Source organism: Pelmatolapia mariae, linkage group LG10_11, assembly GCF_036321145.2.
Source record: "Pelmatolapia mariae isolate MD_Pm_ZW linkage group LG10_11, Pm_UMD_F_2, whole genome shotgun sequence".
In the NCBI taxonomy this organism is placed as follows: domain Eukaryota; kingdom Metazoa; phylum Chordata; class Actinopteri; order Cichliformes; family Cichlidae; genus Pelmatolapia; species Pelmatolapia mariae.
Window position 1 is genome coordinate 2,164,490 of NC_086236.1, and position 142,801 is coordinate 2,307,290.

General features: G+C 42.6%; 6 protein-coding genes and 1 long non-coding RNA gene across 9 annotated transcripts; 3 read left to right on the forward strand and 4 right to left on the reverse strand.

Annotated features, from left to right (window-relative positions):
* Positions 1–952: 952 nt before the first annotated feature.
* Positions 953–12,138, reverse strand: LOC134637702 (neuronal acetylcholine receptor subunit alpha-10-like). The gene is made up of 6 exons (XM_063488194.1): positions 12,057–12,138; positions 7,232–7,377; positions 6,983–7,137; positions 6,657–6,903; positions 6,297–6,582; positions 953–1,653 (listed from the first exon to the last, which is right to left on the reverse strand). The coding sequence occupies exons 1-6, from the start codon at positions 12,136–12,138 to the stop codon at positions 953–955; spliced, it is 1,617 nt and encodes a 538-aa protein (XP_063344264.1).
* A 17,184-nt stretch (positions 12,139–29,322) lies between these two features.
* Positions 29,323–62,837, forward strand: siah2l (seven in absentia homolog 2 (Drosophila)-like). Its single transcript, XM_063486211.1, has 3 exons — positions 29,323–30,980; positions 58,584–58,763; positions 59,421–62,837. Exons 1-3 carry the CDS (start codon positions 30,504–30,506, stop codon positions 59,790–59,792), a joined length of 1,029 nt encoding a protein of 342 aa, XP_063342281.1. The 5' UTR covers positions 29,323–30,503; the 3' UTR covers positions 59,793–62,837.
* Positions 62,838–66,589: 3,752 nt separating this feature from the next.
* Positions 66,590–71,499, reverse strand: rbmx2 (RNA binding motif protein X-linked 2). The gene is made up of 6 exons (XM_063486649.1): positions 71,432–71,499; positions 70,457–70,572; positions 69,430–69,481; positions 69,216–69,345; positions 67,460–67,643; positions 66,590–67,372 (listed from the first exon to the last, which is right to left on the reverse strand). Exons 1-6 carry the CDS (start codon positions 71,434–71,436, stop codon positions 66,945–66,947), a joined length of 915 nt encoding a protein of 304 aa, XP_063342719.1. The 5' UTR covers positions 71,437–71,499; the 3' UTR covers positions 66,590–66,944.
* Positions 71,500–71,758: 259 nt separating this feature from the next.
* Positions 71,759–93,883, forward strand: ap4m1 (adaptor related protein complex 4 subunit mu 1). Of its 2 annotated transcripts, none has more exons than XM_063485095.1 (16): positions 71,759–72,086; positions 72,588–72,649; positions 72,862–72,947; positions 73,380–73,486; positions 73,601–73,697; positions 74,211–74,321; positions 75,537–75,614; positions 76,183–76,245; positions 76,486–76,552; positions 77,580–77,633; positions 79,590–79,696; positions 80,072–80,163; positions 85,855–85,899; positions 86,528–86,578; positions 88,445–88,562; positions 89,697–93,883. In XM_063485095.1, exons 2-16 carry the CDS (start codon positions 72,592–72,594, stop codon positions 89,886–89,888), a joined length of 1,326 nt encoding a protein of 441 aa, XP_063341165.1. In that variant the 5' UTR covers positions 71,759–72,086; positions 72,588–72,591; the 3' UTR covers positions 89,889–93,883. The 2 variants fall into 2 exon arrangements, with proteins under 2 accessions (XP_063341165.1, XP_063341166.1); XM_063485096.1 differs by having other exon boundaries at positions 72,591–72,649.
* A 331-nt stretch (positions 93,884–94,214) lies between these two features.
* On the forward strand, positions 94,215–117,142 carry LOC134638019 (arrestin red cell). 2 transcript variants are annotated; one of them, XM_063488636.1, is made up of 16 exons: positions 94,215–94,526; positions 103,904–103,934; positions 104,993–105,053; positions 105,198–105,242; positions 106,192–106,289; positions 106,377–106,475; positions 107,599–107,658; positions 109,910–109,977; positions 110,370–110,505; positions 110,577–110,661; positions 110,747–110,819; positions 111,034–111,171; positions 111,257–111,340; positions 112,389–112,465; positions 112,563–112,617; positions 113,129–117,142. In XM_063488636.1, the coding sequence occupies exons 1-16, from the start codon at positions 94,504–94,506 to the stop codon at positions 113,217–113,219; spliced, it is 1,224 nt and encodes a 407-aa protein (XP_063344706.1). In that variant the 5' UTR covers positions 94,215–94,503; the 3' UTR covers positions 113,220–117,142. The 2 variants fall into 2 exon arrangements, with proteins under 2 accessions (XP_063344706.1, XP_063344707.1); XM_063488637.1 differs by having other exon boundaries at positions 94,219–94,526; positions 113,132–117,142.
* Positions 117,143–122,915: 5,773 nt separating this feature from the next.
* Positions 122,916–126,292, reverse strand: taf9 (TAF9 RNA polymerase II, TATA box binding protein (TBP)-associated factor). The gene is made up of 7 exons (XM_063486261.1): positions 126,194–126,292; positions 125,470–125,551; positions 125,184–125,320; positions 124,842–124,976; positions 124,683–124,764; positions 124,477–124,590; positions 122,916–124,240 (listed from the first exon to the last, which is right to left on the reverse strand). The coding sequence occupies exons 1-7, from the start codon at positions 126,227–126,229 to the stop codon at positions 124,083–124,085; spliced, it is 744 nt and encodes a 247-aa protein (XP_063342331.1). The 5' UTR covers positions 126,230–126,292; the 3' UTR covers positions 122,916–124,082.
* Positions 126,293–138,430: 12,138 nt separating this feature from the next.
* LOC135933675 (uncharacterized) lies at positions 138,431–139,401 on the reverse strand. The gene is made up of 4 exons (XR_010573886.1): positions 139,313–139,401; positions 139,048–139,199; positions 138,902–138,934; positions 138,431–138,597 (listed from the first exon to the last, which is right to left on the reverse strand). It is a non-coding gene; the product is annotated as an uncharacterized LOC135933675 (long non-coding RNA).
* Positions 139,402–142,801: the final 3,400 nt, after the last annotated feature.

Sequence of the window (142,801 nt, forward strand, 5' to 3'; positions counted from 1 at the left end):
CCTCAGGAACAAAGGTAGTGGAGATGCTGTTCTGAGAGTCAGATAGCTCAATAAAAGTATTAAGGCATGATAAAAGGATTCATAAATGCCTGAATGCTGAAATCTAGAGTGACCAATTCAGTGCTGGAATGCAAATGCAAACAGTCACAAGCTTAAAACATCTGTGATCTGAAGATATGAGCATGATACAACTTAAATTTAAAAAAACAGCAGATCACTTATTTCTAGTCTTGTCAGCGTTAATCTCATTAAAATGACGTTAACGCCATAACTGCATTAACGCAGCAAATCTCCGTTAGCAAATTATCACGGATCGCCCCGTGCGTGGGGCTGGACCGCGTCAACACGTTAGCGTGGTTAGCTCGTTAATGCGTTAGCGCCATCCAGCCCCACGTACGCGATCCGTGATAATTTGCTAACCGAGACTTGCCGCGTTAATGCGGTTATGGCGTTAACGTCATTTTAACGCTGAGATTAACGCTTACATCTCTACTTATTTCATTTCATTCATCCTTCTCAACTAATGGCTCTGCAGACACCCATCTAACTGGTAAATTTCATTTAGGCTGTCCACAGTTGCTGCATCATGCAAACCACTTTGCAACCCACCCTTGATTCTCCCTTCATGCTGTGTCCAACAGAGACGTGCCTAGCTTCTCCAGCATTTGTTAGGATCTTTGTAAATAATTAGAAACTATTTTTTCCCAATCATTTTACTTTCATCAGCCTTCAGAGTCTCTTTCAAATCCAAAGATAAGCATTTTAAATTCTGGTGGAAATGTTTTTGAGGAAAGCTACCAGGTACCAGCTCACAAAAGAGTAAACTGACCCTTAAAACCATCATTCAGTTATTTTTAAGCTGTTTACATGTGTCAGTAAAAAAGGAAGAAAAAAAGATTTAACTGTTAAACAAATAATTTTATCATCTCGTGAAATCTTAGGCTGAGCTTCATCAGACAGCCTTTCCCAGGATGAGGATGCTCATGAAGAAGACCATGATGAAGAAGAGCCACATGAAGAAGCGATCCATGACCTTGGCGACCTTCCTCCACTCGCCGATGCGCAGCTGTGCTGCTCGCTGGTCCTGGTAGGAGTTGGCAATGTACTCAACATTCTTGCCCAGTTCCTGGTGTTGGCATAAACACCTCACCAAGATCTCCTTCCTGTTCCCCCCAGCTCCACCTCCTCCCTCAACACCTACACCTTTCTTTTCCTCTTCGTTCTCACCACAGTTTGATTTCTCCCCTCGCACTCCAGCAGCTCCTTTCTCCTGTGAGTGGTCAATGGTCACAAACAGATCCTCTTTCCAGTCTGTCTGGTTGGTTACTTCCTGCTCCACCTTCAGAGGCTCCACCTCCACCTTTCCTCCCCACGCCTTCCCATTGACATCCCAATTTGCTCCTTTGGTGCTGCCGCCATTGGCTGATGGGCTGTCAGACCCCTCCTGTGATAAAGGTTCTTTCCTGGTGCCACCGAGGCAGTTCTCACCCACCTCGTACACGAAGCAGATGCGGGCGAGGTACTTGAGGATGAAGCGCTCGGCCCATTCAGGCACGGGACGAGCCTCCCCGCCACAGTGGTGGATGTTCATGATGAAGATGGTGAGAGCTGTTGATGCAGTGACCATGGTCATGGTGGCAATGTAGTACTTTCCTATAGAAAAGAGACACCGAAAAATCAGGTAGAGGTTGGTGACCCTTATTCGGCCTCTCTATATTCCAAATCAAGTTTTAGTCTTAGTTGCAGTAAAAGCATACAGCTGGTGAATATAGCACACTCTGTTTAACCCTGTGAAGTCTAAAGTGGGTGTGACCACAGACAGCGGCAGACGAGCAAACATTCCTCTTATACTTCTTTATTTCCTGCAGCGGCACATGGGTAGGTGCTGCATTGCTGCATTGAAGTCTCTGAAAATTGAAAGCTGAAAATCACAGTTAGTGTAAGATCCAAGCTGCTTTGCAACCCACCTCCATCCAAGCTCCACCTATCATTTTGATTGGGTCTGTATCTGAATCATCTTTGTCAGTGGTCCTCTTGTCATTGATGCCAAGGCTCAGTCACTCAGTGAGAGCTGCAAGCTGGAGGTTTTAAAAGGTCCTCAAATCCATCGACAACAGCTGTGCCCCAGCAATCACTGAGATGTGCTACTTTTATCCAAATTGCATAACTTTAAAGGCATCTACAAAAGATTCCTGAAGTCAGTGAAGATAATATCTGACTGTAAACAATCAATGAACACAATAGTGTAAATTAGACTTTATAAGCTGGTCAGTATCAGGTGTTGTTTGGCAATCGCCAGTATTTTCTGCTAATAGATTTAATACAAAAGAGGCCTGAGAGTTCAATAGTGTTGTGTAGTGTAGTATAGTGCACTGCTTTACAGCTGCACTCTTGGTACTTCTTTATCCAAAGGTAAAGAAATCTATGTTTCTTAATCGAGAGCACTCAGCTGAAATGTGAGGATTTAATGACCCTCTGTTGATGGCCTCACTGATGTTCAAGAGCTAATCTGCTGCTCTGAAGGCTGCAAGATTATTGATTCCTGAGCTGTGGTTGTTGGATTTTGGCCTACAGCCCATTACAGTCCTGGGTTTAAAGCTGTGGACCACAGTCTTCACTACGTGTCTGCTTTTGTTACAAACAAGAAGACGGCTTTAAAACCATCTCGGCACATTCACCCCATCCAATTATATTTATTTTTCATTCAGTGGTGATCTCATTTGATCTGAGATTTGTATGCTGTAAGGGAAGGAGGAGCCAGGCGCACAGAAACATTACATCTTGTTTCCATAGTAAGGCTGTAGGTGGCTGGATCCTATCCCAGCTGACAGTGTGTGAAATGTGGGATAAACCCTGACACATATCCAGTCCATCACAGAGCTAACACTAAAACTAAGCAGCTGAAGACAACCTCACAGAAACGTGTCAGGGATTTTTTTATTATTATTTCTTAATCTGTTTACTTTTGGGGTTTGTATTGTAGCATTCTAATAATGCAAACTTAATCACGAATTGCTATAAATGAAGTTTTTTCAATACAGCAAATATATATTAAAGTATTAGTAACAATTTAACGGCATCTGTAACTGAATCATTTTCCTTTTCTGGCATAAGTAAGTTTTGGAGCGTTGCAGCTATTTTGAAACATGCCACTTACCTGAGCAGTTATATTAAAACATGATCTAAAACACTTTTAGTTTCAGGGGACATCAAAACATGGATCATAACTATCTGAGTGCAGTGCCTCTCTCTTATGTCTCTGATGTAAAGTTATTTAAAATGGTGCAGAAATAAAGATGTTTCCAGCCTCGTGAAGAAAAAAAGCACTTTGTCAGTGTTTGTCTAAGAAGCTTGTGCTTTACTGTCAGTTTTAGTGTTTTTTAATTTGGTTTCTAATAGCTGTAATAGTCACTAATAACTTCCTAACCATGCTGGATCAAATTACCTAATAACTCTACTCCAGCACTAAATTTAAATATGGTTCTTCTACCCCTGAAAACTTAATATGACTGAAGCAAAGACACTAATGCTGAGATGATGTCATTGTGGAAACATTTGTCTTTTATGCGTTGTCTTTGGTTCCTGCATGTCATCGCCTGCAGTGCACAGATAATCCACCAGAGGGCAGATGCAGAAGGTTTCTCAGGAATAATTAACCATGATGATGATGATGTATAGGTGCACTGAATATCATGTTTCAGATATAATGCAGTCATGAAAGGTACACAGATGAAAAGAGAAAAGCTGGAAATTTAAGAGGCATAAATTCAATCTTAAATGAAATATCCAGGATTATCAGAACTGTTGGTTATTAATTTGTTAGGTGATGTTGTAGATTATGTAGATATTGTCTTCTTGTAGAGGCACATGCTGACTCTAACTCGCCCTTGTTGAAAGAGCAGATGATAAGGGGGTCAAAGTTTTTACTACAATCATTGCTACAAGGGTTGAAAAAGCCGTCTGTAAAGGAAGAACTGCAGCATCAGGATCAAAGAAGGTAACTACACCTTTCACGTAATCTAAAAACAGCTCCACCTTCTCCAGCTTCGATTTTAGACAGAGATCAGCACGACGGTCAGCTAGAGCTTTGTTCTTAATCTCATCCCTCAGAGAGATGTCCAGTAACCATTCGTAGGCCTCAGAGTGATTTTCCGTTTCCTTTTGATTGACTCTTTGGTGACTCCTAAATCCCATTTAGTCTTCCCTTTAACCTGAACCTCATTGTAGGAGCCATTTTCATGTTTTGTGTATTATCTTATCTGTGGGACTAGTTTTCACTTTTTGAGTTTGTAAATGATTGTATTTAAGGTAGGAACATTTAATTAGGGTCAGGTTTAATTGGTTGAAGGGACCAAACAGTTTTGACTGCTGGGATTTATTTTGGATATTAAGGAACGGCAAGTTCATTCAATGATGAGCAATAAATGCTTAATCTAAACAACGGAAAAGGTTGTTCACACTCAGCTGATGGATTATCTAAACAACTTTCAAATGCTTGAAGTTTTTCAGTCCGGCTTTAGGCCGTTTTATAGCACAGAGACAGCTCTCATAAAGGTTATGAATGATATTCTGGTAGCGACAGACTGTGGTAAACACGTAGTGCTTATACTACTAGATATGACTGCTGCATTTGACACAGTGGATCACGACCTGCTGATCTCTCGATTACAGCATTGTGTGGGCATTTCTGGCTTGGCACTCCTGTGGATAAAATCATATCTCTCAAACAGGAGCTTCTGTGTTAAGTTGGGCTCGTCATCGTCCTCTGTGGCCCCTCTGTCATGGGGTGTACCACAGGGATCTATTCTTGGGCCATTACTGTTTTCATTGTATCTCCTGCCACTGGGTGCGATCTTTCGTAAACACAATGTTTCATTTCATCTATATGCTGATGATTGCCAGCTCTATTTTCCTTTCAGTCATTCTGATAGCTCCCCAATTAGACCCCTGCTTGATTGCCTTAGTGATGTTAAGTCATGGATGGCTCAAAATTTTTTAAATTTTAATGAACGTAAAACAGAAGCAGTTGTGTTTGGCCCGAATCGTTCCTCTGATATCCCTGATGTTGACCTTGCTGCTCTGACCCCTCACCTGAAGAGCTCGATTACCAATCTTGGGTTAAAAATCGACTCTGCACTTACCTTTGATGGCCACGTGAATGGGGTGGTGAAATCGTCATTCTATCACCTCAGGCGTCTGTCGAAGGTTAAACCTTTTCTTTCAAGGCGTGACTTGGAGACTGTTATCCACGCTTTTATAACCTCACGCTTGGATTATTGTAACTCCCTTTTAATAGGGGTTGGACTGGGCACTCTGACACGCCTGCAACTAGTACAGAATGCTGCGGCACGGTTTTTATCTGGTAAAAGGAAATTTGAGCACATTACTCCGGTCCTGGCCTCCCTGCACTGGCTTCCAATTGAATTTAGGATTCATTTTAAAGTTCTTTTATTGGTTTTTAAATCTTTAAATGGTCTGGCACCTGCATATATGTCTGATTTGCTGAAGCCCTATGTCCCCACTCGTTCGCTCCAGTCAGCTGAGCAGCTGTTGCTCTCAGTCCCCAAATCACGGCTGAAACTGAGAGGAGACCGAGCGTTCTCTATTGTGGCTCCTAAGCTTTGGAATAATCTTCCTCTTCACATTAGGCGATCGACATCAGTGCTGGTTTTTAAATCTAGATTGAAAACGCATTTTTATTCACTAGCTTTTGACTCAGTGGTTGACTGACTTGTATTTACTTATATTTTATTGTTTTCGCTATGTTTATTATTTTATCGTATTTATTATTCTTATGGTATCTATTATGTTTCTATTGTTCAGCACTTTGGTCAGCCTTGTGTGTTTTTAAAGTGCTATATAAATAAACGATGATGATGATGATGATGAACGCTGGAGTTATTGGAGTTTCTCCATACCACAAGTTTTCAGTCATATTAGTGACATCATGTCAACCCCGCCCATCAAACACCTCAGTGGCTTCAAACATAGGCTTAGCCTCTGCACTCTTCCTGCAGTGAAGCTCTGCTTGCCTAACACATTGCAATAACAGGAAAATCTCTTTGGATTACTCCGAGGATACACTCTAGGGACATCCCTAAGGCTGAAATGTGTCTGTTTGAGGTATCCCAAGGCTATAGGTGCACCCTCAAATATTAGTAACTTGTCAGATACAGTGAAGCCATGTAACATTTGCAGGAGGGATGATAAATATAAACATTAAAATAATTCTGATTGATAATAAATGTTTTTTTAAAAATACATAGATTTAAATAAAAGTCAGAGGCAGTTCTCACCTATCAGCGGGACGCTCTCAGAGGGTGGCATGCTCTCAGCTACGAGCAGCTGAAACACGGTGAGGGCCAGCAGCACTGTGACACCCAGAGAAACCTTTTCACCTGAATCCGCTGGCAGGTAAAAGCCCAGCGGAGCCAGAAAGGAGATCATCATGCAAGGAATGAGGAGGTTGAAGATGTAGAAGGAGGCCCGCCTCTTCAGGTGGAGGGAAAAGGTAATGTCTGGGTATGGCTCTGAGCAGCAGCCATACAAGATGACATTTTTCTTGGCTGGCATTCCCAGAACCTGGTTAGAGAAATTATTTGGTTTCGTCAAAACATTCATTAAGGATGTGCTAAACACATCACACCATTACTGACCTCCCACTCCACATTGGGGACAAAGTCGGCCAAGTCGGCGCTGTCCAGGGCGTTGAACAAATCCATCTGGTTTCCGTTGTGAGTCCAGGAGCCAAAGGTTAGGTCACACTGCTGCACATCGAAGGGGAAGAAGGCCACATCAACAGAGCAGGAGCTTTTGGTGATGGCTGGCTGGTCCCACATGACTTGGCCATCGTTACGGAGAACAACATTGGTCTCCATGGAGCTGGAGAACTCATCATCTGCCCTATGATAGAAACAAAGAAGGAGTTTGAAAACATATGAATAAATATCCTGAAGATCAGCCAGCAGGATGATACACCTACCTGTTATACAGAACAATATCAGGTCTCCAAACGTATCTGCTGGGTATGCGGATGGTGTCAAGGCCATCATAGTCCTCCTTCTTCCATGTGAGAAAGGCATCCATCCATACCTGGCGGACCCACAGGTAGGTGGTCAGGATCTGGTTCCGCTCATCCTGGTGAAAATCCATGAAAACGGCAAGGTCACACCAGTACCTGCCTGACTAGATACAGCATAAAGAGCTGGATAGGCATTCAGGGTTTGATTACCATGTCAATGATCTGGGAGAGAGTGACCTGTAATGTGACATTGATGATGTAGTCGGTGTCCTCCACCGGCCGCAGAGCATTGGTGTAGTTGGTAAATAAGTCTTTCATCAGCTTCTGAGCGAAGCGCCCATGAGCAGCCCGGCAAACTGAGGATCAGAAAACAGATGACAAGCATAGTGCTGGGTCAGGCAGACCTCAAAGTCATTACCTGCAATCCCAACAGATCAACTGATGCACAGCTGTTGTGCATTTACAGGCTGCTTTGCAACGCACATCTACCTACTGTGGCAGTCGCTGAGTGAAACTGGTCACAAAGAGGGTGCTGCACCAAAACCTTCCTTGCAATAGCATTGGTTCTAGCAGGTCAATGCAATTATCCATGGTTTGCATGGAAGATGCTGAGATGTGCCTAATTATTAGCTAGGTGCTAGTAAAAGCTATAGTGTGACATCAGATATAAACACAGAACATTTGCCCTCAGAGTAAAAGTTGTGCCTCACCTTTGCAGCCAACATGTTTCAGAACATGAGACACACTTTTACTCTGAAGATTCACAGATTCTTTTCACAGCTGCTGAATGTTTGCAGGCCAGTTCCTCCATAAAAACTACTGGCACCTGTGGCATTCTGCTGGGTGCAGAAAGTTAATGTGATCACTTTCAAGGACCAAATACATCAGCCTAATGGAGTGTGAAGCATATATACGCTTTTTAAATGATGGTGATAAATGTATTTGATATTTTTGTTTAAAGGAGAAGAATCTGCTTTCCTGGATTTATTAAAAAGATGGCGCATCATGTCAGTTTGTTAGTTAAAGGTCTGCCTGTCCACACTTGGACAATGTGACCACATTCTAATCAGCTGAAGTGAATCCTGTGCTGATGTAAACAGAAAAGAAAAACGGAAGTGATTTTATTTGGCCCAAATCGATTTTCTGACCCTCCAGATGTTGATTTCGCTGTTTTGATCTCTCATTTGAAGAGTTCGATCACAAATCTTGGAGTAAAAATCGATTCTGCACTTACATTTGATGGCCACGTGAATGGGGCAGTAAAATCAGCATTCTACCACCTCAGACGTCCATCCAAGATCAAGCCCTTTCTCTCCAAACGTAACTTAGAAACTGTAATTCATGCTTTTATTACTTCACTCCTGGATTACTGTAATTCCCTTTTAATGGGGGCTGGGCACTTTGTCACGCTTACAATTAGTGCAAAATGCTGCGGCTCAATTTTTAACTGGTAGAAGGAAATTAGACCGCATCACTCCAGTTTTGGCCTCTCTACATTGGCTTCCAATCAAATTTAGGATCCATTTTAAAGTTCTTTTATTGGTTTTTAAATCTTTAAATGCTTTGGCACCTGTTTATTTGCAGTGTTGGGACTAACGCGTTATTAAGTAACGCGTTACAGTAACTACGTTATTATTGTGGTAATGAGCACGGTAACTAGTTATTATGCCAAAACCAGGAACGCGTTACTCGTTACTGGGATTTAGATAGGCTCGTTACTCGTTACTTCGTGTGGTGGATATCGCGGAGCTTCCACAGATTCAATAACATTAGCAAGTGGTGGAAGCCAGCAGGTGGATGAAGGAAAAGGGAGGCAAGAGGAGAGACCCGAAGCGGCCGCCGGTCCGCGTGTCAGGTGAACTGAACTTCAGGTAAGAAGTTATGACCTGCAGTCTATCGGAGTCAGATATAAACCAAGTTTAGGTGCAGTTTATTTTCGTTGTGCTGACATTTTCGTACTGCGTGCTAGCTAGCATGACGGAGTTTCTATACAGCTGGGTGGGTGCTATGTTACTGATGTTGAACTTTATTTTGTTCATACGGTTAATTATTAGAGTTGCCAACCATCCCCTAAAAAACAGAATCGTCTGGTATTCAGAGAAAATATTACGTGTTTCGTATTGAGGTGAAAAGGAACACAGTTTGTCCCGGACTTCAGCTACAATGAAAAAGACACAAAGCTGGAGCTGCACAGCTGCCTCTTCTTCTCTCATTCTCTCCCGTTTCTACTTCAATCACGAAACTGATCAATGATCAGCTGATCAGCTTTTCTCTCTTGTTTGTTTATCGCCCACTTTGTGCCAGAAAGAGGAAACCAGCGGATGTCGCGCTAAACAACAGCAGCACGTTTAAGCTTGATCAGCTGTTGTTAGAATTTATTTAATATTAATTTCTAGTATCAGCTGATGTTTGCTGGAGCCACAGCTGTAAAGCTGCTGGTCATGATGTCGGTTTGGATATGTGGTGAGAGGGAAACATGAAGATGAAACCAGGAGATGTCCTTACTGAATCATCAGAGCTGAACAGGTGATGGAGAAACAGGTTTACCTTTTAGGTGACATGAATGAGTTGAAGGGAAGTTATGAACTGTTTCTGAGAGACAAATAACACCAGCATCCTTTTCTGTGTAGCTGACAGCTGGTAACTGTGCAGGGGCGGGTCTAGCAAAGTGTTGCCAGGGGGGCAGGTAGGGCATTAACAGGGAAAGGGGGGCACAAAGAAATACTTTTCTTTCTTATTCTCATTTAAAATGTCTCGCTTTTAAAAAAAATAATTATCTGAGTCTTATAACAAACGATTGATAGATTGATACATATATACCATCAGAACAGTGTGCATCACTGTCACAACAGTGTTTGTTTTCATTCAAAGGCTTTATGATTTTTCCTATAATGGCGGGCTGGTCTCTAGTCAAAATGCCCGGGACGATTTTTTTGTCCCAGTCCAGCTCTGTATGCAGCTCATCTGCAGTCTGGTGTTACCTACATCTTCCTATTCGGAAGGCAGAATTTCCAAGTTCTGAGTACAATCAAAAGCACCACGACTGCAGTTTTTCTGTTGGATGTAAAAAGCAGGCTAGAATCATGGCGGCGGTCAACGATGGTCCAGGCGTGGGATTTCTCTCGTGGAAATGTGCACATTATTTTTTCCTTTCTATTGGTAGGTGGCACAGTGCACTTGTGGCAAGTAAGCAAGCTAGAAGACTGGCAATCTTGCTGGGTATCCAGTTACGGAAGCAACACATTAACAAGAGAATTCTGAGTAAAACCAAAGTTACTTTCCCTAGTAACTAGTTACTTTGAAAGTAACGAGTAACTTGAAGTAACTGAGTTACTTTTTTAGAGAAGTAACTAGTAATGTAACTAAGTTACTAATTTAAAGTAACTTACCCAACACTGTTTATTTGTGCGATTTGTTGAAGCCTTACGTTCCCACTCGTTCCCTCCGGTCAGCTGAGCAACTGCTGCTTTCAGTCCCTAAGTCACGGCTGAAACTCAGAGGGGACCGGGCGCTCTCTGCTGTGGCCCCGTTGCTTTGGAACAATCTTCCTCTTCATATCAGACAGGCTACATCAGTACCGGTTTTTAAGTCCAGATTAAAAACCTATTTTTATTCTCTGGCTTTTAACTCTGTGGGTGACTGACATTTTTATTCATTTTTATTAACCTAATTGTTTTGTTCAGTTCTTATATTATTACCATTTATAGATGTATTGTTCAACACTTTGATCTACCAGGTGTGTTTTTAAAGTGCTATATAAATAAACGATGATGATGATGAAAAAATGATCAAGAAATCAAGGTTTATAATCTTTCACTCCTCACGCTGTGGTGGACGTCTTTAGAATATTTTGCACATGAAACTTTAAGTGTTATCAAGTTTTATGTAATTTCTCTGTTGCTTTTCTCTGCATTGATCTGCTGCTGGATCCTTTCTACAGAAATGCTCAACGCTACATACCATAACACACACATGCAAACCACATTTCCCAGTTCAATTAACCCAGTAAGCGTTTAATGAGTGAGGGTCTCCAGAGCAGCAGCAGACTGATAACTGCTCTAATATCCTGTTTACAGTTAATGATGGTGACAGCAGTGCTGAAGGCAAACGATGACTCTGTTTATGAGTCTGTCCAATAGATTTTTCACATAATAGAAACTGGAACAAACAACAAAGGTAAGTACAAAGGATGAAATTATTGAGTCGTACTTACAAACAACAACAAACAAGCTTTATTTGTCACATACACAATTCTATAGAGTACAACATGTAGTGAAATGCTTGTGTCCGAGCTGCAGACGTAGCCGAGCCATTCAAGGGCTTGTTTTTTGGGGGTTTTTTTAGCATGGGAGGTCTGGCCAGGACCCTTACTGGATACCCTGAATCAAACTTGCGACTCCCACTCCAAAGGTGTGTGGTCTTACCATTAGTTTTTACAGTGTAAAAAGCAGGCAACTCAAGTTTCAAATGTATTTTTTCAGGAGCATAAAATACATTCACAAACTGTGCATATACACCTTTCACACACCTTTCCTGAATGTGGTTTTACTCTGCAAACAAATGTCTTCAAATCATATACACGCCCAAATGATGAAGATCACACTGTAAATATCTGATGGTAATGATAATCCACCAATCCACCTACTCTCCTATCCCAGCCTGGGTCACAGGGGCAGCAGTCTCAGCTTGTGCCTGACCCTCTGTCACCTCAGCCACCCTCTCATGCTCTTCTATGGTCCTGATGTGTTTCTCGGGATAAGGGAGGAATCCTGGTTGGATGCCTGAACTCGCTCAGCTGCTTCCTCTTGATGTCGAGGACAGCAGCTTTACTTGGAGCCCTTCACCCTCTCTAATAATAACAATAATAGTGGCCCATGAATCATTTCTGTAAGAATAATAAAATGGTGTATGAGGGGGAGAATAAATATTTTATGTTCTCCAAAGTTGTTATCAGATCAGACATCGTGGCTGGCAGTGCTGATGATTCATGTGAACTCTCAGCCAGACAGCAGCAGATAAACAGCACAGACCTCACTGTCGGCTGCAGAGTGATGCTCACTCGCCAAGAAGGCATCCTGTAAGGTCCCACTGAGAAAATCCCCTCGCAACCACAACATGCTGTCGCTTTCTGCCTGACACCTCACAGATTATTGGCTTTATGTAATAAAAAGATTACACTTTACTTTATTACAGACCTACAGTCTGCATAAGAGGGAAAAATAGAAATGACTTCTTTTGTTTCACAGACTGTAGAGAAACTATTCGATTCAAATTCAGTAAATTAAAATCTACATAACAACAAAATCCAGACCTTCATTTAAAGATGGTGTAATTCAGAAACCTTTACGGATAAAATAAAGTAAAATAAAAATGTCTGAAAACTCAGATGCTAAACCTTCACCCGCTCTGAACACTCGATAACAAGGACAACACACATGCTTTGCACAAAAAAGGAGACACACGAGACTCCGTTTTTGGTTTAACGACCTTCACTTAACAGGAAATAATACATGACTGCAATATGGCTGTAGAGACACAGCGAGGGGGGTCAGAGTGTTAACACCGTCTGTACTAAAATGGAAATGTGGACGTGAAGCTCTGGATCTGTGCAACAGAAGAAACTGGGATCAAGTGTCGTTTCGAGGAACACATGGAGATGGTCCAGTTCTGCTTCAGCTCTGTTTCTGTGTTTAAGGCTGATTCACAGCTGATGTTTTTGTCTGCAAACAAATCCACTGATGGAGAAAAGGTTCAGGTGCTGTTCTTGACCAAATGTGTTACAAAGACAAGGTTAGAAGGAAATACCTGCAGGTAAAGCCCCAAATTTCCAGTTTAAATGGAGCAAATTTATAGAAATAGCTTATCTTTACTTAAAAAAGAAAAACAAATTCCATAAATTAACTGAGTGGTTTGTAAAGTTTTTGATAGTTTGGCATAAAAAGCAAACAACATTTTATCTTTTGATTTAAATTAACTCATCTTTTCAGCAGTGCTTATAAGCAAATATATGTATTTTTTACTAAGTTACTGTGTTTTTAGTAAAAATCGGAATTTACACTAATAAAAATATTTAAGCTTAGTATTCCAGATTGTGCATTTTAATGGTATTTTTACCCAAACAGCAATAAATGCTTGGCCCAGATGTGACCCATAACTGGAGTTTCCTTTGAGCCACGTTAACATGACTTTCACTCAGGATGAGTTCCAGTGTCCTTAACTTACCACTGGTCTGCCGTACACGGACCAAACGTCAGCATGGGCCACATCTGAACCACACAACATTTACAGCACCTGAGCTGAACGCGCCAGAAGAGAGTGTGAAAAGTTTTGTCATGTGTTTCATTTCAAAGTATTTTCATTTTTCCCTGATTGCCAACATTTGAGAGCACAACTCAATAAAAAACAAACTTATTGCCACTACTTTTGCACGACTTCCAATCACTTTACAACCTGATTGTTGCCTTTTTCTCTGTATGTATTAATTTAGGGTCGTCCTGACAATATAAAGCAGCTCGAGGTGTCTGTTGTTGTGATTTGGAGCTGTATAAATAAAACTGAAAATTGAAATTGAATTGTTCTTGTGTTGTCTGCTTTCACTTTGTTTGTATCTTACTATATACATTTTATATCTGCACAGTTAATGTGGAGCACAATTTTATTGTACATGTACAATGGCAATAAAGGTCTATTCTATTCTATTCTACTGTGAGAGTTAGAGTTGGGGATTATGCAGGGACAAGGACAGGACACAAATTTAATGCTTCAGCAAGCTGAGGAAATGTATCTGCAATAAAAACACCCTTCATGTCTCTAGTTTCAACACCTTACGCCCAGGCGAAATATCCAAACAACTATGGGCCAGAAATCCATTAGATCTGACAGTGTATAAACCAACTGATGACAAATGAAAGTGAAACGCAGCATAAAGGTGCTGAGAGTCTGTAAGAATATACACGTGGATCACAACAGCATGAGAATATCCTTATTTGGTGCTTTGATGATAATGGAGGATAGTCCAGTTGAACATGTTGCTTAACATTTTTCCATAAGGTGTTAAACATACTTAAGAACTTCTGGAAGTCCTGCGTATCACAGACTGTACCTCTAAGAACTTGAACCTCCTCATTGATGACTAACAGAAAAACACTTGAAGACCCTGATGGGGCCCAAAATCTCCTGGATCTGGATGCAGATCCAGTCTTTACCGATAAACTTTGTGATCTGTTATGATCAGTATGGAATGGACAGTGTTGGGGAGTAACAGAATACATGTACCGGCGTTATGTATTTAAAATGCAAAATATGAGTAACTGTATTCTGTTACAGTTACTTTGCTGAAATAAATGGATTACACGGCGGTATTTTCCTGTTTCATATGTTAGGCTATGCCGTCTCTATTTTTGGTAATTCCACGCCGGTGGAAACCCAAACAAAACAGGCATTAAGAGGCTCTAATGCCCGTGTCTCAATCTCGCGGCCCATGTCACCTCTGCTTGCGGCTGCATAATAACGTGAAGAAATATTTTTTAAAAGTATTATTCAAAAAATGATTTAATATGAAGGCAATAGGCAGAGTGAAGTAGTAAAGCTAGTTTTCAGCTACGAGCCCGACACGAACCCGACGTATTAGCCAGAGGTCCCTTTACTACGGTTCGGAGCCGCGGACCTGTTTTATATACGCGAGGAATAGTTTTCTATACGAGATCGCTGCAAAAAGTGCAGCCTTACCTAATGTCCACCTACTGTTACTCATTTATATTAAGATTTAAACATCTAGTTGATATTGGTATGGAGAGTAACCTTGAGTAATAGTAATAAATCACACAGCAATAGTTCATTCAGTTGTAAAAAGCATGATAATATGTTAAGTATTCCATACTGATCATAACGTATTCAGAATACGTTACTCTCATTGAGTAACGTAACGGAATACGTTACAAAATACATTTTGGGGCATGTAATCTGTAATCTGTAGTGGAATACATTTGAAAAGTAACCTTCCCAACACTGGGAATGGACCAAATTTCATTCATTCTTTACACATCAGTCTTCATTGACCGATCCTAGCAATGCCTGTTTATTGTTTACTAACAACTAGCACTTACTATCTAACTTCATAAGAAACAAAAAGAAGCAGTAAATGTGGGAACAAGTTCACCATCTATCTGTTGTTATTGGAGACAGTTCACCGCATGGTCCAGTGACTCTTCATCAGTTTGTTTCCTACAAACCATGACTGAACGGACCCAGATGTTTGACCAACTGTGATTTCAGTGTGTACATCAACATTATGATTGTTTTTTCCTATCAGATAATTGTCTGAATGATCTTCAGCAGATCGAATCAAAACGGCCTAACATACAAACAGGACGTCAGCAGCTGTTGGCTTGATTTTTGTGGAATTTTGTGCAACTGTCTGCAGCAGAGCGTGGCTGATTTTGATGATGCCTTGACTTTTTTCATCTTCAGTTCAAAGAATGTCCCCTGCTGGTAAGCAAATATCTGCATATTAGCATGCTCAGATAAACATTGTTATACCACGATGTCATATGATGCACATGTGAGCATGTCCTGTCCAGCACTTTGGTCCATCATCAACTTTTAACCTCACTGTTCACTGAATTGAGGACCTGAAGGAAAACTTCTCAGTTCTGCTCTTGAAGTGCAACAATCCTGATTCATGATCCCAGTGATGTATGCGTCCATGCTAACCAAACAAACTGCCATGGAGCAAAGGGGGTTTTCAACAGTTTGTCATTTATCTCGATAAGGATGGCAGTGTGTCTTTAATAATCTCATTAGGTGGGTTTATTGATAGTTTGTTTCACACATTCATTAATTTTCTCCTGTATATGTTTTGCAGTTCCTGAGTGTTCCCAGACCAAATAGGATTATATCTTCAGTGTGGTCTGATGAAAATACTGATCTCCAAATGCTTCTCCAGTCACCAAAAGCAAACAAATTCTCAGACATAAGTACATATGTGCAACAACACTGTTAGCTGTGCACATGAACAAAAATGAGAAATACTGGCCAGTGCCACCCTCTGCCTCCTCATAGATGCACCTGTGCTATTGTCTTAAACATCCTAGATTACATTTCTCTTAATTTATTGTGTTCACAAGATTTTCAGAAAAGTTCAAACTCATCTGAAATTTTTTGTATCTGTGGTGTGAATTTCAAAAATCTGCGTCACCTCATTCTCAAATTACCACGCCGCCTGCCAGCGCAGCACGCTGACACAAATCCCCCATCAGTGATCTGATTCTGATCAACACTACCAAAGCTAAACTAAATCATCACACTAACATCTGTGTTAGCTAGGCAGTGCTTCATTTTTGGAAAATGTAAAATCAGTAGGTTGAAGTGATATTTGAAGTTTTTTAAAGACTAATTTAAGACAATTAAAAAAAACAAGGCACAAAACACTGCAACAAAGTCCCCTTAAAAACAGCCTGATTTAACAAACAAATCCTTCAGTCAGTGGAAGTTCTGCAGATGGATCAGGACGCCAAACTGCCCCACCTGAAATCAAAGACTGTTCTTAGTGAGTGACTGATAAAAACTAAAATATCTAAATCTATCTAATCGTCATTCATGGTCTCCAGAGGAAATTTACATGGAGCTTAGTTTTCATGTTACAACAGTTACTGGAGACCTACCACAAACTTCCACAAGCAATTATTGCTGTGGAGGAAGCATATTGCGATAATGAGACCTGTTACGGCATGCAAATTAACACCTCTCATGATGAAAATATCAGATCCAAAAATGTGGCTTTACAGCTCAGAAGGTTAGAAGAAGTTCAGATTTGTTATGTGACGGCTGTGTGCAGGTAGGAAAAGGACCCAAAGTACAGACTCCGGAGACAGACGTGAACTAAAAAAAAAAACAGCTTTAATGCTGAAGTCAAAGTAACAAACTTCCAAAATAGAAAGAATAAACGCAGGCAGGCAGCCAGAACACAGAGCATGAATGAGGGTGGATGAGGGAGACCGCAACACAGACCAAAGACAACACAGGGCTAATATACACAGAGGGAGCAATCAGGGAATGAGAGACAGGAGGGAAACAAAGCTGGGACAAATCAGGCCTAACGAGACAAAGGAAGCAAAACCAGATGCATTAACATGAGACACGGACTTTCAAAGTAAAACAGGAAACATAACACAGAGACGCAGACTTGACACAGGGATACAGCGGACAGGGGAGACAGAGCAACTAGAGAACACAGAGACATAAACCATAAGACAGAACTCTAACAAAGAAACCAAAGACTAGAAATGATAAATAATATCAAAATCAATTTCAATAATATAATAAACTCAAAACTGTGGGTCAACGACCCAGGCACCCTAACAAGATTCAGATGAGCAGATAGAGACACAGAGTGTTTACCAGTTCATGCTTTCAACATTGCAAAACAAGCACTTCCTTTCATTATTAAATCTTCTCTGCGATCTTAAAATTGCTTCCTTCTTGAAATAAATCCAACCCTTGTGGACAGGTATACAGTTTAAACACCTTATTATTTGTTAGGATTAAATCTAGACTTTTGCAATACTGATTATTTTGTTAAACCCCTTGAATTAAAAATAAGTCGAAAAACTGTCAAAAAACCGTGCTGTAACATAAGTTTTACAAGACTGTACAGGAACATTTTCCAGCTATTCAAAGTTAATGTTTTATCTTATTATTGGCAATTTAAGCAAATATATCCTGTACATTATGTCTTAATCCACTATTTATTTATTTTTAGATTTCTTTTAAATTCAATCACTTTACACAAATCATGGTCACAATACAAAATGAAAATGTTGCGATTATACATTTAAAAAAAAAAGAAAAAAGAAAGAAACCCCCCTCCCTCCCCACCCGAGGCTCATGTAAAGAGAAACAGAACAAAACAAAACAAAACAAACAAAAAATGTATGTCACACATCTGGAAAATACATTTTTATATAGTCAATAAATGGGTTCCAAGTCGCAGAGAATTTTTGTTGTGATGAGAGAACTCTGTATCTGAGTTTTTCCAGTGGTAAAAAGAAAAGCACCTCCTTTAACCACTGAAGCCTCATCAGACCTCCAGTGGAATAGAATGAGTCTACAGGAAAGCAATGTAGCAAATGCTATGGCATTTTCCTGAGATTTACTAATTTCGTATTGAGGTGGCATAACTCCAAAAATGCCAATGCGGAAATCAAGCACTAAATTTTGTGCACTGATGTGAGATAATATTTGAATATATTTCCCCAGTAATTATCCAGGTTAGGACAAGACCACATCATGTGACCCTCATTTGCTGGATTATGTCCACACCTGGGACAGGCAGCATCGGCTTCTGGGAAAAATTTTGAAAGCTTCTCTCTTGTATAATGAAGACGATGAAGAATTTTAAACTGAATTAAACCATGGCGAATGCAAAGGGAGGAAGTATGTATACGATTCAAACAAGATCTCCACTCATCATCAGATCAATCCACCCCAATGTCTTTTTCCCAATTATTTTTAGTTTTTTCCCAAGTAATAGGCCTTAAGCTCTGCATCAGTTTGTATATGATGGAGATTCGCCTTTTGCCAAAAGGATCTATTTCCAAAATAGTATCCACTTGATTTTTAGGAGGCAGGTAGGGGAATGAAGGAAACAATGTTTTTGCAAAACTTCGTATTTGCAGGTATCTAAACATATGTGAGGTTGGTATATTGTAATCTCTCATCAAAGCGTCAAAGGTGTTAAAAGTTTCTCCTGAAAATAAATTGTAAAAAAACTTCAAACCATTATTATGCCAAATTTGGAATGCTTTATCTGAAATGGCAAAAAAGGGTTAAAAGCAGCAATGAAAAAATTACTAACCTGCTGCAAACTGAAGTGCCTTCTGAACTGAAGCCATATTCTAATAGATGTTCTTACAACTGGATTTGTTATTTTCTGTTTTTGATTTAGAGCTAGGGACGAGGTTAGGAGGGGAAGTGGATTAGACATCAGTTCCATTTTTACCCAAGCCTCACCCTCGCTGTTCTCATAAACATATTTCCAGTGCAATAATTTGGTGATATTAGCCGCCCAGTAGTAAAAGATAAAATTTGGCAACCCTAGCCCACCAGCCTCTTTTGTACTTCCAAATATGTTTTTTCCATTCTGGGATTTGAATTTTTCCAAATAAATGTTGCTATTGATCTGTTTAAATCTTTGAAAATTGATTTGGTTATGAAAACAGGAATCATTTGGAAAACATAAAGACGTTTTGGTAAGACCGCCATTTTAACTATATTTATTCTGCCTGCTAATGAGATTGGAAGTGTTGCCCATTTTTTAAAATCTTGTGATGTTTGTTCTAACAAAGTGTCAAAATTATGAATCCGCAACTCCATCATTGTGCGGGTTATATTTATTCCCAAATATTTAAACATTTCTTTTTCTAATTTAAAGGGGAAGGCAGAGAAATCTTGCTCTATGTTATTAATAGGGAACAGTAGGCTTTTCGAATAGTTCAATTTGTATCCAGATATGCGTCCAAAGTGATCTAATACCTTGAGCAGTTTAGCGATTGATGCCGTTGGATGAGATATATACAGCAATAGGTCATCTGCACACAATGATACTTTGTGCATTGTCCCGCCCCTAGAGATTCTGGCAACCTGATCGTCCTCCCTAAGAGCAACAGCTAAAGGTTCGATTACTAAGTTGAAAAGATAGGGAGATAAACTACAGCCTTGCATGCAGCCTCTACTAAGCTGAAAATTAGCAATTTTTATACTTGTATTACAGAAATATAATTAGATTTTACACACGCTGGCCTTCACAGGAAGAATTAACGATCACAGAACAGATAAAAACCAACGTGTGAAGAACTGAGACCCCATGAGGATAAACCCACATTCAAAAAAATAACTCTTTGAATGAACATTAAAAAAAAACATGGAAAGAATTTCCATGAATTGCTAAATTTTAGCATTATGCAATTCTGTTGTTCCAACTTAATGCACTTGAGTTGGACTAACTTGATTAATTAATGATGAATCAACTGTTTTACTACAGTTGAGTCCAACTTAATTTAATTGAGTTGATCCAACCCATGCAAATTACATTAGTGCAACAAAAATGCTTAATCGTAATAGAAAGCCTTTTATTAATGTGGAAATCCTTCTCATGATTATTTTAAGTTCAATTAAAGAGTTATTTTTTTAGTGTTCAAAAACGTCTAGAGTCTGTTTAACATAAAATGTTAATGGATTTATAATAACTTGCACTCCATCCTATCTTTACCAGGGTTGCAGGGACCTATCCCAGATGTGATAGGGTCAGAGTCAGAGTACTGGACAGGTCACCAGAGAGACAGACAACCATTTGCACTCATGTTCACAGGTATTTTGGAAACACCAATTAACCTAACCCTAATTACTGCACAGTGTTGGGTAAGTTACTTTAAAAAAGTAATTAATTACTAATTGCTAATTACTTCATCAATATTGTATTTAAAATACTTATCTAATTACTTTGTCTGAAAAGTAACCTAATTACTCAATAAGTAATTAAACTAAATACTTCTTAAAATCCCTATAAACCTTGAGTGGACAAACAATAGAAATTAAACTCTTAAAATAATAAATAATTTTTTTAAAAGACGGAGACTCTACAGTACGCAGCGGTAGCATCTCTTCCACAATGTAGCCTGCAGTCATTTTTTAAGCTCACCTTCAGATGCTTTATGTGCTGCTGAAGTAAAATCACGTTTTGCCTGCTTAGCAGGAGTTGCCGCGGTGTTATCCATGGATGATGAACAAGGATCACTCAGAAGTGTTCGTCTATGCTCTGTGTCAGGCTCTTCAGTAGATTACTCGCGCTATTAACAGCGGCCGATAGTTTTTTCTCCCCAGGACATAGCTTACATATTACTGTAATATTCTTGTCTGCTTGTTTCAGAAAAGTGAAGAGACGGGAATATGTCCATTTCATAAAACAGCCACACGCTTCAGCCGAGTCCGACATCTTCCGCTGTAGAATACGACTATGCAGCAAACTGGCGCGAAATGACGTGCAGCTGCACTACAGCGATGTTAAAGCGGCAGAGTTTACTTTTACCTTTAGAAGATAAATTATTGAAATTAAATATTGATATTCAGCGAGTTTTATTATTTTACAATGTAACGCAAGTACATTGTAAGTAACTGTAATTAAAATACCTAAAAATGAACAGTAATTAGTTACTCTACTTTTTCAGTGGAAAAGTAATTTAATTACAGTAACGCATTACACCCAACACTGTTACTGCATGACTTTCAACTGTTTCAGGAAACCAGAGTACCCAGAGAGAACCCACTGCAAATTTGGCCAGATTGCAGATTTGAACCCACGACCTTCTTGCTGTGAAACAACAACGCTAACCACTGTGCCACCGAGCTGTCAATCTAGACTTCAAAAAAATAGGGAAGCAATGATTACAAGGCTTGATATAGAATTTTTCGGTACGTTTTTGTCCTTTACAGGTTAAACCACAATACACAGCGAAGGCATATACGTAGTGTGTGTATGGTTGTCTGTCTCTTCTAACCCCAGTGATTTTTCTGTGGTTTGAACTCTTGTGTGATCTTGTGAATTTGTGAGTCCAGGCAACTAACCACTCTTACTAGATTGTATCATGTCATCTGAACAAGAATAAATTAAGTTGCTGAATTTCATGCAGATCCTACACGATTTAATTACGTTCACCACAGAAACATGAAATTATTTTGTTCACATTACAAGTTTGAATTTTGTAAATGTAACAACCACCCAATTTCATTTTTTTAGTGCATGGAGCAGATGCAGTGGACAGGATTGGAGCTATGCCCGGTTAAAGCTGACCTCCTCTCCTGGAGGTCAGTTGCCTCATTCTGAAGGTTGCTGACAGCTTTAATCCTCCAACCATTGATGCTTATCACTGAACATGCTGCCTCCCAGTACTGCACAGCGTCGTGTTTTTCTTCAGAAGACATTCCAACGTCTCTATTTGAATGTATATATAGAGAAAGGGCCCAGAGTGATGGCTCTAAACACAAACCTGTACTTTTAAAATGGTTGATGATGCATTTTGTGACCTTAAAGTCATCATTTGGTTTCTTTAATGTGAGGTTTTACATGAGTTACTATATTAGTGTAGTATTACTGCAGAAATCACATGAGTACAGACGCAGGACATTTTACTGTCTGAGCAGAACTGTGAACACATAATTTCCTCAAAGATAATAAAGTATTCTGATTCTTTGCTCATGGTCTAATCTAATAAAAAGAAAATCCATCATATGACTTTTTAAAAGTCAGCAGACTTCACCGACAACATAGTTAACTTTGCTTTGCAGCATCAGTACTTCTACATCTTAATGCGCAATTTTTTTAATTAATTATCCCGTTAAATTGGAACTGTTATACTTTTTCCTCCATTTCTTTCATTTACATGATGATATAATATAAATTTCTTATAATAAACATTACCAAAGTCTTAAATAATGAGGTCATGTCCAATAATCCCTGTGAGCCAGAAGCTCTCGACACTCAGTTTCAGGCACGTTTTCGACTCTTGGCTCTGTGTGATGTCACTGTGAGTGAATATCCTTAATCTGAAAAATTCTAAATCTGTCATTTTTGCATATTTAATGCTGCAAAGGCCCACATTTTAATTCAAACTACTTCCTTTTCTCAACCTAACCAATTAGTTTTAGTTCCTAAATAAGTGATTAAGAATGCAAAGATACAAAAGTACCAGTGGTGTCCTGAAAAACCTGCAGTCTCCCACAGCTCCAGCTCCATAATTTATTCTCATGGTAGCTCTACATGATTCAAAGTTTAAAACAATCCATGATAATCTTATATGGGCCTGAGAGCAAGGCCCTCAGGTTTGTCTGAAATAAGCTGTTTTAGTTCCTCCCCATTTAAGGCAATCCTTGCTTTAAGCCAGCTTTCTTTTGATTGGCTGCCCCTCATAAAAGAATCTTAAATAACAGGTGGGCGGGGCTTCTATTATCACTGCCAGAGCTGTGTGCCTGATCTGATCATATAAGGATATTCTGCCCTTATGACATGACAGAACACAGTGAGGAGAAAGCAGTGTGAAGCTGAGTGTTCAGAGCAGCGTGAGGGTCACAGGGGTTACCGTCCATACGCTGATGTCGTTATTAGTAAGGCTGCGTTTATGTTTAATGTGGGCATCCATCTCTGGAACAGAATATACAGCATACAACACAAAGCAGAACATGCACAAGACGCATGGTGTGAACGAGTCTGTCTGGTCTGTTATTTCTAGAAAACTTCTTCATATTTTGTTTGTAAAACATTTTTTACATTTTAAGGTCCAATTTTTAATCCAAACAATGTTTTGGTCTCAGAGCTTCGTCTTTTGCTCTCACCCTGATGTCTCAGAGAATGAAACGAATCTTAGAAGCAAATGTTCAGTTCACTGTTTAATGAATAAAGACACAGATGGTTAGTAATAAAGCCTGGGAGGTCATGGTTACAGGGTGTAGGGCTTTAAATATCAGAGCTGAGTTGACAGGAAAACAGAAACCTGAAGTCATTTTAAAGGAATATTACAAAACTTAAAGCTTTTGTTTATCATATTATTTTTATATTTTAGGGCACTTTCAGTGTGCCTCTTTAAATCCAATATGATGGGCATATATAAAGTATTTTTGGACACTTTGGGAATGAAACAGTGAACTAATCATAGATAGAAATCTACAGATTCACTGCTAATAAAAGAAAATATCACTTGGATCGATTTGTAATGGAGGAGAATGGAGCGTGTTCAGAGGTTCAGCAGCAGCACAGAGATCAATATCATTAATCCTCAGTTATGCCACCGTACACATAAAACACTGAAAAATGTTTAAAAAAGCTCATACTTTCCCCACTTTAAGAAAACATACAGTAAAACCCTGAAATATCAACATCAGTAACAATAATGAGAAAAACACTCTCACTGTGTTCAAGGTTCTGCACTTTAAAAATACCTGAAGTGAAGCTGAAAATGGGTTTTACCTGGCAGGATGAGGAGAAGCACGAGAGGCGCAATTGATCCGCTGCAGAGGAACTTCATCTCGTTCTGATAACTGTTATTGACCCGGCAAAAACAATCTATTAGTAACAGTGCAAACACACATCAGAGTCCGACCACAGAGCAGGGAGGAGAAACCTCACTGAGAGAGAGAGAGAGATAGAGGGGGCTGATGATGCAGGTCAGTGTGTTTGCTGTAGTGCGGTGGTCCCTGTATGGGGGCTCAACAGTGCCACAACAACTTCTGATTCCTGCTAACCATGTTGGCTAAAAATCCTCCTTAAGGTGCTATGATGACATTTTTGTTAACATGTTACAAAACCTTCAAACATCAGATTAACAATTTGTAGCTCTTAAATATAATTTTGCACTTTTACTCATGTTACAGTTACACTTTGTATTGTTGGGTTAACCAACAACGTTCTCAAAATGTCTCGTGGCAGTTTACTGATTCATTTATTTATCTTTCTCTGCTGTTTTTTCCCTTTAATATCATTTTTTAAACTGTTTTCATTTTAAGGTGGCAGAGGTTTGGTTTTATTCAAACTATAAAACAGACATCCAGGTGAAAGAAAACTAAATGGTGTCAACCAAAATGACAAATTCCAGCCTTCCAAACAATAATCCACAAGCCAGCGATCAGTGTCACACGAAGCTACGTCCAGGATGAGCAGGATGGAGGAGCTCAGTGCATCGATCACATCTCCAGCTTGTCTGACAGTTTGTGCAGTTACATTTAAAAACTCATCACAACTTTAATATTTCAAGAACCTCAAAATCTGCTGTAGTGACGTGTGAAATCCACTTTGTTGGCCCACATGTGTATTTGGTGTGACTCGGTGGCTCTGACTGAAAAAATAAAGTCTGGGAAGTGATGTGATGACATCAGGAGGAGATTAGCGGATTAGCAGGAATTAAATTGGCAGACAGAGACGGTGGTGATGAAGTCAGAGGTTAAAGTCTGTTCTTTGTAACAGAAGTAAGGAAAAAAAAACAGCATATTGTCCAGTTTGGTTTGTGGTTTTCTCTTTATTTACCAGTGACTCAGTGGAAGTTTAAAAAAAAAACCCAATGATGTCAGTTTCTACAAAAACATCTACACTTTTCCAGTTTGTGCTCCACTAAAATGATCACAGACGATCGTTCATGTGAGCCCCAGAAAGGTTAGCGCTCTGATTTTTGGTAGTTTGTATTTCATTTCATGAAATCCACCCACAATAATAAAATTTAAGAGGGTTCATAATAAAACAGCTGAATACAGCAGCTGATCTAAAAACTGAAACATTTCACATTTAGTTTTACTAAAGAAGCTGCAGATCAGGAGTGTGTTTGAGATGCTCAGTTATCATACTCCAGCAGTAGGTTTTAAAAAGCACTGCAGAGATCTCCCAGCTGGCTTTGCTCAGCTTTTTTGTCTTCTCAAGCTGCTTTTGTTGAGTGAACTCAAAAGCATCTGAAGGTTAATTGAGCTGGGACGCTGCTGACAGCTAATTCTTATAACTCCTCCTGGAAAATAAAAGTAAAAGCCTTTCAGGTGGGCCGAGGGCCAAAGCCGGCCTGAACCGGCCAACAGAAACCAGTTATGGAGCCAAACTTTAACAATGCGCACTGATACTGGGAGCAGGTGTTACCAGACCAGTGTGAAGGAAGGCTCAGGTATCCCTCCACACAGTCTAATGTGCCAAAGTCCAACTCACACCTGAGCTCACAGAAATTATCTTTTTTCTTTTTACAGTTTTAATTTAAATTAGTGAAAACAGGGTCAACAAATCAATTTAAAACCTTAATACCACAAAGCTCATAAATGTGAATAAAGATGTGAATTTATACATTTTCCTCCTGTGCTTTACAGCTGGTATAAATCATCATAATATGTTAAGGATTAAATATCTGGAATTTTCCTAACATGCGTTTGTTTCACAGCAGTGGATCCAAAGCAGTGTGTGCTTCTTTTCTGCTTCTCTGTACTTCCTATCATGCCTCCTGTTCCAGTGATGGATGTTCATATTAAACACGAAAAACTTTAAATATTGAGGTCAGTGTAAAAGTTCATTATCCTTTATTTATCCAGGTGAAAATCAAGTAAGTGATCTGTGTGAGCCCAAAACTAAGACTTCAGATGTTTTAGCTAAAGAGTCTCCATAAATTTGAAACAAAAATGTAAATTTGAAAGTCACTAAAAAACAAACAAATAGAAATTAAAAGCTAGGAAGTGTTGCCCAATTTCTGGAAAAGACACTAAACAACATTGAAAATAATGCTTTGGACATAAAGGTGCATTTATTTATTTATGTACAGGGTGGGCCATTTATATGGATACACCGTAATAACATGGGAATGGTTGGTGATATTAAAGTCCTGTTTGGGGCACATTAGTATATGTGAGGGGGCAAACTCCTCAAGATGGGTGGTGACCATGGTGGCCATTTAGAAGTCGGCCATCTTGGATAAAACTCTTGTTTTTTCAATAGGAAGAGGGCCATGTGACACATCAAACTTATTGGTAATGTCACAAGAAAAACAATGGTGTGCTTGGTTTCAACGTAACTTTATTCTTTCATGAGTTATTTACATGTTTCTCTTTGTTCACAGCCATTGACATGTTGAAGAGGTTAACACGTGAGGAGCGGACTGAAATCGTGTTGATATCTGGTGAACGCAGTAACCGGGTCATTGCAGCAGATTTCAATGCAAGACACCCTACGAGACCACCCATCTCCCAGCTACAGTTAGCAAACTGCTTGCTAAGTTTCGTGAAACTGGTTCAGTGTTGGATTTGCCAAAATGTGGACGCAAGAAAACTGTCACTAATGAAGAAACATCAGTGGCTGTCCTAGCTTCATTCAGCAAGAGCCCACAGCGTAGCACTCGCCGCGTGTCACTGGAGAGTGGCATTAGTCGAACATCCCTTCGGCGGATATTAGCTACTCACAAATGGCACCCTTACAAACTTCAGCTACTGCAGCATCTCAACGAGGATGACCCAGATCGGCGCACAGAATTTGCAGAATGGGCAAAACAAAAGTTGGAACAGGACCCTCAGTTCACGCAGAAGATTTTGTTCAGTGATGAGGCAAACTTTTATGTGAATGGTGAAGTTAACAAACAAAACCACCGCTATTGGTCTGACACTAACCCACATTGGATGGATCCCTCCAAGACTGCTGGAACAACAAAAGTGATGGTTTGGTGTGGTATATGGGGCACAACGATAGTGGGTCCATTCTTCATCAATGGAAACCTCAAGGCCACTGGATATTTGAAATTGCTACATGATGATGTGTTTCCCTCTTTATGCACTGAAGCTGGCACGTTCCCTGAGTTTTTCCAGCAAGATGGTGCACCACCACATTATGGGTGCCAGGTCCAAGCATTCCTAGATGAACAGTTTCCTGGAAAGCGGATTGGTCGTCGTGGGCCAGTTGAACGGCCCCCAAGGTCTCCCGATCTGACCCCCTTAGACTTTTATCTTTGGGGTCATCTGAAGGCAATTGTCTATGGTGTGAAGATACGAGATGTGCAGCACCTGAAACTACGGATACTGGATGCATGTGCTGGCATTTCTCCTGCGGTGTTGCTATCAGTGTGTGAAGAGTGGGAGAAGAGGGTTGCATTGACAATCCAACACAATGGGCAGCACATTGAACACATTTTATAAGTGGTCAGAAACTTGTAAATAACTCATGAAAGAATAAAGTTACGTTGAAACCAAGCACACCATTGTTTTTCTTGTGACATTACCAATAAGTTTGATGTGTCACATGGCCCTCTTCCTATTGAAAAAACAAAAGTTGTATCCAAGATGGCCGACTTCTAAATGGCCACCATGGTCACCACCCATCTTGAGGAGTTTGCCCCCTCACATATACTAATGTGCCACAAACAGGACTTTAATATCACCAACCATTCCCATGTTATTACGGTGTATCCATATAAATGGCCCACCCTGTAGTTTATTTTTCCCATTTTCTCCGCAGCATATACCGACTGAAGTGCACCATCTTGTGGTGCAGCTTCGTATTACATGTAAGTAGAGTTCAAATGATTTTATTTCAACACAATGCAAAAATGTTCTGGATATAAAATGAAAACTGTAGTTTCCTCAGATTCTTTTGGCAGCTTTGCTTTGGAAAGTTTAAAACTATTTTTAAATGCAGAAATTTTAAACAGTAAATATTTATTTATAGGTTGGGGTGAGATGGAGACCGATGATCTGCTGTGTCAGTCCCCAAAGGGAGCAGTCAAAAAAAAAAAGAATAATATTGATTTATATTATCGATAGCTTCACATTTATATTCCCATCTTTCTCTATCAAAAAAATAAAAACTACTGCTGCACAGCAGCTGCTGTGTAAATATTCTCTGATTTTTATACTTTTCTCACCATCTTGTTTGCTAAGATTTCAACTGTTGTTCTAAAGTCGCTCATTTGGGGAAATAAATATGAAACGTTTTTCTTTCTTTCTTTCGTCCTTTATACAGTTTCAGGGGTTTTTTTTGGGGGGGGGGGGGGGGGGGGTTACCTTCGGTGGAGTCACTGCTTATTGAAGTGAGAATAAATTCAGATTTGGTTTCTATAAATTCAAACACATCCACACATCTGGTTTTCCTTTGTTGCTCCACTCCACAAACAACATGCTGACACTGAAACGTGTGCAGCAGCTTTAATGAAACAAGTCCACGAGCCAAATGTGACCTGAACGGACTGCTGTGACATGACAGAACACCGAGGAAGGGATGAACATCTGAAGCTCATCTGAGAGCTTTCATGTCTCTGTTTATTAACATCCGCTGGATTTGAAGATAATGAGTGCAAAGAAGGCGGTCGTGTCAGTCTAACATCCAGCAGAGGGCATCAGAGAGTTTCAGGTGATTTGAGCAGGGAGCGTAAACTTCTTCTTATAAATTATATTTGGGGACAATTATCTCAAACTTCACAGCGAGGCCTGCAGAGAAACACACTGACAGCAGCATGTGATCAGTCTGTTGCAGTTATGATCAGGTGGAGTAGTGTTACTCACCCATCAATAAAGTCTAATAAAACTGTCTTCTTCATATCAAACTAATCTGTTAATAATGGTAATGTAAATATGGCTTATTTCTCTGTAAATGCTACAATCTCTGAGGTCATGATTGACTCCAACTGTGGGGTCTTTTTATCCTGCCACACGTAACAAACAGACTAACTAAACATGCCCTCCAACAGGAAGTATTTCACCTGCAGTCATGATCTTTGAATGTCTTTAATGTGAAATGGACCTTGAAAAATGCATCCAGTCTTTAATTTCAACACATTTGGACGGCTGGAATTCCCTCTGTTCAGCTCAAACGTTGATTTGTCTTTATTCCCTCTCCACCATTTCTTTATTGTGTTTGTGTGTCCAAAATGCAATTTATAGGCAGTCTGGCAACTTGGGTATCATCAAGCAAACAATCACAAAGTATGGTTGTTGCCAGTATGCTGATTAGTCAGAATGAATAATGGGTGCTGGCAGATGGTCAAAAACAGAAAAAAAAAAGGAGTCAATTCATAATGGAAAATTTCTACACTCTTATTTTGAAAGGATGGTTGTTGTCAAACATCTAGGCCCAGGTTTCCTGTCTTGTTTCCTTCCAGTCTGGCTCTCTGGTGACGGCAGCTCCTCTTGTTCTTTGGACATCAGCTGTATCTCTGCTTTTTGATTCTCACAAATTTGTTTGGCAATAAAATATTTCGAGAGGAAAAACCCTTTTTGGTGTAATTTAGTCATTCATTTACAAAAAAGAAGCATAAATATTGGGTGGTGGGTTTTCAGGGATGAAGGAAACTGCTCGTGCTTGATTTCTGTTATTTCTTAATTTATTACAACTGTTTCTTTAGTTGTTTAACTTTGTAGAAGATTATTAAACTCACAAAAGTTTGCAGCAAACAGGAGACGTGTGGGGGAAAAAAAATTAAAGTAAGTCACAGAGTGGCTGCAGCAGTTTCCTCTGTTTTCAGCTCGTGAGCAGCCCAGCGCGGCTACAACAGGTCAGCTCTGCTAGGACCGACACAAAAGCAGTTTAGGACACCACGCTGAGGTGCTTAATTATCATGGTTCATCATTTTAGGGGGAAAAAAATCCCACAAAAAATTGTTTTGCTCAGTTACAAAAAGAATAAAACAACAACAAAAAGCAAAGAAAAGAAAAACATTAAATTCTCACTTTCTTGACCATTCATTTTTTTAAATTTATAATTAAATAAGTTACCAATATTCTATCCTGTTCTATTGTATATTTTTGCTCTTTTATGCGACGTCTGTTTGTTTTTCTTTTGCTTTCAAGCCGAACACGACTCCACTCTCTGATTGGCCGAGCGGCCTGTCAATCTTTGACGTAGCGGCCAATGACAGGAGCCGACAGGCGATACAAACTAGCAGCCGCCATGTTGTGTCTCCGGGGGCCTCGAGGGACGTCCGGTAGTAAACAGTAGATGACGGTATCGCCTGTTCGGCAGCTCTCAGGAACGGGACCGCAGCTGGAAGCTATGAGTCGTCCGTCTTCAGCCGGAGGTGGGGGACTCGGGGCCGGGAAAGCAGGCGGGGGGAAGCACGGGGGAGCGGGAGGTGCCTCTGCTGCCGCAGCAGCCTCCGCGGCCGCAGTAGCGGCGGCAGCGGCGGCCGGCGTGAGCTCCGTGGCCGGGTCGGGGTCTGCTCCCCCTTCCTCCACCGTGTCCATGCCGGCTACCGGCCTCGCCGGACAGTCCTCGGAGCTCACGGCGCTATTCGAGTGCCCGGTATGCTTCGACTACGTCCTGCCGCCTATCCTGCAGTGCCAGGCGGGTCACCTGGTCTGTAACCAGTGTCGTCAGAAGCTGAGCTGCTGCCCGACCTGCCGAGGCCCGCTCACCCCGAGCATCCGGAACCTGGCCATGGAGAAGGTGGCCTCCACACTGCCGTTCCCCTGCAAGGTAGACCCACAGACACACACCGGCCCAGCCGGTACTCACACACTACTTCACAACTCTCTTCACTTCAGTTTGTGCACAACTTCCTCCACGCACACCTGTCCTGCCATGTGACGTCATCAGAGCCAAACTCCGCTATAGAATTTCGATTTATTGTCCAAGAAAACGTCTGACACACAGTCGACGGAGTTAAAGGTCAAAGGTTACTCCAGAAAATTGTGATTTTTTTTTTTTTGATTTTTTTTTACGCGCTGAGTTCACTGCCTGTAGTAATAATCGGACGTTGAAGCATCACTGCTTAGTTCACTGCGTGCAATCAGTGAAGGAAAGTCATATCACAGAGTTCATTATGTAATATAGAGAGAGTATTAGGACGACATTAAGAAAACATATGATTGATCAACTTGAGAATAAAACCAAAATCTCAAGAAAAAAGTCAAATTAGTTGTTTTATAGAGGATTTGTTTGCTTTGAAACATCTTCCTATCATATCTTCCTCTTTGTTGCCGGTGTAATCATCGATATCCTGGCATTTGTTCATTGCCATTTCATTTTGTACAAATTCGGCCAACTCTTCCACGATTGTGTGTGTGTTCTTTTGTTTGATTGTTTTTTCCTTATGCAGCTGTCTGCACTATCTTTTCAGTGTCCTTATGCTCATCACTGCACTGTGTTCATGTCCTAAAGGAATTAAAACACATTTTAAAGTACACATTTGCAAAATCATTTGGTTTTATTCTCAAAAAGATCAATGATTTTTATTTTTTTGTACGTGGCCCTAATACTCTGTCAGAGTAATACAACCAGGAAAGTCCAGAGTCTGTGTTTAGTTCAGTGACTGTAATAAACACAGTTCAGTCACCAGTGATGAGTCCACTGATTAATCAGGACTCGTCACTCTGCTGATTGTTTCCTCTGTTTGTCTAAAACCTGCAGATAAAACTGGACGACTGGTGTTTTAATCTCCTGCATACCAAGGTGACTGTAGAGTGAGAATCATGACCAGGTTTTAAATAACATGTCCAACAAGTGTGCTGCGGTCCACATACCTTTGGCCTCGCAGCGTGTCGACTGATAGGAGCGGCGGCTCTGGTTCCATTACACGCACATTAAAGTTGAATTGTGTCTCGGCGTCTGAAAACTGAGTCCTGACTCTGACCCTGAGGAGGAAGAGGAGGTCTGATATGGACACAGTTTCCAACCTGCGTAGTACAGAAAGACTTGATACAAACTGAAAGTAGATGTTTCACAGCTCGCTCAGCTCAGCAGGCTGGTTACAGGACAGACTGCCCTCTGGTGGTGTTTTCATGCAGTGCACGTGACCTCAACAGAATATGTCCCCAAGAGTTTAGGGGAGAAAAAATTAAACTCAGCTTAATTTGAGTTTATTGAAGCTGTAAGTGAATATCATACATAAAATTTGGCTGGTCGACGAGCGTTTCGTCATCATTTAGATTTCAACCCACGAGAATCTCCTCACCACCCGTACACGCCCTCCTGCCCTGTAATCATGTTGTGTCGTTATACCTCCTGCAGACAGCAGGCTCATGCTCATTTGTTTCACTATTGCTGTTAAAATATGTGTTTTTTGTTTCTGTTGTGATGATCTTCCTCGTCTAATGCTTCTTGGTAACTGTCTGCAGTTCTGATAGACTGGATTTTCAGGCTGGTGTAGATGTCAGAAATACAAATCATTTGGTCACAGATGTTTTGGGTTTTTTCAGGGGAGGTTTGTGTTTTGAAAAGCCTGAAAATTCTGCGTAGGACCCAATATTTACTGAGCTCTACTCCACAGTAGGAGGAAAAACTGCAGCCTTTATGAGGTAGAGAGGACATGAAACTCTACATATAAAGGCTGATTTAAACCACTAAGTCCTGCTCTCACAGACTGACACATATTACACTGTCTGTGAAGCCAGATTTAAGAAATAAGTGCTTAAAGTTAAAGTTTTAAAAAGATGTTTGGTGCCATCTTCTGTCCGTACAGAACGTGACGTCATGTGGTTGGTTGGCTGGTTGTGGCTAACAGACTAACATTAGTTTATGTTAGCTAAGTCGTGACAGAATCGATAACTCAGAGGAAAATAAGGACGCTGAAACTAAACATCAGTTTAAGTCAAGTCGAGTTTTATTGTCAACCCAACAAAATACACTACAGTGGGATGAAATATCGTCCTCCTGGATCAAAGGTGCAAAGTGTAAAAATGAAAGAATAAAAATCAAAAAACTAAAATCTACAGAAATAAGATAAACTAAGAATAATTACAACAGTATTGTATTTGAATAGAAACAGAGTAAGAATAGAAAAGAATGAGAATAAATAAATAGCATGCACTATTCTGTACTGCACTGCTAGACTCTGTCTAAGTATTTGAGAGTGTTATGTGGTCCAAGAGGTGTGTGGAGAAGAGGGTGCAGTGTGGAGGGGGGCAGCATGGTGCTCCTGTTGCTGCAGAGTCGTCTTCTGGATTGAAGAGGAGTAAACAGCTGATGGGAGGGGTGATGCGGGTCAGCCACGATGCTATTGGCTTTCTGAATAGTAGCATGAGGTGTAAACATCCTGTAGTCTGGGTACAGAGCTGCCAATAATGTGCTCTGCGGTCAGACTGTGGCAGTTTCCATACCAGACTGTGATGCAGCTGGTTAGGATGCTCTCCATGGTGCCTCTGTGGAAGGTGTTAAGGATGGGTTTGGGGAGGCAAAACCTTCCTCAGTCGTCTCAGGAAGTGCAGTCGCTGCTGAGCTCTTTTTGTTACTGTTTTGGTGTTGCTGGTCCTCTGTGATGCAAACACTGAAGAATCTGGTGCTCTTCACTCACCAGCAATGCTGAGCTGGAGATGGACAGCCTTGGTCTTCCTAAAGTCAACAATCAGCTCTTTTGGGGGGGTTTAAAGCACTGTGGCACAACAGCTTGGCTCAGGGAGATGTTGCTGATGTCTGCTAGGACATCGGTCAGCTGGTCAGCACAGGCTCTGAGCACACGTCCGGGTATATTATCTGGTCCAGCAGCTTTGTGTGGGTTGACTTTAGCGAGAGTCCTTCTCACTCTGGCCGTGGACAGGGACAGCACTTGGTTGTCTGGTGAGGGGCTGGTTTTCCATGCTGGCTCATTGTTTTGAGTCCCAAAACTGGCATCGAATGTGTTAACTGCGTCTGCTGGAGAGGTGTCCGTAACACACGCGGTGGGGCTTTGTAATCTGTGATGGTTTGGATGTCCCACCACATTCGCTGAGAATCTCCTGACCAGGCAAAGAGATCACTGACTTTCTTTGAGCTTGATGCCCTTGATTTGCTTGGTTGAAGTCCCCAGCAATAATGAAAAATCCCTCGGTGTGGAGAGATTGCAGCTCCCGTAGCGCCTCCTTAGCATTAGCATCAGGAGGAATGTACACTGCCACAATAACGATGATTCTGAACTCCTGCAGCGAATGATAAGGCCTGCACCTCACTGCCATAAGTTCAACACACGAGCAGCCGCTGCCGCATGCTTTTTCAGATGTGAGAACACTTTAGTGCTGCAACAGCGAGTTTATGTTGAACTGAGGATATACTGCCCACTTTGCCGTCTGTGTCTTTAGCAGTAAGTTGTCTTAAGGCCTTTATAAATCGGACGTGGCATGCGCTGCGTCAACACTAACTAGAGCAAAGGACCCAAAATTTGCGCCGCGCTTGTGAGTACACAAGCAGATCAATCAGTCCCAGCGACCATCTTTGAACAGAGGCGGTGGTTTACGACACCAATTGTCTGCCATCTATAATCCAGTTTTGAGATCCCTTCCCAGACGCCTTAACGCCCACTCACATTCTGGGCCATCTGACCTCAGGAATTCACATGATAGGGTGGGGCCAGGTTTAACAATGAGCTCACCCGAAACCCTGGCTGATTAGGTCCCACACCCGCTTTCACACCTTGGCTCATGTGATTAGAGGATCACCAGGGGGTCCTTTGTCCCTCTTTGGGGGGATACTCCCACTGGGTTTAAATCTGGGACTCTCGGCCATTTGACCTTAGAACTGAAGAAGCTTCTCGGATGAGAGGTGAAACGTCTTCAAGCAACTTTAAGAAGTCCAGACGCTTTTCTTTCCAAGCTCCTTAGACTTTGTCCTGTTTACATTTCTCTTGTTGGTTTATTTACAGAAATGTTATTTTTTGTTGTGTTCAAATAACCTTGAGTTTGTGTTTAAGTACATGGAGTACTTTCCTTAAATGCTGCTGGCAGTGGCTGCTAAATGACTACATTTCAGGTACTGTGACGCTCCCAGTATTTTTATTCCTTTTTTCAGGTTCATGTAAATAAAAATGTGTCACTTTGGTTGACCTGGGTCCAGGGACACAAATAAAGACGATCTTTACTCTGCGGTGTCGCTCGACACCAAGTTTCCTATCACAGACTGCTGTCTGCTGGCGTGGCTGCAAAACAGCTTAATAAATACATTTAACTGTTTTTGTACATTAAAAAAACAAAAAACAAATAATCAATTTAACCAACTACTGAGAGCAGCAAGGATCAACTGTCAAGCTAGTCATGCACATTTCTGCTGATATGTGTGCCATGGTTTTCAAATATACTAACAGCTGTTTCTGTATTAGAATTAGGGCTGCCACGATTAGTCGACTAGTCACGATTACATTGACTATCAAATTCGTCGACGCGTCGTTTGAAGCTTTGTAAGATCCCAAAAGACGCAGGAATAAGTGGTGGTATTTAAGAGTGTAATAACTGACTGAAACAGAAGATGGCAGCACTGCATGTACAAGGATGCCAGCTGCCGTTAAACCCCGAAAAAGAAGAAGCTGTATCCCAGAATTCATAGCGCAGCCCAGCTCAGTTTCCAACAATGGCGGCAGCTAGTTAGTTTTAATATTACTCTTATTACTCTTTCTGGGTCACAAAATAAACATTTAACATATTTTCAGGCGAGAATGTAACTGTGTAAACCTCAAATATCTGCTCAGTTTATCAAGACATCACATATTTTCAAAAGCGCTCCGACGTTTTCGGAGACGTCTGTTAGCCACCAGCTCGATAGCGAGCCGGGGTTCAACGCTCACTAGAGCCGCTGAGAACACCGGACTGCCGGCAAATCGTTTTCAAACCCACCGCCGTCTTTTACTACTCAGGTTAAACATGATATATAAGTCACTTAGATAACTTAAAATGTTATTGTTTGGCTTTTTTCAGTGTTTTATTTTTTCCTGAGTAAATCGGTTTGCCTGAGATTAAAGTTATAGTTTTTACACAGCTGAATAAACGTCAAGCAGACAACTGATTATCAGAAGTGTGAGATGCTCGAGAATTTACTCCGGTGTCCTGTTATATTTTAGACAGCAAGGAGCAGACGGCTGAGTTTATTAAACTCCACCGAAACAATCTGCTAATTTCATTAAAGTTTAATAAACTATCATCTTGTCTTTATTTTTAGTTAGCACTTCAAACACTTAAAGCTGTAAGCTAATGATAATTATATAAGAGCAGATGCTGCTGGTGCAATAAGCTGTACGTTTTACATCCAATGGATGATGATCTGATTAGTCGACTAATCGCAAAAATAATTGGTGACTAGTCGACTATCAAAATAATCGTTTGTTGCAGCCCTAATTAGAATTAAAACTGTTTATGCAGCTGATCATATAATTTGTGTTAAAATATATATTTCCCTCATTTTTACTGGTGACTGGTAGGAGGTAAACTGCTGATTTCTCCAGGAGGTGGCTGTGTGTGAAGAACGTATTTACCAACATTCAGTAGTTGGACTGGAGTACAAACAGGAGGAAGTTCTGTGTAACTCCTTGAAAACGGTGAGCTGAGGTTCCCTGTAAGCGCTCACAGCTAACGCTAGCATCGCCAACATTCGATCAGCTGAGAGTGATCTTTGAACAATCTTCAAATTCTTCACAGTGAAAATCTCATTCACTGTTTCCTTGAAATGTCCGTCTCTACTCAGGTCCTCAGTCATGGAAAAAACAAACAATACCACTGATGATTGAACATGATTATTGATCAGCTTAACAAACCTGCATAAAAATGTGTTTTACCAGAAAGCTAAAAGCTGACGGGTGTGAAACCATCACAGATCTGGAGGTGAAGGTAACTCAAAATGTTACAATGTTTCAGAGTCGCCTTTGCAGAGCTTTGGCTGCTGTGACTGCCTGGCTCTCTGAGACACAGTGTGGTGGAAGGTAGAGCTGCAACTATCGATTATTTTACTAATCCATTACTCGATGGAAAACTCAATAGAGTAGTAGTAATCGATAAAATTGATAAAAATGCTTTTGTCTTATTAATGAGTAATAATATTCAAAAGAGGGGAAAAAAAATACAGGTCTTTTAAAATAAACTGCTCACTGACTTCGGTTTTAGGAATTAAAATGTTTTTGTTTCATTCGTCAGAAAACAAAACCTCTGTATTTACTTGTGATATTACATTTTATTTTTTAAAGAAAACATTTTCTTAAAAGTAAAAATACATGGCAGAGTCAAAGTCAAATACAATAAGATAAATACACAATCTAAACTGAGGCATGAACATCAATCTTTACTGTGTGTCTTTGAGGCTTTACGTTTGTGAGTGTGAGTCAGTATCTCAGCATTCTGACGTTTGCTCTGTACTTTGATGCAAAGCTTTTGTGCTGCTGAAAACAAGATGGCGTGATGGTGTAGACGTTAATTAATCTTGGCAATAATTTAACGTCCTACCTGAAACCTCTCAGGTCAGTTTTACTGGCACATGTACATTTTTTAGGCTTTTGGAAAAAAGCTTTAATTTTTATGTTTTTAAAGCTTCTACGGTTGAGCTTCATTTGATCTCACAGTGGTGCACGATGAACAAATCTGAGAAGGCTTTGTATTCAGAATGATTACAAATGTCAGGAGTGAATCAGCGCTTTGTAGTGGTTTTCTTTGTGGATGTGAATCCAGCAAACAGCATTTTGCATTGAATTTGTTTTAAAGAGCTGTCAGTAAGGAGGCAGACACCAGGATTAGGAATGGAACAGACTTCAAGCACATCAAATAATAAAATCAGGCAAAACCTGACTGATTTTATTATTTGATGTGCTTGAAGTGTCGTGGATTTTTGCTAGGACCAATTCTGTTTACATTATACATGCTTCCCTTAGGCAGCATCATTAGAAGACATAGCATACATTTTCACTGCTATGCTGATGACACCCAGCTCTATCTATCCATGAAGCCAGGTAACACACACCAGTGAGTTAAACTGCAGGAATGTCTTAAAGACATAAAGACCTGGATGGCCGCTAACTTTCTGCTTCTTAATTCAGATCAAACTGAGGTTATTGTACTCGGCCCTGAAAATCTTAGAAATATGGTATCTAACCAGATTCTTACTCTGGATGGCATTACCTTGGCCTCCAGTAATGCTGTGAGGAACCTTGGAGTCATTTTGACCACCCTCACTTCAATGCAGTGGGGGTGGCTGTGTAGAGCAGATCAGCTACTGATCGGAACGTTGGTGGTTCGATTCCTGGCTCCCCCAGTCTGCATGCCAAATAACCTTGGGCAGGATACTAACCCCAAATTGCCCTCTGATGCGTTAATCGGGAGTGTGAATGTTTATTAGTTGCACTGGAGTTTAGAAGTGCTTGTATGTGTGGGTGTGACTGGGTGAATGAGGCATGTTGTATAGAGCGCTTCGAGTACTCCAGGAGATAGAAAAGCGCTATATAAGAATCAGTCCAATTAGTCCATATTAAACAAATATGTAAGACTGCTTTCTTCCATTTGTGCAACATCTCTAAAATTAGAAATATTCTGTCTCAGAGTGACGCTGAAAAACTAGTTCATGCATTTATTACTTCCAGGCTGGACTACTGTCATTCATGGGGATTCAGTTTTCAGGCCCCTCTTCCAACCAGCTTCCAGTTTGGATTCAGGAGACAGACACTGTCTCTACTGTCTTTGTATTACTGTAAGGTCTTTACTAGAGCTGGGCGATATAAGATTTTTTCATATCACGATATGTTTTTTTCATTTCAGGCGATAACGATATATATCACGATATAAGCCAAATAACTATATTTGTAAGATTTAAATGTGCCGTTGCTCACAAGTAAAATGTGAAATAATCTGCAGCTTGTTTTGATTTTAAATATTTATTTCCCATAATAAGTTTAACAGGGTAGATGTACTTAAGGAACATGAGACTTTTTCAGATGAATAAAGGCAAATATTGCAAACTACACAAAAGGCAGCCGCTAAAGCGTTTAAGTTTCAAAATAGAACAAACAAAACAAACTACTAAATTGTCAATTCCACTTAGAAACAAAATATTAATTCTAACAATAAATCTTAGTTCGTTTTACAGACGAACAGACAAAATTGACTAACTTTTGTCAATATCAAATAAACTGAGAACTAAAAGGAAATTCTCAATCTCTCCTTGTTGTATAGCTTAGCTTTTCAAACAGTTTTAACAGTGACTTTAGTCTGACAAAAGCCGAATGACGAATTAGCGCTTTCAGTCAGAGATTGAGCATGCACCGGTTTATTGTATTTCCAGACTTGCTTTCGGCACAATTTACAGTGCGCGCTACTCTGTTTTTTGTCAGACTTGAAATAGCCGAAATACCTTCACACTACGGAACTTCTATGGCCCTTCCGTTCGACAAGCTCTCCGGCATTGGAACCATCATCTGTTTTTTTTTTTTTTCTTCAGTAACCTTCGCTCACGCTCTCGGTTGATTTTTCTCTAGTCGGCAAACTCATTTCCTCCATTACCTGGGCGGCACGGCGGCTAGCTGCTTCCCAAACAAATACACATGTGCGCCTTGGCACTTGTGCTGCACGTAACAAGTCACGTGACGTGACGCTGCGGCTGTGATTGGTTCGGCTCTGCGCTACTTAATTTGGATTGGCTGTTCTTCTTTTTTTTTTTTTTTTAAGAGGACAAGAGAGATGAGGTCTATCGCAATAGTTAAATTTTTCTATCGAGAAAAAGTTATTTCGCAATACATATCGTTATCGTTCTATCGCCCAGCTCTAGTCTTTACCTTACAGTATAAAGCACCTCGAGGAAACTGTTGTTGTAATATGTTGCAATATAAGTAAAATTGAATAGAAATGATTTTATTTCTATATTCAAAACAAAAGAGTGAAGACAGAGGTCCTGTGTTTGGTCTCTCTCTCACACACACACACACACACACACTGTTCGTGCAGAGCAGTGCTGACAGATGCTTGGAGGAGGAGGATGGCACTCGGTTAAGCGATACTCCCCTTTTATTCTCTCTCTCTCTATCATGTTTCCCCGCCCCCGCTGTGTGTGTGTGTGTGCGCGCGCGCGCTGCAGTGTCTCAGTGTCGGTTGGAGGACGCACGTTTTTCTGCTACTCAGACAGTCGGAGGGAGAGCTCGGTCGAGAGACATTCACTAAAAACCAGAAACAGTGAGCGAGTGTGTGTCGGTGTTATTCACCGCCGGTCAGTCAGACGAACGCCACACAGCTCACACTCAGTGTGTGTGTGTGTGTGTGTGTGTGTGTGTGTGTTTAGGCCCTGCTGTTTTGTTTTTTCGTCACCACAGAAGAAGAAAACAGCTGCCTGTTGTTTTTTTTCTGCTGCTGCAGTAGGAGAGGGAGAGCGGGCGAGCGAGGTTCAGCTGCATTACGGCTGCGTCTGTTTGATCCGACAGGTTCTGGTACGTTTACCGATCGATTATCGATTGATTTGATGAGTCATCAGGTTGGTTTGAACTGATGTTGATGTTTTACCGCCTGAACTGGAGACGAATGCTGTCAGCTGTTGATCAGAACAACGTATGAAAATGTTTTTGTTTGTCAAAGTAATCGATTACCTGATTCATGTTGGTGGTGCAGCAGCTGTGGGTCTGATCTGATTGATTAATCTGCCAGTTAATTTCGTCATTAATTAAAATGATAATAAATATGTGTACAGTGAAGCAGCAACAATAAGTATTTGATTGTCGATTGTATTACTGCTTGTTGCTCTTCAAGGCAAAAAAAGCCAATAAAAAATATTTCTATTTCTACTTTGTCCCACGTTAGAGACATTTCACTGTTTTATGTTGTGTTTTTTACGTTATTTGTAAAGCATTTGTGGTTCGACTTGGAGGCTCTGTGTTTTCACAGATGATTTAAAAACAAAAAACAAATTTACAGCAAAAAACAGTTGAATTAAGTGTTACACTGAGATGGCTGTCAGTGTGAATGAAACATAAATAAAACTAAACTGAATAAATTTCATCTACATTAGATGGAAAAACAGCGAGTACGTAAGGCTCTTTTGTCTGCTCCGGTGTTTCTTAAATGGTCCCCACATGTTTTGGTTTGGATCTTCCTCCACTTTTTCTGGACTTGGGACCAGCACTCGGACTCTCGTGACCTGGATCTTGTATTTGTGTCCCGGTCTCAAACTGGCACGCACAGTGAATGTGTTAATCACTGCAGCAAGGGAAACGGCTTTATTCAAAAATGCTGTAAAATCACTGAGTGTCTTTGAGCAGTTTAAACCCAGACGATGAAATGTGAAAATAATTGGCAGATTAATTAACAATTAGAATAAACATTCACACTGAACCACAGGGTGGCGCTGCTTAAACAAATTGGGGGGTAGCTGACGTGTGACGTTGGACATCAAATATTTTTATTTTAAAATGTTTACAAGTTTCAGAATCAACTTCTTTTATTTTATAATTATAAATAATATAAAGCATTTTATTCTTTCTGCCAACAAAGCTCATGTTCAGACCCTCTCAAACTTAGAGACTAAACCAGTGTTTTGAGTCACAGTGTGCTACGATTTCACCACAAAAACATGAAAAAAGTTATAAATTTAAAAATGTATGAAGAATTTTCAGTAAATGAAAACGGTGCCTAACTGACTCTAATATAAAAAGAAAAAATGTTGGTTTGTTGGTCTCGGTGTTGGTGTTTTGGCTGCTGCCATGTCGGTCTGTATTTGGACAACAATGCGGATTGTTAAGTTAGCAACTAACGTTAGCTAGCCTGGCTGTAACGGTGCCTCACAGACACACGGATACCTGCTGATTAATGCTCGGATACTGTAGAATTTAAGATAAGATAAGAAGAACTTTATTTATCCCGAAGGAAATTCTTTTGTCATACACATGCTCAATGCAGCAAGAGAGACAGAGGAATAAGATGTATGCTATTGTACATATTGTATAAGTATACAGTAATATACAGTAGGTAGGATAGTGCTAAATATAATATCAAATAACTGTAGCAACTAACAATATAACTATTGTTACTTGCTACCATATCTAGTAGAATTAGCCTCACATGGGCCTGTTATTGGATCATTGCATTAAAAATGCTCAAATAGACTCACACAGCACAGAGATCCAGTCCAAGGATTCTGCAGTTAGCTGAGGTGAAGCCTAGCAGACAGCTAGCAGACAGCTAGCAGCAGCTAGCGCCTGTCTCATCGTCCACCTGTCAGAAAACTTAATACAGTTAGCGATAAAGACCTAAAGTGTTTCTGCAGCAGTCTGTTTGTATGTGTTTATTTCTGCTGTAAAGTTGGAGTCTATCGAGATCAGCAGCATCGCTGTAGCCGGCCTGTCGCTGTGATTTTTTGCTAATTTACTGCTGGCAGTAGCTGATGTGTATCTGGCTAGATATTCACAGACCATGTCATTTCTTTTTGTTCTTTGATAAATCACAACAAAAACAGCCATCTATAGCCTCTATAAACTCACATGGTGCATGCGGTGAAGGCTAACCCTGCTCAGGTTTCCACACAGATTCCTCACAGAACAAAACCATGGAAGCAGCTTCCCAAACCAAAGGATACTGAAGCACACTTTACAGTCACAGGTGAGGGTTTGAGTCTGAACATGAGATTTGTGGACAATCAGAAAAATATTTGTATGAAAAAAATGTCCCCATCATTGAATCCAACTAACATGAGGTTGTTTCGTTTATCAACTTTGTTGATAATTAATGTGTGTTTTTTGTTTCATACTAAGAATAAGCAAGATGTTTGAACCCATCAGCTTTATTTTTATTTCATGGTCGTTTGAAGTTGATCATGAAAACAGAAGAGGTCATGTTTTTTCTAAACGCACCATTCTGTTAGAAAATGTACTGATTAATAGCTTTTCTTTGGTTTTGGATACTTAGTGTGAATATAAAGGTGCTCCTGTACTGTAAGCATGTATTCAAACACAAACTCGTTGTGTTTGGTTTGTTTTCAAGACTCTTGCAGTAAATCTGAGAGCTCACACTAGAGCAGACTGAGGCCAATCGTCTGACTTCATGAGTTAAACAGAAACCAAACATCGTCAGACGCTCGTCCGGTCTCTGTCCTCCTGTGGACTTCTGATCACTCTGCTATATGATCTCCACGTGGCTCTGCAGTCTGTCTGAACAGCTGCTGGCTGTTTTGTCCTCCCGTCTGGTTCAGTATGGTGAGCCCAAAGGGACAAAAGACTTGAGAAATCAAAGTTAAATTTAGAGTTGGAGCCTCTGAGTTCCCAGGACAAATTTCAAAGAAAGGAACTGCACACATGGAGCATGTGCAGAATAACTAAAGTTTTGGTTCTGACTTGTAGTGTTTAAAAGAACGAGAGACTTTTAAGCTGGTGAGCTGTCAGCTTCAGCAGGGGTCAGCCTTTCTCATTGTCCATAGTGATGAGTTCAAATGTCTTGTTTTGTCCACCCAACAGTCCAGAACCAGAAAATACTCAGTTTTCTTTCTCAGAAGACCAAAGAAACCTGAAAATCTGAGCTGAAATGATCAAAAACAGTTACTAGAGTCGACTAATCAGTAAAATTGTTGCAGCTCTAGCCTGCGCCGATGCTGTGCCCAGCCTCCTGCCTACCTCTGCTCAGAGAGTTGGCTCACTGGCGCTGCCTTCTGGGCTGGCATCACCGCCATGGGGTTGGTTCAGCTAGTGCTGCAGGGCTGACCGCTAACACCGTGCAGCAGCAGCAGCAGCATGGGTCAGAGGTCAGGGACAGAGCCCGTCGACCTGTCGGACACACCAAACCCCTGCCGGGCAGTCAGGTGAGTCCTGAGTGATGCCGGCGAGTTTTAACGTACGGCTGCATCAAAACAGATTTTCAGTTTATTTTTATTTTAAAACATATCATCACATTTTGTTTATCGATGCCCAGACATAATTCAATTCAGTTTTATTTATACAGCGCCAAATCACAACAGCAGTCGCCTCAAGGCGCTTTATATTGTACAGTAGATCGTACGATAATACATACAGAGAAAAACTCAACAATCATATGACCCCCTATGAGCAAGCACTTTGGCGACAGTGGGAAGGAAAAACTCCCTTTTAACAGGAAGAAACCTCCGACAGAACCAGGCTCAGGGAGGGGCGGGGCCATCTGCTGTGATTGGTTGGGGTGAGAGAAGGAAGACAGGATAAAGACATGCTGTGGAAGAGAGACAGAGATTAATAACAGATATGATTCAATGCAGAGAGGTCTGTTAACACATGTTGAGTGAAGAAGGTGACTGGAAAGGAAACACCCAGTGCATCATGGGAATCCCCGGCAGCCTACGTCTATCGCAGCATAACTAAGGGAGGATTCAGGGTCACCTGGTCCAGCTCTAACTATATGCTTTAGCAAAAAGGAAAGTTTGAAGCCTGATCTTAAAAGTAGAGATAGTGTCTGTCTCCTGAATCCAAACTGGAAGCTGGTTCCACAGAAGAGGGGCCTGAAAACTGAAGGCTCTGCCTCCCATTCTACTTTTAAATACTCTAGGAACAACAAGTAGGCCTGCAGTGTGAGAGCGAAGTGCTCTAATAGGGTGATATGGTACTACAAGGTCATTAAGATAAGATGGGGCCTGATTATTTAAGACCTTGTATGTGAGGAGCAGGATTTTGAATTCTGGATTTAACAGGAAGCCAATGAAGGGAAGCCAATACAGGAGAAATCTGCTCTCTCTTTCTAGTCCCTGTCAGGACTCTTGCTGCAGCATTTTGGATTAACTGAAGGCTTTTCAGGGAGTTTTTAGGACTTCCTGATAATAAAGAATTACAGTAGTCCAGCCTGGAAGTAATAAATGCATGAACTAGTTTTTCAGCGTCACTCTGAGACAGGATATTTCTAACTTTAGAGATGTTGCACACATGGAAGAAAGCAGTCTTACATATTTGTTTAATATGTGCATTGAAGGACATGTCCTGGTCAAAAATGACTCCAAGGTTCCTCACAGTGTTACTGGAGGCCAAGGTAATGCCATCCAGAGTAAGAATCTGGTTAGATACCATATTTCTAAGATTTTCAGGGCCGAGTACAATAACCTCAGTTTGATCTGAATTAAGAAGCAGAAAGTTAGCGGCCATCCAGGTCTTTATGTCTTTAAGACATTCCTGCAGTTTAACTAATTGGTGTGTGTTACCTGGCTTCATGGATAGATAGAGCTGGGTGTCATCTGCATAGCAGTGAAAATGTATGCTATGTCTTCTAATGATGCTGCCTAAGGGAAGCATGTATAATGTAAACAGAATTGGTCCTAGCACTGAACCCTGTGGAACACCATAATTGACCTTAGTGTGTGACCATAACATAACGTAACATAACATGTATCATGTTTTAAAGAGCACAAAAACTTTACACTTCCTTGAAACATTTGTCGAGTCTTGTTATGAATCAAACTGACCTCACTTAGTTCAGTTTGAGCCAAGATGGCTGAAAGAGAAGCTCGATCTACAAGTTGCAGTGATGTGTGTTAGCTTTCAGCTGCCTCCGTGTCCATGTGTCTCTCACGTCGTAAACACCCAACTATACTAGAGACAAAATCTGAACAGTGTCCTCTGAGCAAGCATTTGTTACACTAAACAAAGTAGGGAACGAACCAACGCTGAGCTTATGGACTGTCGTGTACACCAGAGCTTTTTAAAAGCTTACTGTAAAGTTGTGCTGCACGTGAAGCTGGATTGCGACAGTTCTTGCCGGTATCGCTGAGCTGCGTCTGCACTGATTTCCTCGCTCGGTGGTTGGATCCTGTAGCGTTGGTCATCCTTTTTGTTGCAGTCTTGCGTCTTTCCACCTTGAACTGTGAGGTCCAGTTCATGTGTTGCTTCACTGATCATGGTCGCAGAGTGAAGCGTTAAATACCAGCTGCAATGCAAAGGGTGAAGCTGGTGTTCATCCGAGGGACTGGGGCCTCGCTGCAACGTCAGTTGAATATGTCTTTGGCAATTAACGCATCTGCAGAGGTGCACCTTTTCATGTCAGAGCTAATACCATACCAGTCGCATCGGTTTTTCCTCACAAGGTCTTAAAAAGACCACGAGCATCACCTGATTCTGCAGCGTGATTCTCCACCTGAATCTGGAGGTTACATCGGCCTACAGACCGACTGCTTCATTCAACTAAATCTAAACTGCAAGTGAACTAAAGAGACACTTCTTTCAACCTGAGGCAGGAAGACTGTTTGAAAGTATCTGATAAGGCAGTGGAGGTTAGTTGATGTGCTTTAGCTTACTGCAAAGTTGCGGTTGTGAGAAGTGTCGGTAGAACAAAGAGGCTATGGCGTATGTCTTAGTCTAATAATAAGGTGAAAGGGTTTCTTCTTGACTGCAGGTGTGCTGAGGGTTTACAATGTTTGAGCATGACGGCTTTGGGAGGCTTTATCAACATCTTAGGCTGTGGCTGCATCTCTCATAGAGATAATCACTGAGGTATACACATTTTCATAACTTCTAAGATATGTGCAGAGTTTGATAAGCTTGTCAGGCTCCTTGAAGAGATGACTAAAAATAAAATAAAAAAAATAAAGGGTCTAAAAATAGGCTTTGTTGAAATGGAGAGACAAAAGCCACCTTTGTGAGGCGAATGACAAATCCAGAGTTGGTTAAGCAGACCAGAGTCACAGCTCGTATTCAGATGCCGTTCACTGTGCACATATAATGTGTCTGTAATCACAAGCAGCATCCTCAGGCAGATGGTGAACAGCTGGCAGGAATACCAAAACCATTAAACCAGTGTGAGATGCTATCCTGAACCACAGCACCCTTCATCGTCTCAGCAATCCCAACAGAACAGATTCATCAGACCTGCACAGGCTGAAGCAGCAGCACAGCCAGGAAAGCACTCAGCTGAGCCCCAACACGATCAATACCAATCAGGCTGAAAGGATCAGAGAGGGTGAGCAAGACGTGCTGCTAAACGAGTTAGAGGTAAAGAAGCCTCCCTCCTCTGCAGTCGGGTTTTTATTAGGAACAAATGAGTCCAGTAAGTTTGACTGAGATTGATGATGAAATGAGGTTAATGGATGTGAAGATTTAGCTACTCTTTAAAAAAATCAGCCTTGATGGTTCAGGGTGGAGTTTGATACCTCGGCTGCACAGCAGAGCTGGTTTTCTGTTTTATGGCTGACTGATAATCAAAAAATGACTCAGCAAATGAAAAAAAGCCTTTTTTAAGACCTCAAAGATGAAATTCATCGAACATAATGAGACACTTATTTAAACTGAACTGGGTGCAATGAAACACTTTTTTGATTATTTATTAGCGGGTTATGTACCACAGGCTTGGATTGTCTCTGTTTGAGCCACGTATTGATTCCTATCGTTCTGTTATTTCAGATGTTCTCCAAAGAGTTGTGATAAATCAGCTCTGTGATCATCTGCAGAGAAATGATTAGCACAGAAACCGTGTTGGTGACGGTTACCGATGATCTTCGTATGGCCTCTGTGCTTGTACTGTAAAGTGCAGGTTTTTACTGCAGCTACCTGAGCACATGTTGGCTTTAAAGGAAATGTGCTGGTTTGAATCACATCTGTTTATCTGCTTCACACACAAGTTGTTCGTGGTGTTCCACAGGGTTTTGTGCTTAGACCAACAGGTTTTTCATCATCCATGCTTCCTTTGTTAGAAAACCCTGCATACATTTATTTTGCCCGTAACACCCAGTACTGTCATACTTTTAAATTCAGAGGAACTGTTTCTTTAAACCCAACAATTTACTCTACAGTTTTGGTTTTCTTGTACATGACAGATGTTGATTCATCAGATTTACAGCAGACTAATACAGAGATCTGTGTTGGTCAGGACTGCGAGGTGTTTTCTGACAGCAGGTTGTGCCGCTCTGAGTCCTGATGAGACGCTGCACAGGTTTTGTTCTAAATCCTCTGCTGAAACAATCTGGATAAGAGGATTCCTGCCTGCTGTGTATTTGGGACAAAGTGACAAAATGTTCTGACCTGTTCTAAGTCGAATCCTGAAAATTAATTGTGGAAATCAGGTCATTGTTTTTAGTTCTGCTGATATCTGCGTTTTGGCTTCAGAAGGTGGTGGACATGTTTTCTGGGTTTTGAACAACAGATGAATATTGATATTACAATTTATTTATTTATTTATTTTTTATAGGTTGTAGTTAATAAATAACAATTTTAACTAATTATTCCAAATAAATAATCTAAACACAGAAAAAATGAAGATCAACTCATGTAAGTTTATAAATTAGCTTACAAGTTAATAATTCAGAGAGCTGCGTTTGTTAAATCTGAACCAGCAGTTTGGTTTAATGAATAGAAGTCGGTTAATGTGGGCGTTGTTTGTGTCTGCTGCCCTTTCCAGGAAGCCGCTGCTGCGATTTGACCCACAGCTCGTAAATATTTAATCACTGAGTAAAGCTCCTGCTGAGCAGTGATCGAGGACTTCGCCTGCAGTGGTTTCATGCCTGCTAATACATTATTCTGATCATTAATGCTGTCGAGGCTATTTTGTGTCCCTTGGTCATCGATTGTCTCTTTGGTGGGGTTGCATTGAGATGACTTCCATACAGCCAAACTCTCAAGTTACTAAAAGCTTTATGAACAAATGGGGTGCTGTAATAGTGTTACCCACAGGAAGTGGCTAGTCAACGTATTCTTCGCCAACTGGTCAACCCATCATAGCATATTTAAGTTTATCACTGGTTAATGTATCATCTGCTCTCAGTTTAGATCCAGGTAATCAGGATACCCCAGAAACATCCATAGGAGGCTTCAGTATAACCTTCAGTTGGGGGAAAGTTCAAACTACGATACGCAGATCGTCTCTCAGAAATGGGAGTCTGAAGTAAGCTAAAGAGCCAGACCTGGTTGAATTTGCCTGAAAAGTCTCATTTCATTGAGAACTTTTGTTTAAAACCTGACTGGACTTAGTTGAGAAACTGAATGAAACTGTCAGTTTGCTGGTTAGTCAACGGTTACTGGAAAGAGGAGCTCTAGTCCTCACAGGCTTGAACTGTTTGGACTCCTGGTCATGAGTCTGATGCTGTCTCCTGACCTCGCAGCAGGTTGCGTTGCCTGTTGTAGTAGACAATAAGTGTTTCACCAGATCTGTGTTAACACAAACAGAAAGTGGTTAGTTTTATACATTAGTGAATAAATGGGTGTTACATCATCCTGTTTTCTCCTCCTGCAGATGTGTAGGTGTGCTCCTTATTCATCCTGACAGCCAGATCCTCTCCAGTAGTCACCTTCCAGACGTTAATCTACTTATCGTGCTGCCGACTGAGATAACTCTCAGTCTTTGACAGCAGTTCTTCAGACTTAACCGGAGGAAAATCGGTTATATCCTATTTTATTAACAGAGTGTGTTTGAGGTTTATTTATTGTGTGTAGGCAGCAGAGTGATGCTTTACAGCTTAAATGATTACTACACTGGCCAGAATGCCTCAATAATGAGCTTCAACAAAGGCAGATCTGCTGTCAGACATTTTGTCCTCACTGTTTTATAAGCACACATTAGCAGAAATCACTTGGGCATCAGCGTCTTGTTTGGCGTGAGAATAATGTTTCATTGGGTGAAGACTGTAGCGGCTGAAGCTCAGGAGGCTAAATATGTTCCACTTTATCACCAAAGAGTTCTCTGAACGTCCTGAGGGTAACTACCTGCTACGACCTCCTTCAAGAACAGCATAGCTTCAGAAGCTTTTTTCTTTTGCATTTACACCAGTTGCATTGAATCAGTGGGAATGCTGGTGTTTGGCGTGTCACTGACACTGAGGAAAACATGATCAGAGCTGTGTGTTTGGTCAGTTTCAGCCGATGTTCTTAATCCCGTTTCAGTTGCTTCATTTTCTCAGCTCTCTCAACCACAGCAGACCTGCTCCACTCGAGGACAAGAGATCCAAAACAAGCTTGAAACTCCCCACCCCAAACTCAACCCACCTCATTCCCAATGTAGCAAAGTGTGAATGTGAAGCTGTCAATTTACCGGTCGCTCTGCATTCCTCCTTGACCTTCAGCTGTGAGCTGTGCGTGACTCATAACTTAACAAGAGTTTTAAGGACTGTTAGAAAAATTAGCTAATTTCTAAATCGACTGTCAGGCAGACCCAGGACTCGCTGGAGGAGGCTTCCCTGCTTAGACCGCTGCCCTGTGACCTGGCCCCAGATAAGCAGGAAAAAATGGATGGATGGATGGAACTCCAACACTAAATGTCAGTTACTCTTAAACTTGAATTATACTTCTGCGTCAGGTTTATGGCTTACACCATAACCAGAACCCCATTTTAACCCTAACCTAAAACCTTTTACATAACCTGATGTGCACATGTGACTACACATTAGGCCGACACATACCACGGCAACTTGGATGGCGTGGAACGTTGCTGTGTAGGAGTTAAAAGGATTTTGTGGTTACTGCGTGAGTTGGATGTAGATTTGCTGCAGGAGTCTAAATCAAGTCTAGAGACCTATCTGTGCTGAGGAAGGAACTAAAAACTAGAGATGGACCGATCCGATATCACGTATCGGTATCGGTCCGATACTGACCTAAATTACTGGATGGGATATCGGAGAGAAATAAAAAATGTAATCCGATCCATTAAATATCACCAAAGCACCTCACAAAACTTGCGACACGGCGTAACTCAGCTCATAACCTCAGCACGTCGGAGCAGTATGCGTCACGTGATAGAGCGGCTGTGGCGTGCGAGACCTCTCGGCGGTCTGGTTGAGCATTTGGAGCCTCGCTACCAAACCGGCATTTCATCTCCGAGAAAGCTATCCCAGAGAGAAGTAAAGCAAGTGTGTAAGTTCATCTCTGAATGTTCGTAAAGCATTCCCACGTTAAGCTTAACAACCGATATATGGAGCGAGTGCCTCTCTCTCTCCCTCCCTCTCCTGCTGCTACTTCAATCATGAAACTGATCGATGATCAGCTGATCGGCTTTTCTGTCGCGAGTCCGTCTCTCTTCTTTGTTTTTGGCCCACTTTGCACCAGAAAGAGGAAACCAGCGGCTGAACAACAGCAGCACGTTGAAGCTTGATAAGCTGTTGTTAGAATTTATTTAATATTACTTTCTACACCAGGATCCTTTTCTACGTAGCTGACGGCTGGTAACTGTGCAGGGGCGGATCTAGCAAAGTTTAGCCAGGGGGGCCGATAGGGCATGAACAGGGAAAAGGGGGCACAAAGACACTTTTCTTTCTTATTCTCATTTAAAATGTCTCGCTTTTAATAAATAATTATCTGAATCTTACAACCAAAGTTTTAATCTGATGTAAAATGTATAGAAGTGCATTACTGTATATAGTAACTATTAAGTCCAATACTAAGCTGTAGTACCTTTTGCTTTTGGAAGGTACCACCTGTGCAGTCTGCAATTCTGTTGAACAAAGATGTTGAATTGATGGAAAAATAATTCATTTCTGCACTTGTTTTTTTTTTTTTTTTAGACATGCATTAAATTAAAGTAGATTATGTCGATTAAGTATCACGAGGCAGAGGGTGGGGGGTGGTTCCCCCTTTCTTTTCTTTTTTTTCTTTTTTTTGCTGGGAGTGGGCAACCCTATTAGTTAGGTTGCTTAATATATCCACTAAGTACTCTTTAAAATACCGAAATAGGGAGGATGGTGCAGGTTTAAGTTTATTAAACTCATGAGTATTGCTGAATTATGGAATATTTTGGGTGCAGTATATTTTTTTGCATACATATAACAGAATAGCTTTAATGTTTTGTTTTTTAAAAGTTGAGTATGAACTTATACAAAATGCAGAAAGATATTAAAAAACTTTTTTTTTGATTAAAAAATACACTGTATCGGATTCATATCGGTATCGGACATAAAAAAGTGGTATCGTGCCATCTCTACTACAAACCAAAGTCCCTGAAAAACACACCAGAGGCATGTTGTGGAAGTTTTCCCACTTAAATAAAGCCTGCAGACGAGCGGTGAGCGGTAGCTAACATTCTTTAATCCGGACACACAAAGACAACGGACAACCAAGCTTGTGGAGAGCCTGCATGTCCGCGGGACAGACGGTCAGCAGAGTCTCCCTGAGCCTAGCATGGCTCTCAGTTTAAATACCTTCTCCAGAAACAAAAGGCAGTACACAGCTGTTTCACACCTTAAGGTTCACACTCCCTTGCTACCTCCCAGAGTCCTTGAAGAGACAAAAGACTCTTCCTGTGGAGTGGTCTGCTCCCCCCCAACTTCCCTCTTACAGTATGGGTGTCAGACATGGCATTATACAATAAAATAATGTGATTAGTACATAAGTGAAAGAAATTCCATTACAATCCCACCCTTTGATTCTTAAATCAAGAATCACATTAAAACCAGAATTTCTTTCCTGACATTCTGTATATCACATCAACATTATTTTACACTTAAAGGAGTTTCACACTGTGTATCCTCACTTCACCATTCTCCCACCACCCTTTGTTCATCTTTAATCCTCCCCACAATCTAAGCTCTCACATGCAAATGGCTACAACAATGATACAGAGGAAAGGTCTTCTCCAGAGTGTCAAAGTACTTTGCATGGCAAAGTGAAACAGTATTAGGTGGTCATTCGGTCATGGCTCCTGGTGTCTGTGCCATTTACAGAGTCATAATTCCAACGCTGGTCTCCCTCTGCGCTGTCACTTTTGGAGCTTGGCACGCTCTCTTCATCCCTCGATTTCTGTTCCAACGGGGCTGTAGATTTAAGGCAGAGCACGTCGTACACCTTAGTTGTCTTCCTCAACGTCAACGGCGAAACTCTTTCATTTTATTTTAAGTTTTTGCTGTTCAAAATCTCCTCGTGACAATCCTTTGGAAGCCCAGTGGTGCAGCCCACTGTCGTTTGTCTGCTGTCTTGCAGATGGTCTCTGCTTCTTACTGGTCCTGTTGAAGTCTTCTTTTCTGGTCATGGTCTGTATCTGCGTCAATCCTTCCATATCCCTCATGTCACGGTCTCTGCAATTTGAAAATGAAAGCTTCCACGGAAAACCCTCTTTTGCCCTATGTCAGCTTAGCACAATTAGACATGCACAATGAAGTTGTGCATTGTCTCTTAAAAATTCCCAGGGATTCTCCCCTGGAGTAGTTTCACTCCAGGCCCTGTCTTAAGAAAAGGTAAAACATTAGCCAGCAGTGTGTCCTGCTGTAAATCATGTGATTAGATCATATGATTAGCCCTCTGCTGTGGAAAAATAGAAGTTAGCGCAGCGCATCTGTATGCACACTTTCTCACAGTGACCTCTGCACTGTAAACAATACAAGGTCATGAATAACACACCGCTGGTAAATTCAAAGACACAGAAAGTGGCGATTAAAGGTTAAGTCTGCATGCCCCAAAGGTCATGCAACCTGTTGCTGTCATCTTTCTGCTCCTGTAAAAAGAAACATCCACCCTTTTGTCAGGTCAAGGTGGAGGTGCAATCTTGCATACTGGTGTCAAGTCAGTCAAAGCTTTTGTCAGTCCAGTCAGTCCCCATTTTTATTTGCTGACAGTAGAACCTTTCGTGACGCAATAAGTTTCTACTGCCTGCAATGACGTCATTTCAAAAAAAGAAAAATAATTTAGACTGGATTACATCGCGGAATCCTTTTTGGCAGGGACTTGTTTTCTGATTGTCCCAAATAAGTGGCTTTCTCCCGAGCCCATTTTAATTTTTGGAGAAACTCACTTGCGATTGTTCAACATGTTGTGTAGCGCTTTCGATCCCGATATTGCAGGCCTGCTTCAAAAGAGAAAATTGCCAAACAAAAATCTCAGTGCACTGTTAAAAATCAAAAAATATGAAGGCCTCTTTTTAGAAGTTGTCTAAGCATACTCTCTCAGAATGATAGATCAAAACAAAACTAACTGGTAGGTTAAAAGTGGTACCAAAAGAAAATGCAAAATCCCCAAAACTTTCATCCACCAGTCACACCTCACACAACAATATTCTATTAGATAATGAGTTTTGTTTTCCCCCATGTAACCAGATGTGTGTCATGATAAGACCTCCCCTACACATCAGAAACAAGAAACTCAATAATCTATTAGTCCCCACTCATCTGAGCCCCCTGCAGCATTCTGTTCACCCCTGCAATGATTCAATCATCCTTCCCCAAAATAATACTAGTTCACTAGTCTATGTATCACTTCTTAACCCACTAAGTGAACCGGACAAGATGATGGTAACAGAAACGCATGCTTAAAATGCTATTTGGTCTTCATGAGCTTCATTGTGTGTGTTTGTGTTAGTAGGATTAATGCATTTTTCTGTTTGTGTAATTTTTTGTGTACCTCTCCTCTTTGCGGTGCTCCAGACACTTTTCAATTCTCCACGCAAGGCAGTCGTTTTTCTTCCCAGTTTCCTAAACCCAAATTTCATTCCCCACACTAAAACAGCCATGTTCTCCTCTGCTCCTTCCACTGTGGTCTCATCTCATCTCTCCCCCCTTGCAGCAGTCCAGTGAGAGTCAGTTGTCTTTCAGCTTCGTCCTGTGTTTTCCACTGTCTCATTTTGCCATTTTGCTCCAACAGTGGCAAATGTCCAACTCAGGCAGTCTTTTCAATGGTCCATTCACACACAGTGAAGTTGCAGCTCGTTGGAAATGCACATCCATCCATCCAGTCATGATGATGCCATTTTTCTCCTTGCTGTCGCTGTCTTGCACAGCTGCTGCTGCTGCTGCTGCTGGACCTTTTCTTCACTGCTCAGGACACTGCTGTGAGCTCTTGAGATCCATCTCGTTGTTCTGGAACTGCATTTCTTGTCTTCAGGGAGAGATTCTTGGAGCTTGTGTTCTCAGGGTGACAAACACATGGAAGTTAAGCTGTAAAACAATTCAGCCAAAACTTGGCTTGAGTGTTTCTAATGGTGTTGACCTATAATTTTTCCCGACTGCTGAACGTGGAAAATTGATCCGGGTCTGCTCTTCACCTGCAAGTGACACACTGAGACATTTTGATCATTCTTCTCATTGCTTAAAACAACATGTCTCCCCTCTCTGGTTCTGAACTCCCCTTTCTTAAAAACCCAGAGAGACTGTAGTTGTTCTACACTGAAAATCACTAAACCCTCTTCCTATTTTTGCTTATTTTCATCAAGTCTGCTAAAAAAGAAATTTTTGTGTGTCCACCCTAGGGGAGCTGGTGGCCTGCAGTACCACCCTTTCCCGCTAGTTGGAAGCAACTTTTACACACATTTCTACACTCCTCTCTCTTTTTTTTTTTTTTTTTTCCATTTTTAACCCCATTTTCACTGTTTTTTACACACACAGTCTTTTCCCACACAACCATTCTCTGCAATCTTACACACCACACATTTACTCAGTTCTTACCATACAGTCAGATATTGAGTTTTGTCCCTGGCCGCCTGGTGGAAGGCCTACCGCTTTACTGGATCCAGTTTCCCTTTACATTCAGAGCGTCCTCTGCAATGGCCTTCTTCCCTTACCGGCAGAAAAGTGCTAAAATACCGTCATTTCACGCACTGTAGTACGCAGAAATGATTCCCAACAGTGTACTTGAACCGCCGTTCCTGTGGCGTACTTGGACTGACTACAGGCCCGGGCGGCTTCTCCCAAACAGCGTGCTCGAGCCACTGTCCTTGTGATGAGCCGTTCCCAACACAAGCCTGGGGTCTCAAACCACCAGGATTTTCCGTCCCGACAGTGTACCCGAACCGCTGTCCCTGTGACGTACTTGGACCGAACACAGGTCTGGGCCGGCTTCTCCCCAACAACGTGTTCGAGCCACTGTCCTTGTGATGGGCCGTTCCCAACACAAGCCTGGGGCCTCAAACCGCCAGGATTTTCCCTCCGGAGACTTGAACTCCGGAGTCGGCCAGCGTTCCCCCCCTCGGCCAGACAAAAAACTCTCCATGACTGTATACAAAGTTAGCTACAACTCACCCATCTGCAGGAGTCCCCTCAAAGTTGATGGTTTCGGTGGTGGCTGAAACACATGGCTCCGTGACTCCTCCATTTCCTTTGCTTCAACAGCCGGTAGGACAAAGGTACCTTTTCCCTCAGGGGTGATCAGCCCGTCCACGGAACCGTTGTTCAGCGACCACACGGACCATCCTGCTCGCAGCGCCATTCTGTTGTGGAAGTTTTCCCACTTAAATAAAGCCTGCAGACGAGCGGTGAGCGGTAGCTAACATTCTTTAATCCGGACACACAAAGACAACGGACAACCAAGCTTGTGGAGAGCCTGCATGTCCGCGGGACAGACGGTCAGCAGAGTCTCACTGAGCCGAGCATGGCTCTCAGTTTAAATACCTTCTTCAGGAACAAAAGGCAGTACACAGCTGTTTCACACCTTAAGGTTCACACTCCCTTGCTACCTCCCAGAGTCCTTGAAGAGACAAAAGACTCTTCCTGTGGAGTGGTCTGCTCCCCCCCAACTTCCCTCTTACAGTATGGGTGTCAGACATGGCATTATACAATAAAATAATGTGATTAGTACATAAGTGAAAGAAATTCCATTACAGGCAAAACAGAGGTTTACCCGGTTCTTGCTTGTGTGAACATAATCATTCGTGATGGACACAGAAAAATTGCCCAGCCGATGGGAAGAGGAGCAGAACAGAAAGTTCACAAGAAAAACTTTGTGTTTGGTGTTGATGGTCTGATGGTTCTTAAGTCCTAGAGAAACACTCAGTCATACTTTACTTTGTACTTTTGTGTTGAGTCTACGGAGTATCCTGAAACCCTTACACAGAGCTTACTCCATAACCTGACTCTCAGTAATACAGCTAATGTCACATTGGCACAGCCACAATTACTGTGATTATTTCCTCACATTTCCAGCTACTTCTGTCACCATTTTTCACCTTGATTGGCAGAGAATGGATCAGTTTGAACTGACTAATGTATAGTATGAATGTCATGTAAGTGCTACAGTTGAACCTTGTGTAGGCTACATCGACGTAGAAGTTGAGCTTAAGAAGAGTGGACTATCTCCATGACTTAGAAGAACTATGGAAAAAGGTCTCAAAGTTTTAAGAATCCTAAAATGAGATCATGCTTTAGCTGAACAAAGTGGCCAATGAGACCTGAGAGGTGCTTCCTGAAGTCTGACTTTGCCCATCAGTTTTAAAATCTTCGGGGCACATGTCTGCCCCATTCCAGCACCAAGTTAGTGAGACGGGGAAATATATGACATTGAACATCAGAGACATGGAATAGATGTCGGTTCTGCATCTGGGATCTTGTTTTCTGTTCAAAGCTACTCTCGTGCATATATTTGATGTATAAATAATGGATCCATATCTCGATGATGTGCTGTGACAGCTGGTTGCAGAGCGTGTACTGTCTGGTGTTCCGAGGTCAAACCACCCAATCAGCAGTCATCTTCTGAACACGCCGTTCCTGTCTGGATGTCTCTCCCCTCATGTTTATGGATGCTCTCCCAGCACGCCGAAACCAGGGGGCGATGTTCAAACAGCATCGCTAACGACATCGCCCGCTTCCCCCGAGAGCCTTCCCGTCTCCCTGAGCTCCTCACCGCCTCGCTGTTTTCATACCTCATTTACTGCCTTCCTCTTCACTCCTCCCCCCCACCTTCATGCCCCGCTATAAGCTCCGTCTGTCTGTAGTCAGTCTGTTGTTGAAGATGAAACGGGATGATGGAGGGAGGGAGAGTCTCATCGCTGTGACCTTCAGCGTTTCAGAAAATGAAGGAGAAAACTGCAGCCATTACAGTAATGCACTCCTGTCTGCGTAAAGGCAGCATCCATCGGCTGTATTTATATCCCAGCTTCTCAATTCATCCAGAAAATGTAAATTACCACTCATTTAATGTCCTCTGAGCCGAGGCAACAGTTCAGACAGAAAAATATCAGTACAGAAGCATCAATGAACCATTGAAGTGAAAACTAGTTTGTGTTGGACCTGGACTAACATAACAATATTTCAGTTTAGTTTTTAAAATGAACCAAACTAACAATGACTAAAAATATGACAACTTTTCTGTATTTATTCTGTTTTAAGCACACGGCATAGTTTTAACTGTAGAAAGTATAAATGTTGTTACTTCCTCAAGATGAGTGTTTATGCTGAACATGGATGGCGAGGGCTGGATCTCAACAAGAAACCGTACGATGGCAGAAAAACTGTACGTCAGCCAGTGAGCATAACTCTTTGTGACTCTTAATGGACTTTTATTAAGTATGATCTGAGTGAGTCCATGAACTCATCAAAGTGGTAACACGGGTCATTTTCCCCGTCATGTTACAGCCACGGCCATCGAAAAGAATGCAAGTTTAAGCCACTTCCACATTAGTTCAAATAGATTCTCGGTGAGGGAAAAAGGTAAATTTCGTTGATGTAATATTCATGTGAGATGCATGCCATATTTGATGCGACTTTCCTTCAGCAGCTGATGTTTCAGGTCGAGCGTGCCTCTAACTGTGTTGTGTGTCCTCCCTGCAGTATTCGTCAGCCGGCTGCCCGCTGTCTCTTCACCACAGCGAGAAGCCCGATCACGAGGAGGTGTGCGAGTTCAGGCCGTACACCTGCCCGTGCCCAGGAGCCACCTGCAAGTGGCATGGCTCACTGGAGGCCGTCATGCCTCACCTCATGCACGCTCACAAGTCCATCACCACGCTGCAGGTCAGAGTCGAAACTTTGACTCTACAGACACACAGTATGGGGTAGAGACACAGGGAAAGTGGGAACCCCAAAATCAAGTGTAGCCAATCTTTGTTTATAGCCTGTCCTTCTGACTGTTTCTGCACTTTGGGGATTTAACACAATGCATCCACAATGAATGTTGAGCTGTCATGTCAGCGTTCCAACCTTTAACCAGTGTAAAGCTTATAGAAAGGGGGAATTTACTATGAACACCACAGGCTGCCCTGCATTCAGTATCAGTGTAACCTCTGAACCAAACAAAATCGAAGTAACCAGCAGATTTAACTAGTTACCAACTGAACATGCAGAATGTAGTTCGAACGCAGCTAGGAGAGATTTCAGGACATCATACACATCAGTTCTACAGGCTGCTGAGACAAACAATGTAAATTATTAAGGAAACGAAACAGGTAAACAACACTGCACTGTGTAGAAACAGGATCACAAAGTGTTCTTAAATCTGTGACGTTTGTAAGTAAAAGCCAGGATTTCACCTTTTCTGCTCATGTCTCTGATACCACAGCAGTTCTTGGTTCTTCAGCTTTTTTTTCCTCATGATTTCAGGTGTGAAGTGTGAAAACGGTGCGAGAGATAAAGTTGATGTCTTCCTAATGGGTACTTGTTTCCGTGCTGCAGGGGGAGGACATCGTTTTCCTGGCGACGGACATCAATCTGCCGGGTGCTGTCGACTGGGTGATGATGCAGTCATGTTTCAGCCACCACTTCATGCTGGTGCTGGAGAAGCAGGAGAAGTATGAAGGTCACCAGCAGTTCTTTGCTGTCGTGCTGCTCATCGGCACCCGTAAGCAAGCCGAAAACTTCGCTTATCGCCTGGAGCTAAACGGCAACCGGCGCCGGCTCACCTGGGAGGCCACGCCGCGCTCCATCCACGATGGCGTGGCCGCCGCCATCATGAACAGTGACTGCCTGGTCTTCGACACCTCCATCGCCCATCTGTTCGCCGACAATGGTAACCTGGGGATCAACGTCACCATCTCCATGTGCTGACTGAGCCGAGTGGCGCCTCCTGTCGAGGGAGGAGTTAAGGAGGTGCAGAGTACACCTGCTGACAGCCTCAGTTGGAGTCGTTTGAGGAGTTGGCTCAAACAGTCAGCAGCAGCCCTTTGACCTCTTTGGTCAGCTAACGATGGACGTGGGGCAGAATGTGCTTTGGTTACCTGTCTGGAAAAGAGGGCGTCACCTCGAGCACGGGGCCTCCAACACTCTCCTCGATGGAGGAAAGGTCGGATCTGTTGGTTTGACCGCAGCCAGGACGTCCGGCCTGGTTAGAGATTGAACTCCCGAGGACTCGGTCCTCATTGGTGGAAACAAACATTTCTCTCTGCCAAAGCAGCTCCCTCTTCCTGCGTCAGGTTAATCGGCTTCCTGTCAGGCCGGCGTGTTCACAATATTCTGCTCTGCAGTTCTGGTGCTATCAGACTGAGTTTACGTTCTTCACCAGCAGAGGCCAAATACACCACGACTGTTATGATATTCACAGTTAATGGTTCAGGAAACGTTCTGATAACGTTTGCATTCACGTCTCATTATAGTTGTATTACAGAGAGATTCTGAACATGTAGTTTCATTAATAAACGTCGGCCTCCGTAGTTCAGCCGTGGCTTCTTTATTGGTTAATGTGCAGGTTATTAATTGTTTTGGGTTTTTTGTTAAAGTAAGTGGAGAATGTAAAGATTTTGCTTTAGTATCACATATAACAAAGAAATCATCCAGTGTTTATAGGACAGAGTGTTAATGTTAATGTTTTGGAAAACGGAAATTTCTGAGTCTAACCTTGTTGCCAACATACCAAAAATATTCAGGAAATATTATTTAAGATGAATTTGACTTATTACAATAATCTCTGTGCATTGAAGGAGTTATTGAAAACAATCCACATGTCCATAGAGGTGAAGCATGTGAAAATGTTTATTTCTGCTGTAAAGTTTTAGTATGAAAGAGGATAAATGTCATTTTAAGACTGGAGTTTAAAGCAAAATGAGAAATTAGACACTTTTAATCGGAGGAAAACGTTTGTCTGATTTTTTTGGTTTTCTTTGTCACGTGTCAGTAAATGAAAAAACTGTCATTCTCATTGGCTGTTTTCTCACACTTTTTTTTAAAACCTTTTTCAGCTTATTTGATAGACTGAGTGGAGAAAGGACAGGAAAGCAGGGGCAGAGAGAGAGAAGGGGGAAGACAAAGGGCCGTGGGTCGGGCTCTCAGCCGTGTTTTTAATATGTATGTATAGAAAATAATCTGCAGGTTAATCCGTCTGTCTTCATAAAAAAACAGCAGATGGTTTGAAAATGAAACAAATACTGTGAAAAAGCTCCATAGACCTCGAGTCAGCTGGTGGAAGAAGGCTGCCAGCAGTTCAGGTAAAGCAGAATAATGTGAACACCAACATTCTGACTGAGCTTGCCAGTTCAGATCCTGCAGCTGTGGATGGTGACTGATGGCGGGTCTCTGACTGGAGGTCGGCCTTTGACCTGAGCTGTGCTCAGTTAATCCTCAGACTGTCTTTAATCTCTGATAAAAGCAGTAAAATGGAGGAATAATCCTCCCGTCCCTCCTCCTGCAGTCCGTTTAGCCGTCAGCGCCTTACTTTTCTACTGCTAACCACCTCCTCCCATTCACCCGCTTTCTGAGGGAGTCTTGGTGCTGATGTGCTGCTTCTGGGAATCCTTGACACAGAAAAACGCAACGATGTGTTCAGAACGATGGAGAGCTGCTCGTCTGCTCAACGCCACAGAGACACGACGGACACAAACTCTTGTATTTATGTGGAAATGTGGGTTTTAAAACCTGAATTCCTTCTCGTGAAACCGTTGTAGCAACTGAGCAGAAAGATACCTCTGACCACAGACACATCTGTAACTGAACCGCAAAGCCCTCAGAGCTCAGCGGCGTTTCCTCTGTGTTCATGAAGATGAAGAAAAGTCCAAAATAAGCCGATTTCTTCCCATCATTCATCCGAGTGTCTCATCCAGCTCTGGATTTTTCTTTAGAGAGTAGCTTTGTATGATTCAGAGTTACGTCTTATTCTGATTGGCTGACTTCTGGAAGCCTGTTGAGGCTTTTGAGCTGTAGTTATTAGATTTTCTGTTCTTGTAGAAAACACACACCCAGCTCAACGTCTTTCATACCTGCTTGATGATTATCGTGTTTCTGTGGTGTGCTATGTTTGACTGGTGGGTCGTGAACAGAAAACTGCAAATTTAAGCTTATTTGTCAAACTTTAACATAAAATTGTCACATCCCACATTTACAGAGTGGGGAGGAAAAAGGCTTATTCTAATATGACTACTGTATGTGCACACAGTAGAAACACAGAGCAAACACTGCTTTCTCTTTGTCTCCAGGTGTGTTTACCTCGATGCGAGTGTCCCGGTTTCAGGGTCCCGTTTTTCCATTTGTGGATCATTTTGTGATTTTTCAAAGTCTGAAAGTGCTCGCTGCAGTTTGATGTGAATCCTTGATCACAAACAATGAGAGCAGGAAACATCCTCTCACTGTTGGAGTGACGAAGAAACACTTTTTACTCTTCAGCTGAAAGTACGTTTACTTCCACAAAGCAAAGAATTTTTATGGCAAAGAAAGAAAGACGGACAGACGAAGACAGACACACACACACACAGTGCAAAAGTCTTGAGCCTCCGTCATGTTTTCATATTTGAATGAAGGTTTTCCAGCCTCTGAATGCCAACAATGAATCAGACTCAGTTTTGAAAGCCTTGGAAACGAAGCATGAGGACGTACAGGGAGGTACACAACCCGGGACGCTCGTGTCCACAGACACACTCGCCAAAAATCACTTTCACGTTGCAGCCCGCCGACTTTCCATGAAATATTTTGAAATATTGTAAATGAAGCTAAAGTGACAGTCTATTTTCTAAAGATTTATTCCTCCCACTCTTTGTTTTGTTTTGTTTTTTTGACATGTATTTGTGCTGCTGTTTGAGATTTTCAGAGTACGTTTTCTACGCTCACAGTGATGTTTCTGTTGTAAAGCTCAGTTTGTGATGTTTCTGTAATAAACAGGTTTGTTTACGCTGACCTTCATGCTGGTATTCCTCCTTCCATTAATGAACTGAACTTTAGCTCCTCATCGTTTGGAGTACACCTCAATATTTTAACATTTCCTTTCTAAACCATCAGTAAAAAAAATGAGCATTAAATTTTTTACCATATTTGGAAAAGAGGGTGGCGTACTAACTCTTCTTCATTAAACTGGCTTCACTTTGAACTTAGGCTGATTCTGTGTACTTTGAGCTAGAGACACCATTTAGTCTTTAATATTTCAGTGTCCTGGTATTTTCTTAAAGTTGTTTTCATCTTTCATCTAAATAACTCATGAAAGAATAAAGTTACGTTGAAACCAAGCACACCATTGTTTTTCTTGTGACATTACCAATAAGTTTGATGTGTCACATGACCCTCTTCCTATTGAAAAAACAAAAGTTTTATCCAAGATGGCCGCCTTCTAAATGGCCACCATGGTCACCACCCATCTTGAGGAGTTTGCCCCCTCACATATACTAATGTGCCACAAACAGGACTTTAATATCACCAACCATTCCCATGTTATTACGGTGTATCCATATAAATGGCCCACCCTGTAGTTTGAGGATGTTCCCTCAGGAGCAGGTTCAAGTTTTCTCTGAATCCATCCCGTGACCGTATTTATGACACAGTAACAGAAAAAGAAACTTCTGTGGAACAACTCACGGTTCAAAAAGTATTTTGATAAAAGATACGATCTTGAATTTGGAAGGACTTGGTCACAATCCAAATTTCACAAATTTATTTGCTCCAGAGTGACAGGAAGTGGAGATGTTGTCATGGCAACAATTCTGAGGACTGAAGCTCAATTCACAGCTGAGCGAATTAGAATCTGACAGTTTTTTTGGTGTCTTCAACAGGCGCCTTAATTCAGTTTAGCTTACAGCAGCAGTTTCTTCAAGGTGCTTTATATTGTAAGGTGAAGACCCCAAAAATCAGACGACCCCGATATTAGCAAACACTTGGCAACAGTGGGAAAGAAAAACTCCCTTTTAACAGGAATCTCCAGCAGAACCAGGCTCAGGGAGGGGCGGGGCCATCTGCTGGGGGTGAGGGGAGGAATACAGGACAAGGAGCCAGAGATTAATAACAAGTATAAGTCATGTTATCCATCCATCCATCCATCCATCCTTCCAAGTATGGATGGATGATTCAATGCAGAGGTCTATTAATACATAGTGAGTGAGAAAGGTGACTGGAAAGGAAATAGTGCATCATGGGAATCCCCCAGCAGCCTACACCTATTGCAGCATAACTAAGGGAGGATTCAGGGTCACCTGGTCCAGCCCTAACTATATGCTTTAGCAAAAAGGAAAGTTTGAAGCCTAATCTTAAAAGTAGAGATAGTGTCTGTCTCCTGAATCCAAACTGGAAGCTGGTTCCACAGAAGAGGGGCCTGAAAACTGAAGGCTCTGCCTCCCATTCTACTTTTAAATACTCTAGGAACAACAAGTAAGCCTGCAGTGTGAGAGCGAAGTGCTCTAATAGGGTGATATGGTACTACAAGGTCATTAAGATAAGATGGGGCCTGATTATTTCAGACCTTGTATGTGAGGAGCAGGATTTTGAATTCTGGATTTAACAGGAAGCCAATGAAGGGAAGCCAATACAGGAGAAATCTGCTCTCTCTTTCTAGTCCCTGTCAGGACTCTTGCTGCAGCATTTTGGATTAACTGAAGGCTTTTCAGGGAGTTTTTAAGACTTCCTGATAATAATGAATTACAGTAGTCCAGCCTGGAAGTAATAAATGCATGAACTAGTTTTTCAGCGTCACTCTGAGACAGGATATTTCTAACTTTAGAGATGTTGCACAAATGGAAGAAAGCAGTCTTACATATTTGTTTAATATGTGCCTTGAAGGACATGTCCTGGTCAAAAATGACTCCAAGGTTCCTCACAGTGTTACTGGAGGCCAAGGTAATGCCATCCAGAGTAAGAATCTGGTTAGATACCATATTTCTAAGATTTTCAGGGCCGAGTACAATAACCTCAGTTTGATCTGAATTAAGAAGCAGAAAGTTAGCGGCCATCCAGGTCTTTATGTCTTTAAGACATTCCTGCAGTTTAACTAATTGGTGTGTGTTACCTGGCTTCATGGACAGATAGAGCTGGGTGTCATCAGCATAGCAGTGTAAATGTATGCTATGTCTTCTAATGATGCTGCCTAAGGGAAGCATGTATAATGTAAACAGAATTGGTCCTAGCACTGAACCCTGTGGAACTCCATAATTAACCTCAGTGTGTGAAGAGGACTCTCCATTTACATGTACAAATTGGAGTCTATTAGATAGATATGATACAAACCACTGCAGTGCAGTACCTGTAATACCTACAGCATGTTCTAATCGCTCTAATAGGATATTATGGTCGACAGTATGGAACGCTGCACTGAGGTCTAGCAGGACAAGCACAGAGATGAGTCCACTGTCAGAGGCCATAAGAAGATCATTTGTAACCTTCACTAAAGCTGTTTCTGTGCTGTGATGAGCTCTGAAACCTGACTGAAACTCTTCAAATAAGCCATTCCTCTGCAGATGATCTGTTAGCTGTTTGACAACTACTCTTTCAAGGATGTTTGTTATGAAAGGAAGGTTGGAGATTGGCCTATAATTAGCTAAGACAGCTGGGTCTAGAGATGCTTTTTAAGTAAAGGTTTAACAGCCAGCTTGAAGGCCTGTGGTACATAGCTGATTATTAGAGATAGGTTGATCATATTTAAGATTGAAGCATTAATTAATGGCAGGACTTCTTTGAGCATTTTTGTAGGAATGGGGTCTAAAAGACACGTTAATGGTTTGGAGGAAGTAATTATTGAAGTTAACTCAGAAAGATCAATTGTTATGAAAGTATTGTAATATCAGTGGTAATGGATTTGGTATTTTCTCTAATGGCTAAAATTTTATTTTTGAAGAAGTTCATGAAGTCATTACTAGTTAATGTTAAAGGAATGGTTGGCTCAACAGCACTTCAACTCTTTGTCAGCCTGGAGACAAAACTGATGTTCTTTTCATCAATCACTGATGAAATATAACTTGCTCTTTTTTTTGAAAAGCAAGTTATACCAGGGACGCACGTACTTGTGATCTGAGGCATTTGTTTTCAGAGGACCCAGTATCCAGAGTATCCAGAGTCCTTGCAGAGAAGATGTAAAATTATTAACATGATCAATCTCTTTGCGAGTTAAGGTAGCTGCTCTGAGCTGTGGTGGTACACAGCAACAAGAAATTAAATCCTTTAACTTAGTGACAGCACTTTCAGAAAGTCGTCTGCTGTGATGACGTATGTTACCCACTGCTGTGGAATCCATTATTGTAAATTTTAATGTTATTAAGAAATAAAAGAGGGCTTCAGGGATTATTATTAAATGTTCAGTTTCTATGGCACAAATGCCAGAACAAGATCCAGAGAGTAGACCTCATTACTGTAGTATCTCTACATTAAAATATAATGTGCCTTGAGGTGACTGTTGGTGCTTTGGTGCTATTTCAATAAGCTAATTGATCTACTAATAGATTAAATGTACTGTTGATGTTGTTTTCCGCATTTACACGAATGTTTAAATCTTCCATTATAATTATTTTTTCTGAAAGGAGCACAAAATCAGATAAAGTCATTTTCATTTATGTGACTCTTTTTCCAAATGTAAACAAACTGTTGAGGCATCATCATGATGTCACCAGGACGGGCTTAAAATGAGTTCATGACAAAAGCTAGAAATATTTATTTATTGTAAAACTCATTCCAGTAAAACAAACATCAACGTTTTGTCAGACAGACGTGTGGACTTCAATTTTTTTCACTTAAAGTTTAAACAAAAACCTGAACTTAAGAAAGACTCGGTGTGGTGTGATGAGCCCAGCAGTGACACCAGCGCTGGTCTGAATGTTTCCAGAGCTTACACAGGATACAGAAGGATTTTCATTTATGAATAATGCATAAAGGTAAAGGCTGAAATGAAAAGAAATATCAAATTAATATCTAAGAATGGAGCTGGACTAAAATATATTCATTTGTGTTGATTTCAGCTTGGATTTAAACATCATTTTCTTCCAGTATTTAGCCACGTTCTTCTTCTGTCCAGTCTGTCTGTCCTGTCTACCTCCTCCTGTCATAGTCTCTGTCTCTCTCCCTTCGCCTGTCATCTCTGTCCCGATCTGTGTCTCTTCTTCTATCATCGTCTCTTCTTCTTTCTCTTTCCGTCTCTCGTCTTCTATCATTATCTCTGCTTCTGTCATTCTCCCTCTCGTGACTCCTCCTCCTTTCTTCCTCTCTCTGCCGGTCTGTGTCTCTCCTCCTCCTCTCCTCCTCTTCCTCCCCTCTCAGTCTCTCGTTGTGTCTCGCTGTCTGTCCATTCGGTTGTCCTCCTGGCTTTGGTGGCGGCCCTCTCTGGTTGTATTTGTCGTACCCGGTGTCCTCTTTCTCCTCTTTGACTCTGATTGAAACAGGAGGTGGTGATGAAGAAGAGGCTCTGCTCTTTCTGTCCTTCTTCTTCTCCTTCTTCTTTTTCTTCTTCTCTTTCTTGTCTGAAACAGAGAGCACAGAATGAAGATAAATAAAAATCCACCTCATCTTGTGTCAGGCGGGTTTCCCATGACGGGATGTGACCTCACCTTTCTTGGGCTTCTTCACAGGTACGGCGTACTGCTCGTCATCCTCAGAGGAGGGGGAAGACTCGCCGACTTTGGGAGCGCAGCCCTCCTCCCTCAGATGCTTGGTCACGTCGTCGATGTCCTCGCCGTCTTTGGGGGGTCGGTAGTCTTTGACGTGGTCAACACGAATCGTCCGACCTTTGATCTGACAGCACAGACCAACAGTTAGAGATCAACACTCTCACTGGAACCTTTAAACTCCTGAAGTCAATCGAACAACCAGCGAGCTCTTAATCCCAGAAGCAGTGACCGCGTCACAAACAGCTGATAGTTTACGTACATTAACTTCAGCTTCACACGCTGAATATTTTCAGACTCACACTTGACAACGACATTAACAAACAGGAATTAAAATTCATCTTGAGCCAGGGCTGAGATTAGCCTTTACTACCACATCCACTGCTCTTATAGAATATGCCTTCGTATGAGTATTTAAATAAATCTATCATCTGCTGTGTAACATCTGCCTCACATGCATGTAGGAAAATGAGGTTCATGATTGTTTCTCTAGTCTGACATCATGAAGTGGAATGATCTGGCTTCTTTTAGTATAAAACTTAAAGTAAAAACACTCCCAGAAAAAAGGTTTTCTGTCAACACAGGAGATCGTACCCTCTGGATGTTTTAGTTTTCTGATAATTTGCTGGAAAAAACTGAAAAAAAAAGTGCATTCTGGGTCATGTGACCATGTGGGATAGATGTCTGCTCACAACAAGCTCGAGGACATGAACGGTCACCTTTTAATCTACATGTGAGTCAGGTGGCTTATCTTGTAGCCATGACTCCTTCAGGGCCATTAAAATATTAAAACAACATTAGTGTTCACATGTTCCTCATCATAGTTCGGACAGACCACGCTGATGAAACAACTTTACATCCTAAATTTTCCAATTTCTTAAGAAACCTGGATCATCATCTCTGCAGCTGTTCCCTGTAAAACTCTAGTAAAGTGACTAAAAGGGATGAAGCATCTTATCACAACCACAAAAAGGCCCCGTGTGCCCCATACCCTCGAAAAACCTTCTTCAGGATCTAAAGTTGTTCCGTCAGTGTGAGAGCGAAGTGCTCTAATAGGGTGATATGGTACTACAAGGTCATTAAGATAAGATGGGGCCTGATTATTTAAGACCTTGTATGTGAGGAGCAGGATTTTGAATTCTGGATTTAACAGGAAGCCAATGAAGGGAAGCCAAAACAGGAGAAATCTGCTCTCTCTTTCTAGTCCCTGTCAGGACTCTTGCTGCAGCATTTTGGATTAACTGAAGGCTTTTCAGGGAGTTTTTAGGACTTCCTGATAATAATGAATTACAGTCGTCCAGCCTGGAACTAATAAATGCATGAACTAGTTTTTCAGCGTCACTCTGAGACAGGATATTTCTAACTTTACAGATGTTGCACAAATGGAAGAAAGCAGTCTTACATATTTGTTTAATATGTGCGTTGAAGGACATGTCCTGGTCAAAAATGACTCCAGGATTTCTTAAATAATTAAACTGTAGTTTAACTTTGTGTCATCTGGTGGCTGGATAAATATAGCTGGGTATCATCTGCATATCAATGAAAACAGATGTAGTGTTCTCCCGTATAACACAAACAGTATTATTAGACACACAGGACCCTGTGGACCTCCATGACTGACTTCTGTGTTAACAGGAAAAAAATGCAATCTATGAGTCAGATGAGATTTAGACCAGTGCAGCAGAGTGTGTCATTTCACCTTAATGCTGTTGAAGTTGTCCACGGCCAAGATGGTGCTCCTCTGGTCCTCATAGCAGATAAAACAGAAACCTTTGGACTTTCCGGTCTTCTTGTCACGCACCAGGTTGATGTTGACGATCTCTCCATACCTGACAGGACAAGGAGAAAAGCAAAGTGAATCATGGTGCTCCCCATCTGTGAGTAGTGTAGTTAAGAAATGATGAGGTACTTACTGAGAGAAGACACAGATCAGGTCTCCTTCAGTCAGCTCATATGGAAACCCTCCTGCAGGAAACAAACCATCCAAAACGCTGTTTATTCATTCTCCAAAAACCTTTCATTACTTCATCACTAATGTCAGTAACATAAACACTGCAACAACACAAAACATCCAGCAGATGCACACAAAACAACACTGCTATTATTAGTATTTAATGTAAAATGAATATTTCCAAAAAGCTAAGTCTTCTATTCCACTTTTGGGTAGAGGTTCATCAAACCCCTTCTCCAGAGGTGTGTACTATGAAACAGGATTTGTGGTTTTTAAACTAGCTTCACTTTGGTGTTACAAAAGTGGTTCATTATTACCACCTCAGTAACTTATGCTTATGATGCACAGCTCCAGAGCACGTGATGTTCAAGATTATAGATCAGCAGGTAGGAACTCACCATCACCTGACCAATTAGATCTCTGAACAACAGCTTCACCATCGCTGGAATCACTCAGAGTACAGATTTTAAGGCGGTCTGAGGGTTTTTGTATTAGATTTTAAGTGGGAATTTTCAACACAGACTACACGATCCGGGATGTCTCATGGATCTTCCAGATTGAGTGAAGTCATTTTCCAGAGATCTGATTGGTCCGTAGGGACCATTTTGATACCTGTCGATCATTTATCTGGAACATAAGAAATATCGGTCTATGAAAAACCTCTTAAGCTAACTAATACATGACATGTGGAACTTAAGCCAATCAGGAAGAGTCAAAAAGTTTGTGTTGCAGTGACAGAAACTTTGAAGTAGAAATGACAACCAATGGGAGCACAGGAAATCCCTGACTGACCAATGACCTTGGCAGACTGGTGACCACCTGTCAGCTAAGAAGCAAAGGATGGTGAATGAATCAGTCATGTGAGGATGTGGCTTCTAAAGAAAATCCTTTACTTCCTCTCAGTTTACATTTTTCCCTCAACTTTAAACTAATGATTATTTTCATTATCTGCTAATCTGTGGATTATTCAGTTTGTCACGCAGTCTCACCAACAAAGATCCAGGCGCTGTCTTTGTACTCGCTGTGCCAGGAAACGGACTCGTTGACCCCGAGGCTGGCTTCACGCTCGTTCAGCTCGTTTATCAGCTTTACCTTCGTTAGAGGACTGAAAACAGAGAGAAAAGAAAGTGTTTCACTGGGAAAGAAAAGTGTTTCCTTTTCAGAATCCTGGTTCATAATCTGTAATTAATATGTGACAGTCATCTGCTTTCATCTCTTACAACCCAGCGTTTAAGTTTTATTACTGCAAGGCTAAATTTGAGGATTTGGAGAAGAAACATGAGCTTAATCATCTATGAGCTTATAATAAAAAGGCAAAAATATAAAAAGACATCAGCCATAAACAGTAAAATATAAAAGAAATGTAATTTAAACCTAAACATAAGGCACAAACAGAACTGATTTTTAGACCACTGATTCCAGATATGTGGAGTGTAATGACGTCTGTTTCTACAGACCAAACTCCATTCAGATTATGACTGATTTAAAGCCCCGTGAACACGCTGACAGGAACGCAACACGGGTGTTTGTGCTCTGTGAAGCTCTGATTCGTTTTTATTTTAGTGAGCTAACACACATCCCGCAACGGTAAAGAAAAATCCTCCTATCGCCTAACAGGAGGCGATGATCACCTCTTCAAACTCTGGTCCAAGCTTAATTTTATGCTATTTTACTGTATGCCGAATTGAAATAAGGCTCCTATAATTGTATAATAACCGCAGACAGTGTGTCTGATTATTTTATGGGGAAAGTTGGTGGAAAATAAACATAAAATCCCAGGTTTTCTGAATGGAATCTGGGAGACGAGATTGTACATGAAGAAGTACTCAAACAATCTTCAAGCTGGCGCTTTGGGTAGCGAATAGTCATTTTCGAATGGCTATAATCATTACCGAATAGTTATCATTGATCAGTAAACGATAAAAAACTTAAATTAAACGCTTAATAAGAAAAGAATTACTTACTTCATGATCAACTATACGGTCTGTACATCAACGCTGTGCTGAAAATGGCTAATCTCACTGACAGAAACAACTTCCGTTTGAATTCCCGCCTCTGCTAGTGCTGCCCCCTGCTGTTAGGATGTCTTTAAAACAAGCTACATTTACACGGCTAAATATCTAAACTGTCATTAGTGTGAGTGTAGATACCACTGTATATTGATAGAAAGATGATGTAACTATAAAGGCTATTTATGGGGTTACAATTCTAAATATTTTAACAGGATTTTCACTTAAATTATCCTCCCGCACTGCTGGTGGCGCTGTGCGCTAATTGCGAGCTGATGACGCGGTTTGTAAACACTAACCTGTCAACTACCCGGATAGCCGGGAGCTAGCTTACAAACGCACTTTTTTAAATTTGAATTTCACCTTTTAACATCTTATTTTTGCTGTTTTGTCATCATTCATCCGTTAATTATGAATGGCTGTCATGGGAATTCGTAGGAGTTAATAAATGCTGGGTTAGCTCACTCGAATTCCCAGTTAGGATCAGTAAATTAGCTTTCCCTGCCAGTCATGGCTTCCTAGGGATAAAAAAGGGTTAAAAGAAACCTGAAGTTTTACTTTTTTATTTGTTTATTTATTTTGCATCTGTTCCCCCGGAGGCCATCTGTGGGTGAGTAGATCAGTAACTGCTATTAACCTCAGCTTTACAAAATGAGCGTGAAAAGCTAATTTGCGCATGCTAATCGCTTTAGACTGAGGTCGCTTACAGTTTCCGTCATTTTAAAAATATTTTTTCACTTCTTCTAGCCCATGCACGCATTAAAATCACATTTAAGGGTTTCTCGGATTACTTTGGTTCTAAAATCAAATTCGGCATAAGAATCATTAGAGCTAACTAAGGACGAAATAATTTACTGTCACCTGGGTGTTTGCATGAGGAGCCCTGAGGCTTCGATCTGCCTGAACAAATCGTGGCCTCAGGTACTTACTTAAGTCTCCTCTTAAAAAAAACAACTTTTTCCTGATTGTACTTGATTTTATCTCCTTTTCAGTGTTTTTATTTAGTTACCGATTTCTGTCACTTTATGCCTTTTTTGTTTACAACATAATTAATTCATATAAGTAAATAAAGACGATTATTATTTTCTCCTTTCTCCTGTGTGTCTCTCAGCAGGATGATCTCTCAGGTCTTCATCTTGTCCTCGAAGGGGGACCATCTCATTTATAAAGACTGTATCCTTCTGTTCCCACAGCTGGAAACTGCTCAGGACAAATGAAAGCTGTATGAATGAATGTATTAGTCCCCCATTAAGTAAACTTTAATTGTAAATATATTTCGGCAGTGCCGGACCTCCATACTGTCGGTCGTATGGGGGCAATTCTGAATGTGAAAATGTGCTTTATTTATTTTGTGTGTCGACATCGACCTTGACCTGACCCACCAGTCCGTGGAGAAGCTGGTAACGACATCGTCAGTATTTTCTACGAGAAGGTCACGGCGCTGACCGGAGACCAGCCTCCGGTCGTCATGGTAAATAAATTATGGCTTCTTTTTATTGAGACACGCATACCTGCTGATTAATGCTCAGGAACATCCAAACACACAAAGTGGAGCTCAGACTTTTTGAAGGGTTTGTTAGAACAGTTCACCTCACAGCAGTTAGATTATTGGTCCGTGTGAATGACTCGGACCCCACAGGATGTTCTGGTGTCTGTTTTGGTTCATTTTATTTAGCTCCCAGTGTTTCCATGACGTGGTCAGCTTTCCAGCTGCAAAACCTGTTGCAATGCAGCAACATCTGCTCTCTGTCCGGACTCTGTCCAGTCAGCTCATAATTAAAAGCATTTAAACCAACAATGAGCAGCTTGTTCTCAGATTTCAGAAGAAGGAATCATTATGTTTGATTATAATACCAGTTATTTTCTCCTCATGTCTGGTTAAACATCTTTTGTTTTCCTGCAGAATCATAAGGATCTTTACTTCGTCCACATCAGGCAGGGAGGACTGTACTGGGTCGCCACGACCACGGCGGGCTCCTCGCCATTCACCATTATTGAGTTTCTCAACAGGTATGAGGTCATCCGTAAGCTGACCTGAGACAGTTTGAGGCTCTGCACCTGATGGTGTTACAGCTCCTGCTGTCTATGCACACCTGAGCTGACTGAGCATGCTCTGTGTTGCAGGTTAGCAGCTCTGGTTAAAGATTACTGCGGCAGCCTCTCAGAGAAGTCGGTGCAGATGAACTTCGCCCTCATCTACGAGCTGCTGGACGAGATCGTGGTGAGTCTCTGTGCTGCCACCCCTTTTGGCTACAAGTGGTGCTGTAAAGTTTTAATATATGTGAAGAAGGACGTAGCCTCAAACCTGCACTCTTTCAGATATCCACCTGGGGAAGACTCTGGTCTGATTGTGAAGAAGTCTATGTGAAAATGAACGTATCACACTTTTTCTGTGACCTCTGTTAATGCTCCACTGATGAGTTCATGATCTCATTAATTTCCCATGAATTTTCTTCCAATTATACAAAGTCGTTTTTCACATCGGACAAACTTATATGAAAGTTTTCCCGTTGGTGTGGAAGTGGAAGCAGTGTGGAGCTCGTTATTGCTCAGGTTTACAGCGAAGAAGTAAAAACACGAGCTGTGGGTGGAGCAGCATGTTTTCCTCTTCTTCTGTAGTGTAGATTTAGCACCTCCTGCTCCATCTCTCTTAGAGGGAAACAAGCATTTAGTCACATTTTCTTTTGATGAACCTCTGCTCGTGTAAACACCCTCCTCTCCTTCTGTCTGTCAGGACTACGGTTACATCCAGACGACGTCCTCTGACGTCCTGAAGAACTTCATCCAGACTGAAGCCGTCACCTCCAGGCCGTTCAGCCTGTTTGACCTCAGCAATGTCGGCCTGGTACGGTAGCACCACCTCACTCGCTCGCTTTGTTTCTTGACATTTAACAGCTTCGAGGGGAACCGCAGCCATCTGTCCTCAGGAGGCATCACTGTCACATTTTTGTTTTCAGATTGTTCAAGGTGATTTGGCCCAGAGAAATAAGTACTGTCATAACATCACGATTAAAAACAGGAGTTTTGGCTGAATCAGGTGTTCAGGACGTTTGCTTCACAGTCAGAGGCTTTGGGCTTTTTTTCTAAGGCAGCAGAAAACAAATATGTGAGCCGAGGTCCATCCAGTGCTTTGTAAATCTGTCCTTAGACACACGGATGGATGTCATTTCCTCCAGCTGTCTGGTCTTAATGAGGCTCTGGATGAACTGCAGACGATGTTAGAGTCGTCTAACCTGCCGAAGAAAATAATCTGAGCTATGTTTTGAAGGTCAGTCTTCTTGAGTCCATAATGTCTCAACACAACTGCCTGTTTTGTTTTCTTCCTCCAAATTTTGGGGGTTTAAGGACAGATTACTCTGTCAGCGCTGGGCTCCTCCTTAAATCTGTGACCTTAAGTCCGTGCACCCAGGGCTGGACGTTACGGGAAAACGGGTTTGACCTCCTCAGTGCACTACTCTTATCAGCTCTGCTGCTGAATACAAGTTTTGCTCCTCCTCCGTGTTGTTTTACGTTTCTGAGCGCTCCTGGTTTCCCATCAGCCCCTGTGTCTGGTTTTTGTTAAACATCCAGGGAACGTGTCTGTGCCGATAGTAAAGATCCCCAGGAGAAATGTTTGGCTGGTCAAACTGGGCTGTAAAAGTTAATTATGTCTCGTCTTAGATCTGTTTGACTGTTAGCAGCTCTGTGAGTTAGTAAGGTTGTGTTCGTCTGTCTCAAGAAGGCAAGTTTGTTTTATCGTCTTCACCTTTATTTTATAGCAAGAAAAGAGAGTTTATTTTAGAGCAGGAGCATCACATTACCAAGATTTACTGAGCAGTGACAGCAGCGATGATCAGACACCAGGAGAAACTGAGGGTATTTGGGGTGGAGGCGGGTTGCAAAGCAGCTGGCAGACAGGCCCGGTGTAAAGTTTACAACTGTGCTGGAACAGAGACCTCAGAGCCTTCGTGGAGCTTTAATAGATTTTATTTTTAGTTGAAAGTGTTCATTCTGCAGTCAGCTGACAGTCTGTATTCACCGCGTTGTTTACCTTGTTTTTATTTGTTTGCTGTCGTTGCAGTTTGGAGCAGAGACGCAGCAAAGCAAAGTGGCTCCAAGCTCTGCAGCCACCAGGCCAATCCAGTCCAGCAGAGAGCAGGTAAATCCCCACACACCTGTGGGAGGGAAACAGCTGAGCGAGAGGACGCCGACAGCCTGACAGACGAGTGAAAAACAAGCTGCTCTCATTTGAAGTGTGTGGATGATCTGTGGGCTCGTTTCCCTGGAGTGCGCTTTTATCTTTTAGATAAACAAGCCTCAAAAAATGAAGGCAATCTACATTCATATACATGTTTTTGTTTCTGGTGTACAAATGTTGATATTCTTTAATTTTTCCAAGAAGATGAACTGATTAGTTTAAGACGAAGGTTAAATCAACATTCAGAAAACCTAAAGCCGAGGGTGAGGCAGTCGTCGTTCACTGAGATATGAGCTGAGATATGAGTTAGTAAAAGTTCAGTTAAGTCAGTTTTTATGGGAACTTTGAGCCATTCGCTCCGTTTTATAACCAGGTTTGAAACTGACTGTCACATTTCAGTAAATAGTCTGGTCCCAGCTGGACTGAAAACTTTCTGGAAAAAAACAAAAACAGAACTTTTCATGTCCCGGCTTCTGATCATCTGGTGTGTGTGTGTGTGTGTGTGTGTGTGTGTGTGTGTGTTTTCCAGGGAGGGAAGAGTGAGATATTTGTGGACGTGATTGAGAGGATGACGGTCGTCATCGGCTCCAACGTGAGTAACAGCAGCGTGAGAGGAACAGTCACACCCGAAAAGCTTAAAAATGGCCAAAAGTGTTTGTGGTGCAGTTTCAGACTCGCAACAAATAAGACCGAATAATCTGAGGAATGTGGTAGTGTCAAAAAACATTTAATTACAAAAGATTTCTGAAATGAATCAACCAAAACAAAGAACTTTGTGCAGAGCTGTTGGGTTGGATTTCACGGGTGTGGTGAACTTTGGTTTGTGCTGCAGGGAGTTCTGATGAAGGCAGATGTGGAGGGCGAGATCAGGGTGAAGTGCTACATGCCGAGCTGCTCAGGTGAGACTCACAACCAACCGAAAAGAGGTTCAGCGAGCCACCACACAGGTGGTGTCTGTGGAGGGTTCAATCAGCTGGTCCCGTCCACTCAGACACATCCGTTTTCAGATGTGTCTGAGTGGATGCACTGAAACCTTGCTGTGGACTTTCCAAGGATCAGCAGTGGTAAAGAAAAGATGAAGCTTCGTTTGTTCTCCAGTGTGTTGGAGGATTTAAAGTCAGTTGATGCTCGCCCTCGTCTCAGTTCCTGACGACTGATTTTACTCGTTTAAACGAGAGGAAACAAATCAGATCAGTCTTCAGTTTTGCTGAGATGTGAAGTCGTACCAGCAACTTCCCATCAAACAGAGAAACGCACAGACAATCAAACACACAGCTGTCATTAAGGTTGATGATGTCATAGGTGGCGCACGCAGCAGCCAGTCCAATGAGAAAAGGCGAGCCTTTAAAAGGCTGCGGCTCGTTTATTCTGAGTGGTGTTGATGCACTTTTTGTTGTTGTTGTGTTTATTATTATAATGTGAACAAACGCCTCATAATGAGCCAATAAAGATAAACCTTGAACTTTGAGCACAGGTCAGGTTTCCTCAGTCACAGCTAATCTTCACACTCAGCAACAGTAAAAGCATCACAGCATGACAGCAACAACAACACTGCTAACTTAACAACCTGAACGTGAACAGTCCCAGGTTCATGTTCTCGTCCAGGAGAACAGCAACCCAGTCAGGAACCATCTGCTTCATGAATGCTGCTGTTCGATCCCTACACTTAACCTACGATTCAGAAGTTCGACTCTTCCCCCCCCCAATATCCTCTAAAGAGAAGTTTTTGTTTTTTTTCTTGTTTAGCTCTCCTCATATCTGAATTAAACTAATCCAGCAGCACCGAGTGAACCAGTACAACTAAAATGTGCATTACAATAAACGTCTTATACGTTAATACTTGTGATTTGTTTCTTTGTCTCTAAAATCTGAAGCGATGTCATCTTCTCGTCTCAGTTTGGTGTATCTGTGCTGTCTCTTTAACAGAGATGCGAATCGGACTGAACGAAGAGTTCAGCATCGGCAAGTCTCAGCTCAGAGGTAAAAACGCACAATCACATCGCAGACTTTCATTCGTTTATTGTATTTATTTTATGTTGTGATCACAGAGTAAATGCAGCACATATGAAGTCCACAATCTGTGTTCAGTAGTGAGTGAACAGGCGGAAGAAAGGCTCGTATAAGCCTGGCCTACAGATTTGACATCAAAACTATTCTAACCTGCGAAGAAGAAGAACCAGACAAAGATGGACTGCAGGAATCTGTGAGTTTGTACCAGTGAAGGGGATAAACAATAGACAACCGTGTCGTCTGCACAGAAACAGGATACAGAATTTAACTGATATTATTTATATATGAAGGAGAGCATCCATCCATCCATTCACTTCTCCTTTTCAGGGTCGCGGGGGCGTTTACATTCACTCCCGCATTCACACCTATGGGCAATTTGGATTAACCAATTAACCTATCCCCACAAACTGCATGTCTTTGGATGGTGGGAGGAAGCCGGAGTACCCGGAGGGAACCCACACAAACACGGGGAGAACATGCAAACTCTACACAGAAAGACCCCGGCATGATGGTGGAATTGAACTCAGACCCTTCTTGCTGTGCAGCAACAGTGCTAACCACCGTGCCACCGTGCTGCCCGTGAAGAAGAAGAGCAGTGGTGCCAATATGGAGCCCTGAGGAGCTCCTTTGGCTACTGAGAGAAAAGAGGAAGAAGAAGCAGTAACATGGCCACACTTTTAAGTGACAAGTAATTTGAAAACAAAGTTTTTCACTATTGTTTGCAGTTCTGTAAGAACTGAGTCAGCAGCAACTACAACCTCCTAAAGCAGCATTAATTTGCAGTGACTGTTTTTCTGTGTGACTTTATCAGGCTCTCACATCACTGTGGGGCGATTTTGGTCCACTCTATATTCAAGTTGTTCGTTCATGCAAAGCTCTCTCAGGTCTGGACTTTGACTGGACCATTGCAGCTTGATTAGTTTATTTTTCAGCTGTTCTGTTGGAGATTTGCTGCTGTACTTCGGATCATTGTCCTGTTGACGACCCAGTTTGGTCCAAGCTTTATGTGTGGGACAGATGACCTCACATGTGACTAGAATACTCTGGTATACAGAGTTCATCTAATCTATGGTGCTGTGTTCTTTTTACAGAGAGGAGGCTTTCTCCTACAGCCCTTACAAATCTGTCATGATCGTTGACTGTTAGCATGCTAACTGAGGCCTGAGCAGTTTCTGTGAGCATCACACGCTCTGAGCTCGGGGTGAAGTCGCTGGGACGTCCTGACAGGACTGTCTAATGCTGCAGACCAGCAAACTGACCTTATAGAGGTGATCACACTTAGTGGTGTGATCAGTGATTATCAGCACCCGGGTCAGACTGCAGGTGAAGTTTTCTGTTACTCACTTTCATACAGTTATTAGTGTTTCTGACCTGATTCACACGAACTGTAATACACCTTTCATGCTGAAACGCTGAAATGTTGCAGCCGTGTTTTTGTTCAGCGATCAAATCAAAGTGAAATGTGAGTAGAAAGACAAACTGAGCCGTGCACGATGTCCGTCCTCATAAACAGAACAGCGTTAAACGTGCTTCATCCTGTCGGTGTTATTAAAAACAGCACGGCTTCATTTCCTCAGAGATTTCATTTCCTGCTGCTGTTTGTGTTGTTGCTTTTCACAGATACATACGTATTTATTTGCTTATTAGCTTCACGGTGGATTTAAAGGTTTGAAAGTCGGCACGTACTGAGCGGGGCTGGTTAAAGAGTCCGGACTGCGGCTGCCGTCAGTTTATGGTTATGACTGAAAATGTTGGAGCGGATCTGAGCAGGAAGTCGGGACTAATCTGGGAGTCCCCGAATCCTGAAAAGTCTGGATTCAGATTATTTTTTTGTGGGTCATGATGTTGGATCCACTAAGGCGAGAGGATGTGCAGGTTAAAATGAAGGGGGGGTGTGTGTGACCTGCTGTGTTTGTTCCTGTTCAGGTTACGGCGCCGCCGTTCGGGTCGACGAGTGCAGCTTTCACCAGGCGGTGCGGCTGGATGAGTTTGACAGCCATCGGATCCTCCGACTGTGTCCCAGCCAGGGAGAGGTGATCCTAATCCTACAATAATACATACAGAGAAACCCAACAATCATATGACCCCATATGAGCAAGCACTTTGGCAACAGTGGGAAGGAATACTCCTTTTTAACAGGAGGCGACAGCTTTGCCTGCAGAAAGCGAGCTTGCTCCTCTGCACCATCAGAGTCACAGAGGAGCATGAAGGAGCTGCCTGAGCACTCACCTGTTGTAGTTTCAGGGTTACGTCAGCAGCGCGCTCTGGTTTCTGTCCGCTGTCTGTAACACACGAGCAACACTGAAACGTTTCACTCACATCATCAAATCAGACTGAACTCTGAGCGTGTGCAGTTTGTTTCTTCCTCCTCGACTGCTCCTCATGCTCTTCATCTCCTCTTCTTGCAGCAAACTGTGATGCAGTACCAGCTCAGCGACGACCTGCCGTCTGCGCTTCCTTTCCGACTCTTCCCCACCATCGAGAGAGACAATGGAGGAAGGTAGGACCTTCAGACACATCAACACAAACTACATGAGGTTCAGAAACCTGCAGTTCCTCTAACGTCCAGCAGAGGCTCCAGCGGTGCACTGTCTCCTCAGACTCCCCAGTTAAAATGTGGCGTGGCCTCCTTAAACGATTCTCATAAAATCTGTAAGTTAAACAAATACAATGCAAACATGAAACAGGTGAATGCTGAGTGACGGACACATCGCTCACCAGCTGGTTGCAGGTCCTGCTCTGAGAACAGGGTGAGGGTTGTTGTTGGACAGTTGTGCCAGCAGAGGGCAGACAGTCTGAGCAGGTGTTTCACCTCCTGCAGGCAGGTGAGGTTTGATCTGTTAAAGGGTGAGCTCTGGCGCCCCCTTTCAGGTATATCCGCCTGATTCTTCACCTGTTTGTTCACTCCAGGCTTCCCTGAGCTCAAACTGACATTTAACGGTCATAAAGGGAAAAATGTGCTGGAAAACAGGAAGCAGGCTGCTCCAGCAGTTTTCAGCCTACACCCTGTTAACAGGCTTTCTTCCATCGTTTCCTGCTGCTTTAGTGCAGCTCGCCTTCTATTCCTGTAGCTGCGGCCGCCAGCTTCATCCTTTATAGCAGGGGTCGGTAACCTTTCTGATTCTGAGTGCATCTAAAATTTCCTCAGAAGTCAGTGTGCCATATGATTTCATTAGCAATAAATTTAATAACGCTCTATATTAACAGTTACAAACTATATAGAACAACTTTATAGAATTATATTTGTTCGCAGATGTTGGCAGCTATCAGCGAATACTTATCAGCTATTTTGAAACAAAAAGCAAAAAGACTTTTTATCCATAAAAGCAAATGAACTGTACAACAGAAAATACAAATGCTATTTATGGTCTCCTCACAACAATGATAAGAAAAATAAACTAAGCCAATATGGCATGTTTGCTAATACAGAGACACACATGTTAATGTGATCTCTGGTCTCCCACTCAGAGACACAGGTCTCCGAGTGTCCAGCATTCAGAGGCTACCTGAGGACACTCATGTGAGAGAAAATCTGCTCACACAGATATGTAGAGCCAAATACTGTCAATAAGGCCTCTGCAATGTTCTGAAGACAGTTAAACCTGTCAGGTAGTGATGTCCAGCAGGTGAAAATGCAAGCTTTGAATGAAAGCCAACACTGCTGTGACAGTGATGTACAGTCTTGTTGGTATATTTATGATTTCTATACATTTTACATCAGATAAAAACTTTAGTTGTAAGATTCAGATAATTATTTAATAAAAGCGAGATATTTTAAATAAGAATAAGAAAGAAAAGTATTTCTTTGTGCCCCCCTTTCCCTGTTAATGCCCTACCTGGCCCCCTGGCAAAACTTTGCTAGACCCGCCCCTGCACAGTTAACAGCTGTCAGCTACTTAGAAAAGGATCCTGGTGTTATTTGTCTCTCAGAAACAGTTCATAACTTCAACTCATTCATGTCACCTAAAAGGTAAACCTGTTTCTCCATCAGCTGTTCAGCTCTGATGATTCAGTAAGGACATCTCCTGGTTTCATCTTCATGTTTCCCTCTCACCACATATCCAAACTGATATCATGACCAGCAGCTTTACAGCTGTGGCTCCAGCAAACATCAGCTGATACTAGAAATTATTATTAAATAAATTCTAACAACAGCTGATCAAGCGTAAACGTGCTGCTGCTGTTTAGCGCGACATCCGCTGGTTTCCTCTTTCTGGCACAAAGTGGGCGATAAACAAACAAGAGAGAAAAGCCGATCAGCTGATCATTTATTCTCCAGCCACAACCTCCAGGAGTACACGGACACTGTACTCTCGTACATCAGGAACTGTGTTGATAATGTCACCGTCAACAAAAGGGTCAGGGTGTTTCCAAATCAAAAACCCTGGATGAATAGCGAAGTGCAATCCCTCCTAAAAAGCCGCAACACTGCCTTCAAGTCAGGGGACAGGGCTGCGTACAGGGCGGCCAGGGCAGACCTGAGTAGAGGCATCAGGAAAGCTAAGGCTGCCTATAGGAGGAGGATTGAAGATCACTTTGCTGACAACGACCCCAGAAAAATGTGGCAGGGGATCAATCACATTACCAACTACAGAAGCAATAACCAGGCGACATCTAGGATTGATGCCTCGCTGGCTGAGGATCTAAATCGTTTCTTCGCCCGCTTTGAGACGACCAGGCCCTCAGCTGTCACACCACTTCCACCCGCCCCCAGCACCGGCACACTAACACTTAGGGAGCATCAAGTGAGGTGTGCTCTAAGGTCAGTGAATCCCAGGAAGGCGGCAGGTCCTGATGGAATACATGGAAAGGTTCTCAGAGCATGTGCTGACGAACTGACCGGAGTCTTCACAAATATCTTCAACCTTTCCTTGTCATTAAACACCGTCCCGCCCTGCCTCAAAACCTCCACCATCATCCCCATCGCCAAAAAGACAGCTGTGGCCAGCCCAAATGACTACAGGCCTGTTGCACTTACGCCTGTAGTGATGAAGTGCTTTGAGAGACTGGTCTGTCAGCACATCAGGGCCGGTCTGCCTTCCACTTTGGACCCCCACCAATTTGCCTACAGGACAAATCGATCCACCGAGGACGCTATCACCATAGCGCTCCACACTGCGCTGAGTCACCTGGAGCACCGAGGAAGCTATGTGAGAATGCTCTTTCTGGACTTCAGCTCAGCATTCAATCATATCATCCCGGAGATCCTGGTCCAGAAACTGTCTCACCTGGGACTCTCCACCCCCATCTGCCTCTGGATCAAGGACTTCCTGACAAATAGACCACAGTCTGTCAGACTCGGCCCCCACCTGTCCAGCACCATCACACTCAGCACCGGGTCTCCACAAGGATGTGTTCTGAGTCCCCTCCTGTTTACACTCTACACATCCGACTGCTCCCCTACCCATCTCTCAAACACCATCATAAAGTTTGCGGATGACACCACCGTGGTTGGACTCATCTCAAGGGGGGATGAGTCGGACTACAGAGATGAGGTCAACAGACTGACTGAGTGGTGTTCAGTTAATAACCTCCAACTGAACACCACAAAAACTAAAGAACTCATCTTGGACTTCAGGAAGGGCAGAGCAGACCCGGCCCCACTGCACATTCACGGGAACTGTGTGGAGAGGGTACACTCCATGAGGTTTCTGGGCGTGCAGATCTCTGATGATCTCTCCTGGACTGCAAATACCACGGCGGTGGTAAAAAAGGCCCAGCAGCGTCTCCACTTTCTGAGAGTGCTCAGGAGGAACAACCTGGAGGAGAGGCTGCTGGTGACATTCTACAGAGCCACCATAGAGAGCATCCTAACGTACAGCATAACAACATGGTATGCAGGGTGCTCAGCTACAGACAGGAAAGCACTGCAGAGGGTCATCAACACAGCCCAGAAGATCACCGGCTGCTCTCTGCCCAGCCTGGAGGTCATTGCAAACTCTCGGTACCTCAGCAGAGCTGGCAATATCATCAAGGACCATTCTCACCCCAGCAATCAAGTGTTTGAACTATTACCATCAGGCCGACGGTACAGGTCACATAAAACCAGGACAAACAGATTCAGGGATAGCTTCTTTCCCAGAGCTATCACCATAGTAAATAAGCACAAAAACAATTGAAACTGCTTAGTTACACCATACTGTCACCGTCAATTATTATGCTGCTATTCTTACTGTCATTATATTAATGCTGCTATCCTGTATATATTGTACCTACTATTGTTTGTTTTATTGCACCTTTTATATTTTACATTTATATTTATTATTGTATTTTTGCACCAAGGGAGTGGCACTCCAATTTCGTTGTACCCTGTACAATGACAATAAAGGCTATTCTATTCTATTCTATTGATCAGTTTCATGATTGAAAGGAGAGAGAGGGGGAGAGAATGAGAGAAGAAGAGGCAGCTGTGCAGCGTAAACACAGAATAAATCCACCTTTGTGTCTTTTTTCATTGTAGCTGAAGTTCGGGACAAACTGCGTCTCTTCTCAGCTCAACACGAAACGCGTAATATTTTCTCTGAATGAGAGACGATTCTGTTTTTTACGGGACGGTTGGAAACTCTAATAACTAACCTTATGAATAAAATAAAGTTCACTGTCAGTAACATCATAGCACCCACCCAGCTGTGTAGAAACTCCGTCATGCTAGCTAGTACGCAGTACGAGTTATTGTAACTGACTGTAAAAAGTCAGCACAATGAAAATAAACTCCACCTAAACTTGGTTTATATCTGACCCAGATAGACTGCAGGTCATAACTTCTTACCTGAAGTTCAGTTCACCTGACACTCGGACCGGCGGTCGCCTCGGGTCTCTCCTCCTCCTGCCTCCCCTTTCCCTCATCCACCTGCTGGCCTCTGTGGAAGCTCCGCCACAGCCACCACCAAACAACTGAGTTATTTTTACACATCGACCAGATCCTGACCAATCCACCACCTTTCATTGTTTATACTGTTACAAAAAAAAAAATCATCGACCCATAAAAACGAAAAATCACCATCGGGCCAGTCCAGCTGTGGTTGTGCCATCAGTTAACCCTTCGCGTGCCAGCTGTGGCACACGTGCCCAGGGTTGCCGGCCCCTGCTTTATAGTAACAGCTGCAGCCTCAGTGTGAGAGCTGTGAGCACAAAACTCAGTCCATCATCAGGCTGACAGCAGATTTACCCAACAGGGCTGTGCAGTGCTGACTGTCACACCGTAACCATGTGACTGTATGTGGATAAGAGGGGGAATACTGAGCCATCATTGAATCCCAGAGAGTGGATACTGTTCGTCATCATCATCATCATCCTGGTGACTCTTCAGTCTCAGCTGACTGCAGCTTTCCAACCTTATAAACTCCACATTTGCATAATGACTGAAATAGCTCCACTGATGAACAATGGTGCCGTGAGCTCAGTTTCATGATCAATAATATGCAAATGATTGTTGATCATATCAGCTAAAACTACCTAACTTCAGTTTGCAGCATCCCATCTGCAAACTGATGCTAAAAAACATCCAATTAACATCCCAGAACTTCACCAAAACTGGAGCTCAGACTTCCTGAAAGGTCCGTTGGTCCAACAACCTCACAGCAGGAATATTACAGAAATGCTCCGAAAGCACAGACGCGCCCCTGATGGAAACTATAACCCTTAATGCAGTTTAAACACATGAGTTATAAAATACAGGTGTGAAATGATGTGCAGAGAATGAAGAGTTTGTGTTTCAGGCTGTAAACATGTTTGTTTCTGGTGTGGGGACCCACTCACCGCTGTCGCCTCTAGTGGACATTAGAGGAACTGCAGTATAGGACTTTAGCTCCTTAGCTGAGGAACATGTATTTAAATTGTAACTGAACTTAAAACTGAAGCATAGAATAAACTGATTATTAAAGCTCATTAACCTAAAGTTAACCTGCTGACCTGCCAGCCTGTCTCTGTGTTTCTTTCATTTTATCAGCGTACAAGAAAACCTTCTGCAGTAAAGTCACATCACAGTTTACTGGCAGCCTTTGTGTTTCAGTTTTCGGTGACTGAACTTCTCTATTTATTTTATTTCTTTAGTTTTGACCTTGGGGAGATCAGCTTGTTCACTAACATCACACAGGAGCTCACAGCTTTACTCAGCACCATCATGGTTTTGTTGTAGCTGGTTTTATTAGCTCTGGGACGTTCTGTGTAAACGAGTTTCTCCTCTCTGCAGGCTGCTGATGTACATGAAGCTTCGCTGCGATCTACCACCAAAGAGGTCTGTTTGTATCCCACATATTTACACAGAAAGCGCTTCAGGTGCTGCGATGGAAGCAGCAGACATGTTTGCTTGAGGCCGTCTGCAGGTGCAGCAGGTGTGTTTGAATGATTCACGGCGTCCATGTTGGAAACGACACGAGCTGCTGTCAGCCAGACGCCGCTTTAAAGGGCCAGCGCACCAAATTAAAAAGGAGAGTTCAATCTGGGGAAGCAGTCAGCAGGGGCTCACACAATCCAGAGGCATGATGGGAAGTGTAGGATCCAGTCTTTTTAGAGTTTGAGGATATCTGAGTCTCCTTCCTTTCCTCTCAGCTGTTTAAGATAAAGAAGGATTATTCTGATCTGAGGAGGGAAACGAGCAGAATAATGTTACTTTGAGTGAATCACTGCTTTGGAGAAAAAGCTTTAACAGCTTTTTTTACGATCACTGTAAATCTCAGCGATCCTTTGAAATGATGCCTCCAAAAACATCGTTTGATCAGGTTTGAGCTCAGGAAACATCACAGGTGTGACTTTTAGGTAACGATGAACAAAGCGAGGCCCGAGCTGAGCCGTCAGTGCAGCACTCGAGTGATAATGACAGATCAGGATGACGATGATGATGACGTCATTGTTTTGTTTTGCAGCGCCGCCATCAACGTGTGTGCCACCATCCCCGTCCCCAAAGGCTCTGTGAGGTGAGGCGCTGCCATTCAAACCAGCTGCTGCTTCTCATGGAAATCAGTCTGTATGTAAACGCAGCGCCGGCGCTTCAATTTGAATGTGACTCAGTTGTTGTTCTTCTGCACGTCACTGACACCTGCCCGAACAGGAAGCTTAAGGCCAGACGAGAGTTCCTCGAGCCTGTGAAGAAATCGCAGCTCTTCTTAGAAATGTTTTAAATGGAAAACAACATTAGCAAAGTAGGAGGGGCGGTTCTTATTTGTTAAGGAAAGTCATGGAAATCAAAGTCAGCGATGTGTGGAGGGCCTCGAGACACAGAGTCCTGCTGCACAGTCACAGGTGAAAACGCCTCCAGTGACGTACAGGCAGCAGTGATGGTGTTGGTTTAGGTTCTCACGTCATGTGAAGTCCAAACCAGTAAAATCAAAAAGACATCAATTTACTTAAAAGCCTGTCAAACTCACCACAGCACTGATCACATGATCAGATCCCTGTAATCCACTGATCAGAAAGATTACAGGGCCGCTTTTTAATCACTGTGCCGTCATTTCAATGAAACATCAGGGATACTGATCGGGGGGGTAAATCAGGTTCAGAGGGCCAACAACGAGACAAACCCTGTGACAGGACACTTTGCATTTGGCTAGTCTCAGTGTCACTGCTGCTAGCAGGAGGTGATACCTGGACCCTGTGGAGGGTGCACAAGTAGTCCAGCTCTTTGCTGTGTCTCCCAGCACAGTCTCAGGTCCTTAACCCATCAGCAGAGCCGGTATCTGCTGCTTTGTGTCAGGAGGAACAGGGCGAGCGCTGTCAGAGCGACACGCATCCCAGCAGGTCGCTGATGCGAACGTCTCTGAGCAAACAATCAGAAGAGGGTGGCCCGAGGGCTCGACGTCCTCTGGTGCTCGCTGCCCAGCACCGTGGAGCCCGACTTGCATTGAATACCATAGAATACACACAAGCTCCACACAGAAGAGTCTGGCCAGCATTCAGGCTGGGGGGCAGAGGGGTCGTGGTTTCTCGCTCCATCCAGGCGTAAATCTTCCAGCTTCTCCACAGCAGGTGTGAGCTGAGGTGGTTTCTGTACAGCTTGTATTAATGTGGCAAACTCGCAGCGATGAAGTTTTCATCACGAAGTTTTAAGAAAAATGTTTCAAAAGTTTAAAGCTTTAACCTCCTAAGACACAAACTCTTTAATGCCATTTTTAATGTCTCTTTGCTATTTGGGCTGATTGGGACCCGATGAATGTAAAAACAAAGAATTACCTGATTTTTGTTTTTGATGAAAATGAGATCCACGTATGAGGACATTCGTTTTAAATTTTGATAGAATAGTGGCAGCATAACGTCCTCGTAAGTGGATATCAGGCCCTTGTAGAGCAAAATTGAGTATTTTGGTCGAGACAACCCAAAATGTGATGTTCATATATGTGGACGCCTGGTCCAAGGAGGTTAAAGTCTAATGTTTCCTAAATGTCTCCAGACGGCTTTGAGCTGCTTGAATCAGAATGAAGTCTCATCTGAGGCCTTGCTTTACAAACTGCTGCCGACAGCTGCGAGTGATTGATGAACGTTGCGTCCTTCCTGTTAGCCGTTACGTTACGCTCGCCATGACTGGAGAGCTGAGGTCAGTTTAACGACCACAGAGTTCAGTTATGGACGGAGCAGCGTTGTGGAAAATGACGGTTACATCAGCTGAAAGCTGCCGTCAGGATTACCAATCAAATCATGTCTGAAAGCTTCTCCGCCTCGCCGCCGCACACTGAGATTATGTCTGTAACAGCAGCCAGGTGACCTCTGACCTCCGGCAGGGGTGGTGTGTGGTTTGCAGCAGGTTGTCAGGTGTGAATGAAGCCGCTCACGTTTGTTTGTTTGCTCAGTTTGTCGCAGGAGCTGAGCAGCCCGGATCAGAGCGCCGAGCTGAAGCCGCAGAGCCGAGCCGTCGTCTGGCAGATCGCTCGCTTCGCTGGAGGGACACAGCTCTCAGCGCTGTTCAAGGTAAATGGCCTGTATTTGTATAGCGCTTCACACTACATTCAGTCATCCACCCATTCACACACTGGTGATGACAAGCTACATTGTAGCCACAGCTGCCCTGGGGCACACTGACAGAGGCGAGGCTGCCGGACACTGGCGCCACCGGGCCCTCTGACCACCACCAGTAGGGTGGAGTGGTGTCTTGCCCAAGGACACAACGACTGAGACTGTCGGAGTCGGGGCTCGAACCGGCAAGCTTCCGATTAAAAGACGAACTGCCAACTCTTGAGCCACGATCGCCCCATGTGTGGTGACCACACACGCCTGGAATATCTGGAAATTTGTTCATACTAACAATCAAATACACAAACTCTTGTGATTCAGGTCAAAATGTAATTTTCAAACACATAAATGTAATTACAGATGGGCGACACTGAACCGCTTCCTCCAGCTTCACAAAAACGAAGCGCAAACATGGCCGCCATCACAGCAGTGACAAAAATGATCGGGAGTTCCAATTACACGTTATTCTTCATGTTCACGCCCTCTGTTACAGCGTGCTGATTGGTCTGTTAGAGATTTAGGAAAGGACATCCTCCCTCAGTGGCACCTGCCTCCAAACAAGAGGCAAAGTGGTCATGTGATCACTGAAATCAAGATGGAGGATGGTGCAGTGATGTGTCTAATCCTAAGAAAAAGTTCAGGTTTTAGATTTGTGCTTTGATTGAAGGAAACAGACAGTGCAATTGGAAAAAGCCTGAACAAGTATGGCGTGTTTTCACATGACTGCACAGTCCCGTGAAAACACGCTAATCTGATTCATTACCATCAATGTGATTAAAAAGTTCCTAGAAAACAGAAATATTAATAGAGGAAACGTTTAGCTTTACTTCCGTCACGCTGGCTTCCAGCACGCTGCTCACACAGGCCTAAAGGCTGGTAGTGACCGCCCGGCAACCACCGGTTGCTAGGGAAAAATATGAATTTACTGAGAGGTTTGCGAATGTTTGTGCGAATCTCCAGACAGGTGTGAGGTGATATTGAAAACCTCGGCTGCCTGTAGTTTGTGTGAAAGATAACAAGTTATCACATGAACATATAAATTATTAACTAACGAGCACCCCCACCCCTCACCTTTGTCCTCCCCGTTTTCAGCTGGAGGTCCCCAGCCTCAGCTCGGCCTCTATGTTGGAGGTCGGTCCAGTGGGCCTGAGCTTCGAGCTGCCGAAGATCACTGCCACGGGGCTGCAGATCCGCTTCCTGCGCCTGTCGCCCATCCAGCCTGGCCCCTCGCAGCGTTGGGTCCGATACGTCACCCACTCGGACTCCTACACGATCCGGATCTGAACATTTGGATTACCTCAGCGAGAAGATGATCTTACTGACTGATCACAGGACTGGAGACGAGACACGTGACATCAATAATGCAAATGTGATTCTCGCTGTTTCATCCTTTTGTGACTCTGTGTTTGGTGGTTTGTGCAGAATCGGAGCTGCTTTAGTTCAGGAATATCAGAGAAGAGGAAGCTTGAAAAACTCTGGTGAGAAGTTTCTTGTATGTGCTGATTCAGTTGAATCATTTCTGCTCAGTGACCAGTTCCACTTCTCTTTGTCCTCCTTGCATTTAACCTTCTAGGCATGACATAAAGTTTAAATTAAAATTGACCTTTAGGACACTGTGTGGCTCTTTGTTTCCTCTGAGCAGCCTCTCAGGATGGATGGATGGTGGCGCTGATGATGAGGATGTAAGCATCCTGGAAATGAAGAGCCAGCTGTTACATTTCCATTCAGGCCTTTATAAACAATCCCTGTTATTAGTTCTTGTGTTCTTTTTGCTCAAGTTCAAACTAAAGTTTAAACTACTGAATTCCTTCAGCTGCTGTTCATGCTGATGTTCAGAAGAGCCATGCTGGAGCTAACTGGTTTAATTTGACATTGTTTGTCTTTGCTAGTCCTAAAGTTTGGGGGAAAAGAAGGCAGCGTGACTTCTTTATGTTTGTAAAGACATGTCACGTCTCATCCAAGGAGCTTCTTCAGTTCTAAAACAAGAGGTGGAGAGTCCTTGGTATTTAACCTGTTTGGAATCGATCCTGACAGTCGCTGGCATGGGTCATTACCATCAGTGGGGGTTAAGGGCGAAACCACCTTGGCACATGTGATGAAGCCTCTGCTTAGGTCACCGGTCTTACTCTGCAGAAGTCAATGACTTAGAGCAGCGATTCCCAAAGTCAGGAGTGCTGCAAAACCTCCACTCTGATCAAAGTGTGAGAGAGTGATGCATTTACATGACAGTTTTATTCAAAATCAGTCTGTTGGCTATAAACTGCTAATGTTACCCATTAGCATTAGCAGTTTATATGCAAAGAGTTAAGGCTAACGTGACCCATCTGTCACTAGGACACAAACTTCTCCTGCAGTTCAAGTTCACATAAATTAATATAAATATGTAATTGTACTTTGTAAGTAAATTAAAACTGAATTTCTATGACACCTGCAGTACCGTCACAGCCCACTAGGTTAGATAACGGTCCACAGGACGAGAATTCATTGGCCCCCTGGTGGCCATTAAAAAGAATACAGGTTTAAGGCACTTCTGTATTGGTTTCACTGTTAGAAAACCAACTTTTGGGGCTTATTCAGGATAAAATATTTCTGTTCACAAAGAACCAACTGTGAGCTCTAGATGAATCGAGTAAAGTGTCTGTTTGTCTAGCTTCAAATAAACGTGTTAGTCCTTAAAGTCCAGTGAAGAACGTTCTGATCCAAACCTCATGTTGTGCAGAAACTGGAAGGAGAGACCTTTGAAAGCAGATGTTGTTAGCACATGTAGGCAGCACAAGAGCTACCTTTGAGCTACCATCTCGTGTTCACGTGGAGGGTCCGCCACATGGAGTGCCATTCCAACCCAATTAGTGTTAAGTGGATTATGAAGCCCTCGAAAACCGAGTGAGTGTTTGGCGATGCTTGATGCGTGATCTGTGACTCCACTCCTCTCGAGCGCGCCGCCTGTTCAGTGTCAAATGTAACAAACCTCCAGATATGAGCGGCATGCTGTTATTCCCTTGGTAATTAATAAGAACTTTCAAAAAAATTGAAATTTTGTTGGTGTATCTAAGGACAGAATTTATGAAGTAATGCAATTAGTTCAAATAACTATAATTTTATTATGCTTTCCCAGAAGAAGGGAGTGGGGTTTTCCCATTGCTCTTGCTGTAACATCGCCTTTAGTCTGAGAGCAGAGAGTTTATCAGATGAATGAAAGTTTCCTAAAATGCACCGAAGCCAATGAACCAACAGACTAAGCCTAGAGTGAAAGTACGCAGCCTTAAGCTTCAAACTTTAACTGATATCAGTGTGTTAATAAGATTAATAGAAATATGGTATAAACAACATGTTTCCTACGGAGCTATCTGCTCATTACAACAAGCTAACAGTGGGTATGTTTTTGATATGTCAAGAAATTAAACAGAATCAACAGCAAAATCTATTTTTCATTCATCCAGGTGACTTTCTTGAGTCTGTGCTGACCACAGGTCTCCTTACAAACAGGTCACGGCAGTCTGCATCAGAAAACATTATGTGATGCTGTGGTTTTGATTGTTGCACAGGTGACTGAACAAACCTGCAGTCAGCTGAGACTGAAGATGTCATCCACCTGGATGACCTCATCGAGACCATTTTTTTATTTATTTTGTGATTAAATGTTCTAAAAGTGACATATGAACAAATTCCTGTGTCATAAGAAATAAGTTGTTGTTTTATTGTACGCCTGCATTCGTGGTTAAAAACTTAAATGATGAAACGTCCCAGTTGATGCTCAGTGTTCTGATGCTGCAGCTGATAATATCAGAAATTAGTTACAAAATAGTTTGAAGTTGTGAAATGCGTGTTAAGTCTGGAACGAGGTGACAACATCTAATCTTTAACTGCACAAGGCGCAGGCTTAACTTGCAAATGTCCTGCAATGACGTCACAGGGCAAACGCCTGCATGTCCTTTTACAGCGCAAACACTGTTCCTACAGCAGCTCAGAAGAACATTAACATCTATGGAGGAAATATGGAAGCTCGTCTTTAACACTACATTTAAATTTCAATCTAATAACTCAAAACTAGGGTCAGTCTGACACTCAGTAACTCAAGAAATGTTGTTTTAATAAGGCAAGGCAAGTTTATTTTATAGCACAATTCAACAACAAGGTGATTCAAAGTGCTTTACAGAGACATTAAAAACAAAAACAAATAAAAAGCATGATTTAAAATTGATTAAAACAAACAAACAAACAAGTCCAAATTTGAAGACAATAGCCCAAAATTGCGATTTACAGATTACATGTTTTTATTTTTTCTAGTGGCAGAGTAGCATTTTTTGCAGTGGTGGAAAAGGGCTTCCTTCAAGAGCAGCCCTGAAGGCTTTTCTCCGACCGTGGCCTCTGGATGAAGGTTGAACATAGTCACTGTGACTTCGCTGCTTCAGTCTGTGGGCTCTGCTCCGTAAAGCCTGAAACCACGTAGTTTATTGGTCAGGCACTCGGATAAGCTGAGGTGAAGCCCAGCAGAACAGGTTGGAAAAATGAAGCACGTGTCTTAAACCCGTGTTCTACCTGAAGACCAATAGATGGCGATGACTGTGGTTGCATAAAAAGACCTCCAGTCCCCTAGAGGCTTGTCACATGATGTCAGTCTGCATTCCTCCAGGGTGGTCTGCAGTATTGGAGGTGATACACATTAGGGCAAAGTATGTATTCCCTGAATAGTTGGTGACGGTTCCTGGAGGTTGTTAGCGTATGCCTGGTGAAATCGGTTGCAAAGAGCACGCTGCGACAAAAACGTCTTTGTGGTTGCTTCGGTTGCCTGGAAGATGCCAATTGTGGGCAAACGCTTTGCTAATTACTGATGTGGTGACGGTGAAACCTGAAATAGTGCGATGCAAATCAGAGAAGGGTCGCCTTCAAAGTACAAGTGATGGCTCAGAACCACGCCGATGTGTGTCAGAAGGCACAAATTTCACTTTGAAGGTGAATTTTCGACATTTCTATTTGTGTTGCTTTTTTCACAGCTTTGCAGACACATTGGCGTGTTGCATGCAAACCACGGATGATTGCAGCAACTTGCTAGCAACCAAAGCAATCGCTGACGAGTTGGGGAATACACTTTTCTCTCACAACTGACCAGCGGTTGCCAAACGGTTGCAGACCAGTCTGTAAGGACATCACGTCTCAAATGACGGACAAGTTAAAACCATGTGGTTAGTGATCATGTAGACGTCTATGGGAAAAAGTCATTCCGAGTTTTTGGGCTCCGCTACTTGTTTTGTATCTTTTTAAATAAAAAAAAAAAAATTTACGTCTGTTTTGTCATACTGTGTTTCTTGGTGTGTTATTGGGGAAAAAACATCAGCTACAGTAAAGATCAGCAACTCCCTGATTTCTGTATTGCTTCATAATGTGGAGGACTCCTGGGGGCCCCTGAGGGTCCGGGAAACCTGAAGCCTTGTGGGTAATACGGCCCTGGATTGCGGTGAACCTTAAACATGTCAGGCTGTTTAATGTGAATCATCTCCTGCTCTGTTTAACATTGGATGGCCGGTGGTAGCAGAGTGTCTGCGCTGCACCGCAGTTTAGGAATCATTTATGCTAAACTATGAATGGACCTTGAAGCAGCAGTAAACCCTCGGTCAGCCTGTAAAGCAGCTGGATTAGCCCGCTGCTGTTTCATTTCGCAGCGGGTCCTCACAGAGACAGCAGAGCGCGCACAAACACGCAGAGAGGAGGGGGAGCTGCTGCCTTTGCGGAAGCCAGTGGAGAGCCGAGGCGGCGCTAAATCAAATTACCATACTAACTAGTTCTCTGTGCGCCGATGTGAGGGAAACAGCCTGAAGAAGAGCCTCCGTTTTAAAGTCAAGACACCTACGAGTCCGGCCTCATTTTGTTGGGATCTTCCTGCCGTCCGCCTGCAGAGGAGATGGGGGACAAGGCGGGCACCAGGTAGGACGGCTAGGCTATAAACGGCTAGCTGCGGGTTAGCGTCGGTTCTCACGCACTTCGCTAGCAGCCGTGCTAGTGGCCCAGGCGGAGGAGTTTCTCCTCTTACCCCGAGCATCAGAGATTTACCCGCTTAATTAGCTAGACCCGGGCCGAGACCAGCGAGCGAGCCCTCTGGTTCTGGTCCGGAGCTCTTAGAGCGATGACCTCGTTCGCAGGAGGCGAAGTTAGCACAGCAGGGTGGGGTTAGCTATCCGCGGCTGTGGTGGAAGGGACGGCGTTCCAGCGTCCGCTCAGAAATCTGTCAATTTTCAACATCCCGCTAACGTTTCCGTTTGACTGAAAAGCACACCAAAAATGATCAACTGTTAACGCCCACCGCTTAATCTAGCACAAAGAAAAAAACGGCACCATATTCGTGTAATTCTACACCACATTTGGGTGTTTTAAAGAGGAATTCCCACGGTGTTTGTCCAGTAAAAGACCGCTGAAACGTTAGTGGGCGGTATCGACATGTAACCTGAAAAACAGCATTTTAACTCGAGATTTGTTTAAATTATGGAGGTTGTTCTTGTTCGATTCAGTTCCAATGTTTACAGTCAGCTTTTATGAAACGTAAAATATTAGAGTGTTGTGTATTCTCGTTAACCAGGGGCGAAATGTTAAAATGAAGTGTTTTTGAATGGAATTTGGTACGAAGGAGCGTATTGGTGGGCTATTTAGGTTCGCTTACCTCCATCACCGGCTTATTTCGGTTTTCTGGTACCGCAGGTTCATGCCAGTTAGCTGTAAATGTGTTTTAAAGACGGTGGAGGTTTCGTTTTCGGACATTTGTGAGTTCTGGTTCCTGTTTCGGGCCGATCTACTCGGTGTGTAGGCACAGCACATCGACACAAAGTGATTGTGGTTTCTATAAAGCTCAGGATGCCCCCCCTTCCCTTTTTGTGTGTTTACACCCCCAGTTAATTGGGTTAGCACTGCTGTGGATCAGCGTTCCTTCCCGTGTTTTCGCCTTTATTCCTTCTTCTGCAGATTCCGATTAACAGAAGAGACCCAGAGGGCTTAACTGCATTAATCCAACACACACAAATAAGACTAATGATGAGGAATAACTGTTATGTTTTTGTGCAGCTCATCAGATCCCGTCCTGTTGTAATGTGATAGGAATACAGGGCCTTTAAAGTCAGGTTCAGCTCTTTCCTTTACTCCAGCACATGTAAGCTGCTGAAAATGACATTAAAGTGCTGACTGCTTCAGGCTGTTTACATCCACATCCTGCGTGTTTCTCCTCTGTGAGGTCAAGGTTTGTTGGATGTACAGCTTTCATGCACACACAAATGATCCGTTTCCTCATGTGTAGCAGCTTTTTGCTATAAAATGCTGATCATCGCCGCTGTTTTTCATGGATTTTCCTCTAACCGTGGGGGGGGGGGGGGGTTGCGAGTCAGCCCAGCCCATTCCACTTGCAACTTAACTTTCCTGCCAGTTACTTCCTGTTAGGAAGCAGGTGGAAAACTGGGAGGAGAGGAAACGGGCAGGAGGAAAGACCAACGTCATAGCTGTTGAAGAAATGGCTCTCACTGACATTCACGCTCGAGCTGCTGTTAACAGATTATACATCGAAGCTGCATGTCGAGTGGCTCTGTGGCACTTTGACTGTTTGCAAAACACCAGCCAGCAGTGGAAAGTTTTTCTCTTTGACCTTTCACCTTTTGTACTGACAGCTGTGAAGCTTCTCTCCTCGAGTTTTGTACGACTAGATTAGTAAGTGTGGCTGCGAGGTGTAGCAGCGAGCCCAGCTAGAACCAATCAAATCCTGATATTTTGTCTGTGTGTCACATTAAAGACAAAAAGGCCTCTCCTTCAGAGGCGACGGCTCAGGAAAACTGTTATTTCACGCTTTGCTTCCAGTTGTTTACCGCAGTGTGTCAGGTTTTGCATGGCTAAAAGAATCCGTTTTAATTGGCTGTTGTATTGAGATCATCTTCAACACCTGTGTCAAGGACGTGAAGCCGTTACGCTTTACCAGACTCATTCACAAAAACAGCAATTTTATGTCACAAAACACGTGAGCTGCGTGTTTACAGCTCGCTCAGCTGCTTAGTTCTTGCTGCTGCATGACTTTGGTGTTCCTAATGTATTTAGTCATATCGGAAATGGTGCGTTGCATAAACTCGACCCTGTTTTCATGTAAGAGTCGCTGGTTTTGTAAGAGGAGTCTGGTAGTGGTTCTCAGCGGTTCCCACAGATCAACAAATGACACTGACTTTGTCCCTCGTTGCCACATTTTTCGTGTAAACACAAGGTTGGCGTGCTCTCAAAGCTCCAGCTGTTTTTGTGCTCAACGTGAAGTTTAGATATCTGGAATTATTGTCACAGCTCAAACTTCTAATTATTATTATTTATGTCTGGTTGTTGTTTTTATTATTATCAAAAATGGCTGACCCAGCCCTGACCCTCTTCATGCTGCAGACACAGAGATGAAAGTGCAGAGAGAAAGTAGCAGTGTGTATTTGCTCTGCATGCAAATGCAAGCAAATGATTTCTTTTTGCAAAAAAAAAAAAGTGGTTGTGTTATTTTTAGCTGGAAACAAACAGTGATGCACTTCCTGTTCTTCAGCCTGCTTTTAATTTGTACAAACGTACGAAACACTGACCAGGTGTGAAACGTCGTACATCAGCTGGAGAAGTTCATACGCCCAGAAATCGAATTCAAAACCAACTAATATATACACGAGCCGCAGGTTTCTTACTCAGGGCATCAGACTTTGCTCAAAGGCAGAGGAAGAGTCTGACTCGATGGCCTGTACGAAGCTTTAACATGTGACCTCAAAGTTGGTTCGTTCAGAGCGCCACTAAATACACGAGTGTTTCTAACGTCGGGTTTTTTCAGGGTAAATGTTAAAAAGGACCAAAACGACGCAGCTCCATTTTTGACCTGCCAATGATAAAAGCTGATCAGAAATATCAGGAAATGAAGAATAGCTTTAATGCTTACATCCCATATGGCTTTTTAAAGCTCCGCTTCTTTCTCCAGGCGTAAATATTTAATGGGAGACATAATTGCAATATTTATTTATTTATTTTGAGGGACTTCCTGCGGCCTAAAGCTCCAACATTGGAGCGACGCTGATCGATTTCAGATTAATCAGAATAAAAGGGGTTTTTTTTAGAAGTAATGAAGAAAAATAAGCTGTGACTGTTTCAGGCTTTAGCGTCTCCATAAAGTGTCCAAATTATACATTTTTAATTCATTTTATAAACAATAAAATGATTCTTATATGTCACATAAACATGAATTTGATGATAAAAATAACTGTTAGTTGCAGAGCTGATTGAACGCTGAGAGGATGGAAACAGCAGATACTGGAGTACTTTTTCCTGCTGTAGTAACAAAAGTAACTGATGCTGGATCAGGACATTTAAAGGAAAATAATCCTCAACACAAAGCTCAGATATTCACTTTATTGTTGAATATTTTTTTGACAAAAACATCAAATCGTCAAATCTGACTCTCAGAAAATGACACAGACGGTTTGTTTTGTTGGCGTTTGTGTGTCTGAAGCTCAGTTACAGGTCTGTAGTTTAATACCAGCCTCAGAAATCCCTCCCTTTCATCACCTTTCTCCCCTCATTCTGCACTAATTTTAGTTTTTCCAGGAGCAGTTGTTCGACTAATTGGCTGATTACTAATGAAAACAGTTGCAAAACCGCCCACAGTTTAATCATTTAATCTGAATCAGCAGTTTGAAAGAGGAAGAAAACAGCCTGAAGATGAACGTCTAGTTTGAATCTTGCAGAATAACTTCCTGGTTCCTCGCTCAGCTGCAGAGTTTAAAATTTAACTTTCACCCTGTTTCGTTGCTCCGGTGGTCAGACCAGTCTGACTCCTGCTTATCTGCAGCTTCATCATTACAGACTCAGCTGAAGGCATCAGCCTGACAGGAAGGGCGGGCTGAACTGCCACAATAAGAGCCTGCTTGTGCGCTTTGTTCCTGGGATTATTTCTGCTGCCACTAAACTGTGTTTGTTGGGTGTAAATCCAGAGGAAGGTGTAACTGAGGCTGGCATGCATGTGAAGGCAGGTGGCCCTGAAACACGAGTGTCTGTGGGCGGCAGGCGCTGCAGAGGAAGTGCAGCGACGGTGGCGTCCGGCAATCATGAGGAAGTTTTGTCAGAGTGTGAAACGCAGCGAGCGTCACGCTCCTGCTGCTCTGAGTGTTTGGCTAATAAACAGCACTGCACGAGACGCCGCCGCTCACTGAACTGTGACCGAGAGGAAACCTGGTTTCCTCATGTTGCGGTCCGACCTGCTTCCTGTCCTCCACCTGCTTGTTCAGGTACTGCAGCGGCTGTGGTCACCCGTTAGGTTTTATATACGAGTTCGTGCTCGTGATTTAAAAAACAGTCGCCTAAATTATGGAGCATGAATTTGAATTTGTGTCATTTGGAGCTTTTTAAAGCTGCTCAATTTGGTTTGAAGTCCTTTCCCATCCCAGGAGCTCTCTGGTGATACTGAGCCTTCTCCAACACAGTGCAGCACCATGTCGGAGATCATCAGATGAAGATTTAGGATTCATGGCTGCAGACTCCCAGCTCTCAGAGCGGTGCATGGAGCCGTTCTGAGCCCATCGCTCTCCCGTTTCAGCAGCTGAAGCTCCGAGGGTTCTCTGGTTACAAACAATTAAGAAGAGAAGATCTGCACTCAGACTCTTCAAATCATCTGAAATGTTTTTAACACCAGCAGCTGGGTAACACGATCCCGTTGTCACATGGCAACAGTTCATGTTCAGACATGAAGCTTCACGTCAGCTGCTTGTCTGAGCGAGCGCCGTCCCTGCAGACCTCCCCCCTGCAGGTGGAAGCGCTCGCTGCGACGTTCTCCTGTTTACGGGATCTCTTTCCCTCGACGCCAGCTTTAGCCTCACGTCGTCTTATCATCCGCTGACACAAATACAAATCAGAATATTTGAGTTTTGGGGCCACACTAACTCTCACTGATGGGTTTGAAGCTTTGCTGAAACATCTGACTGTATTCATTTTAACCAACTCATAAATGCTCCTTATCCTCCTGATTTATTAATCACACCAAAAGTGAGGGTTTTTAAAAAATATTTCCTGTTCATATTAAACATGAGCTCGGTGTCTGCAGCGCACTAAACACAGTTTGTTTTTTTCTACTCTGGGATCTGTATGATGTCACAGAGAAGCACAGAAGCCCCACCCACTGTCCAAAGCATCTGTTTATGCTTGGAGCCAGGATAAAGGGGGTTGTTTGCCCCTCAGCTGGCTTCCAGAAGTTAGCCAGTCAGATGAAAGCTTGTTGGAGGATGAACTAAAGGGACTGCAGCAGGCTCAGAGTAAAGAGGAAGGAATATTTCTGAACTGTGATTCATGTAAAACTGCTCTGGTGGAGTCCCAGAATAAAAACATGGAAACGAGCCACAGAGGTTCCCTTTACCTCGTTCAGCCACAATAAGAACCAGCAGTTTTAAAATGAAACCAACATGTCTTCCAGAATGTAACCATTTCTACCCACTGACTGCAAAAATAATACAAATAATATGAAGGTGCCTGAATTATAAAGACCACAGAATAAAAATGCAGCGATCGCTGAATGAATCGCAGGAGCTGCAGCGACGCTGAGCTGAAGCACTACAGCCTGACTCCATGATGGACGAGTGTTTCTGCTCAGCCTGGACACAAACACTGTTGCTGTAACTTCGTCAGTCCAGGAAGCATTTCAGGACGAGACGTGTTTATATGTGCACAGCAGGGCCCTTCATCACCTCAGATTTAACGTTGGAGTCGAGAACAAAACAGGCCTGCTGTTCGTTAAGGTTAGCAGCTCAGAGGGACGTTTACGACTTCATCCTGCGGCGTTCATCAGTGCGAGGATACGAGCGAGTTTTTCCTCCCAGTTTATCTCTACCTGCAGAGCACAGAGTTAAAATACTGGTCCATAACACACGCAAACCACAAGCCCACCGTCTGCTCCTCAGCAGGCTTCCAGAAGCTGACCAATTAGAAGAAAGAATGATGCAGGGCCTTACAAGTTATCCAATTCTTACAGCAGCCCCGCAGTAACCAGCTGATGGGCGAGCAATGAGCGGCCATGACGCTAAAAGGTGCTGTGGTCCCAGAGCTCCACTGTGTGGTTCAGCTGACACACAAACTCAGAGTTTAAGGTGGAATTAAAGGTAAGGCAGCGAGCTGAGGAGCTGAAATTAGCAGCGGCTGAAATAAGTCGATGAGCTCCAGCCGTGCTGCTGTGATTTGTAATGGTTTGAGAGGTGCTGGCAAGCTGCTGCCATCATTGTGGTGTGATCTGGCAGCCCTGTGGGCCTCTCTGGAAGGTGCTGATAACTGGTATTGGCACAAAGTTTGGAAAACGTGCTCTCAGATAATTGGGATGGAGGGTGACCCACTTAGCTCCAGCTTGTTCCTCCTCCTGCTTTTAGTTTGTTTTCTGATGGTGAAGTCGCAAAAATGCTCCTGAAAAGAAGCAAAATGTATTCATTTATTTCATATCTGAAGCCTCACTGAACAAAATAACTTTATTAATAAGAAGCAGCAGACAAATATGGGCAGAAGTGACAATTTAGACTCGTCCAAAAACCATCCGTGTCTTTAAACAGTCGTGTGTGCAGCGGCAGGACAAACACACACTTTAGTCTTTTTTTGTTGTGCTTTCCTGGGACCACTTCTACACACTGACCTCATTATTGGAGACTGTGGCCACCAACATACACCAATGGGAGCAGGAAACATGTGACCGGACGCAGGTCCATTATAGTCATCACACCCCGCCATGTCTGCCCTCTGCCTCCTTTGCAGCGTTTGCGTCTCGTCGAGTCGTCGTTCCTGAAAATTAAATCAGATTTCTTTGGGCTGGATGTGCAGAGGTGCCGACACAGGTGGACGTGTGAACCGCTGCACCGTGGAGCCGTGTTGTTTGCCTTGGTTCCACCTGTATCCTGTTTGAAGTGTAGAATAATTAGTGGATTCTGGCCTAAAAAGTCACTTGGACCGTTTTGTTCTGAGCAGTCGAGCTTCATTTTCAGCAGGCTTGTGTAAATATCAGGAGAAAGAAATGCATTAATCACCAGGTTTAGGCTACGATTAGTAAACAGTCTCGGTTAGTGAATCTCGCTCTTGTAAAATGTCAGTAAGTGAAAATAAAAGCAGAAACAGCTGATGTCTCTGACCTGGGATAACTTTCTGTGCATGAATGAGCAAAATGACACAGTGACTCTGTTCATCCACTAATTTATTCATTAATGGTAACATTTTAAACTTTTTCTTCAACTCTGTTAAATAAAACAGTTTCTGCATTATTAGTCTGACATCAGTCGCCTCTGGCTTTGAGAAGCCGTGACCATCCTCTGCTGTGGTGTTTGAGGGTAATCAATAAAGAAAATGATTGCTGTTATCGGCCCTAATTGGGAAGCAGATCTGGAACGGCGTGGCCTGAAGAGGCGTGGAGCTGAGCTGTGCGTGCGGTTCATATCTGCAGCTCATTACGACATGTTTTTGTTCTTTTTGGATTCAAAGCTGCAGATTAAAAAGCACCACAGCCGTAAATAAACCTCGAGCGCCAAAAACCGGAGCCGCAGAAACCTGTAAATCAGTTTTAATTCATGCTTTGAAGTGATCTAAATTTAACCCGAGTGTGGAAAGCATCAGCAGCTGTGACAGGAAGCAGGAGCTGCTATGAAGCGTTGCTGAAGCAGGACAGCAGCGCCTCGTCCCGGCAGAGGACGATGTCTGAGGTGGCGAGGGCCTGGAGGAAGTGACCATTTCATACAGATGCTGAGAGCCTCGGTGCTTCCTCACACAGCTGCTGAACTGAGGTCATGTTTGGTTTTCCAGGCCTTAAAATGAGTTCAGCTTTTCAAGGTGTGTTGGCACCTGTGGTGGTTTTTCATCACATAACTAGACTGAAAAGACTCCAAACGGCCATCGGCCGTCAGCCACAGAGGCCACGCCCCTAATTTACAAACTGGATGCAGTTCAAACTGATGAGTTCTAAAAACATTTACCTGCAGTTGTTATGATGGAGACAATTAAAAGTTAGAGATTTTAAGATATTGTTTGGTCTGATTGAGTCCTGAAGCCTCAAGTGGACATTAAAGGAACTGCAGCGGCGTCCTTTTTCAGCTGACTGATAAAATTCAGCAGCATGAAAAGCATCAGCGTAACACACGGGATGTGGCATTTCTGGTTTGCACTGTGGGAGGAAACCAGAGTGGGTGGAGCTTCATCACTGTGAGCAGGATGCTTTTGGCACATTCGTCATTGTCCAAGGTTGAACTTTGGTCCTGCTGCGGTTTGTGTTTGCAGAGCAGAACGAAGACTGCGGTCACAAACTGAAGGTTTAGTCCATCTGTGCTCTCTCTGCAGGTTATTGTCAAAAAAGCTGCGGTTCGCCACACCTTTCAAGGTTTTCCATTAGGTCATAATGCGATGTCATCAGACTGCATGCCACCAGTTGGCTGGTCAGTAGCGTCACTCGGTGAGCATCTCGTTCACGAAAATCAAAACCACCATCTTTGAAACCCGGCAATGCTGTGACGACAACCAGACACGGCCAGTATTACCGGACTGTAAGCAATCCGAGTCGGCGCTGATCGAAGAGGGGCTAATGTTTACTTTGGTTTATTGATATAATTACAAAATCGTGGGTCCAAGCTGCGCCTGGGACAGATTTTGGGAGATTAGTTTTTCTTTGGTGCTTCTCTTCTCTCTTCCACCACTTTTTCATATCAGTTGGGAAATGGGCAGTCCACTGCCACCTTGTGTTTTGGCAGTGAAACTGCAGCCATGCTAAAGCCTCACTCTGTTGTTGCAGTGCATTGATTTCAGCTGCGGCTCATACAGAAAGGTCTAGACTCAGTCCTGGTGTCGGCGTGTTCAGATCCTGTGGCGTGTTTCTGGTGGTTGAAAGGTTTCGCTCCTGGTCCAAATGTTTGTAAAGGTTTCAGTGGCATCGCGCAGACTTGGGCTTACACTCGAGTAGTTTAAGTGATTGTGTTAGTTAACATCCACCTGTTTCCCTGGTAAAGCAGTGCGGTGACATCCCATAATAACCCTAGGTCATGTACGCTGTTTTTCATCAAAACCACTTCCCCCCCACCCCCAACCATCGGTTTCAAACAAGGCCACTGTTTATTTCGACACAGCAGGAAGCTGCCACACTTCCTCGGGTAATTTTTCACAGAATTGTCTCACCCACACACTCTCGATGAGCTGCAGCAGGTCTGAAAACCTGTTCGAATCGACCGCAGCGCTCCTCGGTTAGCGACAGGATTCAGCCAGAAAAAACAAGCTAACCTTCTCTTTCTTTCCTCCTCTCTGTCTCCTCTTCCCAAACCTCTCAGAGTTTTCAAGAAGTCAAGCCCCAACTGTAAGGTGAGTCCACGAGTTTGTTCTGCAACATCTGACACTGTGTGAGGAAGCATTAGAAACCGCTCTCCTCCCTCTGCCACCTAAAACATGAAGCTTTGTTCATACTGACCCTTCAGATCGCAGCATTTCACTCAAACACCAGAGTAAAAAACAATCATAGAATCAGGGGATTAAAAGCAAATATACAGACGTAAGATCAGAAAAATGAGCTGCCAAAGGGAGCGATTCAAACCACTCATTATGTGATAGAAGATGAAGCAGGCAGAGCAGCTCCACAATGAAGTCAGATAGTAAACTGGGACGTCACCAGTGTGACCAGTTCATCCAGTTTTAATTTAAATATTTCTTAAGGAGAGAATCAAGATAAAGATTAATATTCAGTGTTATGCAGTCGTTCCTTTACTGTTGCCTCCAAATTCACTCCCTGTAAGAATGTTTTGGTTCAGTGTGGTTAAACACTCGGTCAGATCGTGCTTTATTCTTTTTATATAGTTACGTTTTTATTTTTTTAAACTTCCTTCTCTGAAATGAGTGTCGATGGGGAAGTTTAACATGAGCTCACACACTGCATGCTGTTAGCAGATTCTGTTCTTTTATGACTTAGATTAGAGAGCGTCCCTTCTCCCGGACCTCTTGCTTAGGGGTCGCTAAAGAAATAAACCCCATCACCTGTTTAAAAATGTGGCGAGATGCATGTTAAACACTCCTGAGACTGGTCTCCACCTGTGTGAGGAGCTTTTACACCGTTTTTTTACAACGTCCTGCAGCAGCTCTCTGGAAGGTCGGATGCTGTAGCCAGTGACCGCCTTCATACTCCAAACCAAAAACCTTCCATTGTTGTACAATGTTGAAACAATACAGAGACCAGCAGTTTATAAATCAATTATTAAAACATATAACAGCACATCGTCTGCAAACGTGTGCACAGAACTGTTGATCTTTGTGTTGGGATCAGGAAGAGAAGAGGTCAAAGTTATTCCAGTAGGATTTATCCAGTTTTCACTGAGCTGTTGTGATCACATCTGGATTAAATAAACTAATCCTGTGATTGGTCTGTGCAGTTGACAGTTTACTTGGGAAAGCGAGACTTTGTGGACCACCTGGACCACGTGGACCCAGTCGGTGAGTCTGGACTCGTTTGTGTTTGTTTTGGAGTTTTTAGGGAGCACGGCTGCTGCGGTGCAGTGCTGTATTTACAGGAGTCAGAGATCCTGATCAGGTAAACCAGTGACCTTTGTGACTGTTTGTCTTCCTTCCTGCCAACAGATGGCGTGATCCTGGTCGACCCAGAGTACCTGAAGGACAGGAAAGGTAGGCGAGAACACCTGCACACATGTACAGGAACACACTGAGACTTTACTGCAAGATCTAAACGTTAAGTCTATAAAGCAAATGTCTCATCAGCCAATCATGTGGCAGAGTGTGCTGAAGCCAACTGTGCAGCGACTTTGACTTGTTGCTGTGTGTAAATAAACGAGAGTAAAATCCTCGTGCTCGTGTTGTTTCATCAACTTCCTGCTGACCTTTCTGTTCAGAGCTGAAGCCTTTGATTAATGACTTCCTGTTTATTTCTCAGTACTTTCATTTATTAAGGACACAAACGTCTCATTTGTCTGTTTACTGTTAAACAACTGTTTCAGAAATGTTGAATACAAAATAGACAAAATGACCTTTGTTTACATAATAAGCAGTTTCTGTACCTCTGACTGTATGTCAATAGTTGGAAAAACAGATAAATTACTGTTTGCCTGAACGTTGTTTTTAATGTTGCTACACAAACATCAGCCCAACAAAACCCAGAAAGCAGCTCAGCTCTTATCCTGCGTCTGCTTTCCTGTCGTATCTGCTCTTCCACTGGTGGCAGTTTGTGCTGTGTACAGATAATCACTGTGAGCTCTAAACAACCAGTTTATCACAGTCTCTTACACTCGTGGACCTGCGTGATGTCACAGGGAGATGTCAGGAGAAGTCCTGTTGTTCAGTTGCAAAGGGCAGCCAATCAAAAGCATGATGCCTCAGAGGGGGAGGAGCTTCATCTCTGTGTCATGTTCGGGATGAGCTGTAAGGTTATTTTGAAGTGTGGCTCATGCAAAGCAGCAAAGGTCCACTTTACCTGTTCTGATGATGCATGGACTCATTTCACGCTGTTTTGTTCTATCGATGATTTTTAAGTTTTAATGTTTTATTGTTGAATTAAACCTGATTTTAATGAATGACTCGTTTAGATAAACTACAAACAGCCTCTTCTTCCTCCCCACAGTCTTTGTCACGCTGACCTGTGCGTTTCGATATGGACGCGAGGACCTGGACGTGCTCGGTCTATCCTTCCGGAAGGATCTCTACATCTCCACCTTCCAGGTGAGCTTCATCAGCCTACGCCTGAGCAGAAAGTTGAGTACTTTTAAAGATCAGACGTTCTCACTGTCGTCTGTCTCTCGGCGTCAGGCCTTCCCTCCGGTGCCCGAGGAGCGGAAACCCAACAGCCGGCTGCAGGAGAGGCTGCTGAAGAAGCTCGGCCAGCACGCACACCCCTTCTACTTCACCGTGAGTCACTGCTCCTCCTCAGGGAAAGGCTCCGTCTGTGGAGCTCGTGGTGAAGCTTCACAGACGCCACCAGGATTTGATTTTTAGCTCAGACGTCACGTCTTTATATGGTGTTTGAAGTGAAATACGCTCCATGTGAGTCTGTGGGCACTGACTCGCTGCTGGAGCCCCTGCTGGTGATTAGAGGAACTGCAGCTGGAGGTTGGAGGGAGTTGTGTACGGCGCACTATCGAACCTTTCTGCACCGCACGTGTGCAAGATATATAAAATATGTAAGAAGAAGAACAGAGCTGTTTAACCAGGTGGGAGCTCGGGGCCTCGATGTAAACATTTAAAGATGAGCGTATTGATCTTTGTCATCAGTTCATTAGCCTGTGTTTACCCAGCATCCATTAGTGTCTGAACGCCGTCTGCTGTGGCCTGAAAAAGCAGATCATTTATAGCCCGCTGACCTCGTCTGTCGGCTCTTTCCTCGGGCTGCTTCAGCCCGGCGTCGATATCAGGACGAGCGTCAGACGTGTCTCGTGATGTTTGCTGATCGCCAGCTTCCTGAAATAAACAAGGAGATGCAAATGAGGAAGAAATGAGACTTTGACTTCCTGTTAGACTAGAAGTGACACACTGAAGGGCGTTTCCATCGGAGCGCAGTTCCCTGTAAGATCAAGAACCCTTTGAGGAACTCAGGAAGTCACTCATTACACTCATTTGTTCTGGTTTCCTCCTCCTTCACATACGGTGGAAATTTTATTGCACTTTTTTACCTTCCTGGAACTTTTTGGTTGAAAGGGGTTAAATGTATCACTTCTCCTCAGCAGGGCATTTATGAGGGAGCGTGACGGAGGACGTCCTTCAGGTCTCAAACTGTGTCATCTGTGGCGTTTAGTCTTAATGTGCACAGATTATTTTACTCGATAAAGCACGTCTGGCTCTGAGAAAATATCTGAGCTTCATGGGAGACTCGGATTCTTTACGAGAGTCGAGCTGAGCCAGGGCTGCTGGGAGTTTAAAGGTCGGCGCTCTGTGGGAAGCTTCGTAAAAACGGGCTCTGTTGTGTTTGTGGTGTGGAAACAATGAATGAACAAACTGTGAATCTGACGTTCTCGTTCTTCTTCTTGTTTTCCAGATTCCTCAGAATCTCCCCTGTTCAGTCACTCTACAGCCCGGACCCGAGGACACCGGCAAGGTAACCGAACCCCCCCAGCTGTGAAACGGCAGAGCACGGATGTCGTAAATTAGCTGTTCCCAAACGTCACACCTCAGTTTGAAATGTAAATCTCTGTTTGGGTCCACCCAAACCCGCCTGCCCGAGGGGATTTACAGGCCGGCCTCAGGGGGTCACATAGTAAACGCGAGGGTTACGTCAGGAAGGGCATCCGGTGGAAAATCTGTGCCATTCATCCGCTGTGGCGACTGCTGCGAGTTCAGGGAGCAGCTGAAAGCACCGCCTCCTGCTTCTGATCGTTAACTCGATGCTTTAACGACGAGTTCAGTCTGAATCTGAAGGACGAGAAATGAAAGTTCAAGTTTTCAGGTCCAGTAAATGATCTCAGAGCTGGAGCACCATCTCTGATCTGATTGTTCTCTGTGGAAGTCTGACGGAGGGTCTCCGCCCTGTTCACGTTGCATTCAGCGCCCCACCCTGCAGCTGTTTCAGCAGGACAATGCTCACGCCCACACGGTCAGAGCAGAGCGGGCTCTCTGGATCGGACGGCGAGCCACGCACGTCCCAGTACGCCACATCGGCACAACCAGTAACTGCTGCACCCATCCGGTTCCTCCACAGCAGGTCAGCAGACGGGTGGATGCCCATGTCATGTTCAGAGGAGGTTTAAATAGATTTTAAAGATGTTTAACAGTAGTCAGATTTAAACCCCACAGCCTGGTTTATTAGATCAGCTTCCTTTTAAAGACTTGATAGGATTTAAACTGAATTATAAAACCTGGCAACTCATTTCTTATTTGACGAAACGAGGAAAAAACAATCAGACTAACCAACTAGTCTGAAACTAAAACACTCAGATTTTAAGTTACATCTGAGGGAGAAAAGTGCATTGAGTGATCCACGCTGTTCGACATTTATCAAAATCATAAATCATCCAGACATTTTTTTTCTTCTTCTGCTTACCTGAAGTGGGAAAGCCCAGACCTTCCTCCCTCCACTTCCTCCAGCGTGTCCCAGGTCTACGCCGAGCCTCCTCCCAGTAGGGCATGCCCAGTGGGAACACGTGACCCAGGAGGCGACAGCCTTAGCTGGCTGCTTTTGATGTGCAAGAGTAGCAGCTCCACTCAGAGCCCGTCCACCTGGAGAAAGCTCATTTCTGCTGCTGGGATTTGTGATCTCATTCTAATGGAGTTCACAAAAGCTAACATGAAAGGATTTATGAAGCGCCATCTGGTGGCAGATGGCTGCATAACATTTAGGACACAATAATTTAACAGCACTAGGGATCAATTAAAATTTTGACAGTTAGATTAAACGACTAGTGATAACAGCGGTGATTGGTCCGCCAGTCGCACACATCCATAATAATAATAATATAGTGTCTTATGATAACAACAGCATAACCTTTGCGGCTGACTCGAGTCCTGCTGGTGTTGATGGTCTGACAGGTGGACCCACCTGCAGCACGATGATGATGATGCAGCCTTTTACTGTCGTGAGATTAAAAACCTGAATGTGAGACAGGTGTGAGGCTGAGCTCTCCTCCGCTCAGGTTACTTCAGCTTGTACAAAGATGAATATTCAAACCCTCCTCTGTTCTGCAGCTGTGTGTTCGACTCTGAAGCGTCGCGGAGTTCGCGTGCGTCTGCAGACTTCCTGGTTTTTAGTTGTTTATTTTCTGCGTCGGCTGATGTTTCACTGATCGGGCCCTGAAACAGCGGCAGGCATCGTCATCAACATCGTAGCAGTGGATGTGAGCGCTCAGTCAACTAAACAACTTGTTTCCTGTCAGTGAGGGAACAGTTCCCATCACTGGCTTTTTTCTTTTTGCAAATGCAGCATTCTGATCTGCAGAGTCTCCTTCAGGCCTGAAGACGTGCAGATCTTTTCTTTCTCACACATTTTGGCTCCTGAAACCTATTTTATTCCAGATTAACAGCCTGACGTTCAGGAGCTCCTTCCAGCGTTGACATGTTTGGTTTTAAACGGGGAGTCAGATGGTGTCGGTTATCTGTGAGGAGCGTCGCTGACAGGCTACGATTTAACGTAACGACCGCCTCAGACAGGCCGATAAACACGGCGTTGATTTTTAGCTGAAGCTGTTCCAGCGTCGCTCATAGCGGTGAGAGAGAGACGGGCACAGATTCAAACAGAGCGAGCGGTCTGTATATAAAACAGATAAAAACAGGGCTGCGCTCGCAGCGCGTCAGCACAGTTGAGGCGTTTTTATAAACACGGTGGCGCTGAGCTGTCCTCTCTCCTCTCCCTGCAGGCCTGTGGTGTTGACTTTGAGATCAGAGCTTTCTGTGCCAAGTCAATGGAAGAGAAGATTCACAAGAGGTGAGTTCAGACCTGCAGGAAGCCGATTTACGAGCTTCACTCAGGAGCTGCTTGGAGTTCAAACCCAGAGTAGAAATAACTGAGTGTGGGGATTAGCTTTAGTCGTGTAAACATGAACATCCACCAGTGGAACAGGAAATAAAAGGTCCACTTTAAAGCTTTTCCTGTGTTTCATTTCAGTCTAAAGCCAGCCTGTACCCCAGCAGGCTCTGTGCGGGGCTTTTATTTTGTAGACTCACAGTACAGTAATCTACCAGAGGCAGTAAAATGTCAGACTCGATGTTTACTTTAGGACAAGAGGGTCAAGAGAGGCTCTTCTGTGTGTCATACTGTGAGCCAGCCTCTAGTGGACGCTAGAGGAATCAGCGTGCTGAAGCGTGTGTTGTGTGCAGGAACTCAGTGCGTCTGGTGATCAGGAAGGTTCAGTACGCTCCGGAGAAGCCTGGTCCTCAGCCGATGGTGGAGACCACCCGCAGCTTCCTGATGTCCGACAGGTCCCTGCACCTGGAGGCATCTCTGGACAAAGAGGTGCGCAAACAGCCCCGATACCCAGAAACCACTCCTTTGTTTTTATGCTAATAATGGTGTTCTGTGTGTAGCTGTATTATCACGGCGAGCCCATCAGCGTCAACGTCCACGTCACCAACAACTCCACCAAGACCGTCAAGAGGGTGAAGATCTCCGGTACGCCGCTCTGAACTCTTCTTCTGCGCTTCTCTGCACGCCGTCATGTTATCAAAGTAACACCTCCTCTGTTTGTCTCCCGCAGTGCGTCAGTACGCAGACATCTGCCTGTTCAGCACTGCCCAGTATAAATGTCCAGTGGCTCAGCTGGAGGCAGAGTAAGTGTCCCTGTCCCTGCATGCTGGTTAAACTGGTTTAAACCAATGTTAATGAATGAAAATGTGATTGTTAGAGTTAACCAGGCTAAACAATGTGAGCTGGTTTAAAACCAGTGACAAAAGGTCATTGATGTTCACACCTGTTTAATGAGATTGGTGGAGGGGCGGGGTTTACCTGAACAGTTTGACTGACAGCAGCGTCTGGTCTCCACAGCGACCAGGTGTCGTCCAGCTCCACCTTCTGCAAGGTGTACACTCTGACCCCGACACTGGACAAGAACAGAGAGAAGAGAGGACTCGCTCTGGACGGGAAGCTCAAACATGAAGACACCAACCTGGCCTCATCCACCATGTAAAACACACACAAACACACACAGGTGTAACACACAGGTGTGTTTGCATGGTCATGTGACCACAGTGCTCCGTGTGTGTTTCAGTGTGAAGGACGTCACCAACAAGGAGGTCCTGGGGATCCTGGTGTCCTACAGAGTCAAAGTCAAGCTGGTGGTGTCCCGTGGAGGGTACAGCAACACACACACACACTCTCTGCTGACATCACTTCCTGTCCTCTCCAGCTCACTGTTTCCTGTAGCTGTCATCAGTGAAGTTTGGAGGTGTTTTTATCTTCCAGACGTCACTCAGTGAAACGCCTGAGGCCGAGCTGCACCTGAACGTTTCCTACGCAACAGTCTGACGTTTGTCCACGTTTACATGGAAACGCCACACGTGTGAAGCGAGTCTCTGATCATATTTGACTTAAAGAAGTACAAAAACCACATGAATCTGTTTGAAGCTTAAACACGGCCCAGAGCTTGAGCTCAGACTCCAGTCAGCTGAGGGAGGCTTTACAAAGTCATCCTTTCACAATAAAAGCCTGTGAGAGCTTAATGAGTCCCTCAGCATCTGTCTAGGACCGTAGTCCTTTATCTACTGTCTGTCTCGCCATTGGACTTTAAAGTCACATGACTTGTGATATTTACTGAGGGCGGCTGGAGGTGATGCTAAATTGAGCATCTCTTCATTTTTTTTTCACGGTTGGTTTAAAGACGATTTTCTCGTTTTTCGGGTGTTTTATTCAGAAAGAGCTGCAGGTGCAGCTCGGCCTCCACTTCCTGCTTCCTGCTCCACCCTGTTGGCTCGTTGCTGTCGTTGCTCCTCACTGTGTTTGCTTCCACTGTAGGTTTTTGTGAACCTGTCGCCTCCTGCTTTTCATTTCACCTCCCTTCTCTGTGTTTTTTGGCGTTTTGTGTGGCTCCGCCCCCGTCCCCCTCTCCCCCCTCCTCTTCTGTGTGCCCTCCCCCCTTCCTGCAGGCTGCTGCGAGGCTTATTGGAGAGGTAAATGGGACTGAAAGCCTCAGTGTTCATGTGGGGGAACCACAGCCTGGTGTTTAATGTTAACATGGGTTTCTAGGTGGTTGTTGTCACTCAGTAGTCAGTTTGCTCTGAAGTGAGTTAATTATCAGCTGTGGGGCTTTAACGGGCAGATTTATCAGGACATTTTTAAACTGTTGGTGGAAAAAGGAAGGAGGCGGGGTTTCCTGCCATGACGCCGTGCTTCCTATTTTCCAGGGACGTGTCGGTGGAGCTGCCCTTCATCTTAATGCATCCTAAACCTCCGGAGCCGCCGGCGTCCCGCCCGCAGTCAGGTGAGTCTCTGCAGCCTCGTATGCGGATTCACCATGGCACTGAGCGTCAGTTTCCATGGAAACGGCAGTGTGACATGTTTGTGTGTGTGTGTTTCAGCTGTGCCAGAAACTGACCCGCCCATCGACACCAATTTGATAGAGTTCGACACAAAGTGAGTTTCCAGACTTCTGCTGAGTTTTATTTTAATACAAACAGAAACCATGACAACCAGCACTAACATAACGTCACTGATTAAACTGAGCATGTGTGAACTACAGCACGCCATAACGTGGAACTGACTGGCCCTTACAAGGAGCAGCTGTCGGTGTTCAATACCCGAAAGTTTAAAAATCCCAATGAAACAAAAAACGGCTGTAAAATGAATCCATGAACGTGAACGGTTTCTCCTGTGAGAGCTGCGAGGCATGACGAGTGGATCTTGAATCTGTGAGGGCATCATTAATGCTGAAGGGTTAGGAGCTGCCGTCTGTTTCAGGAAAGTTCCAAAATGACAGCAGAAACATCTGGAGCCATTTACAGCAGCGGCAGATTCACAAACCCGGCGTGAGGTGGACAAACTTCACAGATGCTCAGTTCACACATGTGACGTGCTGTTGGTGCTGAATTCAAAGAGGGCTGTATGGAACCTTTCACAATAAAACTCTTCCTTTTCATCCTTCAAGCAGCATCTCGCAGGACGATGACTTCGTCTTCGAGGACTTCGCCCGCCTCCGGCTCAAAGGTGTTGTGGACGACAAGGACGAGGACTGCTAGGAGCTCGCCAACCCCTTCATATGCTCGCTTCAAAACCACAACACACACATACACGCACACTCACACACTGTTCACATTCCCCGGGGATGGATGAGGGTATATTTGGACGGAGGCCTCGGAGGGGCTTGGTGGTGTTCTTCCTCTCTTGCTTCAGCCATTCGTCACGCCACCTCCGCCATTTTTGCCGCCGTCTTCTCCATCTGTTGTCTCTTGTTTCTCTTTTTTGCTAGAAATTCTAAATGTTAAGCAGCTGCAGGACAGATGTTGGCGCTGTGGATGGGAACCTCTGCTGCTTGTCGTGGGCGGGGCTTTGAGATAGAAAGCAGGAAGCTAAAGAATCAGCAGCGTTCGTCCGCTTTGTTTTTGAATGTTTCCCGACGATCACCGTCCTGTACAAACAGAATATATATTTGGAAAAAAAAATTGTTCGGTGGTGATCGCCGCTTTCCTTCGAGTAAATCCTGTAGATAGTTTTTCTCGCGGTGGCTGCAGCGAGAGGAAATACACGTGCACACAAACACACACACTCAGAGAAGTCTTACAAGCGACTGAAGTTCGATTTCACCAGCATCCGCTCTCCTCCTGCTCCAACTGTCGTCCATGTTCAGAAACGTTCACCATGTTCTGTCGGCTTTTTTTAATTATTAAAAAAAAAACATTCCAGTGCGGACACTTCATTTAAATCCCAGAGATCATTTTGCAATCCTGTTTTTTAAGAAATTACATGAAAAGACGACAACCAAAACTTTATCCACCCTCTCCGTAAGTGGAGCTAATTTAACTCTTTATTTTGGTTTGGATTTAAACCAAACTGTGTTAAAGCTCAACAGTAAGCTGGTAGTTGTCTGAATACTGTTGGTGGTTAAGAGAATGAAGACGTGTAATTGCACCAATGTGACAGCGAACAAATTGAAGCTAAAAACAAAGCATATAAATTTGAGCTGTTACAGGGGGCCTGATCACTGAGAGTCACGATTCTTAATTTATATCCTGGGTTGTTTTAGTTTTCTCTGATGGAACTAAAGAACACTCTTGAGTTTAGTCACACTGGAATCTTTTTTTTTTTTCCCTTGAACTTTGGACTGGATTTGGAGGTCGAGTCACTGGATAGGTTTTTTACCTTTCTTTGATCTGCTTCTGTTTATTTCACTTCCAGATTTACAGTTAAAGTCAACAAAACTGATGCTAAAGTCTGTTTCTCCTGTTGCTTGTTAAAATAGAAACGGTCTGCAGCCGGTTTAACTCGCCATTGTCAGCTCATTGAAGGGAAACTCTGGTGCTCGTTGTTTGGTTTGTTGTCTTCACTCACTGGTCCAAACTCACTTTGAACAAGCATTTAGATGAAGTTAGTATGAAGCTTCACCTCAGAGTTAAGTCATCACAGGAAGCTGTGCTGTGCCTTTAAGGTTTCACTGTTGCCAACACGATGATCTATGAACCTTGGTGACTGACAAGAGCTCAGCTTTTTTTAAAAGAAAAATTGTTGGTTTAAAACGTTTGGGCAAACTTGGGATGTGTCAGTTTAGAAACACTGCGTGGTGTTATTTTTCTCTAATTAAGTTCATATAAGTTCAGGTCTTACATTTTAGTTTCAGGGGATAAACCATTAAATATTTTTTTAGTAAATATAACTTTAAAATTAATATTAACTTTTTAATAAAATAAAACAACCACATATTCTTATAATTTCTGATCCATGCCTTTTTGACTCAAATTTAATCCTTAAGAGCTTTTCTTTATTTTATTGTGTAGATTGCAAAGATACATTTTAAATTAATGTTGTCACCATTTTCTTTTCTGGAATTATTTCCAATCTGGTAACAAATATTTCTGTGGCCTTTACTGTTGTTTAGTTTGTACTGTGAAGATACAATATTTGGGGGTTTGTCCGGGATTTGGCAGTATCAGTTATTTCTAGACCATCAAACACAGATTACTTAAATCCCACTATTGTTTTGTTTGACACATTGAAAGATGCTGATGACAGTGAACAGACTTACTCACTTTAATGTTGACCTGTTCAAATTTGACTTCTTTCCTGTGAATGTTCGTATTAAACATGGTTGAAGTTTCTGATAACCAATTGGTCAATGATCCGTAATACTGCAGCCAAATGCTCAGTTTTTTTGTTTTTCCTACTCACAGTCTGTATGATGTCACACAGAGCAGATGTCCCTATTATGATCATCTCAGGACACAGAAACCATCTCATGTTCTGACCAGAGGCAGCCAATCAGAAGAAAGTTGTCTTACTTAAAGTGGAAGTGAGAGCTCAGTACAAGATAAGGATTATTTAGAGCTTTGAATCACGCAAAGCTGCTTTGCTAGATTCTCATAGAGTCCAAGAATAAAAATGCAGAGCTGGTAATGAGCAGTATTGATTCACTTTAAAATATTCTTCACACCTTTATTCTCAGTATGTGACCTTTTTTTTCCTCTTAGAAACAAAACATAATGATCTAAAAATGAAACCATAAAACTATATTTTTAAAGGTTGATGCCAAAGGAAATGTATGAACTTGAGAAGCTGAAGTTGTTTAAAATAGTCCAAAATGAACCAAAGCATCAAAACAAACATGCATAAAAAGACCACTCGGCAGTCGTGTTGAAGAGAAATGAACCGAAACTAAAGGCAGTGCTGTGCTGTGTAGTACCACGAGACAGTGCTGTGAGTCTTTGCTGGACCTCGATTTCAAATCTGGTCCAGAGTTTGGATTTAGGTGTTTTGGCGAGTACCCGGTCTGTGTGATGCTTGCCATAATGTCTACAAAACAGGAAGTGATTTCTGCTGGTGGGACGGACAGGGAGCAGCTTAAAAGTAGCTGCACATTGACTCTGCTTCATCTTGTGGTCCAAAGTGCAGCCATGCTGCTCTTCTTCACGTTCTTTTGAAACTTTAACTCATTTTGGAAGCTTTTAAACAGTTTTTAAAGCACATTTAGTTACAGGAAGTAACTTTAGGTGCCATGAGAAACATGACAGCCAAAATGAACCAATCAGCACCAGTGTTTCCGTTCTAAATCCACCTCACCAACATCCCGCCTCGCCCTCTCAAGACCATCAAACCATTTAAGTGATCTCTTTTCTTTCCTCCATCCAAACTCGGACACGATGTGAAGGACTTCAGGTTTTAGATGCCAGCTTTCCAAATCTGTTGCTTTTATTCTAGGCTTTATTATCGCTATTATTAATGTTATTTTGTTAATGATTTTTGGCCCCAAATCCCCGTACAGATCAACATTTCAGATGAACACGAGCACTGCACTTTCATTGGACGAAAACCCCGCAGAACTGCAGACGTTTTATTTCAGAAGACGAAGAAGAATGTTAGCATTTATTTTTCCCTAAAATTGTTTGTCGGGGTTTCACGACTTGAACTTTCTGTTTTGTTCAATTTTAAAACTGCCAAATTTCCCTCCTTCCCACCCTCCCTCCTTCCTTAGCTCAGTCAAACGTTACAGCTGCGACCCTAAAAGAAGACGTAGATGAAGAAGCCGACTCGGAGCATGATTTGAATTCCTTTGTTTGAAATTTTGTTTCCAAGCAGTGCTGTGAATCGTACGAGCTGTGATTCTGTCCTTATTTTGTCGTGCATATGTGGGGTAACTTTGCTAAGTGTGAAAATATTTTTGACAAGTGCCACGCCCCGGCCTGTGCGATGCTTACCATAATGTCTATAAAACAGGAAGTGATTTCTGCTGGTGGAACGGACACCAGAACAGATAGATCTATGATTATTATGCTTCTGATTATTATTATTATTATTATTATTATGGTGACTTCTTATTATTCTACTGTATCATCATTGCGACCATGATTATTCTCATAATCATTTAAGAGTCTATTGTTTCGCCATGTATTTTTTATGTTGAGATTTTTATTTTAGTTTTCTTTTTATTAAAGGTAAAAAGAACTAACAGACACCCAGGCTCTGCTTCGGTTTTTTTAATCTCCGTCGATGAAGCTGTGAATTATTTGTTGGCAAACAATCACATTTATATCTCTGAATAGACACCAGGTAGTCACATTTCTGATTTCGACCAAATAAAGTAGAGCAAGACAACAAAACAGGCTACAGTTACATTCTCGGAAGTGTGTTTGGAACAATTTATGACATTCTTCGGTTAAAATGTGAATTTTTTGTTTTCTGTAGAGATGACAGGAACTACAAAAAACACTTGGTCAGCATCAGGCTTTACTGTGAAGAAAAAAACATGATGGGTTTATGAAGACCAAACACTGGTTTTATCTCGAGGACCATTTAAGTCAGGGGTGTCAAACTCAATTGCACAGGGGGCCAAAACTCAAGGCACACTTTAGGTCGCGGGCCAAACAAGATAAACATTTATTGAACACACTAAAACAATGTTTTTTAAACATAAATATGAATAAAAACAGACAGGAATATTATTCCAGATTAAATAAACTTAAAAAAATTAACTTTAACTTTAAATATTTTGCTCTTTATAAAACTATATCCTGTCAAAATTATGCAAGTTAGAAATATGAACATGCTGCCAAAAACCCCAGAAAAAAATAAATGAAAGCAAACACAAGGTTGGAGCCGCATGTAGACGGAGCTGGGCATTGCTTCAGGAATGGAACTAATAAACTGTGTGGGCCATTCAGTGTCGTACTTTCCCTTGAGTGTATCATTACACTGCAGCTCCATCTGAATCTGCACAGGTGCAGTTCAGCAAAGTCCGCTGACTTGGTTCAACATTACTTGGCAACAGGGAAAGTGAGGCAGGTTGCACTGGTGCATTTGTGACAGCTTCACTTGAAATGCCTTCACCGCATCATACATGCCATGTCCATGAACTGACAGATTTCCTTGCTGAGCTCAAAAACTCTATTGAGAATTTTTATCCCAACTCAGCCAACGGACCTCTGTATGATGAGGAATGTCGGCAAACTCTGAATCTATTTCCCACATAAAAGTCTGAAATTGACGGTGATTTAAACTTTTAGCTCAGATAAAATTTACGGTTTGCGTCACGGTGATCATTACATGCTCCATTTTTAGGATTTTACCACACAGCGTTTCCTGGTGTATGATGCAGTGATATGCTGTTAACTCACCGGTACAGTTCTCCTCCTGCACCTTTACTCGCATCCTGCTGACTAGTCCGCTTTTTTCACCGCACAACACCGGTGCTCCATCTGTTGTAAGTCCAACAAGTTTGTCCCAGGGCAGTTTCATGTCGGTTACACTTTGACATACGTTTTAAAAAATGTCTTTTCCTGTCGTTGTCCCGTGCATCGATTTAATGTTCAATATTTCCTCTCCACGGATGAAGATGGCCAGCTGTGCAATGTCCATCATGTCTACACTTTCATCCACAGCAAGAGAGTATGCAATAAAGTTTTTGCTTCTTTCACACAACTGTGTTCTTAAATCAGTGGTCATCTCACAAACCCGATCAGCAATCGTATTTCTCCTCAGGCTCACATTTGCCAAAATCTGTTTTGTCTGGACACAAGAGTCGCACAGCTTCATCATGCAGCTCTTCAGAGTGGTACCGGGCTGATGTGGCTCCTCTGCTACAATAAAATTTGCTTTCACGACAGCTTCACTTTGTGATTTTTGCTCTGGTGAAACACGACTGCTGAAATGTCAGATTCTACTTTAGACTTCTACTTTCTGTAGTTTCTGCTCTGCATTTAGGTTTTTCAGCTTATCCTGACGTTTTGTCTCGTAGTGCCGTCTTAAATTAAATTCCTTAATTACAGCCACATTAGCTCCACTAATAAGACACACGGGTTTACCGGCAATGTCTGTAAACATATATTCAGTCACCCGCTGGCGCTGAAAGGCTCTGCTTTCAGAATCAACTTTTCTCTCCACCATTGTGAGCGGCTAGCTTCGCAATAACAGAAGTTTGACTTGATTGATGCGGGAATGTTCCCAGTTAGCCTAGCGTTCAGCAAGGAGGCTGCAGCGCTGCATTATGGGATCTGTAGTTTGTCTATTATTAGCGCCTCACATCGCCGGGCCATGCATAACAATAATAATACATCTATATAAAATGATCTCGCGGGCCAGATATAAATGTAGGCCGGGCCGGATGTGGCCCGCGGGCCTTGACTTTGACACATGTGTTCTAAACGTAGAAGTAAACTCTGCCGCTTTAACATCGCTGTAGTGCAGCTGCACGTCATTTCGCGCCAGTTTGCTGCATAGTCGCATTCTACAGCGGAAGATGTCGGACTCGGCTGAAGCGTGTGGCTGTTTTATGAAATGGACATATTCCCGTCTCTTCACTTTTCTGAAACAAGCAGACAAGAACATTACAGTAATATGTAAGCTATGTCCTGGGGAGAAAAAACTATCGGCTGCTGTTAATAGCACGAGTAATCTACTGAAGAGCCTGACACGAGAGCATAGACCACATGTGTCAAAGTCAAGGCCCGCGGGCCACATCCGGCCCGGCCTACATTTATATCTGGCCCGCGAGATCATTTTATATAGATGTATTATTATTGTTATGCATGGCCCGGCGATGTGAGGCGCTAATAATAGACAAACTACAGATCCCATAATGCAGCGCTGCAGCCTCCTTGCTGAACGCTAGGCTAACTGGGAACATTCCCGCATCAATCAAGTCAAACTTCTGTTATTGCGAAGCTAGCCGCTCACAATGGTGGAGAGAAAAGTTGATTCTGAAAGCAGAGCCTTTCAGCGCCAGCGGGTGACTGAATATATGTTTACAGACATTGCCGGTAAACCCGTGTGTCTTATTAGTGGAGCTAATGTGGCTGTAATTAAGGAATTTAATTTAAGACGGCAGTACGAGACAAAACGTCAGGATAAGCTGAAAAACCTAAATGCAGAGCAGAAACTACAGAAAGTAGAAGTCTAAAGAAGAATCTGACATTTCAGCAGTCGTGTTTCACCAGAGCAAAAATCACAAAGTGAAGCTGTCGTGAAAGCAAATTTTATTGTAGCAGAGGAGCCACATCAGCCCGGTACCACTCTGAAGAGCTGCATGATGAAGCTGTGCGACTCTTGTGTCCAGACAAAACAGATTTTGGCAAATGTGAGCCTGAGGAGAAATACGATTGCTGATCGGGTTTGTGAGATGGCCACTGATTTAAGAACACAGTTGTGTGAAAGAAGCAAACACTTTATTGCATACTCTCTTGCTGTGGATGAAAGTGTAGACATGATGGACATTGCACAGCTGGCCATCTTCATCCGTGGAGAGCAAATATTGAACATTAAATTGATGCACGGGACAACGACAGGAAAAGACATTTTTTAAAACGTATGTCAAAGTGTAACCGACATGAAACTGCCCTGGGACAAACTTGTTGGACTTACAACAGATGGAGCGCCGGTGTTGTGCGGTGAAAAAAGCGGACTAGTCAGCAGGATGCGAGTAAAGGTGCAGGAGGAGAACTGTACCGGTGAGTTAACAGCATATCACTGCATCATACACCAGGAAAGGCTGTGTGGTAAAGTCCTAAAAATGGAGCATGTAATGATCACCGTGACGCAAACCGTAAATTTTATCTGAGCTAAAAGTTTAAATCACCGTCAATTTCAGACTTTTATGTGGGAAATAGATTCAGAGTTTGCCGACATTCCTCATCATACAGAGGTCCGTTGGCTGAGTTGGGATAAAAATTCTCAATAGAGTTTTTGAGCTCAGCAAGGAAATCTGTCAGTTCATGGACATGGCATTTATGATGCGGTGAAGGCATTTCAAGTGAAGCTGTCACAAATGCACCAGTGCAACCTGCCTCACTTTCCCTGTTGCAGTAATGTTGAACCAAGTCAGCGGACTTTGCTGAACTGCACCTGTGCAGATTCAGATGGAGCTGCAGTGTAATGATACACTCAAGGGAAAGTACGACACTGAATGGCCCGCACAGTTTATTAGTTCCATTCCTGAAGCAATGCCCAGCTCCGTCTACATGCGGCTCCAACCTTGTGTTTGCTTTCATTTATTTTTTTCTGGGGTTTTTGGCAGCATGTTCATATTTCTAACTTGCATAATTTTGACAGGATATAGTTTTATAAAGAGCAAAATATTTAAAGTTAAAGTTAATTTTTTTAAGTTTATTTAATCTGGAATAATATTCCTGTCTGTTTTTATTCATATTTATGTTTAAAAAACATTGTTTTAGTGTGTTCAATAAATGTTTATCTTGTTTGGCCCGCGACCTAAAGTGTGCCTTGAGTTTTGGCCCCCTGTGCAATTGAGTTTGACACCCCTGGTTTAGAAGATAAATTATTGAAATTAAATAATGATATTCAGCAAGTTTAATTATTTTACAATGTAACGCAAATACATTGTAAGTAACTGTAATTAAAATACCTAAAAATGAACAGTAATTAGTTACTCTACTTTTTCAGTGGAAAAGTAATTTAATTACAGTAACGCGTTACTTAGTAACGCATTACACCCAACACTGATGACTGACTAGTTCTTGTATTAATGATTGTGAGATATTCAGCTTCTGAGCTTTGCAGGAAGAGTGGTAGATATAAAAAAATATAAGAAGATAAAAATCCAAATAAATTAACTAAAAGATTAACTAAGAACATTATATTAAAACCAGAATGGTAGACAGATTCCTGCATTAAATTGTGGAGGGGATTTAGCCTCCACAAGACACTGAGTGTTTTTGTGCTTTATTTTGTGCTCTTAAGAATAAATTGTGAGGTCATTCATTGTTAGTGATCAACATACCCACACAAATCTTTGTTAGTTTTTATAAGTGACACATATATTTACAATCTCTAAAGTAATCATACAATCAGTGCCAGAGGAAGCCGTCTAGTCCATCCGATATCAATATAATATTTCTTTTTTATTTATTTAATATTAAAATTAATTAAAAACTATTATTTCTACCACCAAAAAAGACCTGTTATTTTTCTTTCCTCCCGTGACAATGAATTACAGTTTGTTTGCATGACAAGGACAAACACTGCTCTAATGCCACCTACTGTTTAGGCACCACCGAACCTCCATAGATTTACATGTGGTGTTAAAATCTCCCAAGGTCTATGTTATCTTCCCTCCTTTGTACACCTGTTTCTATAAAATAAAGAAATAAACAGGGTTTCTAGAAATTAAAACCAAAAGTCACTGCGCTGAATATTTCATCTATTTGTCAGACGTGAATGGGCTTAGTAAGACATATTCATTATATTTTGCCTACCTACAGTATACCTTTAAAACAGCCTCAGTCAAACAGCAGCACTCATGCGATTGTTTTGCCCCCTGAGCTCCAGGTGTTGTGCCAGAAAGTGATCGTGAATGCCGCCCGCGGGAGCGCGCGCAGCAGTTATAGCGCCCGGGTTACTTACATAGCCAGCTACTTCCGTGCAACTGATATAAGCTGCGGTAAGCTGAACACAGCTTCAACCGTGTGTTTGTTGAAAAATAGTAACTTGACCGCACCGCATTTTCTTAGTTAGTAACGGTAACGCCGTTGTAACGATAGTAATAGTAATTAGTTAGATTACTCGTTACTGAAAAAAGTAATGCCGTTATTCCCATCACTGGTGCTCAGTAACATCCAAACTGGTCTGATACCACAGCAGCAATATTACTGGTCAGATAAGTGCATTTAAAATACCCCGACATGAAAAACAAAATCCAGCGGAGCGCTGAAGTTTCCATATGAAAATCTGCACTTTACCTTCATGCTCTTAAAGAAAAAAAAAACCCCAGCATATAATGTCTCACAGGAGAGAAGTCTCAATTATTTTAATGTTCAGTGTCTCTTCCAAGGCTAAATTATGCTAAAGGTAACTTGTACTGGGTGAAGATCTTTTTTTTTTTCCTGATAAAACATACTTTTCATCAGAACACATTAAAGCAGAATAGTACATGGCAAACTGAATTACTGCATTTCCCCTGTATACAACATCTTAAAACATATCATTGAGGACCCAATAAAAACTAAAGCAACACAATGAAAGTCACAACTACAATGTTTGAACAAAAAGTAGAGGACCCATGATAGAGCCCTGTGGAACTCCACACCAGTAAGAAAACACAACCCCCCCAATCTGGTCTCTTTATTACATTTTTATAAATCAAGGGGGAGTAAAATAGTTCAGGTCGAGCCTTTAAAGGCTTTTTAAACGTGTACTCATGTTTTCTGACTAAAGTAACCCCTACCATTTTCAGAACTATATAATTGTATTCAGTCTATTTTAACATGCAGTTTCTCATTAAACCACAAAACTGTCTGTGTTACAGTGAAGGATCCCTCCATCATTCTTAATCTGATACTGTCAAACATCCAGATGCCGTTACCAAAAAGTACTTACACCATAATATAAAGAAATGTATTATATTAAAAAAAGAGTATCACCACCTTGATGTACAGTTGTTCAGGATTAAATTATCAAACAGTTTGTGCATACGTCTGTAAACATAATTCTGCTGTAAAGTTTTAACATGTGAATCTATGAGGAGTGACTCACTGCTGGATATTAGTGGAATTATTGGTTTTCATCAATTTCATAAAAAAAAAAAAAGACCCACAAACGTTTGACTTAAATGTTTTAGGGATTTTTTTTTCAGAAGTTAACATTTTTCACTACAGGACTCAAACGTGAAACACCTTCAGATTTATAAGTTAAAAACTCTTCTTGTTCTAAATGTAAATTTTGGGTTCCAACAAACAGACGTGATCACATCTTTTATTCATTTTATTGAGAATCACTTCACTTTTCCTTCCCCCTGCAGCTTTGAACCCACAGTCCAGCTTCAGTCCCGCTGTGAGCAGGCGTCGTGTTCCTCTCAAACAAACTGTCAGGAGCCTCCTACAGTCTCTGCTGAGATTATTTTTTTAAAGGTCAGTACAAAAGTGGCGATGGCGACATCGCATTCAGCGTCATAAAGCGTCGTAGTCGTCGTCGTCTTCATGCTTCCTCTTCAGTGACTCTCCGCCGGAGTTCTGTGACACCATGTTGGTCGTAATGAGGATGTTCTTGGAGCCAATCAGAGATGGGTTGATGAGGACGTTGGAGACAGCGGGTGTGGATGGCGTTGCTATGGGGACAGAGCGAGCATCGAGGTTTTTATATAAGTAAACTGTTCATTTAAACATGATTCTGTTTGGCCATTAAACTGTTTATCTGGACAGATTTTTGTCCTTGTGTTCAGGAGTTGGTGGAGAATTTTTTAAAGGTTTCTTCCACATTAAAGTGTTTTTCACAGGTATTCATACGTCTGAATCTTGTTCCATCAAAGCACAAAGCGAAAAAATAAAACGGGTCTGTTCTTACTGGGTTTGGTGGTGGTCGTCTGAGAGGGCGGCGGGATCTGCACGGTGAACCTCTGACCCGTCAAAGACACTGGAGTCCCGACTTTAGTGGTGACCGACTGCACAGACGGCGTCCCTGAGGAGGAAATGGTGCCACGCGTTCAGCATCCAGGATCGTACTTTAATACTTGGATTTATAAATCACATATTGATAAAGCTGAAACTCACCGAGCGTGGGCGTGGTCGGCCTGCTGGTGACGGCGCCGACACTGAGGCGAGGCACCGATATCCTGCTGGCAGACGACGACACCTGGAAAATAAACTGTTGTTAACCACAAACAACGACAACGTGAAAGCTGAGGATGACCACGAGAGGTTATGTCTCACCTTCTTCTGTATGGACTTGAGTCTGTAGTTGGGGGCAGTCAGACAGTAGCGGTCTGGGGGCAGCCGGGGGCCGGTGTAGGGTTTGATGAGAGGGAGGGGGGTCTGGTTCTTCTGCCTGGCAACCTCCAACAGGAACTGGAAACACAGAGAGGGTGAAGCAGCGTTTACCACAGATTTAACATCTATCAGATCAGCCCTGTCGCCACAGTCAGCTGGTTTCCTGTAGAGTGACGGTCTTAATGCTCAGAATAGAATCTGCAGTCTCCATTTTCCTAACTGACATTCTGGACCCCTGACGAACGAATCAAGAACCTAATGTTACGCCCATCTGTGAAGACTCACATCTCGTGGCGGCGGTGAGGTGAACGACTGATCCATGCGGCACTGGATGGCCAGTCTGATGTCGTCGGCGTCCACGTTGGACTTGTTGGCGTGTGAGGCGTAGGTTTTGGCATCTTCGATGATGGTGGTCACGTATCCTGTGGACACAAACAACAACTGAGTTGTTCAGAGCAACTCTGCATGATTCACAGTTCAGAATAATCCTTCTTTGTCCGAGAGTGTCAGAATTATTCAGTCGGGATATCAGAGCATCGTTCCCATCGGCTCTGAAACAGAAATAACTTACTGTAGGTGAACTCCAGCATCTGGTTGATGACTCTGGGCTCATACTCTGTGATTCCCATGTCCTTCAGGATCTGGATCATCACCTACAGAGGAAACAAATAACTTAAAATCTCAGTGCAACAAACTCAAACATGCTCTCAATTTTACTTTTCCCGCAGATTTTTACTGCATCTCCCATTTTTACCCTCTGGAAAACCGTCAGGATAAAAGAAGCAGGATAAATAAATTATCCCGGAAACGTGGTGCTGGAGCGAGGTACGGTGCCCGACCTTGTCTCGCAGGGTGCACCAAACCAGGGTATTTACAAACACACCATAGGGTGACAAATGGCTTTACCGAAGCACCAACAGCTCGCGACTAAAGGCTAGGCTAAAGTGCGGCTGCTATTGTTTTGAACGGCAACGTTGCTAAGCTAAGCAGGCTATCATGTTGCAGAACTGCACAGGGTCACCAATTAATCAACACAAATCCAGCAACAAAATTCACCATCAGACAATAAACGGGAGAAGAAACTCCCCAATGTGAACCAAATTTGCACCAAAACACCGACAGGCTCGCAGCTAGGCTAGCATGTTAGCCGCTATTGCTTTGAGTTGCAGTGTCGCTAGCTAAGACAGGCTAGTCTAGCTAACGAGCAACGCAGATGCATTAAAGATTATCGAGCAAAGCAAAAAGGAAAGTTGACTCAAACTGTACAATATAAATGAAAAAAGCTCGTTTCTGACCTGAGCATCTTTCGGGATTGTTTTCGGAGCAGACATTTTAACTTCCCTCGCTGCGCCTTCGCTTCCTCTTCTTCTACTGTTTCCGTTCACATCTGAGCCATTGACCAAAACCGGAAATGAAAGAAAACACAGGAACTGCAACTGCTCCGAGTTAAGAGCTTTCAAAATAAACCTCAAATTTATAAATCAGAAAAGTCAAGATTTTATTTTATTTTTTTTACAATTAACACCTGATGTCTCGTATTATGTAGACAAATTTAATTAACAAAACAAGATAAGTAATAAGAAACACATAATACACGTTTTAATAAAGTAAGTCATGAGATAAGTTTGTCATTGATTTAAACTGATGTTTTTTTCTACTTTATGTCTTTTAAATATGACAAAGCTCTACCTCTAAATATTCATGGTTTAAACTTTTGAGTATCTTTGAGGTTATAACTACACAGTACCTGCAGGGGGCGCCACAGGAAGACATATTGAACTCTAAAGCCTGCATGAAAAATAAGCCACAAACCAAAGTTATCAAACTAAACCAAACATGTGGAAAACATCTAAAAATGTAATTCACTGAAATAAAAACAAGAAGAATCTCTGAAACAAGCAGTCTGCATTTTTCTTTTATTTTTGGCTGCTTGACAAGCAAAAAATTAATCAGTAAATTAAAACTTGCATTTTTTTTAATGGTTGAATATTTCTATGACACTCTTTTAGGAAAAATCTGCTGAATGAAATTAAACTGAACTGAAAACTATTCTTTACTGAATCTCACAAACACAAACTTCTGCTTCTTTTTCATTTGCAGGTTAATTTTAGTGACAAATAACACTAATAATAATAATAATAATAACTGTGGCACAGAGACTAGCAAATAAGAAGAAAAATTTGATGACGAGATAAGAAGAAGTGTTTTCTGAGAGGTGATAAAAAGCGTTCACTGTCTCTCACCTCTGAGACTAAAGAGGAGTCTCTGCAGGTTTCCAGGTATTCCCAAAGACTTGATCCAAACACAAGGATGAGAATAACGCGGACACGTGAGGGCAGCGGACGTTACAGCCTGAAGGCCTCACAGTAAGAAGATGAAGCGAGCCAGTGCATGACCAACGCTCTGGGTCATGGACTTCACCCGGGAGCCATTAGAGAAATAAAGCTTTGATATGGAGTCAGATTTTAATAAACAGAGTGATGCTGTGTTCTTCCCACAGCTGAGCTCATCATCAAACACGCTTTTCTCAAATAACCATTCATCAGCTCGCCGCAGACAGCATTCCTGTATTTACCCGCAGCGTTTATGACACACATTCTCGCCATAAAGCCATGAGAACCGCCACACCTCGCCGACTGTACGCTGCTCTGTGTGCATGACAGTGTGTGTGTGTGTGTTTAAATGATTAACCTTTACAGTCTCTAAGGCTTGTAAACGAGGGCGCTCATATCTGCAGAAAAACTTCAACAGCGAGGCGGAAATCCTGCTGCAGACATTATTTTAGTTCCATCTCACTGACGAATGAATGAGTCTCTGGCTGTCTTTAGCATGACAGCTTTCCACAGGTAAATGGAGGTGTACTTACATGATGAGCTTTTACTCTGAGTACTCAGAGTGCTTTCTCACTGTTTTCTCTGTGTTAAGTGTGAAATGCCGAACAGCTGAGCATCGCTGAAACACCACCGTCTGCCCGAGTGCTGTTACAGCAAAGTGTTGAACCACATAGAACTAAAACAGCTCTCACAGAAAAAAAAATCAGTAATGAGCATGTTTTACAGTGACCTTTGACCTTTGTTTGTAATGTAACAGTTACCACACTGAGTGTATAAATCCCTCAAACCTGCTCTCATTATAATAAATAAAAATATAAGTTATATTATTATAGTGTTGAACATTTTTTGTCAGTTCAATTAATATAATCATGATAGTATGGGCAAAACATTAGGAACACCTTGCTGCGTGAGCCTGAGGCTGCAGGCGTTTCTTTGACTTGTAGCATCTTTTGCAGTTTGTTTGTCGCCTGCTTCCCTTCTTCCTCCAGCTCTCTTCTACAGTGTTGGGGAGTAATGGAATACATGTACCGGCGTGTAAAATACAAAATATGAGTAACTGTATTCAGTTACCATTTAAAAAGGTGGTAATCAGAATACAGTTACTTTGTTGAAATAAAGGCGGTCTTTCCTGTTTCGTATGTTAGGCTATGCCGTCTCTATTTTTGGTAATTCCACCCAAACAAAACACACATTAAGAGGCTCAAATGTCTGTGTCTCAATCTCGCGGCCCATGTCACCTCTGCTTGCGGCCCGCACAATGATGTGAAGAAACATTTTTAAAAATTATTGTGCAAAAAATGATTTAATATGAAGGCAATAGGCAGAGTGTTACAGGCATAGCATGTATGAAGCATGTAAATATAATAATAACCACTGCAGCCAAGAAGAGAGCCTGACGAGCCCAGCTGTAAGTAAGCTATTAAGACTCGACTGTACACTGTGTTCGTGTTTTCCTCCGAAACAATAAGTTCCGTTGGAGCAGCCTTTCAACGCCTCTCTCTGTCTCTGCTAGCAAAGTTGACCCAGACAACAAAGTAAAGCTATTTTTCAGCTACGAGCCCGACACGAACCCGACGTATTAGCCAGAGGTCCCTTTACTACGGTTCGGAGCCGCGGACCTGTTTTATATACGCGAGGAATAGTTTTCTATACGAGATCGCTGCAAAAAGTGCAGCCTTACCTAATGTCCACCTACTGTTACTCATTTATATTAAGATTTAAACATCTAGTTGGTATTGGTATGGCGAGTAACCTTCAGTAATAGTAATAAATCACACAGCAATAGTACATTCATGTAGTTGTAAACAGCATGATAATATATTAAGTAATCCAAAGTATTAAGAATACGTTACTCTCATTGAGTAACGTAACGGAATACGTTACAAAATACATTTTGGGGCATGTAATCTGTAATCTGTAATGGAATACATTTTGAAAGTAACCTTCCCAACACTGCTCATCGACTCGTCCTGGTGTTAAAAGTCGCGCTCAGTCACAGGTGCAGTCTGGGTAAATAATGGTGGAGGGGGTGGGTGTGGGAAGGGGGTGAGGGGCAGGAAGAGCGGGCCGTTAGCATGCTTTAGCAGAATTTGCATTTTCAGCAGGCAGCAGCTCAGAGGTGTGAGTCCTTCTCGGTCATCCCAGGGTCATGACCTTTAACCTCCCCCCAGGTGAGCAGAGGCTGGGGTGTGCAGTAGGACACGGGTTAATAGTGCCGTTAAAGAAAACGTAGAGACGATTACAAAGCAAACAGTGACTCATGTTTCTGTCGGGTAAATTAAAGCCCTCTTTCATCAGCCCGCTCTCGTATGACCTGATTCAGAGGACAGCAGAGACCCCAGTTACACGTTATTAATTACAAACACCTGTCAGAGTGAGACAACAGGTGTTTGTCCCTCTGGGGTAAGTCAGATCGAGCCTCATGCAGGGAGGGCCTCAGTGAGCTAATCAAATATGAAAACACACATAAATCAACTAATTGGCGACGTGGCGCTGTGGGATGGGCCACTTTGATGGAGCAAACGAGCGTGTTTGTTCTTGAACTTCAGTCGCCACATTTCCACGCCACTTCGGCGGCTCGTCATTGATCGAGGTCAGGACTAAATGCTGGACTCCTGCACCTACATTGTCTTTTAGTTACTGGTTAGAGAGCTATTGTTGGCAGCTATGGATAAATTAATGCACCAGTAAATGCAGCGTGAGCCAGCTGTGTCCTAAAGCTCATGAACATGTGTAACTGCAGATATCATGACCCTGCTACCTGGGTCAAAAATAATGCTGACAGTGAAGGTCAAATGTGGAACAAAGAAAACTGAGGGCAGGATATTATTTGGTCCAAACATCACCTGGGCCCAGAAAGTGGAGCCAGTGTGGAAATGCCTAAAACATGCATTCTATCTAATGACCAGCAGGGGGCAAACCAACTCTGATTGTGTAGAAGTCTATGAGAAAACGACCCCACTCATCAGATGAATGATCATCCCAGAAAACACCTCCCTGATGAGGTTATTGCATCACGCACTGGTTTCAAATGTTACTGAATAAAACATGATGATAATTTTGCAAATGATGGCACAGGGAGGTATGCTTCGGCCAGCATCTAGTGGCCTGTCAAAGGTACTGCACTTTGGTTTCAGGCTCAAAATCTAAACTGAATCAAACTTTGTGCCTGTTGAAAGATAACTGAGAATGATGCTGTGGTATTCAAAGTGTGCTTTTCTGTTTGCTCGTCTGTCTTTCTCTTTTTGCTGATGTGAGTGTAAAGTCTGTGCAGGAGTAAAGTCTGGGAAGCATGAGCTCTGCAAACACTCGAAGAAATGATTCACAGAAAACTGAAACCTGCACAATGTGATGATCTCTGTGATTGCAGCTCCCTCGTACATATAAAACATTAAGATGATTGGGGATATAATCAGGACACGAGTGTCATATAAAATTATACAAGGGGCGATGAACTCCAAACGCCCCATGACTTCCTTTTACTTTTTTTGCTGGTTAACTATTGACTGTGTTTAACAGCCTGGAGGCCGAAGAGGAAGAAACACAGAGCTGAAACTCTTAGAGAAGGGAACGCAAAATAATTCATCGTTATTTAACTAACAGGTTTTGATGCTAATGTTTGGTCTCTGTTATTAGAGCTCAAAGTGTTAGCATATAAATGGTTTCAGGGTAAATACAGGTCATGGTGTGGTAGGATGAAACCTTGGCAGCACAAGTCAGCCAGCCTCAAAAAAGACTCACTGTAATTGTGATAATTACAATTAATGGTAAAAACTGGATGTATGACAAAGCGTTTAAAGATTATGAGCTAAAAAATTATTCTGACAAAATTTCGATTATGCTGCAAAAAGTCAAAATAATGAGAAACAACTTATGAGATAAACTGTTGACAGTAACAAAGTTTACATTCTCAAGTGTGCAGAGAAAAAATGTAAAAGTCAAAATGAAATCTAAACACTAATTATTAGATTTTTTTTTTGCCTGAAAGAACATGAAAACTTCCAGTATGAGTCTCAGTTAATGCGTTTGCCTGTGTGATGTAAGGACACTGGTACAGTTCCTGCTGCTCAGATGTTCAAACACTTCAAACAGATTAGAAAATGAAAACCATCGAATCCTGACATTAGAGAAGCTGGAGGAAGCGTTTAACATTTGTGCTTTAAAAATGAATAAAATATTTCCTTTTTAAAATTTTTGTCTGGATGTTTAAAAAGTGGGTCAAATTATGTGTTTCAGGCAGAATAAAATGAAGGAGAAAAAGAAGAAGACTCTGTGTTTCTTCAGCTGTTACCAAACATGAACTTGGACGGGAACAAGGTTCTACAAAGCTGTGTTGAAACCTCCGACACTATCGAGGGGACGAAGGTTAATGAGGGGGAAAGGTGAGGCGGGTGGGACTCACGCTAACCTGCAGTTAAACTAAGATCTATAAACTGCAGGTAAAAGCAGGTGAGAGGTGCTCAAAGAGTTCAGAGAGTCAGTACGGCAGAAAAAAGGGTTAACGTGTAAAATGTGTGTGTGGTTCTATCACAGTAATCATCATCATTATCATTACGAGTTGGTGCTTTTCATTGTGGTCCATCTTTGCTTTTGCTGCTAATGTGAGATACAGCCGTTTAGCTCTTTCATATTTAGCCATGTTGTATATTACACACACAACATTAGCAAGAAGCCCAACAATCAATTTCATGAGCATCACTTGGAGAGGGTGGAGAGGAAGAACTGCCTTGAGACGTATTATGATGTGATAAAAGATATAATGTAACACATTTGTAATGTGTTACATTGAACACTGGATATGCAGCATTTTAATACAACACAACAGTTTACAATATAACACACTATGCTAACACTGAATACTATCTAACATATTTATTTTACCCCATTTTATCTGTGACACTGTTACAGTGTAACAGGATACAATATGACACAACAACACTGCTGAAGAGTCTGAAACACTGTAAAACATTTAATGTGATACATATAGAACATGTTTAATTCGCCACACGGAAACTGTTGTTGACTTCAAAACCCCTTCTTGATACAAAGTAATATATATATTTTTACAATAACGGACGTTCAAAAAGTGTGAAATATCAAATATTAAAAAATCAGTTTAAACTGTAATCATGTATCATTGTATACTTCCTGCTCAAAACATACAAAACAAACATCAACATGGTTAGTCACAGCTAGGTGCTCAGACAGCTGCAGCTACCATTATTTTAATGGAAACTCAGAGATGATAAGCCAAACAGAGCATGTGAAGATGATGCCAGGCTGAGCCTACCTGTGGCCTAATCGGTTGATACCTGTAACAGTCAAATAAGAGCCGTGCTGGAGCCTGACTGTATGACCTTCGTTTTGGTCGTGTTATTTATTGACTGCTTTACGTTCGATATTTATGACTTCAGGCCTGAATACAGTGCATTGTCCTTCTGACAGGAGCTTCTTCCTTTTTCCCACAGCAGCTAACAGTAAGTAAATAAGGAAGAAGTGCATGATGGGAAGTATGAGCAGCAGTAAGTTTCAAAGACTCAAATATGAAAACTGCAGTTATGAGAACATAACATTTTCCCCCAAACATCAGATCTGACACCAGACGAACTCTGAACGAGAGCGAGAGCTTCAAAATGACTCACACGTCGCATTTAAATAAAAACATGTGGACGCCATGTTGATCTTTGAGCTGCTGAAACATGAAACATTTAAAAATCTTCACACATTCAATAATAAATAAACAAAATATAAAAACTGTCGACTTTATTCCGTGTTTATCAGCTGCGATATATTTTTGGAATATCTTTTATACGCAGGTCTGTGTTTGTGTTGTGACTCAGAGCAGCACAGAATCAGTGTTTGCGGTTTTTATGTTATTTTTTCCAACATCAAATGATTTTTACTGTAATTCTGTTATTGCCTTTATCGTGCTTAGAGTAGACCACACTGCTCTACATATTCCTCCTCACTGTTTGACTTTTGAGGTTTATTTTATAAGTTTTGTAGTAGTTTAGTCTTAAATCATAAACTATAATTTTTTATAACTTTATACAGCGATAATTTGTGGTCTCCTATAAAAACAGTGCCGGCACGCTGCTGCAGTGTATATGACTCTCACATTAAAGGCAGTAAAATCCTAATAAATGGCTGTGAATCATGTAGACACAACAATATTATAAACTTCACTTAATTGAAATTGTTCAGCAGATAAGGGGACACACTTAAGTGTGCGTGTGTGTCGTCTATCTGATGTAGGCTAATGGGGCTGCGCTCGTTTACTATATGATGAGTTATAATTGGAGACAATAATGTGTGTGACTGATAGACTCCAATCACTGTTCATAAAAGCGCTCGTTTCACCTGAAGACAGAAACACAGACAGTAAATGATACGATATAAACTATAACAATCTGCCACTGTTTCTTTTTTTTAGCGAGTTTAAGAGTTTGTTCTGTAATAATATTGAATGAAATGCGTAGCAGATATATTTATGTTTTTATTTGAATCTACCGGTAAATGTAATTATGAATCTGCTGCACTTTATGTTTTTATTTCAAATTCCTTTTTGAGTTCGACGTTTATTTTTCTCTATTAAATATTTGTGTTTTTTCCTGAATTTTAAAATTGGGTCAGAAATTTTTATTTTTTTATTTTTTTTAAATTTTGAAATTTTTTTTTGTCTTGAAACCAACATATTTATTTTCTATGTTTTTCTATTTTGTATTTGTGATCAATTTTATTGTTAAGTGTTGTTTTATATTATTCTTGCTCATATTCTTTGTGTGTTTTCTTGAATTTTCACGTATATTTATGCAGTTTTTAAAATTGTATTTGCCCTTACATTAATCCTGTAATCTTCATTTCTTCCTGTTTTTTTGTAAATTTATTTGCTGACAGATTAAACTGGGAATATTTTCTCAGTTATTCTTCATACATTTTTTTTTTGTCTTAATTCAGTCTCATCTACTGAGTGTATCATGTGATTTTATGTTTTTATTAATGTTTCTGTACAAACGTGTGTAAAAGTAATGCAGTGAAAACACACACACACACACACACACACACACACCCGTGTTGAGAATATCATCGGATGCGTTTCACGGAGCTGCTTCGGGGGAATACCGGTAGTCCCCATCATGTCTTCAGTATTATCTTACCTTTACAGCGCACTACCGTTCCTGCACTGCTCCTTTACGACTCCACTGTTTATCCACAATCAATGCGGCCAATACAGGGGCGTATTAGGGGCAGTAAGTATATTGTAAATGAAAGTTTATGGTAAAATGGCCCATAAACACGCGGCTGTATAAGTCTGGATGAGCTGCTGTGAGAGACGACTCCCTGAAGGATTATAGACGCTGGCGAGAGGCTGAGAGTTATTTGCTTGTTTTGTTGTCTTTTCCTTTTATTTGCACTCACTGTTTCCTCTGCTGACAGAAACGATGCAGTAAACATCTTTCACTTGCTGCAAACGTTTAAATTTGACATCATCGAGTCGTTTCATCAGCGTTCAGCCTCGCTTGAAGACTTTTTCGTTTCAGTGCGAAGTCGCCGTCGGCCTCCCGCCTGACGGATTTGTTCAAGGTCAGCACTGTACTGTTTCTCTGGCAGCCATTTTGTTTAGAAGAGATAAAATGTGTCCTGAAATGGCCGCCACCCCGCTCAGATCGTGACGTTGTCACTGGTGATCGGAGGCGTCTCTTCTCAAACACACCAACCGTTACCAGGAAGCGCAGAACAGACCTGATAGCGCTTTGCCACAGAGCTGAAAGCTCATTTGGAAAAAAATTAAAACGAGAGAAAAAAAAAGTTACATAAGTTCAGGCCTCGCTGTCCTCCGCAGTCCCGGCCTTTCAAGTCCTCTGACTCGCTGCCAGGTGAACATTTGACCTCAGTGATAACAGACGAGGATGTAGTTCCTCATTAAAAGAGCTCACAAACAGCAGTCAGCCACCAGGCCTCCGTCATAAAAACACTCCTCCCCAGTGAATAGTTTCACACTCTTTAGGTAGAAAATCATGTGGTGGAGCTGCGTTCGTAGCTCAGTCATTTTAGTCTTCAGCTTGCCTACCTTTGCATGATTTAAAGCTAAGGAGAATGGTAATGAATCTTCTGCTGGTTCTTGTCTCAAACAAGCTAACATAGCTGCTTTCTTCTGATTGGCCAGCTTCCACAAGCCTACAGAGGGGCATTTTTTCAACCTTTAATATGAGCCGCAAACAGTTTTTATTATTACAAAAGTGTCATAATTTGAGATAAATAAAGTTCATGCAACAACCTGTTATTTAAAGAAGTTTAGTCTGAGCAGGAGAGCACTGCTGTGAGTCTAAAAATGCTCCGCGTCCACACTATCGTTTTCAGTCGTTTTCATCCACACTGAAAATGCTGTTCCTGTGCTGCACATGGATGAAACGTAAGACGATTCGACCTGCGTCATTTCTGTCTGCCGTTTATTTACTTTCCGACTCTTTGAAACGTCGCGGCAAAATGTCGAGGAAAAGCACCGAGTTTTATCTGGAGCTATCTGGAGCATGTGCAAACTGATATTAATCTTTAATAGGGTTGTCAAAATTGAGTGCAAACAAAACAACTGCTGTACAATGCTGTCCGCCATCTTAGTTGAATTGGTCACATGACTGGATCATATGACTAAAATGTGTCATCATTTTCGAAAGCCTCCGTTTCTGCTGTCCACACTGCGATGTGAAAACGGCGTGGTTCGGCTAACATAAACACATTCTATCACAGGCAAGATGGAGAAGGAAAATTAAAACTGCCAAAAACAGACCAGCAGGCTCGGGCGATCCCTCCATAGCACGAGGTTAAAGTGTTCCTGCACGCTGCTGTGGGTTAGTCCTGATCCCGAGCTTCACACTGGAACATTTCCCAGCTGACAGTGATTCTGTTCTCAACATGTGGAGTCAAATTACATTTTGAATTTAACTGAGTTTTATTTATACAGCACTAAAGGTGCCTCAAGGTGCTTTTTATTGTAAAGTAGACCCTACATATATGACCCCCTATGAGCAAGCACTTTGGTGACAGTGGGAAGGAAAAACTCCCTTTGAACAGGAAGAAACCTCCGGCAGATCTAAATCTTCCCCCCACTGTATTATTTTCTTTCACTTTGAGCAGATCCAATCACATGACTGCATGTCTGCTTTACATTTGCCCATTTCCATCTTTATTATCCCTTAAAGCTGAAACAGTGGACGTGGCCCTCATCAGGCTTCAGGCACAGTTTGGATGTCTGCATCTCCACATGTCCAGACTCTGGCGGTGAATCCTCCGCTGATATCAGAGCTCATCGCGCCTCCTCAACAAACATTTCTGTGTCTCTGTGGTGAAGCCATTTTTATGGCGTTCACCCCCTAATAAACTTTATGGCAGTGAAGAGGCAGCGGTCGAGCAGCTCTGCTCTCATACCCTCTGTTTACCTAAAAATGAGACACCGCCACAGCTGTTGCTATTAACAACACGGATCCAGTCGCTTTCTTCCTTTACAGAAGAAAAACACTTGTAAACATGGATGAATCTTTTCACTGTAGATTTAGAAAGCTTTGAATCGTTGTGTGATTGTTATATACAGCCGGCCTGCTCATTCACCTCTGAGGTTATCTTTCATCTGATCACTTTTATTAGCCTGTAAAACATGCAATTATGAAAGTTTGTGTTGCATTTACTGACCCCCTTCCTGTTCAAATACAAAGGTGTTTTCAGTGCAGAGACAGTCACAACACAAACGATCTGCCACACAGCGCTTAGGTTTGTTTGGATTCACATTTCATCAAACTGGTGCTGTTAAATATCATTCAGTTTGTACCTCATTATACATCATATATTGCATCTTTACAGCCGCCTACAAAAAGCAGCTCTGGTCTCTGTGGTTCTCTAACATATCGAGACTATCTCTCCACACCGTTACATATTCCATACCCAGATAGCAAGGAAACATTGAAACAATGTTGAGTGTTACGTCCCTCTGCATCCCCTAATCTCCTCAATGTTTTCAGCTGGTGCTAATTGGCCACACCTAGTCAGGTGTGGATAAAAGCATACCTGAGGCAAGCTTCCCGGGGAGCTCACTTGCTTTTGCCTTGGTGTCACCAGCCATTTCAGCCAACCTTCTATCCATTATAAGATAAAACCTCTTCCTACCTACACTCTGCTATTCGTCTCCTTTTTTTATGTTGCAGCCTCGAGCCGGGTCGTAACATGAGTCAATATCAGGCGACGTCATTGAACCAACGTTGAGATCTGACGTTGACCCAACGTCACTCTTGCACCCATTTTTAATGTTGAAACAACGTCAGGTTTTGATGTTGAATCAATGTTGAAACCTGACATTGATTCGATGTTATATTTTCTAACACTGTTGACATTGTTTCAATGTCAGATTCTGATAATGAAACACTGAGCTATGGTGTTGATTTTCCACCTCTTTCGCACAGTTGCTTTTTATTGAAAAAAAAACAAAAGGTCAATAGACATGTATCATTTGCAAAATACTTTATTAAAAGACAAAGTTTCCTATTTACATTTCTATGTTTCACGTCACTTTTTATTATTTACTCCGGGATGGGGATGGATGATGTGCGTCCTGCGTGCCACCCGTACGATCTGGAGCATATCTGAGCCATTTCTGGACTGCTTGAGCAAAGACCAACTCAGACATAGAGTTCGCCCCTACCTGCTGCGTCAGGCCATCTAGGACAAAAATAGACACACACACAAAAAAAAACAAAGACAAAAAAAGGGAATTAGAGCACATGAATAAGCTCTTGTTAATTGTCTTCAGCAGGGAGAAAGTATGTAAACTCCTAGGCTAATAAACATGAAAGTCACCAGGCGGAAATCAGCAAACTGCCGCATTTGATTCCCAAAGAGCTATAAGCTGAAAATGTGATATGTCTTAGCATGGTGTGCCGTGTATCCTTTAAAAAAAGAAAAAGAAAACATGGGGTCCTCGGGCTGTACAAAGTGTACAACCCGAGGACAAAACAAGCCGAAGACCAAAGACTCCATCTCCAGATTAACCGGATATGAAAGTCTTGTTATTAAGAAAGACAAAGTAATATAGCAAAAAACAGACATAGGAAATGTGAAACACACCCAGCACATCAATTGATCCCTTTATTGTTCACTTTAGGCTCATAAAACTACAATAAATGTTAAAACTTACCAAATATGCATCTGCAGAGCGCTGTCTCTTTAAATGCCCTTTTTTGCTTTGTCTGGTCCTTGGTATTTTTTCCCTGCCCAGTTGAGTACAGAGGCCAGCTCCTTTGTAATGGCATAAACCATTACACGGCGGACTCGCACCTCCAGTGTGGTCCAGCAGCACCAATCAACGCAAAGCGTCTCACCTATAGACACATTTTAAGAGATGGAATTAGTGTGTCTCATGTCTTAAATGTGTATGCAAGTGCTTGTGTGTTTACTTCATGTAATTGATGATAGAAACATGTCATTTAGTTTTCCCTAAAGCCTGATTTTCAAGTCATACAAAGAATAAACCAAAGTATTGGCAGTGCAATGTATTTCTATTCACTTTTGTTGGATATTCATTTGTTAGTTCTTGTAACTGCTAAAAGTGTTTACTAGTTTTTGCCTGTCACATATATTTGTTATACCATGTAAACTGTGAAATTCCAAGATTTTCAAACTTGCCTTGTAATAGTGGCCTCACAGAGTCTCTGGAATCTACAGAAAAAAAAAATCACAACAAGATGACATTCAGGAGTATAAACTGGTGTTTTGAAGATAAGAGTACAATGACATTGTGATGCAGCTTTAAAGCTTTTTAAAAAGCATACCATCTATAGGGAAGACATCAGACTCTGCATGCTGGCGAGATCGCAAAGCTGTGTCGGTTTGTGCCGGAGTGGCGAAAGGTGCCGGAAGCTGGGTGGGGCATTATGATGGTTGCTATCAGTGGGCTGGGGGGCAGACTGCGGAGTGATGAGGGCTGTTTAGAAAAAGATAATTTTTTAAGTATTTAAGAATACAGACAACTTGTCAAAAAAGTTTCCTTGTGTCAGACACAGATATGTACACAGACACTAGACAGTATTTTATTACCTGGTATTTTCACTCGAGGGGCCTGGGGAAACCGTTTTTTTGTAGGCTGCTCATCCTCTGAGTCCGTATATGTGTACAGGGGATTTGGTCTAAAGAAAATAAATTAAAAACAGTCTTAAGTAATTGTAAATATGCTTTTGGCATATTGTTTCCTAAAGTTAGTTTGATTTCTAACAACACACACAGGAAACAGAGACGTGCAAGAAGGTACAGTATACAATGAATTTTTGAAGTGCACAAGTGTACACGGCTTTGCATTTTTAAAAAGTTTACAAACTTCCACTTTTTGGACTATATTATGTGGCGATATTGCAGTATGCAAGCACCACAGATATGTATAAAAGACAAGATCATAAATTCTTAACAATCAAAGATATGTTTGTGAATATAAAGGTTTTATTTGTGCTTTCTTTTAAGACTGGTCTGGGTTTCTTCTTCGGACTGAAGGTCAGACGTATCACAGCGTTCACGTGGATATCTCTGAAGACTGCGTTCTGCTTCGTGAAATGTGCCTGGAAATACAAACACAATGTACAGCCAGACATACATTACGTGTGGACAAAAGGTGCAAACGCATAGAAAAATCAGCGGTTTCAAAAATACGCTGGTACGTGTGGACGTAGCCTTATTCATTATTCAAGGCACAAACGGAAAGTCATGTACGCGTGCAACTTAAAGTTAGGTGAGCGTGCAACGTACAGTCACGTGGGCATGCTGCGTGAGCATTCAAACTGAGTCTAAAGTTTTCGTGTGCGAATTGAAGCGAGTGCTCTCCAATCATCAAAAGTAACAAAGTCATTGAACACGTTTATACAGTTAACTTTACGTTTATCAATCATATATCACAGATTTAGAATTTTTTGTAGTACTAAGCAACTACAGAGCGAAAGTCTGGGTCAAGCGCCGAGGCGACGGCAAGAACAAAGGAAACCTCGAAGCGTTAAAGCTAGCTTTGTAAGGGAATATAACGAAGAAATTATGAAACGAAAATGTTTTCTTTGTTGATATACTTTGTTCGCAGTGCAATTTATTTGTTGCCGGATTGTAAGAAGTATAGACACAATTTCGGGCTCCCACATTTTGTGGGAATCAAAGGTTTTTGATGGTGACCAGAGCCGAATGATCGTCAACTATAAATAGACGTTTTCTCGACGTTGTTGTTGTCACCTGGTCGACTATAAATAGATCAAATATCAATGACAAAAAAACAACGGTGAATCAACATCGTTACAACGTCTCTATAGGAAGACCGTCGGTTTACCACAGTATTTCAATGTTGTTACAACATTGGCATTTCAACCCCGACCATATACGACGGTTCGGATGAAAAATCAACATAGATTCAATGTCGTCTTGCTATCTGGGTATGTACGGGGTACGACCCCCCTTGGTCGTGGCGTGTGGATATTTCTTTAAGACACTCCAGCATGCCCGGCTACGCCCCACAGCTCACGTATAAAACAGCTGTGCAGCCGCAACACCGGTGATCGTTTGCTCTCCACTTGTGTTGTGTGTCCCTTGAGAGTGCTGTATGTATGTTCGTCCGTCAGGAGCGTGTTTCGGCATCCTCCGTGGGTGCTGCCTCTCCCCCCTTTCCCTGGTAGCCCCGGTATTCCCCTGGTATCCCTTAGCTTGGTTCCCCTTAGCTGGCCCTTTGCTTCCCCTTGGTTGGTCTCCCTTCCCCCGGCTTATCGCCTCAAAAATAGGCTTATGCGCCGGTCGGACCACGCTGTGCAGCTGCCGGCTAGTGAGTAGCTTGGCTACAGTGAGCAAACACAGCAGGGACACGGCTCAAGCATACGCTGTCGCCTGGGTGCTGTGCAGCTCGGCTGCAGTGTATGTAAACACAAAGAGGATACGGCTTCAGAGGTCGCTGTTGGCCTGCTTAACACTGTGGGGAATGAACAATGGGGAATTAGGCTACGGTTCGCGCCGGCTAATCGTTAGCCGGCTTGCAACTCGCGGGTTAACGTGGCCAGCAGGGCTCCGCTCGTAGCTCGGCTACATTGGGGAAATGTGTCAGAGTTCCAAGCACATGCTTTTACCTGTCAGCACTGTGACGCAGAAGCTAATAAACAGTGAAAGGGGAATTCAGGTTGCGGCTAGCGCCGGCTAGCTGTTAGCACTTCCTGGTTAGCGTGTGGCCCCGCCCCCTTGCTTGGTAGCAGAAGTATGGCAGCCCACACGTCCCAAACATGTCTGTGTATGGCATTTTTGCCTTTTGACGATAGGCACGAGCAGTGTTGTTGTGCCTGGGTGAAAAAGGGAAAATAAATAACTACGTGAAAGCAGCCTAGAGCATGCTGTGCTGGCTAAAGTAGCTGATGCTTGCATGCACTCCTTTGTTGCCAGCACGAACTAGGCAGACCGTGCTTGGTGTTCTGAAAGCATTAAATGGCCCGCCCCTCCCCCTTCTCATGCCTCCAAAAATGAGAGAGCAGGCTAATATGGGGAACATGGCTGCCACTGCTGTGACACCAGATAGGCAGGCCATGGGCTGGGTCCCCTCCCACACCTGTTGCTGATTCACTGCTGGCCCCTCCCACAGCATCCCTCCCATGGCTCCACCTCTGTGAGGCCTGGGCTGGTGGAGGTTGACTGTCAGGTGGTAGGGCTGCCCCCTGCTGATCCCCGGGCACGGTGTGGGGTGAGATGGGTCCCTTCAGCTCTTGATTGGAGAATGCCGGGTGTGGGAATTATCCCTTCCTGAGGTCCCATCTAGTAGAGTGGACCTCAAGCTTGATGCTATCATGCAGACTCAGCGCCTCCTGTCTCAGGTGCCGCTGCTGCTTGGTTGGTCTGGTTGCAGGCAGTTGAGTGCCCTGCCTCCCAGCATTTATGGTCCCCTGCCACAGTTGGTTGCTGCCGCGCATGGCGGGAGTAGTTGCCTTTGGCCCCCCCCCCCCCGGTCCCTAGTTGCCCCTTCGGGCCTTCCCTGGGCAGGGCGGCATGCCCTAACAGGGGCATGAGGGTTACTTATGCCCTGCTGGTGGCCATTTTGTCGCTCCCTGTATGGCCAACCGCATGCCGCGGGTTGCACTTGTCAGACCTCGCTATGTCTGACATTTCGGCCAGTGAGTGAGAGGTCCCCAGCCTGCAATGCTGGCTCCCTGTTGGTGCTTTGCCTGTGTGTCACGGACTTACACGGCCAGCACGGGGACGCCCAATAGTTGGGACTTTGTGTCTGACCTCGAGTGTCTGTTGCAAGTTCACTCTTGAGGCTCCTAGGCTGCCAGCCCCCCCCTCCCTGTCTGTCAACAGCTCGGGGCGGCTTCGGCTTTGAGGATGGACGGGTCACATCCCTAGCTTGACCTGTGGTTGCTGGCTGTGCTCCCCTGGCGTGTTGCCCGCTTCGCCGGAGTACACGCCAGTCGGACCTCGCTGTGGTGAGTAAGAGTTCTCCAGCCTGTAGCGGCGACTCTCTGTCTGGCATTGCCCGCATGTCGTAGGCCTATGCGACCAGCGGGATGCTTCTTGGCAGCTCGGTGT

What these genes read in the sequence shown, in the direction of transcription:
- LOC134637702 (XM_063488194.1), bottom strand. Translation starts at nt 12,138, where the DNA reads ATGTTGTGGTTGCGAGGGGATTTTCTCAGTGGGACCTTACAGGATGCC. An exon ending in TCTCCCAGATCATTGACATG is followed by an intron (nt 7,138 to 7,231) that starts GTAATCAAACCC and finishes GATTTTCACCAG; the next exon opens with GATGAGCGGAACCAGATCCT. An exon ending in TCCCCAATGTGGAGTGGGAG is followed by an intron (nt 6,583 to 6,656) that starts GTCAGTAATGGT and finishes TTCTCTAACCAG; the next exon opens with GTTCTGGGAATGCCAGCCAA.
- siah2l (XM_063486211.1), top strand. Translation starts at nt 30,504, where the DNA reads ATGACGGTATCGCCTGTTCGGCAGCTCTCAGGAACGGGACCGCAGCTG. An exon ending in CACTGCCGTTCCCCTGCAAG is followed by an intron (nt 30,981 to 58,583) that starts GTAGACCCACAG and finishes TCCTCCCTGCAG; the next exon opens with TATTCGTCAGCCGGCTGCCC. An exon ending in AGTCCATCACCACGCTGCAG is followed by an intron (nt 58,764 to 59,420) that starts GTCAGAGTCGAA and finishes TCCGTGCTGCAG; the next exon opens with GGGGAGGACATCGTTTTCCT.
- rbmx2 (XM_063486649.1), bottom strand. An exon ending in ACAACTTCAACAGCATTAAG is followed by an intron (nt 67,644 to 69,215) that starts GTGAAATGACAC and finishes CTGTGCTGTCAG; the next exon opens with ATCAAAGGTCGGACGATTCG. An exon ending in TGTGAAGAAGCCCAAGAAAG is followed by an intron (nt 67,373 to 67,459) that starts GTGAGGTCACAT and finishes TCTCTGTTTCAG; the next exon opens with ACAAGAAAGAGAAGAAGAAA.
- ap4m1 (XM_063485095.1), top strand. Translation starts at nt 72,592, where the DNA reads ATGATCTCTCAGGTCTTCATCTTGTCCTCGAAGGGGGACCATCTCATT. An exon ending in AGCTGCTGGACGAGATCGTG is followed by an intron (nt 73,698 to 74,210) that starts GTGAGTCTCTGT and finishes TCTGTCTGTCAG; the next exon opens with GACTACGGTTACATCCAGAC. An exon ending in ACCTCAGCAATGTCGGCCTG is followed by an intron (nt 74,322 to 75,536) that starts GTACGGTAGCAC and finishes CTGTCGTTGCAG; the next exon opens with TTTGGAGCAGAGACGCAGCA.
- LOC134638019 (XM_063488636.1), top strand. Translation starts at nt 94,504, where the DNA reads ATGGGGGACAAGGCGGGCACCAG. An exon ending in GTACCTGAAGGACAGGAAAG is followed by an intron (nt 105,243 to 106,191) that starts GTAGGCGAGAAC and finishes TCCTCCCCACAG; the next exon opens with TCTTTGTCACGCTGACCTGT. An exon ending in GGCGTCCCGCCCGCAGTCAG is followed by an intron (nt 112,466 to 112,562) that starts GTGAGTCTCTGC and finishes TGTGTGTTTCAG; the next exon opens with CTGTGCCAGAAACTGACCCG.
- taf9 (XM_063486261.1), bottom strand. Translation starts at nt 126,229, where the DNA reads ATGTCTGCTCCGAAAACAATCCCGAAAGATGCTCAG. An exon ending in CCTCACCGCCGCCACGAGAT is followed by an intron (nt 124,977 to 125,183) that starts GTGAGTCTTCAC and finishes CTGTGTTTCCAG; the next exon opens with TTCCTGTTGGAGGTTGCCAG. An exon ending in TCAAGTCCATACAGAAGAAG is followed by an intron (nt 124,765 to 124,841) that starts GTGAGACATAAC and finishes TTTATTTTCCAG; the next exon opens with GTGTCGTCGTCTGCCAGCAG.